This window comes from Eptesicus fuscus, chromosome 21, assembly GCF_027574615.1.
Source record: "Eptesicus fuscus isolate TK198812 chromosome 21, DD_ASM_mEF_20220401, whole genome shotgun sequence".
NCBI lineage: Eukaryota > Metazoa > Chordata > Mammalia > Chiroptera > Vespertilionidae > Eptesicus > Eptesicus fuscus.
Genome location: NC_072493.1, coordinates 47,171,908 through 47,310,739, shown reverse-complemented (window position 1 = coordinate 47,310,739; position 138,832 = coordinate 47,171,908). Strand labels below are relative to the sequence as shown.

The 138,832-nt window shown below is 55.8% G+C and overlaps 5 protein-coding genes and 1 pseudogene across 7 annotated transcripts; 1 reads left to right on the top strand and 5 right to left on the bottom strand.

Moving 5' to 3' along the window:
- Positions 1 to 8,006: 8,006 nt before the first annotated feature.
- Positions 8,007 to 19,709, bottom strand: CACNG6 (calcium voltage-gated channel auxiliary subunit gamma 6). The gene is made up of 4 exons (XM_028137837.2): positions 19,346 to 19,709; positions 16,145 to 16,219; positions 13,459 to 13,596; positions 8,007 to 8,703 (listed from the first exon to the last, which is right to left on the bottom strand). The coding sequence occupies exons 1-4, from the start codon at positions 19,665 to 19,667 to the stop codon at positions 8,465 to 8,467; spliced, it is 774 nt and encodes a 257-aa protein (XP_027993638.2). The 5' UTR covers positions 19,668 to 19,709; the 3' UTR covers positions 8,007 to 8,464.
- Positions 19,710 to 27,626: 7,917 nt separating this feature from the next.
- CACNG8 (calcium voltage-gated channel auxiliary subunit gamma 8) lies at positions 27,627 to 42,492 on the bottom strand. The gene is given in 5 exon segments (XM_054710858.1): positions 27,627 to 27,878; positions 27,880 to 28,385; positions 29,993 to 30,133; positions 31,297 to 31,380; positions 42,306 to 42,492. Coding segments are annotated over 5 exon segments (1,155 nt in total). The 5' UTR covers positions 42,478 to 42,492.
- Positions 42,493 to 54,833: 12,341 nt separating this feature from the next.
- On the top strand, positions 54,834 to 54,978 carry LOC114229330 (small nucleolar RNA SNORA48; annotated as a pseudogene).
- Positions 54,979 to 65,018: 10,040 nt separating this feature from the next.
- On the bottom strand, positions 65,019 to 90,307 carry CACNG7 (calcium voltage-gated channel auxiliary subunit gamma 7). Its single transcript, XM_054710844.1, has 5 exons — positions 90,112 to 90,307; positions 88,899 to 88,985; positions 88,353 to 88,493; positions 66,502 to 66,647; positions 65,019 to 65,276 (listed from the first exon to the last, which is right to left on the bottom strand). The coding sequence occupies exons 1-5, from the start codon at positions 90,305 to 90,307 to the stop codon at positions 65,019 to 65,021; spliced, it is 828 nt and encodes a 275-aa protein (XP_054566819.1).
- Positions 90,308 to 95,538: 5,231 nt separating this feature from the next.
- PRKCG (protein kinase C gamma) lies at positions 95,539 to 117,046 on the bottom strand. Its single transcript, XM_008160681.3, has 18 exons — positions 116,877 to 117,046; positions 116,538 to 116,569; positions 115,492 to 115,574; positions 109,241 to 109,352; positions 108,942 to 109,073; positions 108,335 to 108,491; positions 107,352 to 107,486; positions 107,127 to 107,214; positions 106,807 to 106,836; positions 104,399 to 104,551; positions 103,588 to 103,776; positions 102,143 to 102,234; positions 101,994 to 102,056; positions 101,740 to 101,878; positions 99,675 to 99,755; positions 97,720 to 97,827; positions 96,046 to 96,186; positions 95,539 to 95,805 (listed from the first exon to the last, which is right to left on the bottom strand). The coding sequence occupies exons 1-18, from the start codon at positions 117,044 to 117,046 to the stop codon at positions 95,617 to 95,619; spliced, it is 2,094 nt and encodes a 697-aa protein (XP_008158903.1). The 3' UTR covers positions 95,539 to 95,616.
- A 3,914-nt stretch (positions 117,047 to 120,960) lies between these two features.
- On the bottom strand, positions 120,961 to 130,790 carry MYADM (myeloid associated differentiation marker). 3 transcript variants are annotated; one of them, XM_054710855.1, is made up of 3 exons: positions 130,725 to 130,790; positions 128,768 to 128,832; positions 120,961 to 123,396 (listed from the first exon to the last, which is right to left on the bottom strand). In XM_054710855.1, exon 3 carries the CDS (start codon positions 123,392 to 123,394, stop codon positions 122,438 to 122,440), a length of 957 nt encoding a protein of 318 aa, XP_054566830.1. In that variant the 5' UTR covers positions 123,395 to 123,396; positions 128,768 to 128,832; positions 130,725 to 130,790; the 3' UTR covers positions 120,961 to 122,437. The 3 variants fall into 3 exon arrangements, with proteins under 3 accessions (XP_054566830.1, XP_054566831.1, XP_054566829.1); XM_054710856.1 differs by having other exon boundaries at positions 128,768 to 128,818; XM_054710854.1 differs by lacking the exon at positions 130,725 to 130,790 and adding an exon at positions 129,361 to 129,517.
- Positions 130,791 to 138,832: the final 8,042 nt, after the last annotated feature.

Below are 138,832 nucleotides of genomic sequence, written 5' to 3'. Positions count from 1 at the left end.
CGCAGAAATGACTAATACATGACAGACAAAACGCCCAGAGAAATCAGAGAAGGGAAATCAGATGCTGTGAATCAAAGGAAATTAATTTTTTGTTTAAGTCTTACCGATAACAGGCCGAGCCCACCTGAAACCCGGCCTGCTGGCTCCCGGAGCAGAGCCGGGCACTCTTCCTGCAAAGGAGCAGAGAGGACCGCTTTCCCGCGCCTGTCGGCCTCGGATTCTCCTCGCCTCTGGGCTGCAGCGTGAACGCAGCTGCGGCTGATGTGTGAACAAGTAGATGCGGCTGCGTTCTAATAAAACTTTATTTACAGACACAGTGGCGGGCGGTATTGGCCAACCCCTGCCCTAGAACAGTGCTTTGTTGAAATCTGCACGAATTGCCAGAATAAGAATTTATTCTGAGAGCCAAACTTTTTAAACTTAAACTTCTTCTAACGCCACTTCTTCAAAATAGACCCGCCCAGGCCGTGGTATTTTGTGGAAGAGCCACACTCAAGGGGCCAAAGAGCCGCGTGTGGCTCGTGAGCCGCGGTTTGCCGACCACTGAGTTAGACCATCGTCCTGATGCGCCAATGCTGGGGGTTCTGCCCCCGGTCAGGGCACAGACAAGAATCAACCAATGGGCCTGGCCTGTGTGGCTCAGTGGGTCGTCCGGGGCACCATAGGTTGCCATATTGATTCCTGGTCAGGGCACATACCCTGGTTGCGGGCTCAATCCCCAGTCAGGGTGTTCTATTGTAAATCAGAAGACGCCTTCCTCAATAAGCCAAATTTATGTGGAGTCCTGTTCATTTCGCTAGCGCTAGCAGGCCCAGAGGAAATCTTGCTTCTCAAATTCTGGGGCCCAATATGGTGGAAGTCTCCCTTATTTATATGTTGTCCAGGGACCCGGGGGCGTTGGCACCCACTTCACCCAGAAGCTCCCAGGAATCGCACCTCTGGGGGGAGCATCCTCTCCTCACCAGCCCCGGGTTGGCAAGGTCACGTCGGGGAGCAGCAACGCGGGGGTGGAGTATCTCTCTGTTCCTCCCGCCACGGAAGTCCTTCTCTCTGAAACGTGGGAGCTCCCGGGACCATCTGGCTCACCATGTGGAGGAAGCGGTCTTTCCTGAGAAACGCGGAGATGACTCAGGCAGCATCCGGGAAGCGAGACCGGGGACAGCGCTGACAGCTTTTTTTTGGATTTTTTTTTTTGCTTGTTTCTAATTGCTTCCAAAACTCAGCCTCCCTTCCCTCCTTGCAGCTCTCTTGAGCCATCATTCCTGGCACCAGCTGGTCTGAGAAGGGATTTTGGTTCTTATCACGATGGCTTGACACGTCTCTGATGACTAAAAGCGATGACTCCGGCCTGGCCAGCGTGGCTCCGCGGTGGAGCGTCAACCTACGAACCAGGACAGTGGTCGGCAAACTGCGGCTGGCGAGCCACATGCGGCTCTTTGGCCCCTTGAGTTTTTAGCAAAGGCCAGCTTAGGAGGACCCCAATTAAGTCAATAACAATGTACCTACCTATAGAGTTTAAGTTTAAAAAATTTGGCTCTCAAAAGAAATTTCAATCGTTGTACTGTTGGTATTTGGCTCTGTTGACTAATGCGTTTGCCGACCACTGAACCAGGAGGTCACAGTTCCATTCCCGGTCAGGGCACAGGCCCGGGTTGTGGGCTTGATCCCCAGTGTGGGGCGTGCAGGAGGCAGCCGATCCATGATTCTCTCTCCTCATGGATGTTTCTATCTCTCTCTCCCTCTCCTTTCCTCTTGAAATGAATAAAAGTATATATTCAAAAAAATAAAATAGATGACTCTCATAGAAATCATGTATGGACATCCACCCTCATATTCATCCTCCTTAAATCAGGATGCTAAGTCTTTGACTTTTTTTTTTTTAAACCTCACCCGAGGATATTTTCCCATCGATTTTTAGAGAGAGTAGAGGGGAGGGACAGAGAAAAATCGATGTGAGAGAAACACACCGATTAGTTACCGCCTGCCTGTGACCGGACCAGGGCCCAGGCTGGGGAGGAGCCTGCAACCGAGGTACATGCCCTTGACCAGAATCGAACCTGGGACCCTTTGGTCCGCAGGCCAACGCTCTATCCACTGAGCAAAACCGACTAGGGCCGTGGTCGGCAAACTCATCAGTCAACAGAGCCAAATATCAACAGTACAACGATTGAAATTTCTTTGGAGAGCCAAAATTTTTAAACTGAAACTTCTTCTAACGCCACTTCTTCAAAATAGACTTGCCCAGGCCGTGGTATTCTGTGGAAGAGCCACACTCAAGGGGCCAAAGAGCCACATGTGGCTCGCGAGCCGCAGTTTGCCGACCACTGGACTAGGGCAAGTCTTTGATTTTCACACAGCAATTCCTGACCATTTACTTTCTGAAATCACGAACACAGTAGCAAGTGGAGTCCAGGTTTGTTTTCTTTCCACACGGGGCATGCCCAGAAGAGGCCAGGAACCAGGGGAAGAGAGAGTGCTTGGTTTTTAGATGGTGTTGGATGTAAGTCCTGGGTTATGTGAACTTCGAAAGGTTTCTTTAAATCTCTGGAACTCCATGTCCTCCGGTAGACAAATAGCTAATAGTGTGGGAGGCAGCTAGACAGACGTGAGCAGAGCAAGGACGGTGGGCCAGGTGCAGAAGTTCACCTGAGTGGAAGGCCCCGGATGCCTAGTAACGGACAAGTGTAGGGTGGTGATAGGTCTGATCAAGCAATGGAATCGATACCCTCTCCCCTGGGAAACTGACCTGTAGATCATTTCACAACCGCCATCCCCTTTCGCTTAGACCACATTCCATTTGCTAAGACCAGTAACTTTCCCCTGCGGACTTGCCCAGGATCCGGATCCGCCCAGAGAATTCCCCGCTGAAAAGGCCCGCCTAGAGTCCTTTAAAACCTCCGACTTTGGGGGCTCAGCCCCTCTGGTTTCCAGATGACCTAATCCTATATAATAAAAGCCTACTATGCTAAGTGTCCAGTTGTCCAGTTGTTCGTTCAACCAATCAAAGTGTAATATGCTAATGATATGCTAAGGCCCCTCAACCACTCGCTATGATGTGCACTGACCACCAGGGGGCAGACACTCCAACCAGTAGGTTACCTTGTTGTTGGGGTCTGGCCGATCAGGACTGAGCAAGCTGGTCTGGACACGCCCTGGAGCCCTCCTCCGTCTCTCCCCAGCCCCAATTGTGTCCCTCAGCCTGGCCTGGGCCCTCTCACAACCCAGGACCCCTCGGAGGATGTTGGAGAGCCGGTTTCAGCCCGATCCCGCAGGCCAGGCCGAGGGACCCCACTGGTGCACGAATTTGTGCACCAGGCCTCTAGTAAATGTGTAATTTTTTTTACCACTTTCGGCCTCAGGCATACCTCCTTCGGTGACCCTAACAGGTGGGACCTCACCCCCAGGGTGACCTTCCCTCCCCTAGCATATGGCTGCTCCAGTGGTGTGGGCCCCTGACCTTTCCTTCGTAGAGACAACATCTAGGCCTCCATTGTGTTTCAGCTCCAAGACAGGAAAAGCAGCAAAACCAGACAAGCAACAGCACGGCTGACCTCAGGACCAGCTGCACTGGGTAAGCACCCCTGCCCTGGCGCCAACCAGTCAATCAGCGGGGACCCCGACCCTGCAAGGACACACCTGGAAAGCTGCTGGGACCTCCCCTAGAATCTCCGCCCTTAGCACCCTTCGGAGGACCCAGCACGCACCAACCCTCCCCTTCCCCATTCCCCTGGGCACCTCACCTTTACCTTCCTCACTGCTAAGCTTCCTTTGCCCTGTACCTTGTTTCGTCAGCCCATTTCTTCTAGGAGTTACTTCTTCTACCTCTTCGGTCCTCCAAACCAATGTTCTCTTCTCCTTTGGGTCTCGGCTCTGATTCTTTCCCAGCCAGAACTCAAGCACCGAGGTTGCTGAACCCAGGTCTGGTCTGACCCCACCCCAGGCTCCGAGTCTCCATTGGTGGATTGGCCGGCACCAGGGCGGGAGTCATTACCTAATGCAGCTGGTCCCGAGGGCAGCGTGGCATCGCCTGTCTGGTTTTGCTGCTTTTCCGGGCCTGGCGCTGGCCACACCCAGTGCCCTTCCCAGCACCGCCAACAACAGGGTTGCTGTGAGCAGCATGTCCCAGCAGGTGGGAACGAGGAGTTTCCCGGGGCATAGAAATTTCAGGGCTAAACCCGAGCCGGTTCCAGGCCCCTGGGAATGAGTTGGTTAGCCTGGTTGTAAGCATTTTCAGTGGTCGGCAAACTCATGAGTCAACAGAGCCAAATGTCAACAGCACGACGATTGAAATTTCTTTTGAGAGCCACATTTTTTAAACTTAAACTCCTTCTAACGCCACTTCTTCAAAATAGACTCGCCCAGGCCGTGGTATTTTGTGGAAGAGCCACACACAAGGGGCCAAAGAGCCGCACGTGGCTCGAGAGCCGCAGTTTGCCGACCACGGTCCATTGTAAAGGTGTAGATAGGATCATTAAAGGGGATCGGAAAACCAGTTTCCTCTTCCCCCACCCCCGTGGTCGGCAAACCGCGGCTCTCGAGCCACGTGCGGCTCTTTGGCCCCTTGAGTTTTTAGCAAAGGCCAGCTTAGGAGGACCCGAATTAAGTTAATAACAAGGTACCTACCTATATAGTTTAAGTTTAAAAAACTTGGCTCTCAAAAGAAATTTCAATCGTTGTGCTGTTGATACTTGGCTCTGTTGACTAAGGAGTTTGCCGACCACTGCCCCACCCCATCAGACCCACCCCACAGGTTTCCTTCTTTACCTGAGCCCCTGGGGGACGCCTAAGGCAAGTCCCGGGTCCCTTAGGTATAATGACCCACCAGCCCTGTGGACTTCCTTTGGTCACAGCCCACTCACTGAACGGCTTTTGGCTGGCAGCGAGGGGCTGGGTCGGCTTTGTCTCCATCTCCCCACCGGGAGCCGCTCCGCTTCCTCCCCTTCTCTCTCAAGGCTGCAGTTTCCGCCCCTGCGACCAGTTCTCCAGCCTTGGTCACCCAGGACCAGCGCTTCATTGGGCATCCGGAGGTGCAGTTCCGGCTTCTCCCTGCAGGGCTCACCGGCCGCCTCCAGGTGGCGCTCGTTGAAAGGCTGTAACAGCTGATTCATTCAACCTCATTCTCTCTCTCTCTCTCTCTCTCTCTCTCTCTCTCTCTCTCTCTCTCTTCTCTCTCTCTCTCTCTCTCTCTCTCTCTCCTCCTCCTCCTCCTCCACTCCTCCCTCCTCTTCTCTCTCTCCAACCTGTCCCTGAATGTCTTCACCGTTAGCCACAATATTGTTTTTTCTTCCCCACAATACTTAATGTTTTTATTAAATCTATTGAGACACAATCCTTTTTTAAAAAAATACTTTTATTGATTTCAGAGAGGAAGGGAGAAAGAGAGAGAGAGAAACATCAATGATGAGAGAGAATCATTGATCTGCTACCTCCTGCACACCCCACACTGGGGATCGAGCCCGCAACCCAGGCATGTGCTCTTGACCGGAATCGAACCATGACCTCCTGGTTCCTAGGTCGACGCTCAACCACTGAGCCACGCCGGCCGGGCTGGGACACAATCATGATCCCTTAAGATGTTTCAAACACGAGCCAGACCCCACGCTTCTCGGGGCCCTGCACCTCACCCCGTATTAGGTATTGCCCGGTCCCTGTAGGGCTTTCCCCACCCTTGGAGCTGGAGGTGAGAACCGGGCATCCTGGCCACACTCCTACATTGATGAATCCGAGTGTAGAGTAGGTGGGTCTTCAGGGCACTGTTTTGAAATTCTGTTCCAAAAAGTTTGAAAATGTATATGAAAAGGGTGGGAGGATAGATTTCAAGCATCTTTTATTTTAGTACAAATTGGCAGCTACAAAATAGTCATGGGGATGCAAAGTACAGCTCAGGGAATACAGTCAATAATCTATATATATAAAAGCCTAAGCGACCATCGCAACCGAACTAGTCACCCCTCACGGCCCCCCTCTGCTGGCCTGGTCTCCCCTCACTGCCCCCTTCCTGCTGGCCTGGTCATCCCCAACGCAGCCTGCTGCTTGGTCATTTGCTCACCCCTCACTAACCCCCTGCCAGCCTGGTCGCCCACACAGCCTGTTCGGTCGTCGGTTCGGTGACTTCAGAGTTGAAATGCCCTCCCTGGTCCCCGGGGGAGGAGGCGGACATTGGGCCTGAGGGAATCCAACACCTGACCCCGCTCCTCACTCGCGGGGACTGCTGGTGCCGGTCTTATTCCGGCTCCTGCACATTCTGTTCACACCCAGTGTGTTCCCTGAGGCGACAGACGCTCCCCACCGCTCTCCCCGCCTGCTTCCTCCCAGTGTTCGATTTCTCATCGCATTCCCACCAGCAGTCTCCTCAAGGCTCGCTGGGCTTTGCTATCCTGCACCTCACAACTCCGGCAGCCCCTCCTGCGCCCCAATCCTAAAGCCGTGTCCACATTGGTTGCCTCCTGCACGTGCCCCGACCAGGGCAGGGATTGAACCTGCAACCCAGGTATGTGCCCTTGACCAGGAATCAAACCCACGGCCCTTTGATTGCGGGCCGACGCTCTGACCACTGAGCAACATCACCCAGGGCGTGTCCACGTGGCTTAGCTACTTGGTACGGCAGCATCCCATTTCTGGGAACTACATACAATCTGTGTTCGTCTAGTTCCGTGGTCTGCAAACTGCGGCTCGCGAGCCACATGAGGCTCTTTGGCCCCTTGAGTGTGGCTCTTCCACAAAATACCACGGCCTGGGCGAGTCTATTTGGAAGAAGTGGCATTAGAAGTTTAAGTTTAAAAAATTTGGCTCTCAAAAGAAATTTCAATCGTTGTACTGTTGATATTGGGCTCTGTTGACTAAGGAGTTTGCCGACCACTGGGTTAGAGCATTGTCCAGATACATGAAAGTTGAGGGTTCAATCCCTGGTCAAGGCACACACACGAATCAACCAATGCCCTGGCAGGTTTGGCCCAGTGGATAGAGCATCAGCCTGCTGACTGAAGGGTCCCAGGTTCCATTCCAGTCAAGGGCACATGCCAGAGTTGCGGGCTCGGTTCCCAGGAGGGGGCGTGCAGGAAGCAGCCAATCAATGATTCTCTCTCATTGCTGATGTTTCAATCTCTCTCCCTTTCCTTTCCCCTCTGAAATAAAATAAAATAAATTTTTTAAATAAATCAACCAATGAATGCATAAATAAGTGGAACAAATCTCTCTCTTTCTCTCCCTTCCTCTCTCTAAAGTCAATAAATAAAAAATTTAAAAACAGCCTAACTGGCATGGCTCAGTGGTTGAGCATCGACCTATGAACCAGGAGGTCACAGTTCAATTCCCGGTCAGGGCACAGGCCCAGGTTTTGGGCTCCATCCCCAGTGGGGGGCGTGCAGGAGGCAGCCGATCCATGATTCTCTCTGATCATTGATGTTTCTATCTCTCCCTCCCTCTCCCTTCCTCTCTGAAATCAATAAATATTTAAAAACAAACAAACAAATAAGGTCACATTCCGGGGTCCAGGGGTGAGGACCCCAACACATCCATTTGGAAAGGACACATTCAGCCCATAGCAACGTCTGTGTTCTCAGTTTAGAATTTCCCATCAGCCTCGATGGGTCCACGGACATGTGGCTACATGTGGCTTCGGGGCTGACAGCAGCGTGTAGCGTGTTTCTGGGGGGCAGAAGCATCCCTTTTCTCTGCCCCAGATGCGCCATCCCCCCACAAACGGACTCCCATTCAGAGCTGTTCCATTTCCAAACCTTTAATCCCAAATCAGACCACAGTGAGGCCAGACCCATTCTCCCCCCACCCCACCCCACCCCATGTCTCCAAACTCTGGATTCGTCAGAAGAAGGCTCTCCCACAAGTGAATGCCTCCAGGTCTCAGACATGAATAGGTCCCACTCCCTCCCCACACCCCCTGACCTCCGCTCCCACCCACCCCCGTCCCTAGTGACCCCATCAGGTCCCCACCAACCTCCCCTGGGGACCCTCGTTTGCAAAAAGCCTCTCCCCACCCCACCCCCAAGCGGCCCAGATTCAGCCACGGAGGAACACGTATGTACAGAGGAAAAGGCGAGGGCGCGAGACGGGTCTGTGCAGACAACCTGGACCCCGGAGCCAGGAGAACAGCTTCTCCAGGACGTGGGGCGAAAGATGCTGAGGGGCCCCGGCCGGTGTGGCTCAGCGGATAGAGCATCAGCCCGAGGACCGAAGGGTCCGGGGTTCGATTCAGGTCCAGGGCATGTCCCTCGGTTGCAGGCTCCTCCCCGGCCCCGGGCCCTGGTCGGGGTGCATGCAGGAGGCAACCCATCGATGTGTCTCTCTCACATCGATGTTTCTCTCTGCCTCTCCCTCTCCCTTCCACTCTCTCTAGGGGTCAGTGGAGAAATGTCCTCGGGTGAGGATTCACAACAACAACAAGGTTCTGAGGGGACAGAGGATCGAGGAGGGTTTGCAAGGAGCTGGAGAAAGCGCAGGGGTGCCTCTAGGGGGCCGTGGGCGCCTGCTTGGGGCAGAGTGAGCCCCAGGGCCAGGGCGGCAGGGTGAGCAGGAGGAAGCAGCCGCCCCCCAGCAGCAGGACCAGGCTGGCCCCCACGCCGCAGCCCAGGGACCAGGAGTACTCGTAGGTCAGGGCCGGGGCCGGGGGCGGCTCTGGGCTGACCCTCTGGACCAGGGCTCGCACGGAATGCCGGAACACCTCCAGGCTGACCAGGAGCAGCAGGCCTGCGGGGAGAGGAGAGACGAGGTGCTCAGGCGCCGGGGAACCCCCAACTTCGGTCTCCATATCTCCTCAATGCACCCCATCCCAGGCTCCTCAAACAAGAAACCTGAGGGAACCCTCCAAGCACCCTCTCATTCATTCATTCATTCATTCAACAACCACTTACTAAGCACCTATTACATAGCAGATGCGATTTTGGAAGCTGGAGAGAAAGAAGAATAAGTGTGAGAGGCAGAAAGTGGGTGCCTGGGGCCGGAGGGGGGCGGGGGGGCAGGAGCGGGAGCCGGTTTTTAAGGGGACAGAGTTTCAGCTGGGGAAGATTGAAAGGTTCTGGAGCAGCCCCTGGCTGGGTGGCTCAGTGGGCTACAGCGTCATCCTGATACACCATTTCGGGTTCGAGTCCCAGTCAGGGCACATACAAGAATCAACTAATGGCCCTGGCGGATTTGGCTCAGTGGATAGAGTGCCAGCCTGTGGACTGAAGGGTCCCAGGTTCGATTCCAGTCAAGGGCACATGCCCAAGTTGCAGGCTCGATCCCCTGTAGAGGGTGTGCAGGAGGCAGCTGACCAATGATTCTCTCTCGTCACTGATGTTTCTATCTCTCTCTCCCTCTCCTTTCCTCTCTGAAATCAATAAAAATATATTTTTAAAAAAGAATCAACCAATGAATGCATAAATACATGGAACAACAAATCTCAATCTCTCTCTCTCTCTCTCTCTCTCTCTTTCTTTCCTCATCAGTCACACCCCAGTAAAGTTGAAAAAAACAGTGATGGTCGCCCTAACCCCGTGGTCGGCAAACTGCGGCTCACGAGCCACATGCGGCTCTTTGGCCCCTTGAGTGTGGCTCTTCCACAAAATACCACGGCCTGGGCGAGTCTATTTTGAAGAAGTGGCGTTAGAAGAAGTTTAAGTTTAAAAAATGTGGCTCTCCAAAGAAATTTCAATGGTTGTCCTGTTGATATTTGGCTCTGTTGACTAATGAGTTTGCCGACCACTGCCCTAGCCCGTTTGGCTCAGTGGATAGAGCGTCGGCCTATAGACTGAAGGGTCCCGGGTTCGATTCCGGTCAAGGGCACATACCTCAGTTGCAGGCTCCACCCCAGCCTGGGCCCAGGTTGGAGCTCGTGCAGGAGGCAGCCCATCGATGTGTTTCTCTCTGTCTCTCCCTCTCACTTCCCCTCTCTCTAAAAATCAGTGGGAAAATATCCTCGGGTGAGGATTAAAAAAAAAAAAAATAGTGCCGAAACCGGTTTGGCTCAGTGGATAGAGCGTCGGTCTGCGGACTGAAGGGTCCCGGGTTCGATTCCGGTCAAGGGCATGTACCTTGGTTGCGGGCACGTCCCCAGTAGGGGGTGTGCAGGAGGCAGCTGATCGATGTTTCTCTCTCATCGATGTTTCTAACTCTCTATTCCTCTCTCTTCCTCTCTGTAAAACATCAATAAAATATATTTTTAAAAAAAATAGTGATGGTGAATCACAAAATGAAAAGAAAGGCAGTCAAGTTGTAATGCGATTTGATCTTAAAAAGAAAGGCTGGGGGGAGGCGGAGGAACAAGACAGACAAAGACCCTGACCTCCTGGGGCTTACATTCCACTTGTACTTGAGCCGGGGAGTAAGCGATGCTTGCAGGAGCCAGGGAGGACGTCAATAGATAAAGCAGCAGGCAGGTGTGGTGGGACAGCGACAGGGCCACCGAAACCCAGCTTCCGCCCCCTGCAGCCCTGCACCTATCAGCCGCCTCCCGCATGCTCCCGACTGGGGATCCGGCCTGCGTCCCAGGCCTGTGCCCTGACCAGGGATCGGACCACCAGCCTCCCAGGGCCCGGGTCAACACCCAACCAACCGAGCCACACCAGCCAGGGCGGGAGGGAATGTTTAAATGACGATGGTGGTGGCTCTGATGGGAATTCACCCAACCTTGAACTAGTGGCTCAGAGAAATCTTTACGCACTGCCCGCCAAGCAAGGCACATCCCGGGCCGTCCGTGGCCTGCCAGCTGCCACGCTGCAGCCTCCACGGTAAACACAGGAGAAGACAAGATCATTTCAGAGAGTGAGGCATGCTGGGAAGGAGTTGAAAACAGGGTGAGGGGAAGGGGAGTGACATCCAGGGGGTGGAGCAGGACTTTAAATAGTGTCGTCAGGAAAAGGCATCTCGGCTGAGACATGAATGAAGGATGACAGGAAGCCGGCCACGCGTGAAATGAAGCGAGGGCTCTTCCGAGCAGGGGGAGCAGCTGGGGCGAAGGCCCAGGGTGGGATGGGGCAGAGGGAGTTTGAGGAAAAGAGAGGAGTCCGTGTGACCAGAACAAAGAGAGTGGGGAGGAGGAGCGTGGTGGGCAATGGGCGTGCAGAGGTGGGCAGGGGTCAGATCACTTAGGACCATCTTTTTAAAAATATATATATTTCTATTGATTTCAGAGAGGAAGGGAGAGGGAGAGAGAGAGAAACATCCATGATGAGAGAGAATCATGGATCGGCTGCCTCCAGCACACCCCCCCACTGGGGATGGAGCCCACAACACGGGCATGTGCCCTTGACTGGAATCGAACCCGGGATCCTTCAGTCTGCAGGCCAATGCTCTATCCACTGAGCCACACCAGCTAGGGCAGTGGTCGGCAAACTCATTAGTCAACAGAGCCAAATACCAACAGTACAACGATTGAAATTTCCTTTGAGAGCCGAAAACCGACTTCTGCGCATGGGCCACGAAGTTCCAATCGCACTGTACGTGCGCGCCCGCACATGGTATTTTGTGGAAGAGCCACACTCAAGGGGCCAAAGAGCCGCATGTGGCTCGCGAGCCGCGGTTTGCCGACCACTGGGCTAGTTCCACGTAGGACCATCGGATGGTCATCCATGGTCATGGGTCCCAGCTGCCTCCCCTCTCAGATCCTGGAGCCTGGCCCCAACCTCAGTCCCTGACCCTCCTTCCTCTTGGACCTCTGCTTATCCCAGTTTCCCCCTGTTTTTGTTTTGTTTTTAAATATATTGTTATTGATTTCAGAGAGGGAGAGATAGAAACATCAATGACGACACAGAATCATTGATCGGCTGCCTCCTGCATGCCCCCCCGATGGGGATCAAGCCCACAACCTGGGCATGTGCCCTTGACCGGAATTGAACCTGGGACCCTTCAGTCCGCAGGCCGACAGTCTATCCACTGAGCCACACCAGCCAGGGTTCCCCCCTGGTTTGGGATCAGGGGCCTGGAGCATGCAGCCGGGAGTCTGTGCACCATGGTTCAGGGACCCCCCCTGAGCCCTCCCCGGCCCCGCGCAGCTCAGCATGAGGGCGTTGAAGGTGGAAAAGCATCTGGACGAAGAGGAGACGCTGCCCAGTCCCCTTCACGCCTTTGCTAGTTCCTGCACCTTTCATTCATTCGACAGATCTTAACGGAGCTCTCGTTCCGAAATGTAAACAGGAGACTAACAGAGGCTTCCCCGGAAGGAGAGATGGACCAGAGCCCGGTAAATGTCCTGTGGTGGGCTGAGCCGCACCCTCTATTTGGTGGTGGGGCCTCTAAAGGAAGAAGTTGAAATGAGGTCATCTGAGTGGGCTCCAGTCCAGGGTGGCTGGTGCCTTTACGAGAAGAGATGAGGGCACAGACCGGCACAGAGGGATGGCCGCGTGAGGACACGTGGAGAAAAGGGCCATCTGCAGGCTGAGCAGAGGGGCCTCAGGACGGCCCAGCCCTGCTGACCCCGGGAGCCTGGACTTCCAGCCTCCAGGGCTGAGAGAAAATACATTCCTGTTGTCAAGCCACCCAAGGTCCAAATCTTTTTTTTTAATTATTACATTTACTAGAGGCCCGCTGCATGATATTTGTGCAAGAATAGGCCTTCCTTCCCCTGGCTTCACTCCGCTCTCGGGCTGCCCGGGAGCCGGCAAGTCCTCGCTTCTGTCCGGAGCGCTGCTCCTGTAGCTCCCTCAGCTGCCACCCCTCCCCCTCATAGCAGGTGTCCCACCCCTCCAGCCCACTCCACACCTGCATATGCAAATTAACCCGCCATCTTTGTTGGGCTAATTTGCATACTCACTCTGATTGGCTGCGGGCATAGCGGAGGTACGGTCAATTTACATGTTTGTCTGTTATTAGGTAAGATTGGCGTGACATTGGTTAATAGGATCATATAGGTTTCAGGTGTGGATTTCCATGTTACAAGATCTGTATATTGCACTGTGTGCCACCCCACAAAGTCAAATCATCTCTCACCATATAGTAGGCCCCTTCACAGCCTCACACACCAGAGTGCTTGGAGACCCTCCAATTCTGAGCCAACAACGGGGCTTAGAGGTCCCATATCTGAGCCTACTACCAGCCCTTGTGCCTCCTGACATGCAACAGTGCTTGGAGACCTCTCAGCTTCCCAAAATGCAACAGTGCTTGGGGACCCTGCCTCCCAGCGTTCAACAGTTCTTGGAGATCTTACCTCCCATTATGCAACCCAGCATGCAACTGACCTTAGAGATCCCACCTCCCATTGTGCAACAGTGCTTGGAGATCCCACAGGCCAGCATGCACAGTTCTTGTAGATCATACCTCCCAGCATGCAACGGGGTTTAGAGATTCCCCACCTCCCAGCAGGCAACAGTGCTTGGAGATCCTACCTGCCAGCATGCACAGTTCTTGTAGACCATACCTCCCAGCATGCAATGGGGTTTAGAGAACCCACCTCCCAGCAGGCAACAGTGCTTGGGGATCCCCCCACCTCACAGTGTCCTCAGTCTGCAGGCTCCCGCAGGCCCTCACCTGAGAGGCCGAAGCAGATGGCTCCCACTCGGACCAGGAACTCTGCGCCTTTGCTGAGCACCATGATGATGCAGAGGCACCCCAGGGCCATGACCGTCAAGCCGAGAACCGCTATCACCGCGGCTGCCAGATTCATCTCTGCGGGGGGACAGGGAGGAAAAGGAAGAACATGGGATGCAGGGAGTGGGCGAACCCCCGCCCAGGGAGCCGGAGCCAGGGAAATGGGAGATTCGGGACTAGAGGAGAATGTGCTGGTAGAAGCCCATCCAGTCCAATGGTTGGCTTCTACTGTTGAGGGAGCTGAGAGCCTGGCAGACCTCAAGTCACACAGCGAAGAGGGGACAGACCCGCACTAGCAGGAATGGGAAGGACCAGTGATTACTTCTGGTTCGGTCACCCCTGTTTACAGGTGAGGAGACTGAGGCAGTGGGCGTGGGGGGACCATGAAGGGGGTATGTACCATGGCCACTTCCTGGATGAAAAATTCTGGTAAAGTCACTGAACCTCTCAGCCTCAGTTTTCTCCTCTAGAAAATCGGGATCCGATTCCTTATTGGGCCCGGCTTGCGTGGCTCAGTGGTTGAGCATAGATCCATGAACCAGGAGGTCAGGGCACATGCCCAAGCCGGGGGCTCCATCCCCAGTGGGGGGCGTGCAGGAGGCAGCCAATCAGTGATTCTCTCTTACCATTGATATTTCTCTCTCTCTCCCTTCCTCTCTGAAATATAATAAAAATATATTTTAAAAAATAACAGCCCTGCCCTAACTGGTTTGGCTCAGTGGACAGAGCGTCGGCCTGCGGGCTGTAAGGTCCCAGGTTCGATTCTGGTCCAAGGCCTGTACCTTGGTTGCGGTCACACCCCCAGTAGGAGGTGTGCAGGAGGCAGCTGATCGATGTTTCTAACTCTCTATCCCTCTCCCTTCCTCTCTGTAAAATATCAATAAAATATATTTTTTAAAAAATAAAATAAAATAAATAAAAATTAAAAATAACAGCCCTAGCCAGTTTGGCTCAGTGGATAGAGCATTGGCCTGGGGACCAAAGGGTCCCAGGTTAGATTCTGATCAAGGGCACATGCCTGGGTTGCGGGCTCGATCCCCAGTGGGGGGGCGTGCAAGAGGCAGCCAATCAATGATTCTCTCTCATCACTGATGGTTCTATCTCCCTCTCCCTCTCCCTTCTTTTTAGAAATCAAATAAAAACACATATTTTAAAAAATGGAAAAAATATCCTGGGTGAGGATGAACAACAGCAACCACCTGAGTTTCCCAGTCACACCCGCCACCCTCCAGGCGCTCAGCAGCCGCCGGGGCCCGGGGCTGCCACCCTGGGCAGCGCAGACACAGGACACTTCCGTTCGCCCAGAATATTCTGTGGGAGAAGCTGCTGTGGAGCCTGAACCCTGCCTCTGCCTCTCCGCTTCCTGGGAAAACAAATTTAACCACTCACGCACATCCGTTTCCTCAGCTGGAAGGCTGAGATAAAGCCCCCGCCTGCAGGGCGCTCCTATAAATGGACCGCCCAGCACCACATCTAGCACGTGGTAGATGCACATTTGGAAGATGTTCAAGTATACCAGGCACAGCCCTGGCTGGCTGGTGTGGCTCAGTGGATAGCGTGTCAGCCTGTGGACTGAAGGGTCCCGAGTTCGATCCCAGTCAAGGGCACATGCTGAGTTGCAGGCTTGATCCCTAGTAAGGGGCGTGCAGGAGGTAGCCCGTCTATGATACTCATCATTGACTAGAGGCCCGGTGCATGAATTCGTGCACGGGTGGGGTCCCTCTGGGTGGCCTGCAGGGATTGGGCTGAAACCCGCGGTCCAATGCTGCCTGCAGCTCCTACCTGCCACTCCCGCTCGTCCCGGCCCCACTGTGCCCGCTGCGGGCTCGCGCCCAATCAGTCCCAATCGGGAGAAGCTCACGCTGCCACAGCAGCGCTTTCCAGCCATGAGCCCTGTGTCTGGCGCCCTCCCAAGGGGAGTTGCCTATGGGATTGGGCTGAAACCAGCCCTCTGACATCCCCCAAGGGGTCCTGGATTGCAAGAGGGCACAGGCCAGGCTGAGGGACCCCACTGGTGCACAGTTGGGCCAGGGAGGAACCGCGGGAGGGCTCCAGGTTGTGTCTGGCCCATCTCGCTCAGTCCTGATCAGCCGGACCCCAGCAGCAAGCTAACCTACCGGTAGGAGCATCTGCCCCCTGGAGGTCAGTGCACGTCATAGCAACTGGTTGACCAGTTGACTGTCTGCCCCCTGGTGGTCAGTGCACATCATAGTGAGCGGTTGAGCAGCCTTAGCATATCATTAGCATATTACGCTTTGATTGGTTGGTCGGTTGTTCTGCCCTTCAGTCTATTTGCATATTACCCTTTTATTATATAGGATGTTTCTATCTCTCTCTCCTTCTCCCTTCCTCTCTGAAATCAATAAAAATATATTGGGGGGGAAAAAATAAAGTACCATGCACAGAGAGGGGCTGTGACTTGTGCAGAGTTGCACAGCAAAGGCAGAGCCAGGGTAGGAGTGTCGGGCACAGGGCCCTGCAGAACCATGACCCTCCTGCCACCACTCCCCCCAAAGTGGGACCTCCCCGGGACATAGGAGCTGAGCCCAAGCCTGCCAAGAACCCCTCCAACGCAGTCAGCATACCCCCACCCCCTGACCCTCACTGCGGGGTGACAGGCTCTCACCTTTCTTCGTGGTTCTATGGAAGATGTGCGCGTTCTCCCCCGTGGTGAAGAATTTAAAGTAGGTGCAGTTGGTTTCTGTGGGAGCAAGGGAGAGAGAAATAAGGGGGGTGATGCCAGGGGGGACCATCGTGTATGTTCAGGGCTGGATAGTAAACCTAGCTCACAGTAGCCTGAGATTATGACATGAGCATCCCCAATAAAAATATGACAGAAGAGCCCTGGCCGGTTTGGCTCAGTGGTTAGAGCGTCGACCTGCGGACTGAAGGGTCCGGGTTCGATTCTGGTCAAGGGCACATGCCCGGGTTGTGGGCTCCATCCCCACCCAGTAGGGGGTGTGCACGAGGCAGCCAATCAATGATTCTCATCACTGATGTTTCTATCTCTCCCTTTCCTTTCCTCTCTGAAATCAATAAAAATATATATTAAGCCCTAACTGGTTTGGCTCAGTGGATAGAGCGTCGGCCTGTGGACTCAAGGGCCCCAGGTTCGATTCTGGTCAAGGGCATGTACCTTGGTTTCGGGCACATCTCCAGTAGGGGGTGTGCAGGAGGCAGCTGATCAATATTTCTCTCATCGATGTTTCTAACTCTCTATCCCTCTCCCTTCCTCTCTGTAAAAAATCAATTAAAAATATATATTTTAAAATATATATATATATTTTTTTTAAATATGACAGAGGAGAAAAATGATGCTCAGTAAAAGCCACCTGTTGTCACACAGCTTATTCGGAGCTGGGATTCCAATATGGAGCTTTTTAAAAATTGATTTTAGGGAGAGAGAGAGAGAAACATCGATATGTTATTCCACTTATTTATCCATTCATTGGTTGATTCTTGTATGTGTCCTGACTGGGGATCGAACCCACAGCCTTGGTGTATTGGGACAATACTCTAACCAACTGAGCCACCCGGCCAGGCCAGCCTAAGTTTTATGTGTATGGGCCTGGCTCTGTTGCTTGGTCTGGCACCGAGCCTGTGCTGTCTTCCAGGTGTGCCTGTGCTAGTCTTTCTGTGGGACAGACTCTGACAGATTCTATGAAACGGAGTACATTTCTACCCTGCAACCACCTATTTTCCTTCTGGGGATACATACAGACAAAAACCATGTGCAGAGCCCTGACCGGTTTGGCTCAGTGGATAGAGCGTCGGCCTGCGGACTCAAGGGTCCCAGGTTCGATTCCGGTCAAGGGCATGTACCTTGGTTGAGGGCGCATCCCCAGTGGGGGGTGTGCAGGAGGCAGCTGATGGATGTTTCTCTCTCATCGATGTTTCTAACTCTCTATCCCTCTCCCTTCCTCACTGTTAAAAATCAATAAAATATATTTAAAAAACACACACAAAAAAAACCATGTGCAGAGACATATATGTTTACAATAACAGGGAGTCCAAAGACTAACAGAAAGCAACCTACGAGATTTGAGAAATAAAAATAAAAATAGCCCGGCTGGCGTGGCACAGCGGTTGAGCGTTGACCTATGAACCAGGAGGTCAGGGTTCGGTTCCCGGTCGGGGCACATGCCCGGGTTGCGGGCTTGACCCCCAGTGTGGGGTGTGCAGGAGGCAGCTGATCCATGATTCTCTCTCATCATTCATATTTCTATCTCTCCCTCCCTCTCCCTTCCTCTCTGAAATCCATAAAAATATATTTTTTAAATAATAATAATAAAACCCAGGACCCTGGCCAGGTAGCTCAGCTGGTTAGAGCATCGTCCAGATACACCAAGGCTGCAGGTTTGATTCTCGGTCCGGGCACACAACACACGAATCAACCAATGAATGCATCCATACGTGGAACAGCAAATCTCTCTCTCTCTCTCTCTCCCTCTCAAAATCAATCAATATTAAAAAAAAAAAAACAACAACACATTAAGAGCTGAGTCAGGAAGAAGTGAAATAAAAGAATAATAACGTAAACTAGAGCACAAGAAGGATCCTGCGAAGGCTGATGATGACTTTGTGACACACCCCGGGGAGCATGCTTCGTCCGGCTCTGTGTACGGGAGGTCCCAAACCCTAAACTTTAACAACAAGCAAACCCACGCTCCCAACTGCGCTTTGCAGCCAGAGCTCCCTGCAGAATTCACTATTCCAACTTTCTTATGCTACAGGTGGAGAAACCGAGGCACGGCCCGGGAGGGGAGAGGTAGAGACTAGGAGTGGGGGGAGAGGCCGGAGGGGGGCCTGGCAGCCGGGGGAAATGGGAAGGGACTTTCCAGACTGAAGGGGGATGTGGAGGTGACACAAGCAGGAGCTGCTTCCGCAGCTCCCGGCTCTGCCCTGCGCACTCCGCACGCGCTAACTCGTGAATCCACAGGGCACCCCTGGGCGTGGTGACCATCGCCCCCGTTCTACAGGAGAGGAACACGAGGAGAGGTAAACTGAGTCAGGTGAGGTGGAACATGCCACCCGGTGGCCTGAGGGAAGGAGGGGGCGTGAGCTGTCCCATCGGGAGCAGTGGCGGGCGGTCCTCGCGGTTCAGGGAGGACCCTATTGTCGCCGTCAGTGGGGGGACGGGGCCACACCCACGGGGGGACTGGGCCGTCCCATCTGGCCGGCGTGGTACATTGTTCCGGGGCACCGGGAGTCACAGGCTGGTCTGGGGGTACATGGTGGTCTGGGGGTACAGGCTGGTCTGGGGTACATGGTGGTCTGGGGTACAGGCTGGTCTGGGGGTACATGGTGGTCTAGGGGTACAGGCTGGTCTGGGGGTACATGGTGGTCTAGGGGTACGTGGTGGTCTAAGGGTACAGGCTGGTCTGGGGGTACATGGTTGTCTAGGGGTACGTGGTGGTCTAAGGGTACAGGCTGGTCTGGGGTACAGGCTGGTCTGGGGGTACAGGCTGGCCTGAGGGTACAGGCTGGCCTGAGGGTACAGGCTGGCCTGAGGGAACAGGTGGGTCTAGGGGTACAGGCTGGCTAGGGGAATAAGATAATCTAGGGCTACAGCCTGGCCTGGGGCACAAAGCTAGTCTAGGGGTGCAGACTGTTACGGGGGAACAGGCTGGTCCAGGGGTGCAGGCTGGCCTGGGAACAAGCCATCTGGGGTACAGACTTTCTCTCCTACAAGGTTTGTGCCTGGAGCAAAGGCCCTCGGGGAGCACGGGGAGGGGAGGGCTCGGGCTGTTTTGAGGGCGCAGGCCCCCTCCCCGGGGCTCGGCTCCCTCCGGGGCACAGCGCCCTCCCGCCCGCCCGGGCGCCTCACCTCCGGGCAGCTGGGCGGGGCCGCAGGTCCGCCGGGCGGCGGGCACGTCCTCCTGCCACAGGCGCTTCACGCACACCTTCCAGAGCCCCAGGTAGGCGGCGTCGCACACGGCGCTGTCGTTGGCCCGGAAGGTGTTGAGCTCCACCCAGAACTCGGTGCCCACGGCCAGCACGGCCAGCGTGGCGCCCACGGCCGTCAGCAGCAGCGCCAGCTTCACCTTGCCCTCGCGCTCCGGCGACAGCCCCGGCGGCCCCGCGCCCCGCCTGGCGGCCGCCCCCCGCCGCCGGTCCTCCTCTTGCATCAGGAAGTTGGACCACATCATCCCGGCGGCGGGCCGGGCCGGCGGGCTCGGGCTGGGCTCGCGGGGAAGGGCTGGGCCGGGCGGGCTGGGGCGGGGCTGGGGGGCGGGGGGGGGGGGAGAAGCCCTGGGGTCTCGCAGGCGCTGGGGGGGGGGGGGGGGGGCGGGGCGGGGGGGCTGTTTCCACGGGACTATAAAACACGGAACCCCTGAGTCTCCCCGGAACCTCACATGGGGGGCCAAGGGTGCCTCTGCGCCTCAGAAGAGAAAAAACAAGGCACCCCCCACCCTCCCCCCCGCACGCACACGCCCTGGGGGACCCGCCGAGGCTCCGGGAAGGGCCTGCGTTGCCACAGAAACTCAGCAGAGACGTGGGACCCGGAGCAAGATCGGGGCGCCCAGGAGGGGGGGGGGGCCGCGGGCTCCGGAGGCAGGAGGGCTCCGAGGGGCTGCTCCGCCCCCGCCGCCTCGGCTCGGATTTTCGGGGTGCGCAGGAGAGAGACGCTGAGCTCCCCGCGCGTTTGAAAGGAGGCGCCTGTTGGCTGCTCTTAGGCTCGGGGTCGGGGGAGGGAGGGGTCGGGTCCCCTCCGGGGTGCAGCGGGGAGGTCAGCCCTCCTTCTGGGTCTCAGAGAGGCTGCGGGGATCCCCCCCCCCCCGCAACATTCACACAAGGGAGCCACAGAGTCCTGGCTGGGGTTCAGGGAAAAGGGGGACCTGCTGGAATCAGAGAACAGACTCCATCCGAGGTCGGCACTGGGGCGGAGGGCTCCCCGGGGGCTCAGAGGGGGGCCCCGCGGGGGGCTCAGATCCAGGGGGTGCGCCCCGCGCTGCGGCGCGGCAAATGGGGGCGGACGCTCCCCGCGGTGGAAGGACAGCGGGACCCGGAAGGGACTCGGCGTCCCCTCCGGCTCGCCGGGCTCCCCTCCCCCGGGCTCCCAGGGCCTGCCGGGCCGGGAAGGCTCCAGGCTCCGCTCCAGGCCGGGCGCCTCCCGCAGGCCTCCCGCCCCCGGCTCCCGGGCAGGGACCCCGCTCCTCGCCCTCCTGCCTGGGCGCCGCCCCAGCTCCGCGATCCTCCGCACCGTGCGCTCCGCACCGCCGCCCGCCCGGCCGCCGCACCCGCGCCGCTCGCCGCGGCCTCGCCCCCGGCCGCCCACCCCCACCCGCCCGGCTATTTCGGGCTCGACCCGTAAATAACACCCGCACCTGTCGCCGGGCGCCTGTTGCCATAGGGATCCCGGGTATTTTAAGGAGACGCGGGGCGGGGAGGGGCGGGGGCCGGGTCCTGACCCGGCTGGAGCCCGAAGGGACATCCATTCCCTTCAGGGGCGTGCGCGGGAGCCGAGGGTCCGATCTCCCCGGGGGCGGGAGAGGGAGCTGGGCGGGGAGCCGGGATTTTCGATTTTGGGTCTGAACTGGACGCAGCTGGGAACCTGAACTGCTGGATCCGAGGGAGGAGGGGCTGGGGACCTGGGCTTCTGGGTCTGAGGGAGGAGGGGCTGGGGGCCTGGGCTCCTGGGTCTGAGGGAGGAGGGGCTGGGGGCCTGGGCTCCTGGGTCTGAGGGAGGAGGCTGGGGGCCTGAGCTTCTGGGTCTGAGGGAGGAGGGCTGGGGGCCTGGGCTTCTGGGTCTGAGGGAGGAGGGGCTGGGGGCCTGGGCTCCTGGGTCTGAGGGAGGAGGGGCTGGGGGCCTGGGCTCCTGGGTCTGAGGGAGGAGGGGCTGGGGGCCTGGGTCTGAGGGAGGAGGGCTGGGGGCCTGGACTCCTGGGTCTGAGGGAGGAGGGCTGGGGGCCTGGGTCTGAGGGAGGAGGGGCTGAGGCTCAGATCCCAGGGTTTGAAGGGAGAAGGACAGAGGCCCATACTGGGGTCCTCAGCTCCCGGGACGGTAGAAGGGTCAGGCCGGGGAGAGCTGGTTGCTGGGAGCACAGACTCAGAGCTGCAGTGGAGTTTATTAGCCGGGACACCCCAGGACTTCCCATGGTTTTGCTCCCCGGGGGCAGGGACGGGGCAGCCGGTGGAATGGCCACGGGGCCTGGTCTTCACCCTCTCACCCCCGCCCTCAGCCCGTGTGCGGACGGCCCAGGGGGGACCCACCTTCACCAACAGCTCTGCCTGCGGTTGGCTGCTCCAGCGGCAGGTGGGCCGGCCTTCTCCGTGCACCTGCTCTGGACTCCACGGCGCCCTTTATCGCTTCAGGGGAGCACACATTGCCCTGGGGTGTGGCCCTGTGCGTCTGTGGGCTCCCCCAGCCTGCGGCCGGGCCTGGGTGCTCGGGGAACTCACCTCCTGGCCCTCAGCACAGCCCAGCCCAGGACACAAATGTGCATTAGGCCACGTGAATGAATGAATGAATGAATGAAGTGCGATGGGGACACACAGACATCCCCTCCCAGGCCTGGGAAAGGGCCCCCGTCAGACCACAGCCCCCTCTGCTCTGAGATGCAGGCCGGGCTGGGGGTGCCCGGAGGCCTCAGGAAATTGCTTAAATGAATGAGTGAAAGCTGTTTTTTCCCTCGGGTCCCGGGGCCTCCACGGGTGTGCTTGGTGCTGGCAGCAGCCCGGATGGATGGCGCAGGGCAGGGCAGTCCTGGGGCAGTTCGCCTGTCCCCTGAGTCCGTGTCCCCTCCGGCCCTGGGCCTCCCCAAGTTTCTCAATCCATCTGCTGCAACAGCTCCCTCATTTCCGGGTGCACGCTGTCCCCCATCTCCCTGTCTCTCCTTTCACAGGAAGGGTACGCACTTTCTTTGGTGTGGAAGTCCCTGTCACGTTCACACCAAAGGACGGCCTGGTCTCCTTGCCTCCACCCTCCCTCCCTCCACCCTCCCTCCCTCCCTCCCACCTTTGTGTGACAATGACCTCTTATCAAACCAAACGGTTGCTGTGGGGAGGGGGGGGTTCCTTGTTTTCAGCAGCTTGGCGGGGTTCCTCCTGATCTCTGGTCACCCCTCTACCCTCTTCTGACCCGGATGTGGATGCCCGTGCCCTGCCCTCCCGGCTGGGGTCGCTTCTCTTGTCCGCATCCACCTCCTTCGTCACCTAACCCAGCCTCATGACATTCTGTGTCTCCTCTGTGCTGACCTGTCCAAAATGTATATTTCTAGCCATGACCTGTCCCCCAGCTCACATTTCCCTCTGGCGACCTGATAGGCCGGCTTGGGTTTCTCACAGGCGTCTCCACGGGATGCTCGGTTCCTCCACCCCAATCCCGACTCCTGTCCCTGTGACCCCCGGTGTGCGCCCCGTGGAGGGTCCCTGTCCTCCCTCACTTGTCCCTCCCCCTCTCTGCAGCACCGAGTTCATTTACTATCGGTTCTGCCTCCAGAATCCCATTCCTCTCCATCCTCGCCGACCCCACAGGGGTCCCGGCCACCAGCAGCCTGGCCTGGACGGGGACCCCCGCCCCCTGACGCCTCACTGCCCCCTTCACTCCTACCTCCCCTCTCAGCATGACAACGTTGTTCTCTTATTTTGTTGTTTTTTTTTAATTTTTTTTTTAATTTCAGAGAGGAAAGGAGAGGGAAAGATAGAAACATCCATGATGAGAGAGAATCACTGACCGGCCACCTCCTGCACGCCCCACGCTGGGAATCGAGCCCGCAACCTGGGCACGTGCCCTGCCTGGGGAATCGAACCGTGACCTCCTGGTTCAGAGGTTGACACTCAGACCATTGAGCCACACGGGCCGGGCTGTTATTTATTTTTATTTTTTTATTTTTTAAATATAATCACGTGCCTGTGCTCGGCCCGTGGAGTCCAGACATCAGGTTCATCCTCCAGGGCGCAAAGGCCCTGCGGAAAGGGCCCCCCCCCCCTTCTGACCTCACCCTCCTTAACCTGCCCCCTCCTCGGAGCGTCCCAGCCAGCCTGGAGTCCTCCGGGGCTTTGCGCTGCCTTTGTCCCTGTCCCTTTGTCACTGTCCCTCTCCTTCTCCCAACCCCAGTCCCTGTTCCGAGGTGACCTCTGCAGGGGGTCCTCCTCTGGGGCCTGCTCCGTCATCGTCACCCACACCTCGTCCTGCTGGGCTTTGACAGCAGTTCCCTGTGGCTGACATTCTCCTGCGCCCCTCCTGTGAGTCCCAGGAGAGCAGGGCCTGGACCGACCGCACAGCCAGCACGTGCCTCGGGCCTCGCCTGAGTCTAGAACCGGCGAATACTTCCTGAACACGGGGAGGGAGCCGGCCGGAGACACGGCTCGTTCCGACGCAGTCCACGCGCGCCTGCCTCTGAGTCTCCACATTTCCTCCCGGCAGATCTCAGGGCCTTTCTCTGTGACGCCACCTCCACGTCTCTATGTTTTCGGTGTGTTTGAGCCGTCTCACTTCTGATTTGTGCATTTTTAACATTTTTATTTATTTTTTTATTGATTTCAGAGAGGAAGGGAGAGGGGGAGATAGAAACATCCATGATGAGAGAGAATCATGGACCGGCTGCCTCCTGCACGCCCCCTACTGGGGATGGAGCCCGCAACCTGGGCATGTGCCCTGGCCGGGAATCGAACCCTGACCTCCTGGTTCATAGGTCAATGTGAAACCGCTGAGCCACACCAGCCGGGCTGATTTGTGCATCTTTGTGTCCGTCTCTCCTCTCCCTTTCTCTGCCCTCTCTGGATCTCTTTCCTTTTTCTCTGTGTCTCGGTGACTCACTGGGTTTGGGTCTCTCGTCCTCATCCTTCTTCCCCCACCTCCCCCCTCCCTACCCATCCCCCACCTCTTTCTTTCTTTTTTTTTTTTTTACTATATTTTATTGATTTTTTACAGAGAGGAAGGGAGAGGGATAGAAAGTTAGAAACATCGATGAGAGAGAAACATCGATCAGCTGCCTCCTGCACACTCCCCACTGGGGATGTGCCCGCAACCAGGGTACATGCCCTTGACCGGAATCAAACCTGGGACCCTTCAGTCCGCAGGCCGACGCTCTATCCACTGAGCCACACCGGTCAGGGCTCCCCCACCTCTTTCTTGCTCTCTGGCCTTTGGACCCTAGAGTCCACTACCCCAACCAGTTCTGCCCCCTCCTGCACCAGAGCCCCCTCTCCCACCAAACTTGTCTCGAAGCCCACCTCCCCCTGCCCCCCTTCTACTGGCCCCCCTCCCGTCCAGGGGTGGGGAACCTTTTTCCTGCCAAGGGCCTTTTGGATATTTATAACATCATCCACTTAATTGAATTCACTTAATACACTTGTGTTGCTATGAACAGAGCTCTTAGATTTATTGAAGTTCAAACCCTGCCTGTGGTCGCCTTGTGCAGCCCGCAGGCCGGACGTCCCCACCCCTGCCCTACACCACGTCCTCCTGTCGCACTAGAGAGCATTCCTTTCCCCTCGCTTCCAGTGTGTCTGACGCTAACCCCACAGCTGGCCTGCCTGGGTCCCCACCCTCCAGTCTCTCTCCCTCTTTCCAGTCCTTCCACACAGGCCCCCGAGGGAAGTCCCAACACCCAGCCCTGGCCCTGCCCTCCTTGGTCCCACCCTTTTCTTTTTTTAAATACACGGAGTGGCCAGATGATGATCTCTGAACGCGTAATAATCTGGCCACTCAGTGTCTATCCTATATAATAAAAGGCTAGTATGCAAATTGTCCCCTCGACCAGGAGTTTGACCAGCAGGCAGACCGGCCAACCGCCCATGTCCCCTCCCCCTGGCCAGGCTGGGGGGACCCCACCCATGCACGAATTCATGCACCAGGCCTCTAATATATATGTACTGAGTGGCCAGATTATTATGCGTTCAGAGATCATAATAATCTGGCCACTCAGTGTATATTTTTATTGATTTCAGAGAGGAAGGGAGAGAATCATGGATTGGCTGCCTCCTACACGCCCCCTACTGGGGATCCAGTGGCAACACAGGCATGTGCCCTAATCTGAATGGAACTGTGACCTCCTGGTTCATAGGTCGAAGCTCAACCACTGAGCCCCGCTGGCTGGACTGTCCCACCCTTTTTCTGCTGCTCCGTGTTACCCAAAGGACCCGGAGCCCCGAGGGCAGAGCAGGGCCTGGTTAGCTCAGTCCTCCCAGCAGGACTGAGAGCAGCGGGCCTGGCAGCTGGGAGACCTCGGGAACTATTTGCTGAGCCAGTGAGGGGAGGCCACTAAGCACCTTGCCTTCCGCGTCCTCAGGGACTTTCAAACCCACCCTCCTGGCCCCACAGCCCTTGCCCAGCTCATCTGCCCTCCTGCCTCACCCTCCCACAGCACCCGCCACACCCCAGGGTCCTCTCCTAGCACCCACACTGACCCTGCCTTCTGCCTGCTCTAAGCTCCCGCATATTTCCCTGTCACCCTTAGAACAACACCCCAACCCGGGAGCCTGGAACTCCAGCTCCTTGGCCTCTGCCTTCTGGCTGTTTCTCTGGGCTGACCCCCCACCCCCACCCCCACCTTGTCCTTCAGCGTCCCCAGATTATGAGCACTGTCCGCAGGCAGCACGCTGCTTCAGTCCTCCAGGGCTTTGCCCCAGAGCCTCCCTCCCCTGGCAGACTCCTACTCATCCGTTTGAGCCCCGGGGCTGGGCAGGGGGACCTTCCCCAGGAAGTTTCCCTAAGTGCTGCCCCCTCCTGGCAGCCGGTCACGCCACATTCTCTTTCAAGGTGCCCAAGGGGGTCCCTGTCCGTCCAGGCACCAATCGCCCAGTTATGTCTCCTGGATTGTGGTTTCTGCCGGCCTCACGTTTTCATCCCCAGGATCAACGAGCGAGTGAATGAGTGAGTGACGCGGATCCCCACGTCCCAGCGCCTCTCCCGCACATCAGACCCTGCGCCTGTGCTTCGGGAAATGTGTGTAATTAACTGCTCTGCTCACACCAGTGCGAGTCTCCACAGCCAGCGCAGGTGTTTGATGCCGACTTCCAGCGCGTCTCTGCCTCTCATCTCCGAGTTCCTGCCTCCCCTTTGTACACCGTTCGCGCTGCTCTCCCGCCGAGCGCCCTTCATTCCTCGGCTCCCCGCGGCCCTCAGAAGGAAATCTAAACTCCCGGCCTGACCTACAAGTCCCTGGGAAGTCTGGCCCTGCCGATGCCTCCCTCCAGCCGCATCTTGTTCCCTCTGCTCACTCGCGACACACGCTAGCCTTCCCTGGAAGCGCCTTCCTGCCCCAGGACCTTTGCACATGCTGTTCTCTGGCGGAAACACTCCCCCACCCAGCGTCACCTGGCTGCTTCTGTCATCTTCTCCGTGTATGCAAAAATAGCCTTTCCTTTCAAACCGGTTCAGTCCCCCCTGACGGAGCCTACTGTATCGTTTTGGGCTGTTCCCAGGCCCTAATTGTAATCTGCTGTTTGTGGACACCATTGCTCGATCGAGGCACAAGCTGTTAACTCTATGAGGGTGCAGGGGACCCGGTCCGTTTCCCTCCCTTCCGTAGGCTCGGCGTTCAGCGCAATGCCTAGCGCTTCCGCACACGAATAAATTGCTGGCAAGGACGGAACAAGTCGCTCTCCGAGCCTGTTTATATCCTTCAGGGCGCCGCCCTGGTACACAGCAGGTGCTTAATAAAACGTCCACGCCCATGCCTCGTCACTCCGCCTTCCCGCGTCCCCTCTCTTTCCCCTTCTCTTTATAGAGAGCATATATATATATATATAGTTTGTAGGTAGAACTATATATTTGTGCGTTATGGGCCCCTCTCCAGGAGTTGGGCTGGGCTGGGAGTCCCTCCCTCCCCCCGCCCCCACATGCACACAGCAAAACATTAAAAAGAAAACATCTCAAAACTGCAAAAAACACCACGGCCCTCCCCCCCACCCAATCCCGCAACAAAAATAAAACACGACGCTCCCTCGCGCGGCCCCTTCCCTTCCCTTCCCGTCCCCCTCCCTTGGGGTCCCTGATCCGAGGGTGGGGGGGGGCGATCCCCCACACCTGGGGGGAGGGGGCGCGGGGGGAAGGCCCAGCAGTCTTTAGCGCGCTCCCGGGGAAGGAGGGGGCGCCCCGACCCCCGGCAGCCTCATTGCACGCGCGCCCGCGCACGCGCCCGGCGCCCCCCCGCGCGCCCCTACACCGGCGTGGTCTTCCTGTTGAGCGTGTTGGTGTTGGAGGCGGCGGCCTCCTTGGCCAGGGTCCCGGGGGCGGGCGCCGAGGGCGCGGGCGGGGCGGGCGCGGGCGCGGCGGGCGGCCCGGTGACCGTGACCGTGACGCCGCCGCCCGCCTCCTTGGGGAAGGCGTTGTGCAGCGTGAGGAAGCCGGACGTCCCCCCGCGGTCCCGCTCGGCGCCCGCCCCGCCGCCGCCGCCGCCGCCGCCGCCGCCCCGCGCCCCCGGCCGCGCCGCCGAACGCGCCTCCGCCGCCGGCGCTCGCCAGCCCCGCGGCCACGCTGCCCTTGGACGGGTCGCGGCTGAGCGTGTACATGGAGATGTCCGTGGAGGTGAAGCCGGGGGCCCCGGCGCCGCCCGGAGACACGTCCCGCGACGGCGACGGCTCGCTGGAGCGGGAGCTAGAGCGGGAGCGGCGGCGGTAGCGGAAGCGGTAACTGGGCAGACGGAGGATGGCCGAGGGGCCGCTCCCGCCACTGCCGCCCGCGCCCCCGCCGGCCTTGAGCAGGTCCGAGCGGGACTGGCAGTGCGCCTCGCGGCTGCGCTCGATGTAGATGTTGACGGCCAGCACGCCGATCACCTCGGCCAGGATGAAGGACAGGCCGCCGAAGTAGAAGGACCAGCCGTACGAGTAGTGGTTCTTCTTCTCGTCGTCCCGCTTCGGGCCCGGCTCGCCCGCGTTGGCCGAGATGTACACGATGACCCCGATGATGTTGCTCAGGCCTGGGCGGGGACGGTCAGACGGGAGCCTCGAGGCCACCCCGGCCCCGCCCCCGCCCCTAGGCCCCGCCCCCGCAGGCCTAAACTCCTCCCCAGCTGGTTAGGCCCCGCCCCCAGGTAGCCTAGGACTCGCCCCAAGTGGTTCAGACCTCAACGCGTCAGGTCTAACCCCGCCCCCAGATAGCCTAAGTCCCACCCCCCAGAGAGCCAGGCCCCGCCCCGGCTGGTCTAAACCCCACCCCCAGGTGGTCTAAGGCCACGCCCTTAATGGTTCAGACCCCGCCCCAGAATGGTTCAACTTCCATCCTAAACTCCGCCCCAGCTGGTCCAGGTCCCCTCCCTCAGATGGCCTAGGCCCCTCCTCCCGGTAGCCTAGGCCACGCCTCACATGGTCCACCTGGGTGGTCCAGGCCCTCCTCTAATGGGTCTAATATCTTCATTATTTTAATACCCCTGGGTTTCCTCCAGACCCCACCCTCTGCTAGTTTAAACTCTTCATGGGATAATCCCGCTCTGACTCTAGGCCCTGACCTTGGCTGATCTAAAAACGCTTCCTTTCAGGATTACCATCCCAGGCTGGGCATCTCTTCTAGGCCCTCCCTTGCTGGTCCAAAAGTCCTCCTTCTTAGAGCAGGTCCTTTTTCTACTCCAGCCTCCAGACTGCCCGGCCCCGCCCCTCGCGGGTCTAGGCTGGGCTCCTCCCCAGTCCCAGGTCAAGCAAGCCCCGCCCCCCCGCCGATCTCCACCCATTCCCCGAAGCACCTGCTGTTCTTTATGCTAAACCCTCCCCATTCTCTGGGTTCCACCAGTTCAAAAAAGCTTTCCAGCACTTCGCAGCACAACTCATTTCGGGTAGAAAGGAAGTCTTGCCCTGGCCGGTGTTGCTCAGTGGATAGAGCGTCGGCTTGCGGACTGAAGGGTCCCGGGTTCAATTCCAGTCAAGGGCACATGCCCGGGTTGTGGGCTCCATCCCCAGTGTGGGGCGTGCAGGAGGCAGCCGATCCATGATTCTCTCTCATCGTTGATGTTTCTCTCTCTCTCTCCCTCTCCCTTCCTCTCTGAAATCAATTAAAATATAATAATTTTAAAATTAAAAATAAATAAATAAAGGAGGTCTTACTCCTTAAAGCGAGGCCTCACTCAGAGCAGTCTGGAGGGTTTCCCAGGGCCAGCCTCTTTCCGGATCCGCCCGGGGCCACAAGGCTCTATCCCTTACAGCAGGCTCCTCCCCACCTACAGCCGAATCACTTTCTCCCTCTGCGGCTTGACCTTCCACAGCCCAGCCCTGGCCCCCTATCTTCCAGACCCCAGTTATGTCTCCCGGCCCCAGCGCCTCCCTTCCGTGGACGGAACCCCGGGCTTCGGAACCTAAGTTCCCCGCATCCCTATTGCGCGCCAGTCACCACGAAGGCGACACCCACCTTGCCCAGCGGGTGGCGATGGAGTTTGGAGAGAGCCCAGGCAGGCTCCGGGCCCCAGGGGGCGCTCGGGGCAGGGTGGCTTTGCGCGCGCGCGCACACACACACACACACACACACACACACACACACACACACACACCACACACACGTGGCGACGTGGGTGGGCCGCCCCCTCTCCCTGCCTCTCACCTGCTGCCACGAACAGGATTCCTGCCCCCAGAACGATGTTCCTCTTGGACCTGTAGACCCGGGAGGCCGCCACGCACACGCCCCCCAGCAGCAGCAGGATGGCGCTGAGGATGGGGAAGATGCTGGAGGCCCGGACCACTCCTGCGAGGGAGAAAGGGGAGGAGGGGGAGAGGGAGGGAGGGAGTGAGCGCCAGGGCGGTGGGATGCGGCCGCCTGCGCCCCCTCCCCCGCCTCCCCCCACCCACCCACCCCGCGCGCTGCGCCTCCGGCCCGTGTTTGCCTCCACCTGTCCCTCCCTAGTTCTCCAGTTTTCCCTCTACACCGTGTTCTGGTTATTTCATTCATTCTCCTTTTTTAACATTTCTCTACTTCTCGGTCTGATTTCCCCTTTTTATTCCTTCCTCGGTCTATTTTACTCGCCTGGCATTTTTTTTCCCCTCGTTCACTTTGCATCTCTTTCTCTGAACTTCTCTCGTTCTCTGTGGACCCCTCCCTTTGTCTCTTCCCTCCTCACACGCTCCTTCCCTTTCTGCGTATTTCTCTCTTTTCTCCAGATTCCTCTGTCACACCTGTTCACAGCTCTCTGCCTCCTCTCCCTTCTGCCTGGCTCCATCGCTCTGGGTTTCTCTTTCCTTTTCTTTCTTCCTTCCCCTCTCCCTCTCCTTTCCTTCCTCCCCCACCCTGTACACCGAGCTTCATCTCTCTCTCTCTCTCTCTCTCTCTCTCTCTCTCTCTCTCTCTCTCTCTCTCTCTCTCTCTCTCTCTCTCTCCCTCCCTCTTCTCTGCCACCCCCTTTCTGTCCGGCTTCCCTTATAGCTCTGGGGTTCTCTCTCTCTCTCCCTCTCCCTCTGCAGTCCTTTCCACCCACCCCAAAACCCTCAAACAGATTTTACGGTTTCTGAGCGCTGCGGAGGCCACAGCCAATCACAATTCAGGATTTGCCGCGTTCTCGGGGCGGCTACCAATCGCACCCCAGGCTCACCCAGCCCGCTCCCGGGAGTGGCCAGTCTGCGCCCGCAGCCGGCTTCACAGCCCAGGGAGCAGCAGCCAATCCCAGCCCAGAGAGCTACAACGCGGCGGCCAATCATCTCCCGGGATCTCCTCTCAGCCCGCCCCAAGGTGAGAGGAGGGAGCGGGGAAGGGACCGCTGGGCCAATCCGGGACCAGAAGATCTCAGTGTCTGGACTTGGATTCGCTAGCAGGCTCGTCTCAGCCTGTCGATCTAACTGCCGGCCCCGCCTCCTCCCCGTTCCCCGCTCCCCCCGCCCCACAGTCCCTCACATCTGTCCGGGACCCCAACGTACGGAGCAGATACTCCGCGCTGTCATGGTCGTAGTCAGTGTCCTCCGGGAAATGGTTGATCTTCACGCAGACACCTCTTTTCAGCCCTATAGGGGGACGGAAGTGGTGATGTGGGGGGACTTAAGAGTTGGGGGACCCCACAGTTAGAGAAGACTCACCGCTTCCCCCATTCCCCCATCTCTCTCTCTCTCTCTCTCTCTCTCTCTCTCTCTCTCTCTCTCTCTCTCTCTCTCTCTCTCTCTCTCCTCCGAAGACAAACTCCTGGCTCCTGAACCTTTCCCAGCATCTGGGACAAGCTGTCAACCTCTCTGGCCTCATTATCTGCACCAGTATTTTTATTTAATAAAGAAAAAAGAAACACACACACACACACACACACACACACACACACACACAAAACCAACACCCAAAACTCACTGAAAGGCCACAGGACCCCAGCCCTGAACCCTGGGCTGGGACACCAGCCTCCCTGGCCTTCCGTTTCCCTCTATAAGAAGGCGCTGGTTTCAGCAATGTCATTTGCTGAACTTGAGGAGTCTGCAAATGCGTGGGAAAACGAAGGCGGCTACCGAGGGCAAAGGAGACTACATTTCCCATAAGGCCGTACGAAGTGCTGAGTCCAATTGTGGGGAGAGTAGCCTCGGTGATTCATGAGAGTTGTAGTCTCTTCAATCCTGCGCTTAAGGAGAGGGATTGCCGGCGTCTTACCTGGAATCCGCTGGAAGGGGATGGAGCGATCGGAGCCTACAGAGGCACGTAAAGGGCTTATACCTCTAGGGGTCACTCAGCCTCACCCCCTTCGTCCACCCCAGAATGCTATCCTCAGATCCTGGACCTCACGCCCTTTAGGAACCTAACATCCCATATTTGAGGACAGTTCCTGTTCTAACACATAGTTGGAGACTCGTATGTAAATTAGCATAAATATAAATACATTTTGTTTCCTTGATGCTCCAGGCTCCTTCCAAACTCCAGGCTGTGAAACAGTCCACTCACATCGTCACTGATGAAAACTTACCCTGCAAGTGGGCAGCTCACGGGCGCCTCCACGAGGAAGCGGTCCCTGGGCTGCGCATGCGCACACGCATTCACTCCTCCCACTCAAGTTGGGTCCAGTTCCTCCTCTGGGGTGCAGCGGCCCCCTGTGCTACTACCCCCTTTCTGGCAAGCATCGGGATGATTTATGAGTTTCTTCAAGGGGCCTGATTCCTCCGTGTGTCTCTATCATTACCTGGTAAAGGGAGGCCTCAAGAAATGGGTGTCCAATGAATGAATGAAGAATGAATGAATGAATGAATGAATGAATGAATGATAGCAGAAGGCGAGATTGGAGGCAGAAGATGAAAGGAAGGAATGGGGATAAAGAAAAGGACTGGCCCTAATCAGTTTGGCTCAGTGGATAGAGTGTCGGCCTGTGGACTCAAGGGTCCCAGGTTCGATTCCGGTCTAGGGCATGTACCTTGGTTGCGGGCACATCCCCAGTAGGGAGTGTGCAGGAGGCAGCTGGTCGATGTTTCTCTCTCATGGATGTTTCTAACCCTCTATCCCTCTCCCTTTCTCTCTGTAAAAAAAACAATAAAATACATTTTTTTTAAAAAAAGACAAGGACCGGGAGGGAGGAATATAAGGCAGTGAGTAATTCCGCGAAGAGCTAACATTGTTAAGTGGTGGATGGACTCATTCGAGCTCCCCAGAGCCCCATGAAATAGGTAATGTTATTGGTCTCACGCAGCGGCCAGTCATTGGGAATCAGAGTCCCGCTGCTTGATAATGAAGCCGGACTCTGTCACGTCCTTAGTCGGTGACCTTGCTGGCGTTACTTAGGTCAATTTGCTTCAGCTCCTTGGCAGATAAAAAGCGGGAAATAAGACCTACCTCACGGGGTTGTTGTGAGGATTTAATTCAGGTAGAGATTTAGCGCTTTGCCTGAGTCACAACAAAGTGCTCAGTCATGATCAGCCGACATGCCCATTGTCCGGATGAGGAAACAGAGACACAGAAAGGGTTCATCAAGTCACAGCTGATGGGCGGTGGGAACAGATCCAAACACACAGCAGTTTGCCTTACTGGAATGTAAGCATACGGGCGGTTCACCCCTCTATCCCCAGCACCTACCTCGCACATAGTGAGTGCCTGGTCAATATTTTCATGAAAGAAGGATTGAATGGGCCAACAAGCACCTGAAAAGGTACTCAGCATCACTAATCATTAGGAAAATGCAGATCAAAACCACAATGAGATACCACCTCATACCCATTAGAACAGCGACTGGGGAAACACACACACACACACACACACACACACACACACACACTAACAAGAGTTGGCAAGGATGTGGAGAGACTGGGACCCCTGTTGGTGGGAATGTGAAATGGTGGAGTTGCTAAGGAAAATAGTATAGAGTTCCCCTCAAAAAATTAAAAACACAATTACGATGTGATCTAACAATTCTCCTTTGGGGTATATACTCAAAATAATTAAAAGCAGGGTCTCTAAAAAATGGCACGCCCATTTTCCTAACAGCATTATTCACAAGCCAAAAGCAACCAGAATGTCCAGCAATGGATAAATGGGTAAAATCTGGTATATACCTTATTATGGGATGTATTATTCCATTATACAGCCAATGGAATATTATTCAGCTGTGAAAAGGAAGGGACTTCTGACCTATGCTACAACAAGGATGAACCTTGAGGATATTATGCCAAGTAAAACATGCCAAACTCAGAAAGACAAATACTGTATGATTCCACTTCTATGAGGTACCCAGAGGAGACATTCAGAGACAGTGGTTCGGGGAGAGGAAGTGGGGAGTTATTGTTTAATGGGGACAGAGTTCCAGTTTTACAAAATAGTAAGAGTTCTGTGGATGGATGGTGGTGATGGTTGCACAACAATGTGAATGTACTTACCACTAAACTGTACAGTTAAAAACGGTTAAAGTGGCCCTGCTGGTGTTGCTCAGTGGTTAGAGCATCTGCCCATGCACCAAAGGGTCATGGGTTCCATTCCCGGTCAAGGGCATGTACTTGGGTCATGGGTTCGATTCCTGGTCAAGGGCATGTACCTGGGTCATGGGTTCGATTCCTGGTCAAGGGCATGTACCTGGGTTGCAGGTTTGATCCCCAGCCCTGGTTGGGATGCATGGAGGCAACCAATCAATGTGACTCACAATGTTTCTCTCTCTCTCTTTCTCTCTCTGTCTCCCTCTCCCCTCCTTTCCACTCTCTAAAAAAAAAAAAAAATCAATGGAGAAGATATCCTCAGGTGAGGATTAACAACAACCAAAAAATGGTTAAAATGATCAATTGTATATTCTGTGTATTTTGCAATTTTTAAAAAAATGATTGACTAGAGTCTAGTCACTAGACGAATGAATACACACTCTCAAGAGCAGACTCTTACCCGTCCGCACGTCCATGAGGTGTGGTAGGTAAGGTTGGGGGTTCAAGTCCCCCCCCCTTTCCTGAATGGGATCACAGTGCTTCTCTCACATGAAGGACCGTGCAGTGAGGCTGAGCGCGGAGAGCCGGGGGCGCGGACTCTCAGCAGGACAGTGGTGACAGCGTCAGGACATCTGTCCTTCCTGCGGGCTAACCACACGCCAGGCCCTGCTCCGGGCCGTGGACCGGCAGTACCGCACTCAGTGCTCATGCCGAACCGCAGGGTGCGAGGCAATAACAGTCCCCCTGCTCTACAGATGGGGAAACTGAGGCACGGAGCTGAGGTCCCGCGTGGATCATAAGTCATGGGGGCGGGGGGGAGGGCGGGGGAGATGCGGGGGCAGCTGGGCCTCAGAGGCCGGCATATCGGGGGCAGAGGAGCCCAGGCTCAGAACTCACATGCTGTGTGGCTGAGGGACTTGAACCCCAGAGCCTCCGTGTCCTCATGTCAAAAGTGAGGACGAGTCGAAACCGGTTTGGCTCAGTGGATAGAACGTCAGCCTGCGGACTGAAAGGTCCCAGGTTCGATTCCGGTCAAGGGCATGTACCTTGGTTGCGGGCACATTCCCCAGTAGGGGGTGTGCTGGAGGCAGCTGATAGATGTTTCTCTCTCATCGATGTTTCTAACTCTCTATCCCTCTCCCTTCCTCTCTGTAAAAAATCAATAAAATATATAAAATATATATAAAAAAAAAAAAAGTGAGGACGAGGCCCCCTGGCGTGGCTCAGTGGTTGGGCATCGACCCATGAACCAGGAGGTCACGTTTCGATTCCCGGTCAGGGCACAAGCCTGGGGTGACAGGCTCGATCCCCAGTGTGGGGCGTGCAGGAGGCAGCCCAGCGATGATTCTCTCACAGTTGATGTTTCTATTTCTCTCCCTCTCCCTTCCTCTCTCTGAGATCAGTAAAAACACATCTGTAGCCCTGGCCAGTATGGCTCAGTGGACAGAGCGTAGGCCTGCGGACTGAAGGGTCCCAGGTTTGATTCCGGCCAAGGGCACATGCCCGGGTTGTGGGCTCGATCCCCAATGGGGGGTGTGCAGAAGGCAGCTGATCAATTATTCTCTCTCATCATTGATATTTCTCTCTCTCCTTCTCCTTTCTCTCTGAAATCAATATAAAAATATATTAAAAACACAAAAAAAAAAATGCAGAATAGCCCTGGCCGGGCGGCTCGGTTGGCTAGAGCGTCGGTCTGATATGACAAGGTGGTGGGTTCGATGCCCGGTCAGGGCACATACTAGAATCAACCCATGGGTGGGCGGATGAGTGGAGCGACACATCAATGTCTCTCTCTGTCTCCTCTCTCCCTTTCTCTCTCCCTTCCTCTCTCTCTATAAAATCAATCGATAAATTTAAAAAATGTTAAGTGACAATGATGGTAACAATAAAGCCGCCTGCAGGTACCCCCCTGCCCCCCCATAAAACACTTAAGTCCCGCCTTTGGCTGCCAGGACACCCACTTACTTCATTTCCCCCAAACCTCTGTGCTCACTCCTTCCTCATCTCCCTTCCTGGCTTCTTGGTGTCTCTCTGATTACTTTTTTTTTTTAATAGGTTTTTATTGATTTGAGAGGGAGAGAGGAAGGGAGAGGGAGAGAGAAACATCAGTTGGCTGCCTCCTGCACGCCCCCTGCTGGGGATCAAGCCTGCAACCCAGGCCACACGGACCAGGGCTCTGATTGCCTTTTTTAAAAATATATTTTATTAATTATTATTTTTTTTTTTACACAGAGAGGAAGGGAGAGGGATAGAGTTAGGAACATTGAGGAGAGCCCTAGCGGGTTTGGCTCAGTGGATAGAGCATCGGCCTGCAGACTAAAGGGTCCCGGGTTCGATTCAAGTCAAGGGCACATGCCCGGGTTGCGGGCTCAGTCCCCAGAGGAAGGCATGCGGGAGGCAACCAATCTGTGATTTTCTCTCATCATTGATGTTTCTCTCTCTCTCTTCCTTTCCCTTCCTCTCTGAAATCAATATATATATATATATATATTTTTAAAAGATTACTTGTTAAAAAAAAAGAAGAAACATCGATGAGAGAGAAACATCGATCAGCTGCCTCCTGCACACCTCCCACTGGGGATGTGCCCACAACCAAGGTACATGCCCTTGACCTGAATCGAACCTAGGACCCTTGAGTCCGCAGGCCGTGACACTCTATCCACTGAGCCAAACCGATTAGGGCACCTTTTAAAAATATATATATTTTTATTGATTTCAGAGAAGAAGGGAGAAAGAGGGAGAGAGAGAAACATCAATGATCAGAGAAAATTAGTGATCGGCTGCCTCCTGCACGCCCCACACCGGGGATTACGCCTGAAACCCAGGCATGTGTCCTGACCAGGAATTGAACTGTGACCTCCTGGTTCATGGGTTGACGCTCAACCACTGAGCCACACTGGCCGGGGGTACGGTTGCCTTTTACTAGTGGACTAGCTCAGGAGGCAGCCCTCCAACGAACCTTTTGGTCTCTGTCTCTTCTCGTTCTCTCTAGGTGACCTTTTATCTGTTCCTAAGCCATGACCCCCAGTTTGCGTCTCGGGCCCGACTCTGCGCTGAGCCCCGGCCTCCTCCTGTTGCTGACCGCCCAGATCAGACGGGGCCAACGCCAGGAAGGAGTGGGTTTTCCAAAATCTCCTCAGTGACCGAGGAAGATCAGAGGAGACTCCTGTGTGGCACGTGGGAAGGCCTGAGGCTCAGATGGCCGTGTCCAGGAGCGGCTGGGTTAGGTGGCAGCTCCGGCCATTCACGCACGCGTTGTCTCCGGTGGTTCCCAGGGGTGGTTGTGACGGAGACCACCCACCACGTAGCCTGAAATGCTGCTGTATGGCAGCTACGGGGTTTTTTACACGCTGACCCCTGTCCTAGAGGACAGCTCTAATAGGCAGGTGACGTCTAACCTGTCCAGCCCTGGCCGGGCTACTCAGCTGTTAGAGCATCGTTTCCTCAGGCTGAGGTTCCGGGTTCGATCCCTGGTCAGGGCACATACAAGGAGCAGCCAACGAGTGCATCAATACGTGGAACAACAAATCAATGTCTCTCTCTCTCTCTCTTTCTCTCTCTCTCTCAAATAATAAATAAATTAAATTAAATTTAACATGTTCAAAACTGCGATCATGATAACCCTCCTTAGGGACCTGGAGAGTATCATGCTCAGTGAAATAAACCAGTCAGAGAAAGACAAGTATCTCATGCCCTAACCCAGTGGTCGGCAAACCACGGCTCGCGAGCCACATGCGGCTCTTTGGCCCCTTGAGTGTGGCTCTTCCACAAAATACCACGGCCTGGGCGAGTCTATTTTGAAGAAGTGGCGTTAGAAGAAGTTTAAGTTTAAAAAATTTGGCTCTCCAAAGAAATTTCAGTCGTTGTACTGTTGGTATTTGGCTCTGTTGACTAATGAGTTTGCCGACCACTGCCCTAACCGGTTTGGCTCAGTGGATAGAGCGTCGGCCTGCGGACAGAAGGGTCCCAGGTTCGATTCCGGTCAAGGGCATGTACCTTGATTGCAGGCACATCCCCAGTAGGGAGTGTGCAGGAAGCAGCTGATCGATGTTTCTAACTCTCTATCCCTCTCCCTTCCTCTCTGTAAAAAATCAATAAAATATATTAAAAAAAAAAAATACAAGTATCCCATGATCGCACTCATATGTGGACTCTAAGTCACAAAATGAGCTGATGAACGGAGTGGACCCAGAGACATGGAAGCATGGAGCAGAGGGCGGAATCTCAGAGGGAAGGCGGGGGAGGGTGGATGGGTGGGAGGTAATCAACCAAGGACCTTGAGTGCATATATGCATGGCCCATGGACAGTGGGGCGGGAGGGCCTGGGGGGAGGGGCTGGAGGAGGGTCCATGGGGGGAAAAGGGACCTATGTAATCCTTTCAACACTAGAGATTTTTTTTTTAAATGATAACCCTCCTTATAACACACTAGATGACAGGAACAAAAAGAAATAAAATAAAATCCCTGCTGCTTCCCCTTCCGCACACTTCCCCCTCCCGCCCCCCTTCTCGGGTGCTCAGGCCACAGCCTCGGAGCGGGGGCGCTCACCCAGGGTCCCTGTCCTCCTCCTCTAGAGACAGCTGACCGTGTGGGGTGTCCCAGCTGGGAGGTGCTCCTGGCATTTGGAAGGCGGAGGCCAGAGGCCAGGATGCTGGTAACCAGGCCACCACATGCAGGACGGCCCCCAAGGCAAAGAATTATTTCTCCCCAAATGTCAACAGCTCTGACTCTCCTCTCTCAGCCCCCACCACCGCCCCCACCCCTCCCGCCAGGAACTCCTGCCCCTTGTAGCTTCAGACTCGGATCTGAATGAAACCACTGCCCACACTCTAACGCTCCACCCAGACACGCCCCCTCCTGCTGTCCCTCCCGCCTTCGGCATAGTGACCCACGCAGCAGCAAGAGCCCTCCTGTTAAAACTGAAGTCAGGCCCGGCCGGTGTGGCTCAGTGGTTGAGCGTCGACCTATGAACCAGGAGGTCACAGTTCGATTCGCAGTCAGGGCACATGCCCAGGTTGCAGGCTCGATCCCCAGTGGGGAGCCATGCAGGAGGCAGCTGATCAATGACTCTTTTTAAATATATATATATTTTTATTGATTTTTTACAGAGAGGAAGGGAGAGGGAGAGAGAGTTAGAAACATTGATGAGAGAGAAACATCAATCAATCCCCTACTGGGGATGTGCCCGCAACCAAGGTACATGCCCTTGACCGGACTCGAACCTGGGACCCTTCAGTCCGCAGGCCGATGCTCTATCCACTGAGCCAAACCGGCTAGGGCTGATTAATGACTCTTATCATTGATGTTTCTATCTCCCTCTCCCTTCCTCTCTGAAATCAATAAAAAATATATATTTTATTAAAAAAAAGAATAGTTTCTGGCAACCCTGACTGGGTAGCTCAGTTGGTTACAGTGTCTTCCCAATATGACAAGGTTATGGATTCGATCCCATCAGGACACATACAGGAATCAACCAATCCTATATAATAAAAGGCTGATAGGCAAATTGATCCAACGGTTGAACGACAGGTCGCTATGATGTGCACTGACCACCAGGGGGCAGACACTCGATGCAGGAGCTGCCCCCTGGGGGTCAGTGCGCTCCCACAGGGGGTGTGCCGATCAGCCAGAAGCTGGGCTCATGGCTGGCGAGCACAGCGGTGGTGGAGCGGGCCTAAGCCGTCAGTAGGAACTTCCCCCAAGTGTTCCAGGGCTGCGAGAGGGCATAGGCTGGGCTGAGGCCCCCCCAGTGCACGAATTTTGTGCACCGGGCCTCTAGTGAATACATAAGTAAGTGGAACAACACACGGATGTTCCTTGCTCCCCCTTCCTCTCTCTAAAATAAATAAGTAAATAAATAAATAAATACTACTCTTTATTTAAAAAAAAAAAAAAAAGAATAGTTCCTGGCATATAGTATAAACTCAATAAATACCAGTGGTTGAATGAATGAATGAATGAATGGCATTCTTACTCTATCCCTCACGCTGTCCTAGGGGTTTCAGGATGCAAGACCACCCGCTTGGCTCTGTGCCTGCTGCTCAGTCAGACCAGTGAGGGAACCTGAGGTCAAATGCCCACCGGAGGGAGAGAGTTACTGACGAGAGAACTGGGCAGGATGTGAGGCAGTAGGGAGTGGAGGCGACTGTGGCGAAACAGACGCACGCACACACACACACACACACACGCACGCACACACACGCACACCTGCCCAGGTCTCAGCCACGGAAACAGCTGCCACTCAGACCCGGCCCATCGTGACCAGGGCAGACCCCTGTGTTGTCAGTCTTCGGCGAGTTCAAAAGAAGCCGGGAACTGGGTTTTCGATGTGAAATCTCCCTGATTGTAAATGTTGGTGACCGATCCACCGATCCAGACTTTGGTTTCCGGAAGTTTTGAACACCCCCACATGCCAAACCACGATATCTGCAAACCCCACCCGTCAGGCCTGAGTTCTCTCGGCTCTGTCCCATCCGCGGCTGGGCGACCTTGGGCGAGTGACTTAACCTCTCTGAGCCTCAGTTTCCTCATTCCCGACAGGAGGGTGGCGCCCGGCTCATAGGACGAAACCAGATGACAATATTCCCAAGTGCTCACCCCAAGTGCTCAGCCCGAGGAGGAAAGGATGGAGAACAGAGAGGGATGGAGAAGAGAAGAGGAGGAATCGCACAGGGAGCCGTGGGCTTCATGTTGTGAGCCCCAGGAGGAAATAGGAGGGACAGGTGCAGAGGGACCTCGAGGAGGGCGGCCTGGAGAGGGAGGAGGGCAGGACCGAGGGGGGAAACAGAGATGGAGATGAGAGGCGGTGGGTGGGCTGGAAGAGAAGTGAGGTCTGGGAGGAGGAGGAGGAGAAGGTAGGCTTGAGGGGACGGGGACAATGAAACAGCCAGGAGGAGGACAGGGAGGGCCAGGACCCGGTGGGAGGCTGGAAGAAACCCCGGTGGGGAGAGGCAGGCCAGGAGAGGAGGAGCCCACCGGTGTGGCTCAGTGGTTGAGCATCGACCTATGAACCAGGAGGTCACGCCACGGTTCCATTCCTGGTCAGGGCACATGCCTGGGTTGCAGGTGTGGGCTCGATCCCCAGTGTGGGGCGTTCAGGAGGCAGCCGATCCATGATTCTCTCTCATCATGGATGTGTCTATCTCCCTCTCCCTTCCTCTCTCTGAAATCAAAATTAAAATTAAAAGAGCCCTAGCCGGTGTGGCTCAGTGGATAGAACGTCGGCCTGGGGACTGAAGGGTCCCAGGTTTGATTCCTGGTCAGGGCACAGGCCCGGGTTGTGGGCTTGATCCCCAGTAGGGGGCCTGCAGGAAGCCGCCCATCAACGATTCTCTCTCATCATTGATGTTTCTATCTCTCTCTTCCTCTCTAAAATCAATAAAAATATATTTTTTAGCCCTAACCGGTTTGGCTCAGTGGATAGAGCGTCGGCCTGCGGGCTGAAGGGTCCCAGGTTCGATTCTGGTCAAGCACATCCCCAGTGGGGGGGGGGGGGTGCAGGAGGCAGCTGATCGATGTTTCTCTCTCATCGATGTTTCTAACTCTCTATCCCTCTCCCTTCCTCTCTGTAAAAAATCAATAAAATATATACTTTTTAAAAAGTTAGTGATTATATATATATATATATCTATCTATGTAGATAGATATAGATATAGATGATATAGATATAGATATAGATATAGATATAGATATAGATATTCTTTTTTTTTTAATTAAAAGAGAAAAAAAAAAAAAAGAAAAGAAGAAGAGGAGAAGTGACAGGTGAGATCAGCAGGGAGGGCATGCGCAGCGGGCAGGGCAGGGTGCTGAAGGGGAGAAACAGCCCAAGGGAGGACGGAGATGGAGGAGATGAGCGGGGCTGAGTGAGGGGCGCTCATAGGACTGGGCAGGATGTGGGGGAGAGAAGACGCTGAGGGTGCACCCGGCGGCGGGGTTCAGAGGGTGCAGAGGAGTTGGAAGGCCGGTGGGGAAGGGGTGGCAGGGCGGGCAGAGTGCGGACCGGCCGCGGAGACCGCCCGGGGTGGGGGGGGGGGGGTCGCGGGGCGGGCCGCGGGGGCCCCGCCTACCTTCCAGGCAGCAGATCCGCCAGAGGCCCGAGTGCGTGAGGCCGCCCGGGTCCTTCTTCTCGGCGGGGGCGCCGCGGTGGGGCGGCCCGTCGTCGCCCGCCGTGAGGTTGGTGGTGTTGCAGATGAAGGCGCGCGTGTACAGCCAGTAGTCGGTGCTGATGGCGATGGTCATGAGGCCGAAGGCGGCGAAGGCGCCCACCGTGGTCACCAGCACCTGCACCCCCTTCTCGCACCACAGCCCCCGCTCCTCGTTCCAGCGCTTCAGCGACTCCAGCTTGACCGCGGGCAGCCGGGGGGCCGCGGGCCACCACCGGGGCAGCGGGGGCGGGGCCGTGCCGGCGGCTGGGGGGGCTCACGGCGCGGGCAGAAGAGGGGGGGCCTGGGCCCCGCGGGGTTTGGGGGGGCGGGGGCGGCGAGGACGAGGCTGGGCCGGGAGGGGTCAGAGGGCGGCCATGGTCAGCAGCTGGTGGAGAGCAGGGAGCGAGAGATGAAAGGTTAGGGGGCGCCAGGACCTCCCCGGCCCCCCTGGCCCTCCACCCCCCAAAAACAGCCCCACCAGGTCCCCCGTTGGGACAAACTCCTTCCGCGGAGCTTCCCGCGGCCTCCCTGGCTGTGAGGGAAGGGGCTCTGCCGGGGAAAGCCTTCCCGCCGCCCTGGCCGGTGTGGCTCAGTGGGTAGAGCCTCGGCCTGCGGACTGAAGGGTCCCGGGTTCGATTCCCGTCAAGGGCACCTGCCTCGCCGGCGGGCCCTGGTCAGGGGCGCCTGCAGGAGGCAACCAGTCCATGTGTTTCTCTCTCAAACATCTATGTGTGTCTGTCTTTCTCTCTCTCTTCTACTCCCTCTAAAATCAATGGGAAAATCCTCTGGTGAGGATTTTTTTAAAAAGCAAGTCTTCCCACCAATCCCACCGAGGAAATGCCCCTCCACGCTGACACCAGGACCCCCGCTCACTGTCCTCCTGGGGAAGGGCATCCCTCACCCCAGCCCCGGGGCCTCCTCACCCCAAGGAGCCCCGTCCTCTTCCTCCGTCCCGCCCAGACCCCCAGCACCACCATCCTTCTCATACAGCTAAGCCCTCTCCCCGCAGCCCCCCCTCTTCACCCACGGCGTCTTCCCCTCGAGGAACATAAACCTCCCAAGCTGTTCTCGGCTTCCAACCATCTTCCCAATGAACTCCCGCCGTCCGCGCAACTCAGAAGAATCACGCGGTTTGCCACCAACACCTGCCCCCTAAACGTAGGCCCCTCCGCCTGGGAGCCCCCTTCCCCACACAGAACCCCCCTCTCTCTGGACCCAGGTGCCCACCCTCTAACGACGCACCTCGGGAAGGTCCCAGAGCGCCTCTGAGAACTGACACCCGAGTCCCAGCAGGGAGATGGGGATTCTGCTGGTCTGCGCTGGTGCAGGCCAGGGCGTCTCAGCCCTCAAAGCTCCCCGGGTCCTGATGGGCAGCCAACGCCACCTTAGCCCCATGGGTTGGACAAGGACGCCCCCATCTCCACCCCATCCCTTCCGGCAGCTCCTACTGTGTCTTTGACTCAAGAAAAAAAACCCCACAAAAACCCACTTTTTCCTTGGCTTAAAGGAGTCTTTCGAGCCCTAACCGGTTCGGCTCAGTGGATAGAGCGTCGGCCTGCAGACTGAAAGGTCCCAGGTTTGATTCCAGTTAAGGGCACGTACCTTGGTTGTGGGCACATCCCCAGTTAGGAGGTGTGCAGGAGGCAGCTGATCAATGTTTCTAACTCTCTATCCCTCTCCCTTCTTCTCTGTAAAAAGTCAATAAAATATATTTAAAAGAAAAAGAAAAAGTCTTTCGAGCCTGGCCTGGCTCAGTGGTTGAGCGTTGACCTACGGACCAGGAGGTCACGGTTTGATTCCCGGTCAGGGCACAGGCCCGGGTTGTGGGCTCGGTCCCCAGTGTGGGGCGTGCAGGAGGCAGCTGGTCCGTGATTCTCTCTCATCACTGACGTTTCTGTCTCTCTCTCCCTCTCCCTTCCTCTCTGAAATGAATTTTTAAAATATATTTTTTAAAAAGTCTTCGGAATCCGGCCCCCACCACCTCTACAACTTAGACAAACTCCTCACGACCATCGCGCTCTCCTTCTCCATTAAGAAAAATTTCCTCCACGGGCTCCGTGGCGATTCCCACTCACTGGAGTCCCTTCCTGCCGGGCCCCCGATTCCTCTCCCTTCAGAACTCCCAAGCTCCGACCTGCAAGCCCACTGCTGTCCAAGGAAGGCCCCACCCCACACCCCCTCCATGCCCCGGCCCTCCCAACCCCTCCCACCACCTCCAACACCCCCCCCCTCCGGGGTAGCCCTTATTATCACATCACACAGGATGAACCCCCAACTCTAGATCGCCCCAACTCCCCTGGACCTCCCACTCCCTCAAGTTCCCAGAACCTTCCCCACCCCACCCCCTTCTCTTACATCATGAAGAGTCTCTCTCCTTCCCTCGGGCCCTCTTCCCCCACCCACTCTACTTCCAGCATCTCCTCTACTCAGGGAACCCCCTTCGTGTCCCTTCAGACTTCCCTTCGTGGGGAACCCCCCAGAACCCCCTACGGTGTCACCTGTGAGGACCATACACTGCACACGCATTTTCTCCCCTCTGCGGACAGTGCCCCTGAGAAGAATTCGATGTACAGGACCCCAACTCTCCTTCAGCTAGGAAAGATGTCCCCCTTCCCGCCCCCCGCCCCCAGGGTCCCCCCACCACGCCCCCAGCCCTGCCTTCTCCACCTCACCAGGTCCCGTACCTGCCTCCACTGCTCCCTCTTCCCCAGACCCCCTCCCTGAGCCCCTGCGGGAGTTGGGAGTCTGGAGGCCACCGAGGAGGGGACCCCACGCTGGGTCCCAGCACCCGCTGACCTTGGCCTCCGCCGCCCCCATCGGCTGGCCCCCACCGGGTCTGCTCCCAGGGGTTGCTGAGAAAGGTTGTCTAGGGGGGGTGTCTCCATGGCAACCGGGCCCAGTGACCCACACACACGTGTTCCCTCCCCCACCCCGGCTCCTGCCTGCCCACACGCAGCCCCTGGCCTGCCCATTCATGGGCACTGGGCTCGGACACCCCCGCCCCCTGTCCCAGGCGCTGCCCCCTCCTCTCCCTCTGCAGGCACATGCCCGGCTCCCTCGTCTCTGGGCCTCCTCTCCCCCATCCGGGCCGGCACCTCCACCTCCACTGTCCAGGCACCTTCCTGCTCCCACCTGGGGGAGCCTGTGGCCCCAGGATGTCCCCCCTCCTCCTGCTGGGCCCCCTACGACCCGGGACCAGGAGGGGAGGGGAACAGGGTCCAGGAGGGACAGTCTCCATCCCCAAAAACATCTGAAGACATTTCGTGGTATCGATTATGGGGGGCGGGGGGGGGGGCGATCTGTTTGGCCTGAGGGACTGCTCCTTCAGTCCATCTGTCAGCGGCCACCCAGGAGGAGGGAGCAGGGGACCCCCGTTCTAAAGCTTCCGGATACGACAGGGGCTACCTCCTCTCTCCCTCGGAAGGGGACCGGCTCCTTCCTCCAGAACCAGGGGGGGATCGCAGAACCTTCCTTCCACATCCACCCACCTCCGATGAAGAGAAAGATCTGGCTCACCTCGGTCAGCGACAGGTCAACTCGCCGGAGCACGGAGGAGGGGACGCGGAGCCCCGTCCTGTGGGCACCCCCCCCAGAGACACCCCCGTGCTTCCCAGCTCTCACGGCTCGCCCTCCCCCAGCAGCGAGGGACCCAGGCGTCCGACCTGGCTGGGGGTGGCGATGAGGGGGCGCAGGGCAAAGGGGGTGTTGAGGTGGGGGGGGAGGCTGAGGAGCAGCTCAGAGCTCGGGCCCCAGGCAGTGTGGGGGGGTCGAGATGGGGGGGGAGAAAGGTGAGGAGACAATTTGGTTCTCGTGTGTCGCTGGGTAAAGTGCGGAGCTGGAGGACGAGAGAGGGAGGGAGGAGGGAGGAGAGGGAGGGGGGCCGCTGAGGATGGGGGAGCCACGGAGAGGAGGTGGGGGAGGGAACGACTGGGGGGGGGGGCAGGGTCTGGGTGGCAGAAGGAAGCTGGGGGGAAAGAGAGAGACCTGGGGAGAGAGAGGGAGGGAGAGAGGAGAGACGCGGCAAGAGAGAGACTTGGAGACTGGGTAACGGAGATGGGGGAGGGAGGGATTTGGGGGAGGCAGCGGCTGGTGGCAGAAGGAAGTTGGAGAGAGAGAGACACACACACACACACAGAGAAATATCCAGAGAAAGAAGGGGACGGGGACAGAGACCCGAAGAGGGAAACCAAAGAGATGGGGGAAGGTGAGGGAGGGAGGGGGGCTGGGGTGAAGGGGAGGAAGGGGGGCAGGGCCTGGGTAACAGAAGGGAAGAAGAGACTCAGAGAGAGTCATCCAGAGAGGGGGAGGAGAGACAGATGGGAGAGACAGGGAGAGACAGAGGGGATGGGGGAGAGGGAAAGGCAGGGGTGGGGGAACCTGGGTGAGGGCAAGGTCTCAACAGAGAAAAGAAGGAGAGAGAGAGAGAGAGAGAGAGAGAGAGAGAGAGAGAGAGAGAGAGAGAGAGAGAGAATGAATGAGAGAAATTTAGGGGACTGAGGTCTGCAGGTGCAGAAGGAAAGAGCGGGGCCCAGAGGGAGAGGCAGATGGAGGGAAAGTGTGCCTGGGCCAGACCGAGACCCCAGGACCGAGACACAGACAGCGAGAGCGAGGAGGCATCCGGAGGAAGGTGGAGGGAGCGGGGAGAGGGGTCAGGAGGAGAGCCACGGAGGAGGAGGAGGAGGCCAGAGAGAAAGGACACCCCTGCCCCCTGCCCCGCCCGCACCCCCGGCCCCGGATCCCTACCCCCATCCCCAATTCGAAGCCACCGCCCCCACCCCCACTAGCCTCCATCTCTCCACAGCATCGCCTGCCGCCGCCACCGCCTCTTCCTGTCGTCATAGCAACGGGATCCAGGCGCCCAGCCAAGGCTGGCAGCGGCGGCCGGAAATGAGGGGAGGGCCTTTGCAAAGGGACCCCAGGAGCTCGCCCCTTTCCCAAAATCCGGGGGGGAAACGCTCAGCCTCCCTGGGTCTCCCCATCACCACCACCACACACACACCCCCTGCAAGTGGCAAGGGACAGAGATCCCCTGAAAATAAAATCATATTCAATGCACAAGGTTTGCAAGCCTTTTGAATGGCACCAGCAAAATATTTTCTTCATACCCCCTACCCACCCGTAACTCAGAGAGTTTGATTTCCACAAGGTGGGGGTGGGCGTGAGGCGCAAAAAAAAAGTAGGATGCAAGGAGCGTGGGTGGGAAGCCGTCGGAAAGACATGTGTCTGGGGCCGGGTGGGTTTGGGGGCCCGGCCACAGTTTGGAGAAGGAGGAGGACTCGCCGGTGGGTAGGGAGTGAGCTAACGCGAGGGGGGGACTCAGAGGAGCGCAGGGAGAGCAGAAAGTTTGGTCTCGGGTGCAGACCTCCGAGAGGCCCCTGTGGGTGACCTTGGGCAAAACATCTCCTCTCTGCCAGTGAGAACGGCCCCCCATTTCATGGAAACAGAGGTGCCAAAAGGTCTTTGCAGGCAGCCCTAGGGCCTAGGCCAGTGATGGCGAACCTATGACACGCGTGTCAGCACTGACACGCGTAGCCATTTCTGATGACACGCGGCCGCATGCCGAGGATGAAACATTTGCTGCTCCTGAGGATGAAACATTTGGGAAATAATGTTTTTTTCCTCACAGTGACACACTACCCGAGTTATGCTCAGTTTTTTGGCGAAGTTTGACACACCAAGCTCAAAAGGTTGCCCATCACTGGCCTAGGCCAACCATGCTTTCAGGGCTGCATCCTCGCGCTGCTAACAGGCTCGAACCCAGCAGGCCCTATCTCACCCCAGAAGCTGGCCAGCAGGGGCCGGGCCTCGGGCGGGCGAGGCAGGGTACATGCTTCCTGGTCTCACGGAGTTCTCACGGAACCCCTTGCACAGAGTCACGGCTGTTCCCATTTTACAGACGGGCAGACGGAGGCTCTGGAGGTGGGAACTGACTTGCCCACATCACCCAGGGAATAAAAGGCAGAGCTGGGACCGGCCGGTGTGGCTCCGTGGTTGAGCGTCGACCTAGGAACCAGGAGATAAAGGATCGATTCCCGGTCAGGGCACAAGCCATGTTGTGGGCTCGATCCCCAGCCAATTGATGATCCTCTCTCCTCATTGATGTCTCTCCCTCTCCCTTCCTCTCTGAAATCAATAAAAAAAAAATTACAGCTGAGCTGGCGTGGCTCCGTGGTTGAGTGTTGACCTATAAACCAGGAGGTCATGGTTGGATTCCCCTTCAGAGCACATGCCTGGGTTGTGGACTTGATCCCCAGTAGGGGGCATAAAAGAGGCAGCCGATCAATGCGTTTTTCTCATCGATGGTTTCTATCTCTCCTTCTCCCTTCCTCTCTGTCTAAAAAAATCAATAAAAACATTAAAAAGAAAAACAACAAAGGGTGAAAACAACTACAACTAGAAGGCACTAAAACCAGGCACTGGGGCCGGATCATCCTCGGTGGCTCGGGCCACCCTGTGCATTGTGGGAGCTAGACCAGCCTTCCTGGTCTGCACCCACTGGGTGCCAGGAGGGAGGGGTTGTAATAAAGGGAACCCGGTCTGTTCCACCTCAAATCCTGTTCCTTGTTTTACTAATCTCCCCCCAAAGACCTGCTCCTATTGATTTGAGAGAAGGAGGAAGGGAGAGAGTGAGATAGCGAGAGAAATTTGAACGAGGTTTGAACGAGGACCCTCAATTAGCTCTGCTTCCCATAGAAGCCCAGGGCAAGGATTGAACCTGGAACCTAGGTGTGTACCTGTGGAGAGCGGCCACAGTGTTTGGACAGGTTCAAGCCTCGGACTAGTGAGAGGGCACAGTCCTCTCATGGCCACGAGCCAGTCCCAGCCTGGAGGGCAGAGCCAACAGCTGTAGTGGTCAGCGTGAACCTATGGTCCGAACACGTGGCCCCACGTGCCTGAGTGACGTGGGCTTGATAGAGTTCAGGTGCACGTAGCTGAGTAGGCTCGAAACCCACGAGAATGTTGTAAACATCTGACCACGCCCTTCCTTTGCCTCGTGGCATCTGCTGTAAAATAAAGACACGGCTTGTCGTCCGTGGCGCTGTCCCTAGCTCTCCATCAGAGGGGACAGTGTCCTACCAGGACCCAGCTTTCATTCTCTTGTCTGTCTTTTCTAATCCTTCACCGCCCCCGCTCAGGCTCACCTTGGCCGTGCCGACGCGGCACATGTACCCTCACCCGGAATCAAACCCGCCACCTTTGGTGTAGGTCAGTGGTCAGCAAACTCATTAGTCAACACAGCCAAATATCAACAGTACAACAATTGAAGTTTCTTTTGAGAGCCAAATTTTTTAAACTTAAACAACTTCTTCTAATGCCACTTCAAAATAGACTTGCCCAGGCCGTGGTATTTTGTGGAAGAGCCACACTCAAGGGGCCAAAGAGCCACATGTGGCTCGTAAGCCACAGTTTGCCGACCACGGGTGTAGGGGATGATGCTCCAACCCAGTGGTCGGCAAACTCATTAGTCAACAGAGCCAAATATCAACAGTACAACGATTGCCCTAACCAGTTTGGCTCCGTGGATAGAGTGTCGGCCTCCGGACTCAAGGGTCCCAGGTTCGATTCCGGTCACATCCCCAGTGTAGGGGATGTACAGGAGGCAGCTGATTGATGTTTCTCTCTCATCGATGTTTCTAACTCTCTATCCTTCTCCTTTCCTCTCTGTAAAAATTAATAAAATATATTTTTAAAAAAACAGAACAACGATTGAAATTTCTTTGGAGAGCCAAATGTTTTTAAACTTAAACTATATAGGTAGGTACATTGTTATTAACTTAATTAGGGTACTCCTAAGCTGGCCTTTGCTAAAAACTCAAGGGGCCAAAGAGCCACATGTGGCTCGAGAGCCGCAGTTTGCCGACCACGGCTCCAACCAACCGAGCCACACCAGCCAGGGCAGAAAAGCTTTTTTTTTTTTTGCAGAGAGAGAAACATTGATTTGTTTTCCACTGATGTATGCGTCCACTGGATTCTAGTGGGTGCCCCGATGGGGGAGTGAACCCATCCCCTTGGGTGGTCACATTGGGATGCTGCTCTAACCAACGGAGCTACTCCGCCAGGGCCTGGCAAGGCCTTTCCGTGTGTGTAGCTGTTTCTTCTCCTGCTTGCCTTTCCATCCACCCCTACGTCATTATCTCCCGGATGCATTGGTCTTAGGGCGGTTTCTCCCTCCGATAGATCAGGACCTACCTCATCCCGACCTCCCTTCCCCTTCTGTTCCTCCCCATATACATATTTTTAGTGCTTCCATTGGCTCGCGAGGCGACACGGAGCAGCAGACTTTTGTCAGGCTCTCTTGTTTCTGGAAGCGTCTCTCTGCTTTTTCTGTAACAGCTTCACCAGGATAGAATCCACATGCCGCACGACTCGCCCGCTCCAAGTGCACATTCCACGGCGTCTAGCTATCAGCACGGAGCCGTGCAACCGGCAGCTTTCAGTCCGTGTCAGCGCGTTTCCGTGAGCCCAAGGAGACCCCACGCGCCCCGGAGCCAGCCATCGCGCCCAGTCTCCCCACACTCCCAGCCCAGGGCCGCCAGGAACCCACTTCCTGTCCGTATGGATTCGCCTACAGACACTTTGTATGAACAGAAGGTGCGTTAGCGATGGGCTCCTCTCACCTAGTTTGCCTTCGAGGTCCACCCAGGTTGTAGCAGGAGTCCGAACTTCATTTCCTTTTATTATTGCCAAACTAGAGGCCCGGTGCATGAAAATTCATGCACTGGAGAGGGGGGGTCCCTCAGCCCTGCCTGCCCCCTCTCACAGTCTGGGAGTACTCAGGGGCGGGAGGTGACCCCGAGATCAGGGGAAGGCGACGCCCCATCACACCTCTGCTGCTGCTGCCACTGCCAGCAGCACAAGCCTTGGCTGGCCCTGGTTACCTGAGCCTCGGGCAGGTAACTGCCATCCGAGGCTTGCCTGCACCTCAGGCCGGCCCTGGGGGGCTGAGGGAACTGGGGGACTCTGGAGGCAGGTGCACTGAGCGCCGGGCCCGCCCCCAGGCAGGACTGAGGGGACTGGGCGCTGTCATCTTGTGGCTGTGGGCACCGCCATCTTTGAAGGTGTGGCAGTCAATTAGCATATTCCCTCCTTATTGGCTGTGGGCACTGCCATCTTTGTGACAGCGTGAGGGTCAATTAGCATATTCCCTCTTTCTTAGATAGGATAATATTCTATTGCATGGATAAGTCACGTTTTCTTTATCCACTGGGTATTTGTGTTTTGTTTTTTTTTCCCAATTTGGGCTATTGTAATGTTGCCATGAACATTTGTCTACGAGTTCTTTTTTTGTGTTTTTTCTTTTTTAATACATATTTTTATTGATTTCTGAGAGTAAGGGAGAGAGAGACAGAAACATCAGTGAGAGAGAATCATGGATCAGCTGCCTCCTGCATGGCCCCTACTGGGCATGAACTCACAACCCAGGCATGTGCCCTGACCCGGAATCGAACCATGACCTCCTGGTTCAGAGGTTGATGCTTAACCACTGAGCAACACTGGCGGGGCTTTGCTTTGTTTTGTTTTATTAAACCTCACCCAAGGATGTTTTTCCCCTATTGATTTTTAGAGAGAGTGGAAGGGAGGAGGGGAGAGAGAGAGAGAGAGAGAGAGAGAGAGAGAGAGAGAGAGAGAGAGAGACATCAATGTGAGAGAGACACATCAATTGGTTGCACCTGGATTGGGGGGCTGGATCGAACCTGCAACCCAGGTAGGTGCCCTCGACTGGGAATCGAACCCTCAACCCTTCAGTGTGCAGGCTGACGCTCTAACCACTTAGCCACACGGGCCAGGGCCATGGACAACTTTTCACGTGAACATATATGTCCATGTCTCTTGGGGCATATACCTGGGGGCACTTCCTGGATCCCAGGCTGAGAAATGAGGTCGCATCGCTGCACCTCATTTTGTAAGATGGAAATATTAGACCCTCTGGCCACCCCATCAGCTCAGGGAAAAACCCTTCAGAAGGGGTGTCACAGACGATGCAGGGGCTCGGCCCCTCAGACCTCATTCCCAAATTTGCTTGTCAACTCATCTCACTTGAGTTGAAGTCTCCAACGGGCATGACCCAGAGATCTAAAGACTAGACTCACCTAACCGGTGTGGCTCAGTGGATAGAGCGTCGGCCTGCGGACTGAAGGGTCCCAGGTTGGATTCCGGTCAAGGGCATGTACCTTGGTTGCGGGCACATCCCCAGTAGGAGGTGTGCAGGAGGCAGCTGATCGATGTTTCTCTCTCATCGATGTTTCTAACTCTCTATCCCTCTCTCTTCCTCTCTGTAAAAAATCAATAAAATATATATATTTTTAAAACACAACAATTCCTGTCCTTTAAAAAAAAAAGGGGGGGGGTGGTCAAGAAGCCCTAGCCGGTTTGGTTCAGTGAATAGAGTGTCGACCTGCAGACGGAGGGTCCCAGGTTGGATTCCAGTCAAGGGCACAGGCCCAGGTTGTGGGCTCGATCACCAATGGGGAGGCAGCTGACCCATGATTGTCTCTCATCATTGATGTTTCTCTCTCTCTCCCCCTCTCCCTTCCTCTCTGAAATCAATAAAAAAATACACATATATTTTTTTAAAAGATTGCTAGTCACGCCCTATGCCACTCTCCCCACTGCCGTCTCCTGCAAACTGGACACCCCACCCCGATGCCCAGCACCTTCATGGATTTGCCTTGCTGGAGCCCCCTTCCATCTCTCAGCCACAGGACAAACCCTCTCCCTTCTCTTGAAGATTCCACGTGTGTGCTTCTTCCTCCAGGAGGCCCTCCCTGACCTTCCAAGGCTGCCTCAGGGTCACAGCTGTGCTTCCACCACGGCCTTCACCATCCCCATCAGAGCACAGTCACCCTGCATTGTGCCTCAGTCTCCCCGGCAGAGCAGGGGTTGTTCAAGGACAGGCACAGGTCTGGTTCACAGGGGTGACCCCAGAGCCTCCGTCCACAGGTGATGGAGGGAAGGAGGGAGGGAAGGAGGAAGGAAGGGAGGAAGAAGGGAAGGAAGGAAGGAGGGAAGGAAGGAAGGAAGGAAGGAAGGAAGGAAGGAAGGAAGGAAGGAAGGAGGGAAGGAAGGAGGGAAGGAAGGAAGGAAGGAAGGAAGGAAGGAAGGAAGGAAGGAAGGAAGGAAGGAAGGAAGGAAGGAAGGAAGGAAGGAAGGAAGGAAGGAAGGACTCAGAGGCAGATGGGGGGATACAGACTCCAGGGTTCCACCCTCCACAGCCCGGCGCCCGCGTGTCCCCGCCCAACCCCTCTCGCCTGGCTTCCTGCGCCTCCAGGTGCGGGTGTTTGTCATCCACACCAGCTGGGCCTTTGTGCCTCTGAGAGGAGCAGCGCGGCGGCGCTCGCTGTTCCGGGAAGAGAAGAGAGAGGATCAGCGTTTCTGCGTCCTCGTTCAGGGTGAAGTGGAAATAGCCCGGGGCCGGCGGCCTGGGTTCCCGTCCTGGACCCCCGGACCCCGCAGAGACCCCTGTTCTCTCCCCACCTCCGTCCGGTGGTCGGGAAAAGGGAACTGCAGCCCTGGCTGATGTGGCTCCGTGGATAGAGCATCGGCCTGTGCACGGAAGGGTCCCGGGTTCGATTCCGGTCAAGGGCACATGCCCGGGTTGTGGGCTCCATCCCCAGTGGGGGGCGTGCAGGAGGCAGCGGATCAATAGGCAGTGGGTCCATAGGCACCCGATCAATGGTTCTCATCATTGATGTGTCTCTCTCTCCCTCTGCCTTCCTCCCTGAAATCAATAAAAATATATATTAAATTTTTTTTTTAGCCTGACCGGTTTGGTTCAGTGGATAGAGCGTCGGCCTGCAGACTGAAGGGTCCCGGGTTCGATTCCGGTCAAGGGCATGTACCTTGGTTGCGGGCACATCCCCAGTGGGGGTGTGTGCAGGAGGCAGCTGATCGATGTTTCTCTCTCATCGATGTTTCTAACTCTCTATCCCTCTCCTTTCCTCTCTGTAAAAAATAAATAAAATATATATTTTAAAAAATTTTTTGGAGAGAATTGCAGTTAGTGCTCCCCTCTGGGTGGGATATTCTGGGGCTGTGATTCAAAGTCGGGTGGCCCAGGAATTCGGGTGGGACTTTCCAGAAGGCCCTGGGATCGTGTCCCAGATTTTGTGAGTATGGCTACTCTTTCCCGGGGGCTCCATAGCTTAGATCCGTTTCACAAAAGGGGCCCCCTCATCTGCCAAAGCTAAGAGTCACTGCTTATAAATTCGTCCAGCAAAATCTCGTTTACCTTCATCAGAATAAAGGCAGAGGCGGCTGTGGCTGGTGTGGCTCAGTGAGTCTAGGAACCAGGAAGTCACGGGTCAGCTCCTGGTCAGGGCACATGCCCGGGTTGCAGGCTCCATCCTCAGACCATCCATGATTCCCGCGCATCACTGATGTTTCTATCTCTCTCTCCCTCTCTCTTCCTCTCTGAAATCCATAAAAATATATTTTAAAAAATAAAGGCAGAGCCCCTGGCAATGGGCAAGGAGACACCTGATTGGTGGTGTTGCTCTTACATCAACCAGGGGCAAAGCAGACGTACAGTCCTCAGGGCATCCTGGCTCAACGCCTGTGTTGGTGGCCAGAGCTGTTTCATGCCTGAGGCACATAAAACAATGAACAGCCCTGGCTGGTGTGGCTCAGTGGATAGAGCGTCGGCCTGCAGACTGAAGGGTCCCGGATTCGATTCTGGTCAAGGGCACATGCCCGGGTTGTGGGCTTGATCCCCAGCTGGGGGGCGTGCAGGAGGCAACCAATCAATGATTCTCTCTCATCATGGATGTTTTTATCTCTCTCTCTCTCTCTCTCTCTCCCTTCTTCTCTGATATCAATAAAAATATATTTTAAAAATAAATAAATGAATGAATAAAAATAAATAAAGACAGAAATAATGAACAAGGGAGTGTATATAAATGCATAATATCAGGTTTTTCTCAGCCTCTGCACTAGTCACATGTAGACCAGATTATTCTTTTTTTTTAAAGAAGTCGTTTTTTAAAATATATATATTTTATTGATTTTTTACAGAGAGGAAGGGAGAGGGAAAGTTAGAAACATCGATGGGAGAGAAACATCGATCAGCTGCCTCCTGCACACCCCCCTACTGGGGATGTGCCTGCAACCAAGGTACATGCCCTTGACCGGAATCGAACCCGGGACCCTTGAGTCCGCAGGCCGACACTCTATCCACTGAGCAAACCGGTTAGGGCCATTCTTTTGTGTGTGTGTTTTTTTTTTTTTTTTTTTTTTTTTTTTTTTTTTTTTTTTTTTTTTTATATATTTTATTGATTTTTACAGGGAGGAAGGGAGAGGGATAGAGAGCTAGAAACGTCGATGAGAGAGAAACATCGACCAGCTGCCTCCTGCACACCCCCCACTGGGGATGTGCCCGCAACCAAGGTACATGCCCCCGACCGGAATCGAACCTGGGACCCTCCAGTCCGCAGGCCGACGCTCTATCCACTGAGCCAAACCGGTTAGGGCCATTCTTTTGTGTGTGTGTTTTTAAGGAAACTTTAAATAAAAGGAGAGAGAGAGAGAGAGAGAGAGGAGGGAAGAGAGAGAGAAACAGCAGTCTGTTGTTTCACCTCTCTATGCATTTATTGGTTGATTCTTGCATGCGCCCTGGCCAGGGATCGAACCTGCAATCCTTGATGTATTGGGACAATGTTCTAACCAACTGAGCTACCCGGCCAGGGCCCTAACCGAGATCATTCTTTGTGGGGGGAACCATCCTGTGCATTGTAGGGTGTTTAACAGCATCCCTGACCCCCTAGGTGCCAAGAGCAGCCCCCCCACCAGTTGTAACATCCAAAATGTTCCCAGATATAGCTCTGTGTCCCTGGGGGGCATACCTACCCCCCCCCCCCCCGTGGAGAAACATCTAGAAGAAGAAACGGACAGCAATCCTTTCCTCTGGGAAATGGGAAGAAGGAGAAGAAAACCAGTTACTTTCTCTTCCTACCCTTACTCAGCTGCTTACATGTGAAAATCGTGACTAACTTTATCGTAAAAGCGAGCTCACGGTGAACGTAAATCGGAGTGGTCACCCCCGTATCCGCGGGTCTGCTCTCCCCTGTCACTGGGGGTCCACCTCTGTTCGAAAATATGAAATGGAAAATTCCAGAAATAGACAATCTGCAAATGTCCAAGTCTGCGTTCTCCCGAGTAGCAGGAGGAAATCTCGGCGCCCAGCTCCCTCTGCCCAGGAGGTGAATCATCCCTTTTGTCCGCGTCTCCGCACAGCATCCGCTGCCCACACTCAGTAGCCTCTCCGTGACGAGAGGGAATGACTTGGTATCACAGTGCTTCTGTTCAAGGAACCCGCATTTTACTTAATGGCCCCAAAGAGCGAGAGGAAGGGTCCCGGAGGTTCGGAGTTGCCAAAGAGAAGTCGTCGTGCTTCATCTAAGTGAAAAAGTGAGGGTTCATGTCCGGGTTGCGGGCTCGATCCTCAGTGGGGGGGCGTGCACAGGAGGCAGCCAATCAATGATTCTCTCTCATCGTGGAAGTTTCTATCTCCCTCTCCCTTCCTCTCTGAAATCATTAAATATTTATCCTATATAATAAAAGCCTAATATGCTAAGTGTCCGGTCGTCCGGTCATCCTTTCAACCAAAGTGTAATATGCTAATGATATGCTAAGGCCGCTCAATCGCTCGCTATGACGTGCACTGACCACCAGGGGGCAGACACTCAATGCAGGAGCTTCCCCCTGGTGGTCAGTGCACTGCCTCAGGGGGAGCACCGCTCAGCCAGAAGCCAGGCTCACAGCTGGTGAGCGCAGTGGTGGTGGCAGGAGCCTCTCCCGCCTCCGCAGCAGCGCTAAGGATGTCCCATGGGGAGCGGGCCTAAGCCAGCAATCAGACATCCCCTGAGGGCTCCTAGACTGCAAGAGGGTGCAGGCCGGGCTGAGGGACCCCCACCCCAAGTGCATGAATTTCTTGCACCGGGCCTCTAATATATCTATACCAATAAAAGGGTAATATGCTAATTAGACCAGACATCTTCCGGACGCACTTCCGGACAAAGCCACTGTGGTGGGGGTCAAGGCAGAGGTGGTCAGGGGCGATCAGGCCAGCAGGGGAGAGCAGTTAGGGGTGAACAGGCCAGCAGGGGGGAGCAGTTAGGGGTGAACAGGCCAGCAGGGGGGAGCAGTTAGGGGCGATCAGGCCAGAAAGGAGAGCAGTTAGGGGCGATCAGGCCAGCAGCGGGGAGCAGGTAGGGGCGATCCTGCCCTCAGGCAGAGGAGGTTAGGGGCGATCAGGCAGGCAGGCAGGCGAGTGGTTAGCAGCCAGTGGTCCCGGATATCCCCCAAGGGGCCCTGTATTGGAGAGGGTGCAGGCTGGGCTGAAGGACTCCCTACCCCCATGCATGAATTTCATGCACCGGGCCTCTAGTATATATATATTTTTAAAGCATACTATCTATAGGACCCAGGACTACCCGAGGTATCAGGCATCCAGTGGGGGCCGTGGAGCATATACCCTGTGGGTAAAGGAGGAACTTCTAGACCTCCATTCAACGGACCACCACAAAGCCATTGAAAAACGAGAGAAACCGCCGAAGCCGGTGTGGCTCAGTGGATAGAGCGTCGGCCTGCGGACTGAAGGGTCCCAGGTTCGATTCCGGTCAAGGGCACGTACCTTGGTTGCGGGCACATCCCCAGTAGGGGTTGTGCAAGAGGCAGCTGATCGATGTTTCTCTATCATCGATGTTTCTAACTCTCTATCCCTCTCTCTTCCTCTCTGTAAAAAATCAATAAAATATATTTAAAAAAAAAAAGAAAAATGAGAGAAATCTTTACATGGTATTTTGCCTCCATGTAACATGCCTCCATGCAAGCATTGCATACAGCAGCAACGCTTAATCCTTTTGGTCTCAGGACCTCTGTATCCACTTAAAATTTTTATTCTGTTATTATTTAACATATATTTTTATTTATTTCAGAGAGGAAGGGAGAGGGAGAGACAGAAACATCAATGATGAGAGAAATCATTGATCAGCTGCCTCCTGCACACCCCCTACTGGGGATCGGGCCACAACCCGGGCATGTGCCCCTGACCGGAATTGAACCCGGGACTCTTCAGTCCCCAGGCCGATGCTCCATCCACTGAGCCAAACCGGTTAGGGCTCCACTTAAAATTTTTAGAGGACCCCAAAGAGCTTTTGTTTATGTGTGTTATGTCTATCAATATTCAACAGGTTCAAAATTCGAAAGGAGATTTAAAAATATATAATCAAGCCCTGGCCGGGCCAATATGCCACAGTTGTGGGTTCAGTCCCTCGTGAGGGCACCCACAAGATCAACCGAGGTCCTGGCTGGTGTAGCTCAGTTGGCTGAGCATCATCCGAATCACCAACAGGTCGCCAGTTTGATTCCCAGGGCACATACCCAGGTTGCGGCTCCATCTCCAGTGGGGGGTGTGCAGGAGGCAACTAATAGATGTTTTTTTTCTCTCTCTCCCTTTCCCTTCCTCTCTCACTCTAAAAAAAGAATAAAAAATAAAAAAAGAATAAGAATCAACCAATGAATGCATACATAAGTGGAACAACAAAAATTGATGTTTCTCTCTCCCCCTTCCTCTCTTTCTCTAAAATCAATAAATTAAAATTTTTAAAATATGTATTCATTTTAGTAAAATAATAAAATCATTAAATGTTTACATAAACAACTCATTTCAGTGAAAAATAACTATATTTTCCTAAACAAAAAAAATATAGTGCCATTGGTTTACATAGTTTTTAATTTTTTTCACAAGTTGCAATTCATATATATATATATTGATTTCAGAGAGGAAGGGAGAGAGAGAGAAAAAAACATCAATGATGAGAGAGAATCATTGATCAGCTTCCTTCTGCACGCCCCCTGCTGGGGACCGAGCTCACAACTCAGGCATGTGCCCTTCACTGGAATCAAACCCAGGACCCTTCAGTCTACAGGCGATGCTCTATCCACTGAGCCAAACCAGCTAGGGTTAGTTTTTAATTTATTTATTCAATTTAGAGACCAGGGAAGGGGGGGGGGGGAGAGAGAGAGAAAACATTGATTTGTTGTTCCATTTATTTATGCATTCATTGGTTGATTCTTGTATGTACCCCAATGGGGGATCAAACCCCGCAACCTTGGGGTATCAGGATGACACCCTAACCAACTGAGCTACTCAGCCAGGGCCCATCTATATATATAAAAGCCTAAGTGACCGTTCAACCATTTGACTGATAGCTATGATGCACACTGACCACCAGGGGGCAGACGCTCAACGCACAGTCATGGAAACATGGAACAGACAGATGAATCACAGAGGGAAGGGGGAGGGAAGAGGGCCGGAGGAGATTAACCAAAGATCTTATATGCATACTAGAGGCTCGGTGCACAGATTCGGGCACCAGTGGGGTCCCTCAGCATGGCCTCTCGCAATCCAGGACCCCTCGGGGGATGTCGGAGGCCCAGTGCATGGATTCGGCCCAATCCCTGCAGGCCGGGCCGAGGGACCCCACCAGTGCATGAATTCGTGCACCGGGCCTCTAGTTGGCTTATAATTTTGAAAATTTGCTCAACGTTTGGCCTCATAGAGGAAAGCTGGGTTCTCATACCTGCTTCTGCATGTAACCTGCTGTGCTTCCCCTGTCCGGGTGCCACCCAAAGGCGCTGAGACCAAGAGTGAAAAGGCACACAGTATCGTAGTATTATTATAACAACGGTGTGGACCTCATGGACCCCTTAAACACACCTCAGGGGTGCCCAGGCTCCCTGGGCCACCCTTTGGGAACCACCGATGTGTGGTACTGTTCCGAAAATGAACTGAGTGCAAAACATTGTGTCCAAATGGTGATAAACGAAACCACGAGGCCTCAGGAACCGTGGAGGCATTCAGCTTCGTGGGTTAGCACGGCAGGCTCAGGAGACTCCCAGGGTTCAAATCCTAACGTGAACGCTTACTAGCTGTGTGACCAGGGGGAAGTTAATTGACCTCTCTGGGCCGCAGGGTCTCGTGTAGAAGGCGGGGTCCACAGTAAAAGCACCGACCTCCTCGGGTTATTGAATGTAAAGTGCTCAGGACTTGAATGCAAAGTGGAAGGCACAAAGGAAACACTGGGTAAATTATGCAACTAATTTATGCGAAGCATTGTTATTAAGCAGCCCTCCAGAACAGTAAGGCCGTTACATAATTGCTACTAAGTGGTCTCCACAATACACCGCCACGTGGAGTTGAAAGCTACAGAACCGTATGCATAGGAAGATGAAGCTGAGTCAAATAAACACAGGCTACGTACCCACCCATGTGTGCATGCAAATACAGGCATACATGCATAGAATGTGCACAGAGTATTCTTGAAGTTATACATTAAAAGAATATCACAATATAAAAAGCAAAACAAACAAAAAAAAACCAGCATGACTTCCTTTTGTTTTGCTTTGTTTTTGTTAATCCTCATCTGAGGATATTTTTCCATTGCATTTTAGAGAGAATGGAAGGGAGGGGGAGAGACAGAGAGAGAGAAACATGGATGGGAAGAGACACATCCATTGGCCATCTCCCGCACATGCCCCAACCAGGGCCGGGGATCAAACTTTCAATCCAGGTATCTGCCCTTGACTGGGAATTGAACCCGGGACCCTTCAGTCCACAGGCCGTCGATCTATCCACTACGCCAAGCTGGCCAGGGATAGCATGATTTTTAAAAATATGTTTTATTGATTTTAGAGAGAAGAAGAGGGAGGGAGAGAGAGAGAAACATGGATGTGAGAGAGAAACATCGACTGGCTCCCTCCTGCATGCACCATGCATGACCGGGGATCAAACCCACAACCTGGGCATGTGCCCTAACCGGGAATCGAACCAGCAACCTTTCGGTGCATGGAGTGACACTCAACCAACTGAGCCACACTGGCCAGGGCCAGCTTGATTTGTGTGTGTGTTTGTTTTTTTAATCCTCACCTGAGGCTATTTTTCCCATTGATTTTTAGAGAGAGTGGAAGAGAGAGGGAAAGACAGAGAGAAACATCCGTGTGAGAGAAACACGTCGATTGGTTGCTGCCAGCAGGAGCACTGACCAGGGCCCGGGCCAGGGAGGAGCCTCAACCAAGGTACCTACGTGTGTGCGTGCCCTGGACCGGAATCGAACCTGGGACCCTTTGGTCTGCAGGCCGACGCTTTATCCACTGAGCCAAGGAGACTCTGGTTAGCTTGATATTTTAAAGGAGATAAACGTTAGGACGTGGGGTTGTTACCTTCTGGACCAGATGAGCACTTTTCCAGCACTGAAACCACATCCTCCCCTCCTGCCGGCAGGACCGACAGCACCCATCGAGCAGGCTGCCGGCAGCCCTCACGGATAGGAACACCCTTCCCCACGGAGCAGAAGTCCCTCGTCAGCACGGCGCTGCGCTCCGGGCAGCCCGGGGGCATGCGTTCACCCTGACAAACGTATTTGCCATCCCGAACCTTGAGCCTGACCGCCCCGAATTCCTGAAACCACGGGAGATGACTCAGCATCGTTCCCCCCGGGGAGCCGGGTCCTGCTGAACCCTCATTCTTTCCTGCTAACCTCCACCCCACCTCCTCCAACCCTCCCTGTTCCAGAAGGTCCTGCTGGCCCAGCCCCCTCCTTTGTTACCCAGAAAGAGACCGAAGCCCAGAGGTGAAAAAGACTTGCTCCAGGTCACAGAAGGAGTCTGCATCCAATTCCTAAAAGGCAGTAAAATGTAGCCACGGCAGAGAGTAGACCCTGGGGTTAGACAGACCTGGGTGTGAATTCTCCTTTGCATCCTACCAGCGGGACCTCCCTGAGTCTCAGTTTCTCCATCTGCAAAATGGGCTCCGTGGAACGCCTAGTGCCCAGGAGAATCCAATCAGGTAATCAATGGAGAGAGCTCAGCACGTGTCTGTGTCTGACACCCAATGTCTGCTTGATAAAATGTGGGTGTGGCTGACGTTCTGAGGGTTCCCTGGAAGTTAAATGAAGACAAAGCAAAGTGGCTCAGTACACCAAAAGGTCCCAGGTTCAATTTCCGGTCAGGGCACCCATGGTTCTCTCTCACATCAATGTTTCTCTCTGTCTCTCTCTCTCTCCCTCCCTTCCTCTTTCTCTAAAAGATATAAAAACATGATCTCAGGTGATGATTTAAAAACAACTGCCCTAGCTGGTGTGGCTCAGTGGATAGAGTGGTAGCCTGCAGACTAAAGGGTCTCGGGTTCGATTCCCGTCAAGGGCACATGCCCGGGTTGTTGGCTCCATCCCCAGTGGGAAGCATGCAGGAGGCAGCCAGTCAATGAGTCTATCTCATCACTGATGTTTCTATCTCTCTCTCCCTTCCTCTCTGAAATCAATAAAAATATATTAAAAAACAACAAGAGATAAACCAAAGAAGTTATATACTTATATGCATAGCCCATGAGCACTGGCAATAGGGTGGTGAAGAGAGGGGGGGAGGGAAAGAGGGGGAGATGGTAGGGACTGGGGCAGGGGAAAGGGGGAGAAAATGGGAGATATCTGTAATACCATCAACGATAAAAATATATTTTTAAAAAGAAAAACTTAAGCCCTAATCGGTTTGGCTCAGTGGATAGAGCGTCGGCCTGGGGACTGAAGGGTCCAGGGTTCGATTCCGGTCAAGGGCATGTACCTTGGTTGCGGGCACATCCCCAGTAGGAGGTGTGTAGGAGGCAACTGATCGATGTTTCTCTCTCATCGATGTTTCTAACTTTCTATCCCTCTCCCTTCCTCTCTGTAAAAAAAAAAAAAAAAAAAATCAATAAAAAGAAAAACTTAAAAAATAATAAAAAATTTAATTAAAAAAATAATGACAATAAAACAACAAGGCACAGAACTGATGGGCTAGCACTGTTTGTTGTGTTTCCGTTTAGACACATCTCAAGAACAAGCTTTTCAAACATTCAGGCTGATTTTAGACCCTCAATGTAGACGGTGAGATCACAGGTCTGAGCCCAGTGTGTGTCTGTGTGTGTGCGTGTGTGTGCGTGTGTGTGTGTGGGTGACAATTCCCACACCAGGGCTGCTGGGAGCCTCGCATGAGCTCCCGAGAGGAATGGGTGCGGCTCACACATAGTAGGTGTGCGGTTAATGGTTAACACTTGATGTCTGTGGGCACAGCAATCCCAAGAGCTCATTTTTATTGATCCTGACCGAGTGGTTTGCTGTCCTGCATGTTTTATAAATCCTGCTGTTCATCATGATGCCGGCTAAGCTGTTCGACAAGCGGGAATCTAACCTTATTCCCTGACCCTAGGGGTGGAGACCCCACCCCAGCCCTCTAGAGCCGAGCCCCGCCCCCGGGCAGGCAGAGACGTGTTTGAAATAAAGTTTATTGAAGTTTCTGTTTGGTATTTACATATGATACACGGTAAATAACAGAGCCAGGCCCCCCGCCCACCCCTCCCCCGTCCCCACAGCCCACCTCCCCCCCCAGCCTCGTTAAAAATCGCTGCGTAAAGACAAGTTAACTGCTTCGGTCCCCCCGCCCCCCTCCCCCCTAAGATGCAAACTAAAAGCCCCCGACCCTCCCCGGCCTCCCTCCCCCCACCCCGGGGGCCTTTCTGCTTCCGTGTACAGCACTGTGCTACCTCGCCCCTCCTCCCCTAATAAGGGGGGGTGGACGAATTTCTGGGACACCCCCAAATCTGTCCAAGGGGGAGGACGGACCCTTGAAAGAGGCCAGAGTTTGGGGCCTGAGGTGGGGAGGGGAACTTCAATGATGGGGTTGGGGGGGGGGGCGGGGAGGTGCCAGAAAAATGGAAGACTTCGAGGTTTGGGGGGTGTCGACCCCCGCTACTGTCTCTCCCTCCCCCGACGGGGCCTCGAGGGGGCAGAGGCGGGCGCAGGTGTGGAAAGGGCGTGGGATCCCCGCACCCCAGGCCTCCATCCTGTGGGGTGTGCAGGGCTGGGGGCACCCGGGGGTTTGGGGCGAGCGGGTGGAAAGGAAGGAGGAGACAGGGTTAGAGGAGGAAGGGGAGGAAGGAAGACAAGCGACGGGCAGCAGAGGAAGCAAGAACACTAGTTAGACGGCGCCCACGGAAAGGCAGGGGACCCTCAGGAGGCCTCCCCAGGAGCAGAGAAGTGTGGGTGCGACAGGATTAACCCGACCCCACGGCCTCCAGACCTCCCCTCCCCCGCGTGTGGGCGGAGCAAAGAGGCCCCTCCCTGCCCACAAGGACCCCCAAGATGAGGGGCGGGTGAGACGGGGCCAGGAAACAGACAATGGGGGGGCAGAAGGGAGAAGAGGATGGCTGGCATTCCTGGCGGCTGCCGGACCCCGATCTCCAGCCCAGCGCCCCTTTGTGAAGGCGGCAGGTGGGGGCGCAGGGGAGGTGGGCACCTGCGTGGTGGAACCCAGAAGGATGGACTAGGCCGGGAAGGCGGGGCCAATGAAGGGGCGTGGCTTCAGAGGAAGGGGGCGGGCACTAGAGGGGGAGGGGCCATTGTGAAGTGAAGGGCCCAATGGCGTGGGACGGCCAGGAAAGGAGGCGGGGCTATTGGAAAGGAGGAGGGGTTATGGCGATGGGCGTGGTCATCGGGGAGAGGGCGGGGCCACAGCCAGAGCGGCGTCCTCCCGGGGGCAGCGGAGGCCCAGGAGCCCGGGAGCTGCGCCGCGGGGAGGCCTCCGGGGAGGGGGGCCCCGCGGGCGGGCTCAGCAGGGCGAGGTGGAGATGTGCAGGTGGTCCGGGTACTTGATGGCGGGAGGGTAGTTCTGCGTCATCTGGATGGACACGTCGCTGGAGATGTCGGAGGGGCTGCGGCCGCGGCGCCACGACTCGGGCTGCAGGAACTGGCCCGAGTAGTCGGAGCAGTCGCTGAGGCGCGGGCGGTAGAAGGCGGGGTGCGGGCGGTACATCTCCTCCTCCGCGTAGCGCTTGGTGAACAAGTACACGGACATCACGCCGGCCCCCTGCGGCGAGGCGGGGTCAGTCCCAGGGGCCGGCCCAGGCTCAAGACCCCCGGGACCCAGGAGCCCAGGCCCCCAGCCCCTCCTCCCTCAGACCCAGGAGCCCAGGCCCCCAGCCCCTCCTCCCTCAGACCCAGGAGCCCAGGCCCCCAGCCCCTCCTCCCTCAGACCCAGGAGTCCAGGCCCCCAGCCCTCCTCCTCCCTCAGACCCAGGAGCCCAGGCCCCAGCCTCCTCCTCCCTCAGACCCAGGAGCCCAGGCCCCCAGCCCTCCTCCTCCCTCAGACCCAGGGGTCCAGGTCCTCAGCCCCTCCTTCCTCAGACCCAGGAGCCCAGGCCCCCAGCCCCTCCTCCCTCAGACCCAGGAGTCCAGGCCCCCAGCCCTCCTCCCTCAGACCCAGGAGTCCAGGCCCCCAGCCCTCCTCCCTCAGACCCAGGAGTCCAGGCCCCCAGCCCCTCCTCCCTCAGACCCAGGAGTCCAGGCCCCCAGCCCCTCCTCCTCCCTCAGACCCAGGAGCCCAGGCCCCCAGCCCTCCTCCCTCAAACCCAGGAGGCCAGGCCCCCAGCCCCCCTCCTCCCTCAGACCCAGGAGTCCAGGCCCCCAGCCCCCTCCCTCAGACCCAGGAGTCCAGGCCCCCAGCCCCTCCTCCCTCAGACCCAGGAGTCCAGGCCCCCAGCCCTCCTCCCTCAGACCCAGGAGTCCAGGCCCCCAGCCCCTCCTCCTCCCTCAGACCCAGGAGCCCAGGCCCCCAGCCCCCCTCCTCCCTCAGACCCAGGAGCCCAGGCCCCCAGCCCCTCCTCCCTCAGACCCAGGAGCCCAGGCCCCCAGCCCTCCTCCCTCAGACCCAGGAGTCCAGGCCCCCAGCCCCTCCTCCCTCAGACCCAGGAGTCGAGGCCCCCAGCCCCTCCTCCCTCAGACCCAGGAGCCCAGGCCCCCAGCCCCTCCTCCCTCAGACCCAGGAGCCCAGGCCCCCAGCCCCTCCTCCCTCAGACCCAGGAGTCCAGGCCCCCAGTCCCTCCTCCCTCAGACCCAGGAGCCCAGGCCCCCAGCCCCTCTCCTCCCCCAGGAACCGGGAGTGAGTCCCCAGCCCCCTCCCAGGGATTGGTTAGGTCCCAGCCACCACTCTTCATCCAGCCCACCCCCCAGTCTCCCCTTCCTCCTGGACCCAGGAATCAGGCCCCCGAGACCCCTCCCCATTCAAACCTCTCCTGAGGGCCCTGAGACATCACCTCTTTGAGGAGGAAGGAGGAAGCGGCGAAGGCGAAAGACCAGCCGTAGCGGTAGTGGAAGTACTGCTCCGAGCTGCTGGGCCTGTTCATGACCTCGTCGTTGATGCTGGAGATGTACAGGACCAAGCCCACCACCAAGGAGAGGCCTGGGGAGCAGGGGTGCTTGGTCCACCAGCTGGACCCTCCCCCCAGCCGGGCCTCCCCCTCCCACCGCGGCTCTCTCCCTCTCCTCTCTCTGGCCTGGTCTAATGTCTATCTTTTTATTTATTTTATTATTTTATTTTTTAATAAAATATATTTTATTGATTCTTTACAGAGAGGAAGGGAGAGGGATAGAGAGTTAGAAACATCGATGAGAGAGAAACATCGATCAGCTGCCTCCTGCACACTCCCCACTGGGGATGTGCCCACAACCAAGGTACATGCCCTTGACCGGAATCGAACCTGGGACCCTTCAGTCCGCAGGCCGGTGCTCTATCCACTGAGCCAAACCGGTTAAGGCTAATGTCTATCTTTTTAATGCCCCTTGTGTGCTGGGCCTTGGCTGGGTGCAGGGATGCGGGAGATGAATCCTCCTCCTTCTCCCTCGCCCCAAACTTGTGCCCAGGAGCTCACAATGTAATTGGGGAAGGTAAATATGGCCGTGGGTTAACAGGCAGGGTCAGGGTCAGGGTCAGGGTCAGGGTCAGGGTCAGGGGGGACCAAGGACAGCTTCCTGGAGGAATGGTACTTGTTCAGGGCCTACAGCATGAGGCCCAGGGAAGAATGAGAGTCTCCATTAGCCCCAACCAGTGTGGCTCAGTGGATAGAGCATCAGCCTGCGGACTGAAGGGTCCCAGGTTCGGTTCCGGTCAAGGGCATGTTCCTTGGTTGCGGGCACATACCCAGTAGGGGGTGTGCAGGAGGCAGCTGATGGATGTTTCTCTTTCATCAATGTTTCTAACTCTCTATCCCTCTCCCTTCCTCTCTGTAAAAAATCAATAAAGTATATATTTAAAAAAAAAAAGAGAGAGTCTCCATTATACCGCTCTGGGCGGAGGGACCCGCAGGCAAAGGCTGAGCAGAGCTGATCCATCCATGTGACCACAACATTGGGCCACAGGCAGCACAAAGGAGGCCGGAGAAGGGGGCAGAGACCCAACCACGGGGAGCCCCGCACGCTAGGCTGGGGGCTCGGCCTTGATGCCCAGGGCACTCGGGAGCCGTGGAAAGTCTGGAGCAGAAGGAAGACAGGGCCACATTGGAGCGCTAGAAGGTCCTTTGGGGGCTGGTTGTTTCTGGGAAGAGATTGGAGGGGAAACTACTGGAGTTTTATATTCCAAGGGGAGGAGGAGGAGGAGGTCTGGGCTGAGGCTGTATGGATAATAGTAGCAACAATAACAATTATATATATAAGTGCCTAAGCGATCTTACAACCAAACGACCGGTTGACCAGTTGCTATGATGCACACTGACCACCGGGGGCAGATGCTCAATGTAGGAGCTGCCCCCTGGTGGTTAGTGGGCTCCCACAGCCAACCTCCCACGGCCAGCTAATCTTCCCTGGTCCGTCCCCCAGGCCGGCCAACCTCCCGTGGTCCCTCCCCCTGGCCGGTCCCTCCCCCCAGCTGGCTGACCCACCTCCCATGGTCCCTTCCCCCCATCCCTTCCCCAGGCCAGCAGGCCCTGATCGGCCCTGCCCCAATCAGGACTGGGTGAGACGGCGACAGCCCCGATCAGCCCTGATTGCTGGCCAGGCCTAGGGACCCTACCCACACACAAATTCGTGCGCCGGGCCTCTAGTAATAATAATAATGATAGCAACTGCTTACATAGGCCTTGCTCTGTGCCGGGCACCGTTCATTCTCAGTGTCATATATACATCCACTCATTCAAACCTCACACCAGCCCTTTCAAGTGGGTACCATTTTTATGTCCGTTTTCAGACGAGGAAATAGAGCGGCACGAGGAAGGTGGAGAAGAGAGAGGGGTCCGGGTTGGGAATGTCTAAGAGGCAAATATCACTTCCTAACGGTGAACTTCATTGCTAACAGTTGCCATGCCAAGGGTGGCTTCGGAAGGCCGCCCAGCCCCCTGCCCTAAATGAATCCATGTAATCCTCATCGGCATCCCCCCGCCCCCCCAGAATCCTACAAATAAACACGTGCGTGCCCATCACCCCCAGAATAAATGGTATTTCCTGCCATTGCCTAAACGGGGTCAGCGAGCTATGGCCCGCGGGCTAAGCCAGCACACCGCCTGATTTTGCACGGCCTACTAGCGAAGAATGGTTTTCACGTAACTAAACGGTGTTTTTGGTTTTTGTTCTGCTTTTAGCCTCACCCGAGGATATTTTTCCATCGATTTTTAGAGAGAGAGTGGCAGAGAAAGGGAAAGACAGAGAGAAAGATCTATGTGAGAGAGACACATTGATTGGTTGCCTCCTGCATGAACCCGGCTGGGAAGGAGCCTGCAACCGAGGTATGTGCCCTTGACCAGAATCGAACCCAGATGCTCTATCCACTGAGCAACACTGGCTAGGGCGGTGTCATTTTTTAATCAAAAGAAGAATGAGCCCTAGTCGGTTTGTCTCAGTGGACAGAGTGCCGGCCTGCGGACTGAAGGGTCCCGGGTTTGATTCTGGTCAAGGGCATATGCCGGGGTTGCGGGCCCGATCCTCAGTAGGGGGCATGCAGGAGGCAGCCGATCAGTGCTTCTATCTTTCTCTCTCCCTCTCCCTTCCTCTCTGAAATCAACAAAAATATATATTTTTTTAAAAAGAAAAGACGAATGACATTTCGTGGCAGGTATAAAGTACGTGAATTGCATTTGGCAGTTCCTCAAAGTGTTAAAAATAAAACTGCCATGTGACCCAGCAATTCCATGCCTATGTGTCGGCCCAAGAGAACCGGAAGTGAATATTTTTTAGCAGCATTATTCATAACAGCCAAAAAGAAACAACCCAAATGTCCATCAGCGGCATGGATAAAGAAAATGTGGTCTAGCCAGGAAAAGGAATATTATTCAGCCAAAAAAAAAAAAAAGGAACAAAGTACTGATTTATGCTACCACATGGGTGAACCTAGAAAATATGCTACATAAAAGAAGCCAGATGCATTAAGAAACGGTGGTACATCTACACAATGGAATACTGTGCCGCTATAAAAAAGAAGGAACGTTTACCATTTGCAACAGCATGGGTGGACCTGGAGAGCATCATGCTAAGTGAAATAAGCCAGTCAGAGAAAGATAAATATCACATGATCTCACTCATATGCGGGATATAATGATCAACATAATTTGATGAATAAAAATAGATCCAGAGACAAATGGCAGGGGAGGTGGGGGGGGGGGGGTTTAGAGAGCAACCAAAGGACGTGTATGCATGCATATTAGCATAACCAATGGACACAGACAAGGGGCGGTGGGGGCTTGCCTGGGGTGGGAATGGTTGCGGGGGGGGGGGCAGTGATTTGGGGAAAAAAGGAGAAATATGTAAAACTTAAGGTAATAAAATATAAAATAAAATAAAGAACCCAGATGCAAAAGAACACATATTGCATGGTTGCATTTATATGAAACTGGAGGCCTGGTGCATGAAATTTGTGCACAGGTAGGGTCCCTAGGCCTGGCCCACGATCAGGGCCGGAGCCTTCCTTCATTCTGCACCGCCCCCTGGTGGCCAGCATACATCATAGTAAGTGATAGAACTCCCAGTCTCCCAGTGGAGAGAGACAATGGGGACAATGTGCATATTAGGCTTTTATATAGAGAGACTAGTATATATAGACGGTGCACAAAATTCATGCACTCGGTGGGGCAGGGGGTCCCCCAGACTGGCCTGTGCCCTGTCACAGTGTGGGAGCCCCACGACCCATCACCCCAGAAAGATAGGCCCCACCCACCCATACAGGCTCCTCGATGGATTGTCCCAAAAAGGTAGGCCGGAGCTGGGGGAGGCCTGCGGACCGCCACACTCCTGCGGACCCCTGGCCAGGGCCACAGCGGAGACGCCTCTCCTCTGTGGCCCCGCCCCCGTCCCCAACGCTGCAAGTCCCCACCCACCCACGCCTGCTGCACATGCAGCCTGCTGATCGGTCGTTACTGTGACGGCATCCTGACCAATTTACATATTGCCCTATTATTAGTATAGATGTCCAAACGAGGCAAATCCATAGAGACAGAAAGTAGATTAGTGGTTGCCAGGGAATGGGCTGGAGGGGGACTTTGGCTGTTAAAGGGTGTGAAGTGTCTTTGGGAGGGGGAGGTGAGGAAAATATTGTGAAATTAGGTAATAGAGATGGTTGCACAACCCTGTGGATTCTGTGAGAGGAAACAACCCCCACAGAACTATGTGGATTCTAGGTTATGTGAATGATAACACCTCAAATTTCAAAGTCTGTGCATTTCGAGTTCCGGGGTCCATAAGTAAAACGTGATTGGAACCCAGCCAGTTTATTTACGCATTGCCTATGGCTGTAGTGGCAAACTTAAGTAGTTGCCACAGAGACTGTGTGGCCAGTAAAGCTGAAAATAGCCCTGACCGGTTTGGCTCAGTGGATAGAGCGTTGGCCTGCGGACTGAAGGGTCCCGGGTTCGATTCTAGTCAAGGGCATGTACCTTGGTTGTGGGCACATCTCCAGTGGGGGGTGAGCAAGAGGCAGCTGATTGATGTTTCTCTCTCATCGATGTTTCTGACTCTCTATCCCTCTCCCTTCCTCTCTGTAAAATATCAATAAAAATTTTTTTAAAAAAAGAAAATAAATTTTTTTAAAAAGCTGAAAATATGTATTATCTGGCTCCTCTACAGGAAAACGTTCCTGACCCGGAACTGCGGTGCCTACGTGGCCTGGTGTCTGCAGGCTCATCCCTGGTCCGTCTCCCTGTGCTCCCTCTACTTACACCACAAGACTCCTCATTCTTCCTCAAACACGTCAAGCTCCCTTCTGCCTCAGAACCTCTGCACTTGCTGCTCTCTCCCCGGAATGCTCTTCCCCCGATTTCTCTCTCTCCCCCCCTCCGCCCCCCGTCACTTCATTTAACTCTCTCCTTCCTTATCACTTTCTTATTTTTTAAAATATACTTGTATTGATTTCAGAGAGGAAGGGAGAGGGAGAGAGAGATGAAACATCAATGATGAGAGAGAAACATCGGTCAGCTGCTTCCTGCACACCACCTACTGGAGATCGAGCCCACAACCAAGGTACATGCCCTTGACCGGAATCGAACCCACAACCCTCCAGTCTGCAGACGGATGCTCTATCCATGGAGCCAAGCCAGCTAGGGCCTTACCACTTTTTTAGAAAGGTCTTTTATGATCCCCCAGTTTAAAAAAACAACAAACCAAATGCCCTCCCACTCAAAGTAAGAGAAGTGCAGGTGAACACCACGAGGGGCTACCGTCTCATGTATCAGATCACCAAAAGTTAAAAAGCATTTCTTCACAACTTGTTCTTCTGGCGAGGCCAGGGTGACGGACGCTCGGCTATGTTGCTGGTGGGGCTGCAAAAGGGCACAGCCCCTACGGAGGGGAGTTTGGCCACAACTCACAACACCACAGAGGTATTCGTCCTTGAACCCAGCAGCTTCACGCCTAGGAATTTTCCCTCAGGACATCTGTCCAGCGATAGGAAAGTTCCCAGGCACAAGTCGATTCGCCGCAGCAGGGCTCATGGGGGCAAAGTACCAGAAACAACCAGATGCCCTCGATTCATGAACTAATCTATAAAGCATCGCCCAGCAGTCCCGAGCCACCGTGCAAGAAGGAGGTTGAGCTCTATGAACCGACATCGATGGAATTCAGTGATAGTTCAGACTATATCACTAAGTAAAAAAAAAAAAAAAAGGGGGGGGGGCCTAGCTGGTTTGGCTCAGTGGATAAAGCATTGGCCTGTGGACTGAAGGGTCCCAGGTTCGATTCCAGTCAAGGACACATGCCCGGGTTGCGGGCTTGATCCCCAGTGGGGGGCGTGCAGAAGACAGCTGATCAATGATTATCTCTCAGCATTGATGTTTCTATCTCTCCTCCCTTCCTCTCTGAAATCAATTTTTAAAAAAATATTGAAAAAAAAGGGGGGGGGGTAAGTAAGAAACATACCAGATGCTACTTTTAAGCAAAAATGAAGGGCACAGCCCGGTCTGTGTGGCTCAGTGACTGAGTGTCGACCTATGAACCAGAAGGTCATGGTTCGATTCCCACTCCGGATACATGCTGGGGTTGTGGGCTTGATCCCCAGTGGGGGGCGTGCAGGAGGCAGCCGATCAATGATTCCCTCTCATCATTGATGTTTCTATCTCTCTCCCTCTTCCTTCCCCTCTGGAATCAATAAAAGTATATTTAAAAAATAAAAAAGAAGGGTACACTAGAACACATGTATGCACATATTTTGGTGGAAAGAGACAAGGAAAAGGAAAATAAATGCAGCTGATGACCTGCAGGGGGCAGGTGAGAGCAGGAAGGAAGCCATAGGGAGGAAGTGACACGCCCTTGAACTTGGAGCCTGGGAAGGATGCCAATATTTTACGTATTCAAGAGACACATTCAGCAAGGATGGGGAAACCTAAAATCGAACATGAACACTCATAAGCAAAACCGACTCCGCGTCCAATGAGGCCAGCGACAGGAGGGGGCCCGCAGTGATCCAACAACATGAACAGAGAGCTCTGATTCGAGATCTCGCTCCGAAGACAGGGAGGCCTGCAAAGACACAGTGAACCTCACATAACAGGGTTTCCTGTCGGGAGCGGTCTGGGGGTAACAGCTCTGAAATCATTCTGTGCCCATTGTAGGGTTGAGCCAGTGTGTGCGGGTAAATATCTCGGTGTTTGGGGAGCTGGCGTTCTCTTCTTTCTCTGAAAGAAAGAAGATAGCCCTAGCCGGCTTGGCTCAGTGGATAGAGCATCGGCCTGCAGACTGAAGGGTCCCGGGTTCGATTCCGGTCAAGGGCACATGCCTGGGTTGTGGGCTCGATCCCCAGTGTGGGGCGTGCAGGAGGCAGCCGATCCATGATTCTCTTTCAGCATGGATGTTTCTCTCTCTCTCTTCCTCTCTCTCTTCCTCTCTGATATCAATAAAGATATATAAATATATATATATATTTAAAGTAATTCTGCCAAAACCAGTTTGGCTCAGTGGATAGAGCATCGGCCTGTGGACTCAAGGGTCCCAGGTTCGATACCGGTCAAGGGCATGTACCTTGGTTGCGGGCACATCCCCAGTAGGGGGTGTGCAGGAGGCAGCTGATCGATGTTTCTCTCTCATCGATGTTTCTAACTCTCTATCCCTCTCTCTTCCTCTCTGTAAAAAAAATCAATAAAATATATTTTTTAAAAAAGAAAAAAAAAAGTAATTCTTCTTTGCAGAGTCAGGAAACACCATTTGCAACCTTCGGAGCAATAGGAGCTTCCTCGGTTGCAGAGGAGCCTGCCCCGCACCCACTTCCCTGGGCTGGAGGCGGGCATCACCAGCAATGCGCAGGCAGGCTGACCCCATGACCGCCGACGTGGGGCTCCTGCTGGAAATGTGTAACCCGAATCCGCTCCCGAGAAACTGGGGCATCGTACCACACAACCGCTGCACCCTTCAAAGCGTCGGCAGGAAAGATCATTTTTTTAAAGGCACAGGAACTCTACCAACGATGAAAGGAGACGGACGAAAGAGCCTTTTTATGAAGACGGCGCTGGAAGCGAAGAAGCAAAGAACGCGGCGCTGAAAGGCGTCCACCGCCACACGACAGGGCAGACTCGAACGTCCCCCGCCTTCCGGCGGCCAAAGACCCGGGGGCTCCGAAGGCCGCCTAAACGTCCTCGGAAAGGCGCGCCCAGGAGAAACGAGCCTGCCCACTGTGCCACCATCCAGTTCCCCCGACCACCGGGCCAGCCGTGGAGAGGACAGGAGACAGCAATACACTGTGTTCACTGTGGGTGGCAAGGCCAAGGAGCACCAGGTCAGACAGGCTGTGAAGACGCCCTATGACATTGACGTGGCCAAGGTCAACGCCCTGATCAGGCCTGATGGAGAGAAGAAGGCTTACTTATGGTCCACTGGCTCCTGACCATGATGCTTTGGAGGTTGCCAACGAAATTGGGATCATGTAACCGGAGTCCAGCTGCCTAATTCTAAATATAAAAACGTTACACTGAAAAAAGAAGAAAAAAAGAAAAAGAGAGAAAGGAAGGAGACGAAAGAGACACCAGCAGGAAATACACTGAGTGGCCAGATCATGATGATCTCTGAATGCATAATAATCTGGCCACCCAGTGTATATCCTATAGAATAAAAGGCTAATATGCAAATTGTCCCCTCGACCAGGAGTTCGACCAGCAGGCAGGCCGGCCAACCGCCCATGTCCCCTCCCCCTGGCCAGGCTGGCCGGACCCCACCCATGCACGAATTCATGCACTGGGCCTCTATATATATATATATATATATATATATATATATATATATATATATATACACACACACACACACACACACACACACACACACACACACACACACCGAGTGGCCAGATTATTATGCGTTCAGAGATCATAATAATCTGGCCACTCAGCGTACAAAGCGTGCTCTTAGGTTGGATCCCAAGTCAGGAGGGAAAAAGACGGTAGCAGACGGCATTGGGATGACTGGGGAGATCGCAATATGGACCGTGTGTTGGTGATAGTATCGTGTCAAGGGCAGACTTCCTGACCTTGGTTATTGCACTGTGGCTAGAAGAGGAAGGGCATTTGTTCATAGGAGGGAGGTACTTGCTAAAATGTTTAGGGGGGAAGTGTATGCAGTTTATGTTCAACTGGTTTTACAGATGAACAGATACATAGCTGATATAAATACATGATAAATAGATATCGATAGATAAATACAACAGAGGTAAAATAGAGGAGGCAATGATGATACTTGAATAGATAGATATAGATAAATAATCCAATATAGATGAATGATGAATGGATAGATGATAGATGGAGACAGATAAAGGCAAATGTGTCCATATGTTAAAAATTGGTCTAGGTGAAGGATATATATGAGTTCATTGTATTATTTTTGCAACTTTTCTGCAGGTTTACATTATTTCCAAACTACAAATTTTTTAAAATAAAATAGGTATGCCCACGATTTAGAAATACAAATTGGTAGTGCCCTGGCCGGTTTGGCTCAGTAGATTGAGCATCATCCTGCAGATTGAAGGGTCCAGGTTCAATTCCAGTCAAGGGCACATGGCCTGGGTTGCAGGCTCGATCCCCAGTAGGAGGTGTGCAGGAGGCAGCCGATCAATGATTCTCTCTCATCATTGATGTTTTTATTTCTCTCTCCCTTTCCCTTCCTCTCTGAAGTCAATAAAAATATATTTTTTTTAAAAAAAGAAATACAAATTGGTAGTAACAAAATAGTCCTGGGGATGTAAAGTACAGCTCAGGGAATATAGTCAATAATCTATAATAATTAAAGCGTAATATGCTGATTAGACCGGACAGCCAAACGACCTTCTGGACGGCCTTCAAGAGGAAGCCGCGGCTGCGAGGGCCGGCCGAGCCTCTTGCAGGAATTTCGCGCATCGGGCCTCTAGTATTGTCATAACTAGGGTGGTGCCAGGTGGGGACTAGACTTACCAAGGCGATGACTTCCTAGGTTAGAAAATGTCTAGTCGCAGGGTTATACACCCAAAACTCTTGGAATATTGTACATCAACTGTCGTTTTAAGAAACAGGCATCCACAAACAGGATTTTTCCTCACGGTGCCAAAGTGCTACCCGCAGATCATTTATTCGTCATAAAGAGAAAAATGTCCCTTTTCCATGTCCCTTCTCTGGCGAGCACCCCCTCTACCGAGTGTGCAAACGCTGTGGCCCCGGACACGATCTACCCCCAGAAGTAAAATAGAACGAACACGGCTCCTCCGAATCTCCTTGCCAAACAGGTTTAACCCGAATCTCATCCATCTAAGCTGGTCTAGACGTCACTCCCAGGAAACACCGGGAAAGAGGAAGGAACGGAATGACGCCACGAGGAACCCCTCCAACCCATCCCGGAGGAGGGCTATTCCACCCAGAACAATGAATGACAGGGTGGAGCTGATCGCACGGAGGCAGCCGCCCGTCCTAACATCTCCAAGAGAGACCAGCAGACGCTGTTCTGTCTCCGACGGGGCGGGACGCAGCCAGAAGCCGGCAGCACCCCCCAGCTATAGAGCATTCCACAGACACGATTCAATGGAAGGAGGCGGTCGCTGTGCAGGATTGACGGTGTGTCGTTTGTGTGTGCCCGGGTCGCCCCCTCCAGGCTGAATCTCGGGTCCCTTTCGCACCTGAATTCCAGCCTCGCCCCTAGTCCCACCCCCAGAACATGAGGATGACAGACGCCGGGAGGGAACTCCCGCCAGGCAACACAGAACTGCGGCGAGAAGCTGAGCCGCCAAACCCAGCCCAGCCTGGAGCATCTCGTCAAACCATGTGACAATAAGTGATGGTTGTCTTTAAGACCCACAAATCAACAATTAAAAATAAGGTCTGGCCGAAACCGGTTTGGCTCAGTGGATAGAGCGTCGGCCTGTGGACTGAAGGGTCCCAGGTTCGATTCCGGTCAAGGGCATGTACATTGGTTGCGGGCACATCCCCAGTAGGGGGTGTGCAGGAGGCAGCTGATTGATGTTTCTCTCTCATAGATGTTTCTAACTCTCTATCCCTCTCCCTTCCTCTCTGTAAAAAAATCAATAAAATATATTTTTTAAAAAAATAAGGTCTGTTTGCCTTCCCCCCACTAAAAAAAGAAAGAAAGAAAAAGAAAGAAAGAAAGAAAGAAAGAAAGAAAGAAAGAAACAAAGAAAGAAAGAAAGAAAGAAAGAAAGAAGGAAGAAAGAAAGAAAGAAATCAGCCCTGGCTCATGTGGCTCAGTGATTAGAGCGTTGGCCCGTGGACTGAAGGGCCTTGGGTTCAATTCCGGTCAAGGGCACGTACCTCGGTTGTAAGCTAGATTCCTGTTACCTCCTCCCTCTTCCCCTCCCAGCAAAAGGCAACCAACCTATGTGTCTCACAACTCTCTCTCTCTTTCTCTCTCCCCCTCCCCACTCCCTCCTTTCTCTATTAAAAAAAAAAAAAATGCAGCCCTAACCGGTTTGGCTCAGTGGATAGAGCGTCTGCCTGTGGACTGAAAGGTCCCAGGTTCTATTCTGGTCAAGGGCATGTACCTTGGTTGTGGGCACATCCCCAGCAGGGGGTGTGCAGGAGGCAGCTGATCGATGTTTCTCGCTCATCGGTGTTTCTAACTCTCTATCCCGCTCCCTTCCTCTCTGTAAAAAAATCAATAAAATATAATGGAAAAATATCCTCAGGTGAGGATTAACAACAACAACAAAAATCAAACCGGCGCCCTAACCGGTTTGGCTCAGTGAATAGAGAGAGCATCGGCCTGTGGACCGAAGGGTCCCAGGTTCGATTCCGGTCAAGGGCATTAAAAAAACAAACAAAAAATCACACCTGGACCTGATCAACAGCAGGGTTACAGAAAAATACAGGGATTGAAGGCCACACTAAACCATGACCCGGGGACCCAATTGGGGAAATGTGGAGCGTGGGAATTCTGCAAGAAAGACGCCCAGATTTCTTCAACAAATAAATGGCGAGGGAACAACAGGAGAGGGGCTGGTATGGGCCAAAAGGGGCTTCGGAGCCCTGGCCGGTTTGGCTCAGTGGTCAGAGCATCGGCCCACGGACCGAAGGGTCTCGGGTTCAATTCCTGGTCAAGGGCACGTACGTACCTCGGTTGAGGGTTTTGCTCCCCGGCCCCAGTCGGGGCGCGTGCGGGAGGCAACCAATCCATGTGTCTCTTTCACATGGATGTTTTTTTTCTCCCCCTTCTCTCCCCGCCACCTCCTCCCTCCCTTCCACTCCGTCTGAAAATCGATGGGAAAAATATCCTCGGGGTGAGGATTTCCAACATAAATAAATAAAAGAGGCTCTGGAGGTCTATCCACTGAACACACAAGCAGAACGTGGATCCTCATTTACACCAAAGTAACTGTATTAAAAACAGGCGTTTATGAGACAGGCGGGGACGTTGAACGCTTGCTAGATATTAAATGATATTAAGCTACTATTCTTAATTGTTTGGGCGCGACTATGGCGCTGTGACGGCTACGGTAAATAACAGAATGCGCCTTCCCCGGGGAGACGCTGGGGTGTTGGTGGGTACGAGGACTGCAGGCGCGCGGCTGGCTGTAGAATAACGTGGTGGAGTGTAGAAGGGAGGTATGGCAGTGCAGCTTAAAAAAAGACTCACCATATGTTGATCATTGTTGCCACTCGGCGAAGGAGAGCCGTGGCATTTCTCTATACTATTCTCTCTGTTTTTATAATGAAGTACATTTCTAAAAGTCAAGGTTGTAAATAAAATAGTAGGAGAACTAGGCTAGACGAAAAGAGACATTGACCAAATACTGTGTGTGAACCTGGATTAAAATCTGGTTGTGGGAGAAAGCTATAAAAGGCTTTTTTTTTTTTTTTAAAGAACTCTCGCTTTTTAAAAATTGATTTTAGAGAAAGAGGAAGAGGGGGAGAGAGAGAGAGGAGAGAGAGAGAGAGAGAGAAACATCGATGTGAGAGAGAAACTTCAATCAGTTGCCTCCCATACATGACCCAATGGGAGATCGAACCAGAAACCTAGGTACGTGCCCCGACCAGAATCGAACCCGCAACTTTTTGGTATATGGGACGGCACTCCAACTAACTCAGCCACCGGCCAGGGTGCAAAGGCAGTCTTGAAACCACTGGGACAGTTTGAAATGGAGTCCATTATCTGATGGAATGACTGTAAAGTTTCTGGGGGTGGTATGGTGTTCTAGTTATATAGAAGCATGCCTTTACTCTTAGAGATACAAGCTAAAATGTCTCCAGATAAACCATCCTGATGCCTGCAACTTACTTTTAAATGGTAAATTTTTTTTTAAAAAATGTGTGTGTGGCCGAAACCGGTTTGGCTCAGTGGATAGAGCGTCAGCCTGCGGACTCAAGGGTCCCAGGTTCGATTCCGGTCAAGGCCATGTACCTTGGTTTCGGGCACATCCCCAGTGGGGGGATGTGCAAGAGGCAGCTGATCGATGTTTCTCTCTCATCGATGTTTCTAACTTTCTATCCCTCTCTCTTCCTCTCTGTAAAAAATCAATAAAATATATATATTTTAAAAATGTGTGTGTGTGTGTGTGTAGCAGAAGGTGGTGGTGGGAGACAGAGAGAGAGAGCGAGAGAGAGCAAGAGGATGGCAAAATGTTAACAAAATGCAGGATCAGGTGAGAAATGGTATACCAGCATTCATTGTACTTTCTATAGATTTTTTAAAGTTTTCACTAGAATATCAGAGCGATTGAGGTGAGATAAAATCATGACCTACTTCTTCTTTTTTCTTCTTTGTAGCACTTATCACCCCCTGACATTCCGTTCTCCACCTTCTTGTGAGTTTTCGTCACACTTCTCCCCCACCTCCACCGGATGCTTGAAACTAGCCTCCCTTGTTCACACTGCATTCCTAGCGCCTAGCACACGACCCAGCACATAATAAAACACTAGTCAAGTGGATGAGGGTTCTTGCTTTGCAACTGGGACTGCCAGCAAAAGCTCCTAGTTGCTTCCCCCTTTTAAAAAAACAAACAAACATATATTTGTATTGATTTCAGAGAGGAAGGAGAGGGAGAGAGAGAAATAGAAACATCAATGAGGAGAGAATCATTGATCAGCTGCCTCCTGCACGCCCCCCACTGGGGATCGAGCCCGCAACCCAGGCATGTGCCCTGACGGGGAATCGAACCGTGAGCTCCTGGTTCATAGGTCGACGCTCAACCACGGAGCCATGCCGGCCGGGCTGCTTCCCCGTTTTAATCCACTCTAACTCCCCCCATCTCTCAGCCTCCTCCAAGAATTAATCCTTTCTGAACTTTCACAGCACGCTGAACCTCTGGTACCCCATAATTTTGATGTTCATAAAGAGGGGGCCCATGATGTGTCACATGGTAGAAAGGCATCTGAGGTGAGTCTTGACAGATGAGCGGGTTTCCAGAAAAGGGGAGCCCACACACCACACTCAATCAGGTACCCTAGTCAGAAGCAGGGGCGGGGGGGGATCATCTTGATTCCTCTAGCAAGGACGCTCGGGCCCTAGCCGGAGTTGTACAGTGGATAGAGCATCAGCCCACGCGAGGGTTCGATTTCCGGTCAAGGGCACATGTACCTGGATTGCAGGTCGATCCCCCCACCTAGGTCAGGGAGCATGCAGGAGGCAACCAATGGATGTATCTCTCTCACATCACTCTCTCTCTCTCTTTAAAATATTTTTTATTGGTTTCAGAGAGGAAGGGAGAGGGAGAGAGAAAGAAACATCAATGAGGAGAGAAAATCATGGATCGGCTGCCTTCTGCACGCCCCCCACTGCGGATCGAGACTTCAACCCGGGCATGTGCCCTGACCAGGAATCTAACCCTGACCTCCTGGTTCACAGGTCGATGCTCAACCACTGAGCCACACTGGCCAGGCTTCTTTCTCTTTATCTCTCTCTATTCCCCCTTCCACTCTCTCTCAAAATAAATGGGGAAAAAATATCCTTGGGTGAGGATTAACAAAAAATAAAAAGGATGCTCAGGCATCAAGTCCTGTCCATTTTACTTCCAGCGTCTCTCATAAAAAAAAATCGAACCCCCCCTTTGCCAACCCAAGTCCGCGGAGCCAGCTGAGGCTCATTCTCTAGGCCTGTACCCACTGCTCCCGTCGTCAGCTCCCTGTTTTAGAAAGCGGCTCTTTCCAACACCTGTACTGGATTCCGTCCCTTTCTGGTCAAAACTCTCCCTGGGCTCCCTCCTACCCATAGAGAAAGGTTTTCACCCCACAGCCTGACACTCCAGGCGCCGATCCCCGCTAACCACGCCGGCCTCGCCTTCATGTTTCACGTTACCGTTCTAGCTAACAAACCTTCCCCATCAGGAGGGTCAGGACAGGGGTTGATGGGAAGGAAACAACCATTGACAAATACAAAGATTTTAGTCATTGACAATTAAATAAAAACAATGTCAGGAGGTAGCTTGTTCTCGGCATTCTGTCTCCTTCCTGGCCATTTCACGGCGGCGGCTCTGGTTCTCCAAAAGTAACCTTCTTCTCCCCCCTACCCCCCGCCTTTATTCCCCTCCTTTCCTCTTCTTCTCCCTCCCTTTCTCTGTAACCCAACTCTCTCCCCACCCCCTCCACTGCAGCTGTTCCAGAATGCTTAGGCCACAACAGGCAGGAACAGAATAGAGACTCCCTGGCTTAGAACAATAGCGATTCAGCACCACGGAGAGCGCCACGCACGTCTACCTGAGTGGTCACTGCCTCTTCCCAGGGCTTTCCTCACGAGCTGTGAATTCCACCTCGGACAAGGCAACTACTTCTCTTTCTTCCCTTGAGAAAGTCCCCCTCGCCCCTTCAGCATCATCACCTTGGATGTCACCTCCTGTTGGAACCCCGGTCACTCCCACTGTCCCCACCACCCGACTGTGTCAGGCCAATGCATCTCCCCTTTTCCAGCGTGCCCTGAGCGGTCCCTGTCACTCATCCACCCCTTCTACAAATCCTTCAGTCCGTGCTTTGTACCAGGCTGGGCAGGTATTTGTAAAGGCCCCTGGTGTTCGGAGTTTACATGCTGGTAGGAGGGGACGGAAAGCAGATAAGATGACGTAGCACCGTAGGAATCGTGCTAAGAAACAAACATAAAACAAGGAGTGGCACTGATGGGTTTCACTCAGCGGTTAGAGCGTCAGCCCGCAGACCGAAGGGTCAGAGGCTCGATTCCCGGTCAAGGGCACATACCTGGGTTGCAGGTTCCATCCCTGGCCAGGTCAGGGCGCATTTGGAAGGCAACCAATCGATGTGTCTCTCTCACATCGATGTTTCTTTCTCTCTCCACCCCCTCCCTCCCTCCCACTCTCTAAAAATCAATTTTAAAAAATCCTCACTCGAAGACCAGGGGGAAGAGACTGAGTATGGAGTGCTAGTGAGTGTAAAAGTCCTTGGGTCAGGCGGAGATGTGCTTTTTTTTTTTTCTTTTTTTAAAAATGTTTTTATTTATTTCAGAGAGAGGAAGGGAGAGGGAGAGAGAGATATAAGAATATCCATGATGAAAGAGAATCATCGATTGAGTGCCTCCTGAATGCCCTCTACTGGGGATCGAGCCTGCAACCCGGGTATGTGCCTTGACCGGGAATGGAACTATGACCTCCTGGTTCATAGGTCGACACTCAACTACTGAGCCACGCCAGACAAGCGAGATGTGCATTTTCAAGGAGTAGCAGGAGGCCAGTGTGGCTGAAGTTATAAGCAAAGGAGGGAGTGTCTGTGGGTTAGGACATGAGGTCACAGATCTGACCTGGGGAGGCCAGCCTGAGGCGTTTGGGCGTATTCTACGTGCGATGGGAGTCAACGCTCTGAAGATGTCAGTGGCGCGTGACAAGCTGTGATGGATGTGCCGTCGGGGGCTGTTCTGAGGGTGTCTGCATGCGGGCTCTCGTTTAGGATTCAGCCCTGTCTCCAGTGCCCAGCGCAGGGCCTGCCTGGAGGAGGTCTCCGTAGATGTTTGATGAGTGAATACATGAGCACAGGCATAGAGCACGCTCTTGCAGATCAGGGGTTAACCAGGGCGGTGCCCGGGAAGCACGCCTCTTATGACCTGGGGAAAAAATCAATGCCACTCCAGCTCCCCACCCCGCCTCTCACCACTCAGCTCCAACCTCATCTGCTACTGCTCAGACCACTGCATAAGCCCCCTCCTCGGTTTGCCCTTTTTCCTCTCGTCCATCCCCAACACAGGCCCTGAGGGGTGTTTAATACCCGGTGTGACCCTGTCCCTCTCCTGCCCCAACACTTGTACTGCCTTTTCCAGGACTGAATGCCAACCCCACAGGGCAATTCCTGTCCGTCTCTGTCTCTCTCTCTCTTTCCATCTTGGTTTCCTCATTGGCAACATGAAGTGGTTGGGCCAGATCATCTCATTCCAAGATCTAAGATATTGGTGCTATTGCCCATCCTTTCCTCTCTCTCTTTTTTTTTAAAATATATTTTATTGATTTTTCACAGAGGAGGGAGAGGGAGAGGGAGAGAGAGTTAGAAACATCGATGAGAGAAACATCAATCAGCTGCCTCCTGCACACTCCCTACTGGGGATGTGCCCGCAACCAAGGCACATGCCCCTGACCGGAATCGAACCTGGGACCCTTGAGTCCGCAGGCCAACGCTCTATCCACTGAGCCAAACCCGTTAGGGCCTTTCCTCTCTTTTTATTTTATTTTAATTATAGACCCTATATAATAAAGATGTAATATGCAAATGGTCATTACGACATGAAGCATAAGGACTGACCCAGTAACGACCAGATCACGGATCAGCAAGAGGGTGGGGCAGCGAGCTACAAAGGGGTGGCAGAGAGCTATAGGAGGGGGCAGGGCAGCAAGCTATGGGGGGAGTGGCGGGAGCTACAGGAGGGCGGGGCAGTGGGCAGTGAGCTACTGGTGAGCTACTAGCGCATGGATTCATGCACAGGGCTACTAGTGTATATATATATATACATATATATTTTTTTTTTAAATTGATTTCAGAGAGGGAAAGATAGAAACACCAATGATGAGAGAGAATCATTGACTGGCTGCCTCCTGCACGCCCCCTACTGGGGATCGAGCCTGCAACCTTGGCATGTGCCCCTGACCAAAATCGAACCTGGGACACGTCAGTCCACAGGCTGACGCTCCATCCACTGAGCCACACCAGCCAGGCCAGGGCCTTTCCTCTCTTTTTCAATCACCTTCGCTTTTGTCATTTCCTGGGGCAGGAGAGTGCCGTGGTCTGGCTTCCACAATGGAGCAACTTAGCCTCTGATTGCTTCTGTTTCCTCAACTGGAAAACGGGAACAATGATGCTGTCTGCCTTCCCAGGCGGAGAAAGAGAGATAGCTTAATTTGCATACAGCACGTAGAACTTCCCCAAACCACGGCACTCAACAAAGTGTTTCTTATTAGGCTTGCTGCTGTTACTGCGACTCTTTGCGTGTGTAAAAAACTACCGCGTGTCCAGTGGTTATTGCTGTAGATCAGGCCCCGGGCTGGCCCTTCACACTCATGATCTAGACCAGGAATCGGCAAACTATGATTTGTCCCACCGTGTGTGTGTGTGTGTGTGTGTGTGTGTGTGTGTGTGTGTACGGGTTGTGAGCTAAGCCTGGTCTTTACACTATTTCATGGTGTGGAGGAAAAAAATATTTCATTCCATTACCATTTATCTGCCTTTACCCACTACCACCTCCCTCTACCTCCTCCCCCCTTTCTCTCTGGTAAGCACCATACTATTGTCTGGGGTGGTGAACACACAATGCAATATACAGGTGAGGTACTAGGGAACTGTACCCCTGAAACCTATATAATTTGATTAACCAATGTTAACAAATTCAATTTTAAACACTTAAAAAACATTTTGTGACCCATGAAAATGACATTAATTTTGAATTTTAGGGTCCATGAATAATAGTATTCGTGGAACTCGGCTGGGCCCCCTGTCCTGGGTGCTTTGGCACTACAACCCTATGGCAAACCAAGTCTGAAATATTTGCTATCGAAAGTTTGATGGCGGGGCAGGGGGGGAGGGACAGGTGTGGGCTGGAAGAGGTTTATGGGGGGGAGAGGACCTATGTAATATTTTCAACAATAAATATTAGAATAAGCCCTGACCGGTTTGGCTCAGTGGATAGAGCGTCAGCCTGTGTGGACTGAAGGGTCCCAGGTTCGATTCCGGTCAAGGGCATGTACCTTGGTTGCGGGCACATCCCCAGTGGAGGGTGTGCAGGAGGCAGCTGACTGATGTTTCTCTCTCATCGATGTTTCTAACTCTCTATCCCTCTCCCTTCCTCTCTGTAAAAAATCAATAAAATATATTAAAAATTGTTAATGTATTAAAAATAAGAAGTTTGCCGACCCCTGGCCAAGATTTGTTCTCTCTACAGCCCAGCAAAGGAAGGCTGTAGCACACACAGGAAGTGCTGGGATTTGAACCCCAGTCTCTCCGGGTTCACAGCCGCAGGCTCCTTCAGCCGCTACACCCACCAGCTTGAATGTACGTGATGGGTACCTTGTGGGGGGCGCATAGGTCAGAGCCTATGAAAGGACCCGGAGAAACGAGTTCGGGACGTGGAGTGCAATGCCCTTCCAGTGACTCTGCCGTTCCCTCAGAGGCCTGACTCCCAGCCCTGACAGCACCATTGATCCTCAGCTTGACCTTGGGAAGTCCGGTCCTGCTGTGCTGGCGTGAGCACGGCTTCTGTGACGGGAGAACCCTCCATTCTAACCCCAGCCCGGCCACTGACGGGCTAGCGAGGTCCCCTCCGCTGTTTCCAGCTCTGTGAGCCGCACACAAGGGGGTTTTCTTGGGGGCGGATTAAAGAACACCTCCACGCCCCACTTTCTCCCGCTCTCTAGGCCACGACTTTTTTCCGTCTGGAAAAAGGATGAGCTCTTTCACTCCGACACTCTGGGACGGTGACAGCCGAGGTGTCTTATTTTAGCTCAGTGTCTGGCTCCACATGCCGTGATTCAGGTTTGCACAGAGGTTGCACCCCGGTTTCCCTGGGAAAAAGTCTCGTCAGTTCAAGTGGGAGGCACGAGGGAGGATTCGCCTAGAGCCGTGGTCGGCAAAATGCGGCTCGCGAGCCACATGCGGCTCTTTGGCCCCTTGAGGGTGGCTCTTCCACAAAATACCACGGCCTGGGCGAGTCTATTTGGAAGAAGTGGCGTTAGAAGAGGTTTAAGTTTTGCCCTAACCGGTGTGGCTCAGTGGATAGAGCGTCGGCCTGCGGACGGAAGGGTCCCAGGTTCGATTCCAGCCAAGGGCACATGCCTGGGTTGCGGACTCGATTCCCAGTAGGGGGCATGCAGGAGGCAGAGAATCAATGACTCTCTCTCATCATTGATGTTTCTATCTCTCTCTCCCCCTCTCCCTTCCTCTCTGAAATCAATAAAATATATTTAAAAACAAACAAAAAAACAGGGAGCGGATGGGGGCCCCCGGGGACCGAATGGAAATGAGACGAACAACAGGGTTTGCTCGTAAAATATCAACTGGATTAAGAGGACCTGAACGGAGTTTAATTACGTTGAGTTCATCTGAGTTGAACCGAAGAGTTGAGTCAGAATGCATTGGGGTTGGGTAGACCAGATGGATGGAGTTAGACGTGATAGCGCCGAGTTGACCTGGGCTGACCTGACCTCAGGAGACCAACCAGCTGCAGGTGGGGAGAGGGGACACCAGGAAGGACTCTCCTCCAGGCCTCCACGGACTCGAGTCCTCGGGCACCAGCTGATGCTGGAATCTTGGGCAACTCCCCGCACAATCCCGGGCCCCAGTACCCCCCTTTTTATTTTTATTTTTTTATATATATTTTATTGATTTTTTACAGAGAGGAAGGGAGAAGGATAGAAAGCTAGAAACATCGATGAGAGAGAAACATCGACCAGCTGCCTCCTGCACAACCCCTACTGGGGATGTGCCCGCAACCAAGGTACATGCTCTTGACCAGAATCGAACCTGGGACCCTTCAGTCCGCAGGCCGACGCTCTATCCACTGAGCCAAACCGGTTTCGCCCCCCCCTTTGTATTAAGTGAGCGCTAATAATAACTCCCGGGCAGAGATGTTATGAGAAGGGAGTGTGATCACTCGCGCAGAAGAGAAAGAACTAGAGTCACATATTGAATTCTAGCTAATGACATGCACAATGCAGTATTTAGGGTAACGTGTACTGAGGCTGCAACTCGCTTTGAAATGCATTTAAAAAACGGGGGGGGGGGGGCGGGATAAAGCCCTGGCTGGGTAGCTCAGTTGGTTAGAGCACAGTCCGGATCCACTGAGGTTGCAAGTTCAATGCCCGGTCTGGGCACGTACAAGAATCAACCAATGAATGCATAAATAAGTGGCACAACAAATCAATCCTTCTCTTTCTTCCTCTATCTCTCTCTAAAAGCAATAATTTTTAAATTGATAATAATAATAATAACAAGAAGAAGAAGGAGGAGGAGGAGGAGGAGAAGAGGAGGAGAGGAGGAGGAGGAGGAGGAGGAGGAGGAGGAGGAGATGAGGAGAGGAAGAGGAAGAGGAGGAGAGGAGGAGGAGGAGGAGGAGATGAGGAGAGGAGGAGGAAGAGGAGGAGAGGAGGAGGAGGAGGGAAGGAGGAGGAGGAGGAGGAGGAGAAGGAGGAGGAGGACAGGAGGAGAGGAGGAGGAGGAGGAGGAGGAGAAGAAGAGGAGGAGAGGAGGAGGAGGAGGAGGAGGAGGAGGAGGAGGAGGAAACGTTGACGGGTGGGTAGAAATAGAGATAGATGAACAGATTCGAGACAAATGAAGTCCAATCATAGGGTAAAGGTTGACTCTAAGTGGTGGTTCCAACATATTTTGCCTTTTCTATTTGAAAATTTTTCAGAGAAATAAAGAGCCCTGTAATCTGTGACCTGTAATCTCAGAAGTAGTTCAAAACACAGCCTGTGGAGGCGAAATGCGTGCATTTGAGCCCCAGCTCCTCCTCTCCCTGGCGGTGTGGCCCTGAGCAAATGACCTCATCTCTCCGAGTTCCGCGTCTGTGAAATGGGCCCGTTACTAGCGTTTGCCTCACAGAGTATCAGCCCGGAGCACCTCAGAAGCACTCGCTAAGACCCGGCCCTCTGTGACATGGGCGCCGCTCTCTGCATCTCCCAGAGGAAAAGTGGGGTTCAGAGAGGTCCTGCAACTCCTCCAGGACCGCACAGCAAGGAGGTGGCTTTCTTAGTGGGAGAGGGAACCCCCTGGAACCTAAAAGAGCCCCCCAGCTCCGCAAGTGCTTTCCTGGGGCTCACCCGACAGGATGAAGAAGATTCCAGAAACGAAGGCCAGAATGGTCCTCTGTGGGCGGATGTGGCCGATGTTGCTGATGACGAAGGCGGTGAACACGAGGAAGAGGCTGACCATGGGGAAGGGGGTGGCTGTGCGCACGGTCTCTGGGGGAGGGGAGAGACGGGGTGAGGGGGGCAATTTGGGGGGAGACCCCCCCATTCCCCATGACCTCCCCGTTTTGATGGTAACCATCCCCCGTACCCCTTTGGGTGGCTTCTCTCCTTTCCACAGACTCTTCCCCTTTCTGATCACTCCACCGCTGACTGGCGGCCTTCACCCAGGCCACACCTCCTTTGATTTGACCACACCCCTTTTGCGTTGGCCCCGCCCACCCGTTATCTAGGCCCCGCCCTGGCCCCGCCCCTCCTCCTTACCCAGCCACTCTGCCTGCTTTGCAGCCTCCACTCCTTTTCTTCTACCTCCCCCCCCCCTTCCCTGGTCTTGCCCTTTCTCCCAGGACTGTCCGGTGACCCTGCCCCCTTGTCCCCCAGGCCCCCGCTTCCCCTCACTCAGAATATTCTCCGTGTTTTCCGTCACCAAGTTGATCTCCGGCTCAAGAAAATATTCCGAGGCCACGCAGCGACCCTTCTCCCGACCTGGGGGGAGGATAGGAAGGCAGGGCTGGATGAGAGGTTCCTGCGCCCTGGAAAGGCGGTCAGGGGCACCACGCACAGTGGGGAGACCCCGGGGCGGGGATGGCTTAACCCAAGGGCTAGGGAAGGAGATGCGCAGGGTGTCTGGGGGCCCCTGTTCTTGGCTGCCCTAGAGCCCAGCCTCATGGAGAGAGACAAGGCTGGAACCCTGGGTCCCAAGTGAGGAGGGGCTGTGGGCCCCGGCTCCTGGATCCCTGGAGAGAATCAAGCAGCGGGTGGTGGCAAGATCCCTGGCAGGGGGCGTGGCGTCTCTGTCATCCTTGGAGGCGTGGATTTTTTTTTTATGGATTTTTTTTATCCAGTCCTTTCAGCACTGGAGCTGTCCAGGGGACACGTTCTGAACCTGGAGACCACCGCTAAGGGAGGCGGGGAGACTGCGGCTCCCAGGGGGTTAGGGACCAGGAGGTGGTGTGAGCACCGGGGCTCCTGGAGGCAGGACATGGAGGGCTTGGAATTGGGTCTGCAGGGAGGAATCGATTCTCCAGGACAGAAACAGGATGGGTGTCTGGACTTCTGGAACCCACAGATGAAACTAAGAACAAAGAACTGTGGGGTCGCCCAGCTGGTGTGGCTCAGTGGTTGAGCATCGACCTATGAACCAGGAGGTCACGGTTCCATTCCTAGTTAGGGCACATGCCTGGGTTGTGGACTCGATCCCCAGTAGGGGGTGTGCAGGAGACAGCTGATCAATGATTCTCTCTCATTTATGTTTCTCTCTCTCTCTCTCTCTCAAATCAATAAAAATATACTTTTTAGCCCTGGCTGGTGTGGCTCAGTGGATAGAGTGTCGGCCTGTGGACTCAAGGGTCTCGGGTTCAATTCCGGTCAAGGGCACATGCCCAGGTTGTGGGCTCAATCCCCAGTAGGGAGTGTGCAGGAGGCAGCCAATCAATGATTCTCTTTCGTCATTGATATTTCTATCTCTCTCTCCTTCTCCCTTCCTCTCTGAAATCAATTTTTAAAAATTAAAGTATATATATATATATACTTTTTCCAAAAGAGAGGGAACTCTGGGACCCCACCCAGCCCAGGCAGGGACAGGCGGGCGGAGGGCAGGGGAGGGCTGTACCTGCGAAGAAGCAGACGCGCCAGAGGCCGGCGTGCAGGGCCATCTTGACCTCCGTGGTCTGGTTCTGCGGCAGCACCGTGCCCTCCTCCATGTAGAGCCAGTAGTCGGTGCTGACCGCGATGCCCACGAGCAGCAGGCCGCACGCGCCGAACACGCTGCTCAGCAGGGTCAGGGCGCGGCTGCTGCAGTGACTCATCCTCAGCGGCGGGGGGCGCCCTGCGGGGCCTGGGGGAGGGAAGCTGTCCTGGAGAAGGTCTGGTGGGACCCCCTAGACGCCTCACCCCCAGGCAGCCAGCGGGGCTGGCGAACCCCGGCCAGACACAACCAATCCCCAGCCCTCTCCCATTGGCTCTCCCTGGATTTGAACCGGTGACACCCAGTGTTGACCTTCACCCCTAGGCCTGAACCTGACGCTTGTCACTTGTCACTTGTACTCTGGCTCTGGATCCTGATCAGAGACCCCCCCACACACAGCAGACACCCCCCCCCCAGCTCCAGGATAAGATTTCCAACCATAATCCAACCACGTGTAGGGACATGGATGCCAAATATCATGACTCCAACTAGAAATGCAGTTTCTAGATCCTCAACCCCAGAGCCAAGCCTTCCGACCTGAACCTCATGCGCTCACCCAAGACCTGAACCACAGACATTAGACCAGACGGGGCCTGGGCCTGTGACTCAGAAGCTATGACGGTGATCAGTCACGTCAACCCTGGGGCCAGGCACGCACCCCCAGCCTTGACTCTGTGCCCTGGTGCAAGCAAGCCACACACCTTGGATACCACACTCCAGCAAGGGCCTGTGACCTCAACTCTGAGCCAGGACCTGGGACTCTGCACCCTGAGGGTTGAAACTTCGGCATTGGGTGCTGAGCAGCGCGACCTGGATAGAAGCCTTGACTCAAGCCACCCAATTCTGACTCCATCTGCCGACCCCTTTCTTTTGGGTTCTGTCTCTGAATAGAAACCAGAAACCCCCCAAGTGAGTCACCAGCAAAGGACCTTCACCCCATGCCCTGGCCTCAGGCCCTTGACCTCAGGCCTACCTAAGAACGTGACTAGAGGCCTCCACCTAAATTTAAACTCACAGACTCATCTCTTGATCCAATTCTAACACCAAGAACTTCACCCATGACCTTCTAACTCTGGTCCTGTATCTTGACCTCAATTGGGTGCCCCAATCTGGTATTCCAGAACCTGAATTCCCCCCAGTCCCAAACCCAGGCAGGCCCCTGGACCTGGGGGTCTTGGAACTCCATCTCAGGCTGCTGGATCCCAAAACACTGGGACCCACAAACTTGGATGGAGATTCCAGAATGACAAAACCATGATCTAGGGACCTCCCCCTTCCTCCCCCCCGACACACACACACAACTCAGCACCCCAACCAGAGCACACCAATCAAGCAAGTGACCCTCCACACCAAGGATCAGTGCTCTGAATTCAACACCCCCATCAGGAAGTCCAGGATCCCACTCCTTCCTTCGCACCCTCCCTCATGCAAGGACTTCCAATTACAGACCCTCTTCAACATCCAACCTGGAACTCTGATCCCCGTAACACTGGATCCTCAAAACAAGACATCCCCAGTTCATAGCTGGGCCCCCCAAATTCCAGTCAGGAACCTGAAGATTCCAAGGAGCATGCTCCTCGACCCTTCTTCACCACCCTCACCCCCACCACGGACTTTTCCCTAAACTAGGCAACCCCATGATTTGGGGGACTCACCCTGGGACCCCCCATCCTATCTCAACCAGAGACCTTGGCGTCTCTGAGTACCAGAGTCCCCACCATCTTTGGAACGATGAAGGTTAAGAGCTCCCTCAACACTTCCCAACGATGCCACCAAGATTGGAGACCCCGCTTTTTAAAATCGGAATGCCGGGAGCCTTGACACTCTGCCGCACCCCAAGGAGGGGTCCCAGACAACTTCCACCACCGCCCTCCTCTCAGCATCCGCTGCCCCGATCCCACCCCCCACCCCCACCCCAGCCCCCACCCCCGCCTCCTGGAGGACTCGGGGATCCGGTCTGGCGGAGCTCAGACCAGCTCTCCTCCCATCCCCCGTCCCATGGCTCCGGGCTTGACCGCCCGCTCCTCGCTCCTCCTCGTCCAGCCGGCTCCGCTCCGCTCGGAACCCCGGTTTCCCCGGCCGCCTGCGCCCCGGTAGCGGACCTCAGCTCCTCCCACCGGCTCCTCGGGCTCGGGCTGGGACCCGGCTCGCGGTCCCCCGGCTCGCGCCCCGCCTGGCAGCCCCCTCCGTTGCTCCAGTTCCTCCTCACTCTACATTCTCCGCCAGCCTCCAGCCTCATCCTTGGGGACCCTCCCCCCAGGCCCGGAGCCTCCTCCCGCTCCTTCTCCCCAGCCTCTCCAGGACGCGCGCATTCGGGTCTCCGGGGGTCCCCTCCTCCCAGCCCAAGTCCACACTCCGTCTCCTTTCAACCTCTGGGGGGGACATACCCGCTTTCCGGGAACCCTTTCTCGGACTCACGTCCCGCTCTGAGCGGGCCAGGCCCTCCCTCCCTCCCGCCCTCTCCGCCACGACCGCCCGCCCGCCTCCTGGACCTGGGCTGCGCCCTGCCCGGGGCGCGCGGTCCCTACGACTCGGACGTGAACAGGAGAGTTGCCTCACTCCGGACCCTCGGACCCCGTCCTCCGGTTCCCTAGGCCCAATGTCCCTCCATCCCCCATCGCCTCCCGAACTCGGAGGTCCCGACCGCCGGAATGCCGCCCCCCAGAGCCCCCCAGGCCCCTTTGAGCCCCAACCCCCGGCGCCCAGCCACCTCCCGGGGAACCCCCCCGCCTCCCCCCAGGACCCTCCCCTCGCGCTCGGCTCACCTCGCTCAGGGCTGGGCGGACGCTCCGGGCCGCGGGCCCCGCAGCCGCATGACCGGCCCCGCGGCTTCCCCCGGCCGCCGCCGCCGCCACCGGGGTCGCCGACGCCCGCGCCCCCCGCCCCCGCCCCGGAGCCCGGCGTCCCGGCCCCCTCCGGGCCTCCCACCCCCCACCCCCCGCGCCCGCGGCCTCACTCGGCGGACGACGCCGGGAGCTGGGACCCGCGGCCGCTCATTGGCTGCCGCGGAGGAGGGGAGGGGCGGGGAGGGAGGGGAGGGGAGGGATGCGGGAGGGGGCGCTGGGCCCGGAGGATGGGGGAGGCAGGGAGAGAGAGGATGGAAACCGAGCCGAGCGCGGACCGGGGCAGGGGCGCACGGAGGGGCAGGGGCGCACGGAGGAGTGGGAGACAGCGGGGGACCTAGGCACCCCCAGACTTCGAGGCTGAGCAGTCCTGAGCCTCGCAGGGCTGGAGACGGAGGGGACCCAGAGATGGCCTAAGAGACAGACAGAGAGAGAGCAGGAGGGGCAGAGAGCGGGTCCCAGACCCCCGCTTTCCCAGCTCAGAGACTGGGGCGCAGGATGTGGGGAGGTCAGGCGCGCAGAGACAAAAGGAGACCGGGGCGCTCAGAGGCCTCGGGCTGAGGGATGCTGAGACCCAGACACCTTGAGCCAGGCAGAGGGACAGACAGAGAGACAGAGAGAGACCCTGGGAGGAGAGGGAGCGGGACAATCCTTGGGGTCCCCTGAGGAGGGCTGGGGCTCTGGCCGGGCCTGGGGCGGAGCCTGGGTCAGGGCGGGCTGGAGGCAGCGGGAGGGGGCGTCCCGGGCCGGGGTCCCCAGAGCAGCAGGCGGGCGCGGAGCGATCTGGGTCCTGCAGCCGCCGCGGAGCCGGGAGCCGGGCCAGCCCCCCCGCACCCCCTCCCCGCCGTGATGTCAGCGGGGCCACTCTTAAAGGGGCAGGCCGCCCGCCGAGGGTCAGGCGGGGGCTGGGGGCGGCGGACACGGGGTTGGGGGTACCGCGGCGGTGCTGGGGGAGACAGGGGAAGCCCCAGCATCCAACTAGACTGCGTCCCGGAAACCCAAAAGGGATGAAGAGACGCCGGGGTTCCCCGAGGGAGCCCACGAAGCTTTGGGGCTCAGTCCTTCCAAACACACAGACATAGGCACACCATTCGACCGGCCGGCCCCGTCCAGGGACTACATCTCCCAGCAGCCCTCGCGGCGAGGGGCTGCACTTGGGGAAAGGGTCCGCCGCGGTGTCTGCTGGGATGCGTAGTCCCTTTGCACTCCCCTCTCCACTGCCCCCATTCGCAAGTGGGTCAAGGGAAGGAGGCCCGGACCGCGCGTCGGCCTGCCGCCTCTGTCGCTGATCCCGAAGCTCACGGGTTCTGGTCGCTTCGGTTCTGTGTCGTGGGGTCAGTCCCTCTGATCCGATCCCCAGGTGTCTCCGTGGGCGGCTTGCCTTTCATCTCCCCCTCCCCCCAATCAGGACTCCCCAGTGTCTGGGTGCCAGTGTGTGTCTGTGAGCGTGTGCGATGCTCCCGGTAAGTGTGTGAGCTGTCTGTCTGTGCCGGGGTCTCTCCCTGGGCACGTGTGCCCTTCAGTCCTCTTTCAAAGAGGGAGAGAGAGAAACATCCATGATGGGAGAGAATCATGGATCGGCTGCCTCCTGCACGCCCCCCCCACTGGGGATGGAGCCCGCAACCCCGGGCACGTGCCCTTGAACGGAATTGAACCCGGACCCTTCAGTCCGCAGGCGGAAGCTCTATCCACGGAGCCACACCGGCCAGGGCCCTGTCCCTCTGTCTGCCGCCCCCCTCCCGTTCTCTCAGTTTGCTTCTAAGTGCAGTCATTGTCCCACCTCCGCACCCCCTTCCTGCCCCCAGCTTAGAAGAAAACATCCAGACACCTCGGCGTCAGCATCCCAAATTTATTCTCCAGCAGCTGCGGCCAGATGGGAGCGGCAGAGGAGAGGAGCCGGGGGAGTCCCCGAGAGTGGCAGGCGTGGGGTGGGGGCGGGGTTCCGAGCAGGACTGGAGCCATGCACCTGGCAGGCGGGGGGGGGGGGGGGGGGACTGGGATGGGATGGGATAGGAGGGGGGAGTCTAGAAGGAAAGCTGATTGAGAACAGCCGGGGAAAGGCTCCCCGCACCCCCCAGGCATCCCCGGGGCGTGGAAGAGGGCACTGGAGCGCGGGGGCACAGCCTCCCACGGACTCCAGAATAAAGGGGGGGGCGGGGGGCAGAGGGCGGGGCCTCGGAGGGGGGGTTTGTCCTGGAACCCGAGTCTGGAGCAGCCCACCCCATGAGACTGTATCCCAGAATGAAAAAGAAGAATGAGGCAGAGATGCTACCAAGTCGGAGTCTAGAACCCCGTGGAGTGGGGTGGGGTGGGGTTCTGGAACCTGGGGGAACAGAGTCCAGCACGCCGCGGCGGTGGGTGCGAATCTGGGGCTCAGCGCAGCGGCATCTAGAGCAGCGGGAGGCTCTAGAGACTGTGTGGAGTTGGGGCGCCAGGGACGCTTGTAAGGGGCACCCAGCGCCCAAGGGGTAGGGGCGGGGGGGGGGGGCCGGGGAGCAGGGGACCTAGGATTCGGGAGGCGGTGAGGTCGGGCCGAGGCTTGCGCGGCGGAGGGAGCCGTGGGGACACCTAGCGGCGGCGGGTGGGATTACATGACCGGCACCGGCGCCGGGCTGACGGGGCTGCGGGTGTCCGGGTGGACGAAATCGGGGTTCACGAAGGTGAAGCCTTCGAAGTCGGCCTGGTCGATGCTGGCCAGGACCAGGCGGTCCGGCGGGGTCAGCGCGGGCGCCGCCCGCGTGAAGAACTTGTCAAAGTTCTCGCCGCTGCGGCCGCACTGGGAGGCACCGCGAAGGAACCGTGACGCTCTGCCCGCTCCCCGTCCCTGTCTCCGTCCCCCAGATCCATCTCCGGTCTCCTCGGGATCCCTGCACCTCCCTGGGGGCCCTGCGTCTCCCTTCAGGGGTCTCCAGAGAGGAAACCCCGCGCCCCCTCCTCAGATAGGTATTGGGGCTCCTGGGTGCCCCCCACCCCACCCCTCCGGGGACCAAGGTTTGGCTTCTGGATGGCGACCTACCGGGCGGGGCCTGAACGGAGGCGGGATCTCCAACCTCTCCAGCCGCTCCCAGTCGATCCAGCGGAAGAAGCCGTGAGCGCGGATGGTGGGCTCCCCGTCAGGCCCCGAGCCCAGGCGCTTGGCTGGGTGCTTGGTTAGGAACTGTGGGGGACACAGAGAGACGGACGGACAGACAAGTCCCAGACAGGGGCGGGGGGCAAGAGAGGGAGAGAGACAAGGATGGAGGAACAGAGAGACACACACGCATAGAGATCCGAGGACGGAAGAAGAGCAGGGGGGACAGGATGGGGAGGGGGAGAGGAAGGGAGAGAGAGAGAGGGAGAGGGGGGACGAGTGAGAATGGGGTAGATGGAATCCAAGCCCACGGACCCAAGGGCAGACGGAGAAGGAGAGATCAGGGCGTGAGGGTGTGAGGGCCAGAGAAACCCAGAGAGAGGAAGTGGACAAGGACAGAATCAGAGACGGGGGCGGAGGGGCAAAGGGAGAGAGGGAGAGGGGGGGGAGTTGGAGACCCAAGAGACAAACCCCCAGAGAGAGGAACAAAGACCCGCCCGATATGACAGAGAAAGAGGAAGACGGAGACCCAGAATGAGAGGAAGTGGACAAGCGGGGGGGGGGGGGGAGTGAGGATGGGAGAGGGAGAGGAAAAGAGAAAGATTGAAGGCCCTCTCCCCCCCCAAAAAAAAGGGGGTGCAATAGAGATCCAGAGAGAGGAAGAGAACCAGGAGGGAGGGCAGAGACCCCGAGAACACAGGCCACGGAGGAGAGGGGGTTAGGGGACAGAGACCCGGAAGACAAACCCTCAGAGGGAGGCACGTGGACCCCATATGAAGACAGAGACTCAGAAAGAGCGGAGGAGGGAAGTCAGAGAGAGAAGGCCCGAGACCCGGAGTGTGTGCGTGAGTGGGGGAAGGAGAGAGAGAGAGAGAGAGAGAGAGAGAGGACAGAGATGGAAGGGGTAGACAGAGATACCGAAGGACACAGGACAGGGAGAGACATGGAAGCCCCATCATGTGCAGATGGAGGCAGAGGGTGAGACAAACCCAGAGAGAGAGAGAGAGAGTCAGAGAGACATGGAGGCAGGAGCCAGGAGCAGAGGTGCCCCCTCCTGCATTAACTCCAAAAGAGGGGACGAGGCTACAGGGCGCCGATGACCTGCCCAAGACCCCCCGGGGGGACACCTGGCGACTTAGGTTCACCTGGGCCACCTGGCCGTGGAGAGGCAGGCCCTGCCTCCAGCGGGGAGTGGGGCGGGTGGAACAGAGGCCATGCTTGAAGGGGGGTGGTGGGGGGTGGCAGTGGGCAGTCAATTATTGTCACAGTGGTCGGCAAACTCATGAGTCAACAGAGCCAAATACCAACAGCACAATGGTTGAAATTTCTTTTGAGAGCCACATTTTTTAAACTTAAACTTCTTCTAACGCCACATCTTCAAAATAGACTCGCCCAGGCCGTGGTATTTTGTGGAAGAGCCACCCTCCAGGGGCCACAAAGAGCCGCATGTGGCTCGCGAGCCGTGGTTTGCCGACCACGGTCCTAACAAAACCGCCGTGTCATATAAATGGTTTCCAGCAGGCGGGAGCCTCTTTCTAACAACTATGCACGGAGGCTGTGTGGGCAGCCCCGGGGCGCAGGGCTTGTGAGTGGGGACCATCTGGGAGTCGGGGCGCTCACCCCCTTGCAGATGGCCACGGCTTCCCGGGAGAGCGACTTGGGGTAGGTGACGGTTTGTTCCATGATGGCCTGGAACAGCTCCTCCTCGTCCTCGCCATCGAAGGGGGGCTGGGGAAGGAAGTAGAGGGGGTAGCAAGTCAGGCTGACAAACTACCTCTCTCCTCAGCCTCCACACCTCCCTTCCCGACCATGAACACACACACACACACACACACACTCACACACACACACACTCACACACACGCTCACACACACACTCAAACACACACACACACACACTCAAACCACACACACTCACACACACACTCACACACACTCACACACACACTCACACACACATACACACACACACACTCACACACACACTCACACACACATGCACACACACACACACACACACACACACGCACACCCCTCACGTTCTAGGGGAAAATGTGAGCAAACCACCAAAGCTCTATCTCCCCCCCCCCCCAATGCTTTGAGTTCCAGGCTCAGATGCTCTCGGCACCTCTCTGCGGCTCGGGCTCCTGGTATCTGCTATGTAAATCAGCAGGGTGTTGATGAGGCAATATGTCATTTAAACAGAAGCGAGAGAACACTGCAGGGCAAGCTGCACCCGCGTTCTGGTTGGATGAGAGGTCTCCGGTCTTCTGGGGGATAGGAAGAGCCACATCGAGGCAAGGGTTCTTAATGTGGGGCCTAGCGAGGGTTTATTCCATGACGGGGCCCGTCAATTTGCATGGGGGGGGGGGAATGCATCTTTATTTTTTTTAAATGTCTAACTGGAATTTAGCACTCCATTCAATTATGAATGTGGGCGACACGGCAGTCCTGGTGGCTTTGTCGCCAATAGAAATCACAGATATATATAGTTGAGTTGTTGTTGTGGTTTTGTTTTTTTTTTATCACATTAGAGTTGCAGATATCTCAAAATATCGGTTACCTCTGCTTCAGAATTACTGGTAGGTCTTCCCAGTAATTGCAAGATATTACTTCCTATTCCTGCAAGATATTACTATTTAGCCCTGGCAGGTTCGGCTCAGTGGTCAGAGCATACGCCCATGGATGGAAGGGTCATGGATTCGATTCCAGGTCAAGGGCATGCACCTTGGTTGCAGGGCAAGTGCAGGAGGCAACCAATCGATATGTCTCTCTCACATCAATGTTTCTCTCTCTCTCTTCCCCTCCTCCCTCCCTTCCACTCTCTCTAGAAATCAATAGAAAAAAATACCCTTGGGTGAGGATTTAAAAAAAAAAAAAAGATATTACTATTTAGTTCATTAATAGAGCATCACATATACACTGAGTGGCCAGATTATTATGCTCTCTGAACGCATAATAACCTGGCCACTCAGTGTATATCCTATAGAATAAAAGGCTAATATGCAAATTGTCCCCTCGACCAGGCGTTCGACCAGCAGGCAGGCCGGCCAACCGCCCATGTCCCCTCTCCATGGCCAGGCTGGCCAGACCCCACCCATGCACGAATTCATGCACCAGGCCTCTAATATAATATATATATATATACATTCTGAGTGGCCAGATTATTATGCGTTCAGAGGTCATAAGGTCACTCAGTGCATATCCACATCCCAACGTTTAATATTTAGGCAACTGTATATATTGAAATTAGACTTATTTAGTTGGTTAAATTAGATTCAATGAAACTTTTGAAGCACTGGTGATCATATGTGAATATTATTGATTTCCTGTGTAATCCTGTTATTTTATTTTGTGCATTTGAAACATCGTTCTTTGAAGGGGGTGGCATCCTGGGAAGACGGTGCTTCAGGACCACGGACAGCGCTCTCTGGGCAGGCCCTTCCCACCTCTTAGCCCTGCCTTACACTACAGCCTGACACTTCCAGGATTTCCCCAAGATTAAAGGTCATGTAACAGGTGGCGCCCCACTCCGTGTTGCCTTTAGCCCAGTCAGCCTCTCCCCGGCTTCTTACCTGTCCCGCCAACATCTCATACAGCAGAACCCCAAAGGACCACCAGTCGACAGACTTCCCGTAGGGCTGGTAGGCAATGATCTAGGGGGAACGGCGGTAGAGAGAATGGAAGGCAAGAACCCATGCTTTGTGCTTTAAGAAGCATAGGACCCTCTGGCTTCATCCCCTGGACACCCTGCCCACTGTAAGGGTATTCAGTACACAGTGTCCCCACCCAGAATACCGTGGCCAGCTCCGTTCTTTGGGAAATCTGGGGAACAAACTTGACCTTCTTAGGATAGCCCTTGGGTCCCAAATACAAAGGCTATCTCAGGGCCAAGTCACAAGTTCCACCCACCTAGACTATTTAAGTAACTGGACCCTCTCCTTACAGGATCCGGTGCACAAGGGTTCAAATTCAGAGGCCAGAGATTCTTAAATGCATTTCAGAGTCAACTAGGGGACTGTTTAAAAATAGAAATTCCGCCCTAGCTGGTTTGGCTCAGTGGATAGAGCGTCGGCCTGTGGGCTGAAGGGTCCTGGGTTCGATTCCGGTCAAGGGCATATGCAACGGGTTACAGGCTCCATCCCCAGTGGGGGGGCGTGCAGGAGGCGGCCGATCAATGATTCTCCCTCATCATTGATGTTTCCATCTCTCTCTCCCTCTCCCTTCCTCTCTGAAATTAATTTAAAAAATATATTTTTTTTAAATAGAGAAATTCCATCCGGCCAGCGTGGCTCAGTGGTTGAGCGTCGACCTATAAACCAGGAGGCCATGGTTCAATTCCCGGTCAGGGCACATGCCCGAGTCTTGGGCTCAATCCCCAGTGTGGGGTATACAGGAAGCTGCTGATCCATGATACTCTCTCATCATTGATGTTTCTATCCCTCCCTCTCCCTTCCTCTCTGAAATCAATAAAAATATATTAATAATAATAATAATAATAATAATAATAATAATAGAAATTCCCAGCCCCGAAGAATTCCAACCTCAATAGGCCAGAGTCAGAGGCAGGAATGTGTGTGTGTGTTTTCAGAACCTCCCCAGGCGATTCTGATTACCAGCCAGGTTTTGAAACCATTGATCTTGGTTACTCAGGCACTAGCATTGAGTCACCTGGAAAGATCAAAGATGGCACCGCCCACACTACCTCCGCCTCCCACGGAAAAGTGAAGACACGCTATCCACATGCGCAGTCAGAACCTTAGCTCCACCCCTTTACAGAGCCAGAGCATGCCCCGCCCACCTGAATACTCCGGAGGCAGCCCCACAGGCTCAGTGTTCTAGGGGATGGGCCCCATCGTCTCCACCTTCGTAGGACAGTCCAGTGACAGACCCCATTCTCCTGGGGTTCCTAGGAGCTGGTCCCACTCTTTAAGAACGTCCACCCACAGGTCCCGCCCACTCTACCTATTTAGAGACCCAGCTCCACCCACTTTGAATGCTCAGGCCTCTCCTCTCCGAGCTGCTCCATTAGAACACCCACCACTCATGTAAAGATCCCAGGGTCAGCCCTAACCGGTGTGGCTCAGTGGATAGAGCGTCGGCCTGCGGACTGAAGGGTCCCAGGTTCGGTTCCGGTCAAGGGCATGTACCTTGGTTGTGGGCACATCCCCAGTGGGAGGTGTGCAGGAGGCAGCTGATTGATGTTTCTCTCTCATCGATGTTTCTAACTCTCTATCCCTCTCCCTTCCTCTCTGTAAAAAAATCAATAAAATATGTATTTTTTTTAAAAAGATCCCAGGGTCAGCCCTGGCTGGTGTGGCTCAGTGGATAGAACGTCAGCCTGGGGACTGAAGTGTCCTGGGTTCAATTCCGGTCAAGAGCACATGCCCAGGTTGCAGGCTCAATCCCCAGTAGGGGGCGTGCAGGAGGCAGCTGATCCATGATTCTCTCTTATCATTGATGTTTCTCTCTCTCTCTCTCTCTCTCTCTCTCTCTCCCTTCCTCTCTGAAATCAATAAAAAATAAATATATTTTTAAAAAGACCCCAGGGTCAGGTCCCCCGCATTATGAATACTAGACAACCAGCCCCACCCACTCAGCGGCCTCGGAGCGCGCCCAGGGCAGCGGAGTTGGGGTTACCTCGGGGGCTATGTAGTCTGGGGTCCCGCAGAAGGTGCGAGTCGTGTTCCCCGGGAAGACGTTCTCCTTGCACATGCCGAAGTCGGTGATTTTGATGTGTCCTTCGGCATCCAGCATCACGTTGTCCAGTTTCAGGTCCCTGTGGGGCGGGTGGGGTGAGCAGGAACGGAGTCCAATGGGCTAGAGCCCTAAGTCCAAATTCCCTCCCCTCTAGGGGCCTGACACCCTCCGTGGAAAGGCCTGGGGCTGCTCACCGGTAGATGATGCCCTGGTTGTGAAGGAAGAAGAGGCCGATGGCGATTTCTGCTGCGTAGAACCTGGAGGAGGGGGTGGGGTCAGAGGTCAATGGCTGGACCCCCAAGCCTTCCATCTTCCCTCCACCCACACCTTGGCCGAGACTCACGCTGCATGGGGCTCCTTAAACTTGCCCAACTGCTGAATGTGGTACATCAAGTCGCCCCCGGTGACATACTCCATCACAAAATACAGGCGATCCTGGGGGGAGGGGGAGGGGGCGGGTCTTAGAGGCAAGGACATGCCCATCAGCCAGTCCATGCCAGCCTGTGCGCCCAGCACTGGAAGTGAGCCGAGCTGTCTTTCTAAATGGGTGGTTCCTATTCACTGAGACAAACTGAAAGGCTGGGGGTCCACCCAATCAGAAAGCCAGAGCAACTAGCCCCGCCCACCATGACCCAAAATATTCTAACAAGGCCGACCCCATGCCCTGTTACTCAGAACTACAGGTGTTCTGGTCCCGTCCTCTCAGAACTGAAGTTTGAGAATTGAAGAAGAAGAAGAAGAAGAAGAAGAAGAAGAAGAAAGAAGAGGAGGAGGAAGGAAAGGAGGAGGAGAAGGAAGAGATCCACCATTTACTGGAATCCTAAACCTCGATCACGCCCACTCACACACACATGCAGCAGTTCTGGCCACCTGTTAGGAGCCAACAGGAACAGGCCTCACCTGCAAGTGATGATACTGATAATGATCTATATAATAAAAGGCAAATATGCAAATCGACTGAATGGCGGAATGACCGGTCGCTATGATGCCCACTGACCACCAGGGGGCAGACACTCAACGCAGGAGCTGCCCCCTGGTGGTCAGTGCACTCCCACAGGGGGAGCACCGCTCAGCCAGAAGCCCTGAGCCGGGCTCCCGGCTGGTGAGCACAGCAGCGGTGGCGGGAGCCTCTCCCACCTCCGCGGCAGCACTAAGGATGTGCAACTGATGACTTAGGGGCCTAAGCCATCAGCTGAACATCCCCCAAGGGCTCCCAGACTGCAAGAGGGCGCAGGTTGGGCTGAGGGACCCACCCCCCAAGTGCACGAATTTTGTGCACTAGGCCTCTAGTAATAATATAAAGATCCGGGAAGCTGGCCCCGCCCCTCAGAGCTCTTGGAAGTAGAGTGACGCCCTCTCAAACCCTTGACAGTTCAGCCTCCTTGTCCCATTCCAGGATACTGGGAAATCCTTCTTTTTGATGAGTCCTTCATTCAGAATCCAAGAGTGACGTGACCTACTCTCCGAGCTGGGCACACCCACTCAAAAGACATTCTTCACGCACTCCTTCACTCAACAACCCTTCACTCAAAAACACCCACTCAACACTCAAGGCCGAGCTCGCTGGGGCCACGCCCACACAGGATCCACCCGGCTGGCCCCGCCCACTAGGGGGGCTCATCCAGCTGGCCCCGCCCACGCAGGGCCCATCCGGCTGGCCACGCCCATTCAGAGCATGAAGCTCTTCGCCTTGACTTAAGCTCAGAACCCTGGAGCAGGTGCCTGATCCATCTCGGGGTGGGGGGTGAGGCGGGGCTCTGGAGCCAGCCTCGCCCCCTCCCTCCTTACCGGGGTCTGGAAGGTGGAGTGGAGCTGGGTGAGGAAGTGGGGCCGGCCCCCCGGGCCTCGGCCCCCCAGAGCCAGCACGCGCTTCTCCACCAGGGTGCAGTCCACGTCATCATCCTGAACGATGACGTCCTTCTTCAGGATCTTGATGGCGTAGAGCTCCTCGGAGCCCCTCCGCTCCGCCAGCATCACCTGGCACAGAGGCCCAAAGGCCCAGTCGGTCTTGGGACACCCCCGGGGTGCAGGTCCCTGGCCCTCCCTTTTGGGGACACAGAGAAACAAAACCTCTGGCCCTTCCTCTCCCTCTCAAGGTGCCCTGCCTTTGCCAACCACTGCCTCAGGGAAACCAATCCTGATCTTTCTTTTTTAAAATTGTTATGGTTTGGCTCAGTGGATAGGCCATTGGCCTGCAGACTGAAGGGTCCCAGGTTCGATTCTGGGTAAGGGCACAGGCCCGGGTTGCGGGCTCGATCCCCAGTAGGGAGCATGCAGGAGGCCACCGATCAATGATTCTCTCTCATCATTGATGTTTCTATCTCTCTCTCCCTCTCCCTTCCTCTCTGAAATCAATAAAACTATATTCAAAATCAAAATAAAATTTTATTGAGTTTATCTGAGCTAAACTGAAGTCATAGGCCGTGGAGAAAGATCTCAAATGCTCTGCAATTCACATCTTCATGTTTCTCCTCTCCAGGGACCCGAAGGTCCCCATCCAACCCTCTTCGGGGACTCAGTCGTATTCCTGGCTGACGACCGGAAGTGTGACCGCCCTCCAGACACCCTCCCCTGCCCCCCAGAGCCCCGGGAATCCGACCTTCCCAAAGCTGCCTTTTCCTAGAACCATGAGGAAGCTGAAGTCGGAGATGTGCAGACGTCCCGGGCTCGCCCCGAAGAAACAGCGCTTGGAGTCGGTGGGACTAGGGGACGGGGAGGGGATGGGAGAGGACGAAGGACCCATCCGCACGCGCTGCGAGAAAGGGAGAGACCCCGAGGTAGTCAGATCCCCCACGGGGACAGGGGGTGCCCCTGAGAGAGACAGCATCCAGCCCTAGTCGGTGTGGCTCAGTGAATAGAGCTTCCGCCTGCGGAATGAAGGGTCCTGGGTTCCGTTCCAGTCAATGGCACATGGATGCAGGCTCGATCTCCAGTAGGGGGCGTGCAGGAGGCAGATGACCAATGATTCTCTCTCATTGTTGATGTTTCTCTCTCTCTCTCCCTCCCTCTCCCTTCCTCTCTGAAATCAATAAAAAAATATATTTAAAAAAAAAAAAAAGAGAGAGACAGAGAGAGACAGCATCCAAGAATGAAAAGGGTGGGGAGATACCTAGCCGGTTTGGCTCAATGGATAGAGTGTCGGCCTGCGGACTGAAGGGTCCCAGGTTCGATTCTGGTCAAGGGCATGTGCCTGGGTTTCGGGCTTGATCCCCAGTAGGGTGTGTGCAGGAGGCAGCCAATCAATGATTCTCTCTCATCATGGATGTTTCAATCTCTCTCTCTCTCTCCCTTCCTCTCTCTAAAATCAATAAAAATATATATATTTTTTTTAAAGAAGAAAAGGGTGGGGAGAGATGGAGCGAAAATAAAAGTTGTCCCTGCCCACTGCTTGGCTTAAGAACTTTCTATGACTTTCCAGAGCCAGAGGGTTTATTTATTATTGAAATAACCCTTCGAGAGCTTACTATATGCCATTAAGCCTCTGGAAAACCCTGTTAGCACCTCACCCCACCCCACCCACTTTTAGAGAAGAGGAAGCTGGCGCAGAGATGGTAAGTAACTTGCCCCAAGTCACATGGCGGAGAAAAAGCAGAGCCAGAAATCAAAGTCCATTAGCGGCAGATTCTGTCTGCCTCCTTCCTGTTTCTCCACCATCACCCAGCACGTGGCCTGGAACACAAGCGGGTCTCAGCCAGAGGGTGTTGGATGGAGGGCGGTCTCAGGAATGCAGTTCCTACCGCTCAACCTTCAGAGCAGACCCGGAGTCTGAACATCCTCACAGCCCCTGTGCCCTGGGCCTGCGGCTCCACCTGTGTGGTCACCGTAGCCGTCTCCCTCCTCCCACCCCTAGCCTCAACACAGAGGCAGTCATCTTGTTTAAATCGAAACCATCTCAGGCCACTTCGGATGCCTTCCCATCTCACTCAGTTTAAAAGCCAAAATCCTTCCAATGAATGACAAGGCTCCCTCCACCATCTTCCCTCTCTGACTTCACCTCCTGTTCTCCCCCACCTCAGGGCCTTTGCACGTGCTGTTCCCTCTGCCCAGAAGGCTCTCCTCCTCACTTCTTTGCCACCAGGCCCTTTCTCAGTGAACCTTTCTCTGCTTACTGCAGTTAAAACCACAAACACTCCTCCTAGGACACTCCCTACCCTCCTTAATGTGTATTTTTCTCCACATCGCTCATTGATTGCTAACATATTATCATTTATTTTGTTTCGCGTCTTTCTCAATGTGAAGCCCCATGGGGGCAGGAATGTTTTTCTCTCCTGTTCCCTGCTCTATCCCCGGTGACGAGGGCCATGCCTTACCCACAGAGGGGCTTGACAAAACGTTTTATGAAAGGGTAAGAGAGGGAGAAAGCATTCCTTCTTTGGCCTGGCTTCCCTCTCCTTTGCTGGGGAACCCTGCACGTCCTCCAGGCCCCGCCTCTCTGGGAAGCTTTCTCTGATTCTCCCAGGCAGGGCCAGGTACTTCCAGGACCTCCCTGGTGCCCAGTGCCCGAGGCCCTCCATTAGCAAACATATTCCTTCTGCAGGTGAATTTCTCTGTAGCTTTTTCCAACACTGAAAGAGGAGATGCCAGAACAAGGCTTGGCTTATGTGACACCTCAGTGAGTAAAGGAATGGAGGAGAGCGAGGTCACCGTGATAAATAGATAGAAAAACTCCAGGATCAGTTCTGGTGGCACCTCCACAGGGAAGTCCCCCCTGACTACCTCCCTCCCAAAAAAAACAACAACAAAAACTGGGTTAGTCTGTGCCTCTTTAGTGCCCTGGACTCCGATTTAGCACATCATCCTGGGATTTAAGTATCATATCTGTGACTGTGTGCCTACCTTGGGGAGTTACCTGAGAGTCAGGGTCACTTAGGACTACTCAGCAAGCACAACCCTGCCACCAAGTATGTGTTCGGCCCATGTGTGTGGAAATGAAGACGGATATTAGGGGAGAGAGACACAGATGCCAGGAATGAAACTGTCTCCATTCCAGGTCTCAGCTCCACTCACCTCATAGAGTTCCAGGGGGTAGTTACAGGCCTGGGGGGAGGGAGAAAGCCAGAGTCAGAGCCCCAGGGAGGTAGGAGACTGCCCTGGAGCAGGAGGTGGGAACCCCCCACCCCCACCCCAAACCCCCAAGCCGCAGGGATGAATAGGAACTCGAATTCCCATCAGACCTTGAGGCAGGAATCCCTTAGAAAAGCCAAGGAAGGAGCCCCAGGGTCTTCTGGGAATTGTAGTCCCAGGACCAGTAGGTGTTTGGGAAAGGGCAGCTCTGAACTTAAGGGGGGTGGGGCTGGGCTTTCCGTGGGGAAGCCGGGTCCGGGTACCTCAAACTTCTGGAGGAGGCTGCAGTTGTCCGCATCAGCCACGGGTACATTGTAGTATTCGCCCTCCTCCTGGTTCAGCAACTTGTACCTGACATACAGAGGCAGACACAGATGGAGAGAGGGTGAGATAAGGAGAGGGGACGGCGGAGAGAAGGGTGTTGGCCTGCAGGAGGGAGCCACACCCAGGGGGAGGTGGGCCCGCCCGCCGCCCACCGCGGCCCTCACCAGCCGTCCACCGGCGCCTTGAGCAGCTCGGACACCCCGAAGGACATGGCGCCCATGAAGTCGTTGCGCGAGGTCCGGTCCCAGTCCCACACCTCCACGCTGAGCCTGCGCTCCACGTCCCCCGGCTTCAGGTTGCTGCGGGGAGGGGGGCAGAGTGAGGGGCCCAGCTGGGCGCTGCCCCGCTCCGCGCCCCCGTTCCCTGCTGAGTAGGAGGCTCAGCCAGAGAGCTGGGGTCTGTGACCTGTCTTCCCGCAGGGGTTCCCTCTTCCCACACCAGGGCCTACCCGGAGGGCTCTCCCTGACTCCCTCAGTCCGGCCCCTTCCCGTACCTGCCCCAGGTCTGTCCCTCCAGGTGTCTGTCCTATTCCAGGTGTCTGTCCCTTCAGGTCTCTCTGTCCCTGTCTGTCAGTTGGCTTCTCTTTCTTTCCCTGCCACCCGACCACCCATCACACCACCCCTCTGCTCCCAAACTCCTCTGTTCTGTTTGTCTCCTTCTAGGGCTCTCTCTCTCTCTCATTGATTTTAGGGAGAGAGGAAGACAAAGACAGAAATATCGATTTGTTGTTCCCATCATTTATGCATTCCTTGGTTGCTTCTTGTATGTGTCCTGACCAGGGACCAAACCCACAGCCTTGGCGTATCAGGACGATGCTCCAACCAACTGAGCTATCCGGCCATGGCTCTCTCTCTCTCTCTCTCTCTCTCTCTCTCTCTCTCTCTCTCTTGCCTCCTCCGCTCTCCCTCACTCCGTCTCACTCTCAAGCGGGGGCTTTGATGATGAGTGAACACACAGATGTCTGTCTCTCAGCTTCCGTGTCTCCATTCCTCTCCCCCAACCACTAGATTGCCTTCTCTGCTCTTTCCTGGGCGTTCCCTCCGCCCTAGCCCCTCCCACCAGCTGCTCTCCGGGGGGCGTGGGAGCCCCCAGGGCCCTCAGATCCTCCTCGGCCGGCCGTCGCGGCCTCCCCTGCACCGAGGCTCACAACACAAAGGTCTCGTTCCACACGGGGTTCAGCGTGGCTTTCACGGTCCGGGTCTTCTGTTTGGTCAGGTTCCGCGGGTCTGGGATGAGCTTCAGTTTCACATACGGGTCGGACAGACCGTTGGGGTCCATGGGGATGAGGTTCCGGGCCTCACCGACTGCGCGGGGAGGGGAAGGAGGGTAGATGGGGTTAGAGACCCAGGAAGAGGCCCCTAGCCCACCCCTCAGTCAGCAAGGAGACCTCCAAACTCTCGGCCGCCTTTCTCTTGGCCCGGGAGCCCCCAGTACCCAGAAGACAGGGCATAGAGCCCTTTGCCCCGAAATCGGACCTTCCTCCGTTAGGACCCAGGAGCCAGGACCTGGCCGTTCTCTCACGCCCTCCCTCCCAAGGACCTTGACCTCTCGCGTGGCCATTAAAAGGGGCTGAAAGTTGCCAGGGTCAAGGCTGGAGATGGGGCGGCCAGCTCGAAGGGGCGTGGCCGGGTGGTGCTAGCCCCTGGAGGCGGGGCCCGGTGTGGGCGTGGCCTCCTATAAGGGCGTGGTCTTTCCCAGAGGGGCGTGGCCTTCTGGGTCTTGTGTGGGCGGGGCCTAGAGGGGCGTGGCCTCACCCGTGATGTGGATCTCGTCCGCCGTCGGAGCCCGGATTTCCAGCTGCAGGCGCCCGCGGCGCTCCGTGTGGTCCACGCCGCACAGGGAGGGCACGCTGCGCACACAGCGCCGGTGCACGTTCATCTCGCAACCTGCGGGCGAAGCGGGGACAAAACCAGGGGTAGCGCTTCAGGCCCCGCCCGGGACCCGGGACCCGAGCCTCCACTCCCCGGCAGGTCCCCAAAGCCAGAGGCTGCGCTGCGGGAGGGGCCCCAGATGCGCCGGTTCCGGCTGGAGCCGCGAGCGCAGACTCACTCACAGGAGCACTTCATGCCCTGGTGCACCAGCCCGTACAGCAGGGAGCCGCAGTGGTCGCAGAAGGTCGGGCTGCTGTAGCTGTGCAGGCGGAACTTGTGCTTGTTCCGGGGGTCCTGGGGGCACAGAGGGGCCGGTCAGAGGGCGGGCAGGGGTGTCCGAACCCCCGAGAGCAGCCCTTGGGGCTCTTCCTCCTGCCTGGCTCTCCCAGTCTCCCTGGGGCTCCGCCTCACTCTCCTTCATTCTCAGCATTTTATTGAGCAGCTACTGTGTGCCAGGCTCTGTTCTAGGTGCCGGGACCCAGCCGTGAACAAAACAAATTAAAACACCTGTCCACCTACAGCCAACGTGATACTTAATGGGCAAAAACGAAAAGCGTTTCCCTTAAAATCGGAAACAAGATAGTCAAGATCGTACTGTAAGTCCTAGCCACAGCCATCAGCCAAGGAGAAGCCAGGAGAGGCATCCAGATTGGAAAGGAGGATGTAAAACTGCCACTATTCGCAGATGACATGATATTGTACGTAGAAAACCCTAAAGACTCCACCGAAAAACCACTAGATCTAGTAAATGAATTCGGTAACGTAGCAGGATACGATCTGCCACAGTAAAGTGGCAGATCTGTACAAAATTAATATCCAGAAATTGGTGGCATTTTTAATTTCTTTTTTGCTTGTTAATCCTCACCCGAGGATATTTTTCCATTGACTTTTACTTTTTATTATTTTTAATTTTTAAACTTTTAAAAAATATATATTTTTTATTGATTTCACAGAGGATGGCGGGGGGAGAGAGAGAGAGAGAGAAACATCAATGATGAGATGGAATCATGGATCAGCTGCCTCCTGCCTGCCCCACACTGGGGATTGAACCCGAAACCAGGCATGTGCCCTGACCGGGAATCAAACCTAGGACCTTCTGGTTCATAGGTCAATGCTCAACCACTGAGCCACACTGGCCAGGCTTCCATTGATTTTTAGAGAGTGAAAGGGAGGAGGAGAGACACAGAGAGAGAAACATCAATGTGAGAGAGTCACATCAATTGGTTGCCTCCCACACGCACCCTGACCAGGTCCGGGGATCAAGCCCACAACCAAGGTGCATGCCTTTGACCAGAAATGAACCCGGGACCCTTCAGTCCGTAGGTCAATGCTCTATCCACTGAGCCAAACCAGGCTAGGGCAATTCCTATTTTTAATAAAAACCAAAACAGTCCTATCCACATGAGCTTTGCTTTCCAGTGGAAGGAGACAGAAAATAAGCATGATAAGTAAATTACATTGTATTGTGGATGGTAATAGGTGCTCTGGAGAAAAATGAAGTAAGGAAGGGGCTGGACAGGATTGGGGGGGGATATAGGGGGGTGCTGAAATTTGAAATAATGGACAACCAGAAGGCATTACTAACAAACAAGGTGGCATTTAGGATATGCCTGAAGGAGGTGGGGCTTCCAAAGTCCCGTAACCCCTACAACTACACCTCACACAGGCTGTTTTTTGAGGGCTTGTGGTCCACTATGAGCTCCTGATCATTCACTGTCAGTCTCTGTCACTGCCTGCTGACAATCTGCCTTCTCTGGGCCCTTGGTGGGATGGAGAATCTGACCTATCAGTTATAGGGCCCCAAGCGTCCTACATGAAAGATTAAGTGTAAACCACACAGCAGGTCCAGAGTGTTAAGTGTGCTCAGTACTGCTACTCGTATGCTGTGGTGGTTGTCAGGGATTTCATTTTTTTAACATTTATTTTATTATTTTTATTATTATTATTATTCTTTTAATCCTCACCCGAGGATATTTTTCCATTGATTTTTAGAGAGAGTGGAAGAGAGAGAAAGACAGAGAAAAATATCGATGTGAGAGAAACACATCGAATGGTTGCCTCCTGCAGGTGCTGGGACCAGGGCCCGGGCGGTGGAGGAGCCTGCAACCAAGGTCTGAGGTACATGCCCTTGACCGGAATCAAACCCGAGACCTTTTGGTCCACAGGGCGATGCTCTATCCACTGAGCCAAACCGGCCAGGGCATTATCAGTGATTTTACTGCAGCCCCCACATAGCTCCGAATAAGAGCTAGGCCATTTATTTCCAAGCTGTGTGATTTGGGGCAAGTTCATGTCCAATTGTGAGCCATAGTGCCCTTCTCTGCCCAGTGGAAATAAACAATCTATATCTTGAAGTGTTGCTAACTGTCTAGAGTCCAATTAAGCGAGAATTTAGGGCACCAGGAAAGCACTCTCCCTCCACCACCCCCCGCCCCCCAAGGTCGCAGTGTTAAATCATCTGATGTTTGCCTTTTGCGAAGTATGCACGGCAAGAGCTATCGGAGGGTGAACATTCAGGACGCGCCCGGACTTCTATGCACTTGGCAGGTTAGCGGCGGTCCTATGTCGGCGGAGACTTGGGTGGCAGGGGGGTGCGGGCGGCGGCCTCGATCCCTTTCAGTGCTCTGGCTTCTGAAGATGTTCAGCTGAGGCTGAATCAAAGGGCGCCTGCCTGCCGAACGGGATGCTGGGAGTGAACGCCCTCAGCAGGGTGGCCGGCACACACAGGCCCAGGGGCAGACGCTGTGATTATTCTCAAGGTGAAAGTGACTTATGCAAAGGGGACAGCGCTGGGCTCCAGGGAGAGGAGTCAGGGTCCACATTTCAACGCTGCCCACTCCCCAGCTGTGTGGGCCCCAGGCCCTTCCGGAGACCCAGGCTTCCTTCCTATAAAGTGTGTGTTTGGGTGTGTGTGTGTGTGTGTGGTTGGGGGGGAGGAGGGGGAGGGTAGCTGTTTGGCTCAGTGGATAGAGCATTGGCTTGCGGACTAAAGGGTCCCGGGTTCCATTCTGGTCAAGGGCACATGCTCGAGTTGCGGGGGCCTGCAGGAGGCAGCCATCCATGGTTCTCTCTCATCATTGATGTTTCTATCTCTCCCTTCTTCTCTGAAGTCATGGAGATGTATTTAAATAAACAAACAAATAAATGAATAAAATGGGGGCGTCAGGGAAGTGAGCCGTCCCTGCAAGGGGTTTTGTGAAGACTACACTGAGTGGCCAGATTATTTTGACCTCTGAACGCATAATAATCTGGCCACTCAGTATATATATTAGAGGCCCGGTGCATGAATTCGTGCATGGGTGGGGTCCGGCCAGCCTGGCCAGGGGGAGGGGACATGGGCGGTTGGCCGGCCTGCCTGCTGGTCGAACTCCTGGTCGAGGGGACAATTTGCATATTAGCCTTTTATTCTATAGGCTATACACTGAGTGGCCAGGTTATTATGCGTTCAGAGATCATCATCATCTGGCCACTCCGTGTAAATGAAGTCATGCTTGTGAGGCCCTTAGCACTTAAGCCTTTGACCCATGTTACTTACGAGATCGGACGCACTAAGAAGCCCGGCCGGCGTGGCTCGGTGGTTGCAAGTCGACCTATGAACCAGGAGGTCAAGGTTCAATTCCTAATCAGGGCACATGCCTGGGTTGTAGGCTCGATCCCCAGTGGGGGGCGTGCATGAGGCAGCCAATCAGTGATTCTCTCTCATCACTGATGTTTCTCTCTCTCTCTCTCTCTCTCTCTCTCTCTCTCTCTCTCCCTCTCCCTTCCTCTCTGAAATCAGTAAATGAATATATATGCATTAAGAAGAGTCCTGACTAGTGTGGCTCAGTTGGCTGGGCGTTATTCCAGAGCAGTGAAGAGTTGCTAGTTCGATTCTGGTCAGGGGACATGCCTGGGTTGAGTTGTGGGCTCGATCCCCAGTAGCGGGTGTGCAGGAGGCAACTGATGGCTGTTTCGCTCTGGCATCAATGTTTGTCTTCCTCCCTCTCCTTTCCTTTCTCTCTAGAAATCAATAACAAATCTTCCTTTTTAAAGCATGAAGAAAAATGACGCCAGATGGATGTAGAGGAAAGACTACCTCCTCACCATTCCCCTCTGTTCCGGCAACAGTAATAACTTTAACAACGACAGTAACTCACATTTCGTCTCTTGCCATGGGCCAGGCACAGTCCCACGTCTTTGACTCATTTGCTTCTCAAAACGATCCTATGAGGTGGGCATGAGGATCTAGCTCCCTCGGTTTACAGGTGAGGAACCGGGGGGCGCAGAGAGGTAAGCTACCTTCTGGAAGGTCACAGAACCCACACGTGGTGGAGCTGTGATTTGAGCCCAGGCGTCTGGCTTGGGGGTCTCTGCTCAGATGAGGACAGGACCAGTACCGAACCCGATAAGCTGTTCTGCAGATTCAATCCTACACTATTCACCATCCCTGCCGAGTGTGCGCCCTGAACACGGGATAAATCCGTGGCGTTGGCAGAGGAGGTGGGCAGGGAGGTGGGAGGGGGGGGCTGATTGATAACATTTATAGGTGCTGGTAGACAGTGGTGCTCAATACATGTTCTATGAAGTCACATCTTCTATGGGAACTTCCATTTTCTCCCTTGACAAGCTGGCAAAATTACTCACAGATGTCTCTGTGTGTGGCTGTGTGTCTCTCTGCCTCTTTCTCCATCTGCTCATCACAAAACCATCTCTAACCTGGAGTCAAACCCTGCGCTAGGCTCTCCCCCCGCCTGATTTCACTGAACTGTCAGAACAAGCCTGGGACGGCTAGCTTTCCTCGACCGGGGAGGCAGAGACTGACCACGTGTGGCAATTTAAGTTTAAATTTAGAGTTCCCTCCCTCGGGCACGCAGCCCCTCTCAAGTGCTCGCTGGCGGGGAGGCGGTGGCTTCAGGCTTGGACACACAGACAGGAATGTCCATCACCACAGAGGACGCCACTGCTCAACGCTAGCGGGTCGGCCCCACTTTAGAGGGGAAGTGGGGGAGGGGACTGGGGCTCAGAGAAAAGAGCCCCAAAGCCAGACAGAATGAAGAGAGGATCAGGGACGGGCTGTTCTTGTGAGGCCCTGAGGTGTGGGGCTGGGAGGGAGAGAGAATTGTAGGTATCTGTGTGTGCATACATAAAAAGCTATATGCACGTGTACGCACATGGGGATCTATATATCTCGGTGTGTGCACATGGGGAAGTGTATATGCACACGTGTGCACGTGGGGACCTGTACATGCAGGTGCGTGCACATGGGTTCCTGTATGTATAAGTGTGTGTGCACATGGGGACCTGTATGTATAAGTGTGTGCACATGGAGACCTGTGTGTATAAGTGTGTGTGCACATGGGGACCTGTATGTATAAGTGTGTGTGCACATGGGGATCTGTATGTATAAGTGTGTGTGCACATGGGGATCTGTATGTATAAGTGTGTGTGCACCTGGGGAACTGTATATGCAGATGTCTTTGCACACGGGGATCTGTATGTATAAGTGTGTGCACATGGAGACCTGTGTGTATAAGTGTGTGTGCACATGGGGGTCTGTATATGCAGGTGTGCGTGCACATGGAGACTGTATAGGTAGGTGTGCGTGCACGTGGAGGATCTGTGTATGCACGTGTGTGTGCACATGGGGAACTGTATATGCAGGTGTGTGTGCACATGAGGGATCTGTATGTATAAGTGCGTGCACATGGAGACTTGTGTGTACAAGCATGTGTGCACGTGGGGAACTGTATACGCAGGTGTGTGTGCACATGGAGACTGTATATGTAGGTGGTTGTGCACAGGGGGGATGTGCATATGTGTGTGCGCGCACTGGGGATCTGTGTACGCACGTGTGTGTGCATGTGTATTGCAGGATCTCTCTGGGCCTCCCTCTCTCAGACCTCGGCTGTGTTCCATACCCACCATTTTCTGTTCTCGGCTCTCTGCGTACCTGCACCCCTGTCTCTCTGTCTCCGGCCTTGTCTGCCTCTCCACGTCCCCTTTGCCTCCTTCCTGTGTGTTGCTGTCTCTCTCTCTCTCTTTCCCTCTCTCTCTTTCTCAATCTGAGTCTCTATCTTTTCCTGCATCTCTGAGGTTCTCTCTTCTTATCTCAGCATCCGGGGCCTGCATCACATTTATCTCCCTCGGCCCCCTCAGCTCGGTTGTTAAATCTCTTGAGCACTGGCTCACAGCCCCTCCCGCCAGCGCCAGTCCTTCACCCCCTCGCCCCTGCCTTCCCTCTGTCCCCCACCTGTGTCCCCAGCCTGGCTCAGTCCCCTCTGATTCCCCCTTTCCAGGCCAAGGGCAGGGAATCTGGGCCAGCCTGGCTCCCCCTATCTCTCCAGCCCCCCTCCCCTCCCAGCCTTAAAAATAGCAGGAGAAATTGGGACGGACGCCTAGGGGGTGAGGGCGGGGCGCGGCCCGAGGAGGAGTAACCAGGTGTGTGGGCACTCACGTCCGTCTGGGGGCCCTTGCCAGCGCCTGGACACTCGAAGGTCACAAATTCGTGGCATCGGCGATGCACCACAAAGCTGCAGACTGGAGGCGAGAATCAGAGACACACAGAGATGGGCAGAGACCCCCGGGGACGGGAAATCAGAAAGAGAGGGACCCCCGACAGGAAGAACGCCCGCGAGGCACAACCCTGCCTCAGAGAGTTCAATGGAGAGTAAATCAGAGAGGCTTCCCGGGCAGAGAGGAGATGGAGAGACTGGGAGATGGAAATTCAAGACAGAAAGGGAGAATCGGAGCATCACAGAGAGAAATGCAGAGCACAGGGGCTGGCGGGTACACACAGAGACAGAGACAGAGACAGAGACAGAGACAGAGACAGAGACAGAGGGAGAGAGAGAAAGAGACACAGAGAGAACAGGATCCCACAGACGGACGCAGGCCCCAGAGGGAGAAGAGAAGGAGAGAAGGGCGCAGGCAGGGAGAGGAGAGAGAGGAAGCCCACAGACAGGTCCTGGACGGAACGGAGAGCAGCAACTTGGGCAGAAGTGAGTCTGGGGGCGCCGCTGCGGCCGCCCCCTCCCTGACTCACTCTGTTCCCAGCCTGGCAGCTGGTGCTTTAGGACTCGCCCCCCCCCTCTCCGCCCCCCTCTCACTGCGGGCCCCACCCGGCCCCCCCACCCGCCCGTGGCTGACCCCACCCGGCCTGCCCCTGCCTGGGACCGGTGGATGTTGTCATGGTGACGACGGCAGCCTGGGGGGGGGGGTGTTGGTAGGGCTCTGACTTTGCATCCTCAGCCCCCCTCCCCTTCCCAATCTCCCTGTTCCCATGGCAACAGATTCTCCAAATATCTGTCCCCACCTGGAGCCGGCCAAGGGCGGGGCCCCCAGCACCACCTCCGCGGGGCCCCGCCGGCTGAGCCGCCTCCCCGCCACACCCCCCGCCCCGGGCTCCCCCGCGCCTCTCGGGGGACCAGAGAGCACGTGTGTCCAGCAGCCTGGGCTGCGGGCCCCGGCCTGCCCCCTCCTGAGGGTCCCGGCTCTTCTTACCTTGGCATTGCAGGCCCTGCTTTCCGATCCCCCTGCGAGGGGCAAGGATCCGAGGTCAGGGCAGACAAGGGGAGCCTGGGCCCCCCCACATCGGCGAGCCACGGGCGGCCTCTGACCCTCCTCCCCCGGGAGCCAGGCGTCTAAGCCCCAGCCCCCTCCTCTTTCTAGAACCCAGACCTTCTGGCCCCCAGCCCCTCCTCCCTCAGGAGCCCAGGACCCTCAGCACCTCCTCCTTCTGGACCCCCTCCCCCCAGCCTAGGACCCGCAGCCAGGATGACAGCCCCCCCTTTCCTCGTTCCTCGGGGCCCCCGTGGGGCAGGGGTCCCGCCCCGTGCTCACCAGATGAAGTCGGTGCAGTGGCTGCAGAAGGTTGGCTGCTTGAAGAAGCGGGCGGTGAACTTGTGGCTCTTGACTTCGTGCACCACCTTCTGCCTCAGGGCCCCCTTTCTGCAAAACAGGGGCCGGGGGCCCCCCTCGGAATCGCCTCCGCCGGGGCCCAGGCCCGCCATGGCCCCAGGAACGCCGCACGGGCCAGGTGCCCGCCTCGCCGGGGGAACAGGTGGAAGGGCCGGGAGCCGGCGCCTCGGGAAAGCCGAGGAGCCGCGGGGAGACCCCGAGGAGGGGAGGAGAGGGGCGAGGCGCCCCGGGGAGCGGCCGTGCGGGGCGGGCGGCGGGCCCCCGGGCGCGGCTGCGGGGAGCGGGCGAGCGGGGCGCGGAGCCCGGGGCAGGGGCGCGCGCAGCCGGCGGCACGGGCGGCGGCGGTGGGAGCCTGGGCTCCGGCACCTGCTGAAATGTGGGAGCCCCGGGTGGGGGGAGGCGTTGCCATGACGACCGGGGGGCGGGGTTTCGGCTTAAAGGCGTCCCCCTCCCTCCACGTCGGACCCACGTCCAAAACACCCTCCCCCTGCTCCCCCACAAAACACACGTGCGCGCCCCGCACCCGCCGGGGGCTGGCTGGAGGGAGGGGCGTCCTCGGAGCGGCGCCCTCCCCCACCCCCATCTGTCGCCCGGCCCCAATCCAGCGCCTCCCGGCTCCCGGCACCCCGGCACCCCTCGGATCGCTGTGTCTCTCCGGCTGTGACACGCTGGTTCGATGCCCAAACTTTGCGCTCGGGGCGGGGACCCAGCCAGCGGCGCACCGGGAAGCCGGGTGTCTCGGACACCACCCCGAGTCTTGACTTTTCTCTCGGGGCCTCTTAGCTTCCCGGTCTCTGCCTCCCCTCCCCCTGGGGGTGTCGCTCTCGGCGGCGGCTCCTCCCCGTGGGTTCCTGGCGCGCGCCCGCTCTCTCTGCTGTTGCCTGGGGGTTGTTGTTGGTTTTGGGTTTGTGTTTTGGGGGGGGGCGGGGGGGTTGGTTTTTTGGTTTTTCGTTCTTGGTCTCTGAGCGTTTCTCTTTCTCTGTTTTCTCCCGTCTGCGTCCGTCACTCATCCTGTGGGCGCCTCTCTGGGCCTCGGGTGGGGGTCACTCCCTAAATGTCTCTCAGTGACTGGGGGTGTCTCTGTCAATCACTCCCGCTGTGTCTTTCTCTAGGAGTTCATTTCTCTCTCAACCTTGGCCATCTTTTTTTTTTTTTTTCCCCCTCTTTTTTTAAAGATATTTCAGAGTGCCCTAACCGGTGTGGCTCAGTGGATAGAGCGTCGGCCTGCGGAGTGAAGGGTCCCGGGTTCGATTCCGGTCAAGGGCATGTACCTTGGTTGCGGGCACATCCCCAGTGTGGGGTGTGCAGGAGGCAGCTGGTCGGTGTTTCTCTCTCATCGATGTTTCTAGCTCTCTATCTCTCTCCCTTCCTCTCTGTAAAAAATCAATAAAATATATTTTTTTAAAAAGATATTTCAGAGAAAGGAGAGAGAGAGAGAGAGAGAGAGAGAGAAACATCAATGATGAGAGAGACTCATTGACTGGCTGCCTCCTGCACGCCCCACACTGGGGATCGCAATCCGGGCATGTGCCCTGACTGGGAATCGAACCCGGGACCCCTTGGTCCATGGGACGACGGCCGCGTCCCCGTCTTTGTAAATGCATCTTGTCTCCGTCCCTCAGTTCGCTGCTTGCCTCTTCCTCTCTCGTGCATTGCCTCTCTTAACCCAATCCCTCCTTCTGTTCCTGGGGGCGGGGGGGTGTCTCTCCCTCTCTCCCCCCATCTTTCTCCCTTTCTCGCCCACTTCTACCTGTGTCTCTGACTCTATGAATCTCTCTTTGCACCTTGGGGTGGGGTCTCTCCCTCCCTCCAGGTCTTGCTGTGATTCAGTCCCTGTCCCTCTCTGGCTCTGGAGTTCTCTGCGCAGCTGCTCAAGGGTTTGGGGGGGGGGCGGGGGGGGGTGTCTCTCGAAACGTGAACGTCGGCCCTGCGGGTCTCCTCCTGCCGCCGCCACCCCGCCCGCCCCCGTCCCCTCCACCTGCGTCCCTCTCTGGTCTTGCTCCTTCCCTCCCGCCAGGTCGCGCTGGGAGCCCTGCTGTTGCCAAGGGCAACCATGGCCCGCCCTCGGTTTGCGGGGCGCAATGCATCCTGGGACTCGTAGTCCAAGCCTGCGGACCGCCTGTTTTCCCTACACGGCTGAGAACTTCCTCTCCCGGCATGCTCCGCGAGGCGGAGCGGGGCGCTGGGGCGGCGCCTGGGGACTTGGGGGTGCCCACCGCACTTGGTTTGGGACTTTTGGGGGTCGTGGTCCGCCTTCCCGAAGCCAAAGGGGAGGGGAGACAATCCGAATCCGTTCCCAACCCCTCAACATGGGGTCCTCTGGCCTTCCAGCCATCCCCGGGTCCGCCGTGCCCCAGAGCAGATGGGGGTGGGGGTGGCCCTGAAAACTGTTCTCGGAATCCCACAGCACTGGGTCCCAGGGCTCCCGGGGTCCTCCCCGGTCATCTACGTCTCACCCCCGAGTTTTAGAGCGGGTCTCTCCGGCGCCTTCCAGAAGGGGTTCGTGAATGGGATGCGGGTGGGGAGGAGACGCCCTTTGGGGAGGTGGGGGTTGGTACAGGTCAGTTCTGGGGTGGACACTGCAGAGATCAAAAGGCTGTCCCTCGCCCTAGCTGGTTTGGTTCAGGGGATTGACCTGCGGACTAAAGGGTTCCAGGTTCCATTCCCGTCAAGGGCACATGCTCTGGTTGTGGGCTCGACCCCCAGTAGGGGGCGTGCGCCATCAATGATTCTCTCTCATCATTGACATTTCTCTCCCTTCCTCTCTGAAATCAATAAAAATGTATTTATTTTTATTTTTTTTAAAAGAGGCTATCCCTCACGTAAAGGGGTGTCCCTGTTCCAGTCAGCCCTTCCCCTTCCGGCGAGACCCTCCCCTCCTTTGCAGCTTCTCTGCCCGTTTTGCAGGTGTACGTGCAGAAAATGGGCGGCAGGATCCTGGAATTTCCCAGGATTTCTACGGTGCTTATAATTCTCCTCAGGCTGGAGAAACCCGCAGGGTGACCTGCTGTGGGACCGAGTCCTTTGATCATATCGAGGTCGCCATTCTCCAGGTGTGACGGGGGGCTCGGAACTGAGCGTAGGGATGTAGGCAGGGTCATCCTGAAGGCCTTGGATGCCGGGCCCAGCGGCTTTGGTATTAATTACCCAGAGGCAAGGCGGGGTGGGATATGGAAGGATATGTGCAGGGGAGGGCCGGATCCCACCCGGATGCTGAGAGCACCCTCAAGGCCAAGGTGGTCCGGAGGTAGGATGGTCAAGGAGGGGGCTGGGTCAATTCCTGGGTGCAACCAAGTGAGGCGTGGGCTGGGTCAGGAGCCCGGAGAAGGGCAGATACAAATAGCACGTAGGGACCTCGCCGGTGTGGCTCTGTGGGTGGAGGGCAGGCCTGTGGACGGATGGGTCCCAGGTGGGATCCCAGGTCAAGGGCACATGCCCAGGTTGCAGGCTCCATCCCCACTAGGGGGCGTGCAGGAGGCAGCTGATCCATGATTCTCTCTCACTGACGTTTCTCTCTCCCTCTCCCTTTTTCTCTGAAATCAATAAAAAATGTATTAAAAATAATAGTTTGGTTAGCAACTGAGCAATGCTGCATACAGATGCTCATGGGATTCCAAGGATGGAGGAATCTTGTTCATTTTTTTTTAATAGATTTTTATTGATTTCAGAGATGAAGGGAGAGACAGAAACATCAACGATGAGAAAGAAGCACTGATTATCTGCCTCTTGCATGCCCCAATTGGGGATCCAGCCTGAAACCTGGGCATGCGCCCTGACTGGGAATAGAACCGTGACCTCCTAGTTCATAGGTCGACGCTCACCCACGGAGCCACACGGGCCCGGCCACTCTTGTTCATTTCTATCCTAACCAGCTCTCCTGGTTTGAGAGTAATTTGGAAGACCCAGCGTTGTCCTGGCTGGCCCCACCCCGTTTTTCCCATCAGACCCAGGAACCTGGGCCTCGCCCCACCTCCAGAGTCTTCCCCAGTAATAAAGCAAGCACAAGTCTTCCTTTTACCTTTATATTGAGGTAAAAAATAAAATAAAGAACATTATGGGTGTGGGGGGGAGGGACAAGGCTTCCCTCTCTAAGGGACAGCAGGGGCTGATGGGAACCAGAAGCTCCAGGGAATTAAAAAATAATAAAATATGTATTTATACATTTATATATATCATGTTAGGCGTGTGAGTCCCAGAGAAGCAGGAAGCGGCGGCAGGAAGCAACTAAGCACACAGAAACATGCGTGTGTGTCTCACACACTCAAGCAGCGCGATCCTCTGACTATGGCGGCAGCCATCCCACAAATTAAAAAAAAAAAAAAAAAAAGGAACTCTTCCCCTTTAAGAAGAGGACCACCCAGTCATTTCTGCCCTTGTGACAGGAAGAAGAAAAACCCCAGGCTCACCCTCCCGGGAAGGCCGCCCGCCGCCGTGGCCACGTTCTCCTCCCAGCAAAGGCGGCACATGCTCTCCTTCATACTGAGGCTGGAGCCCCACGTTCCTGCCCCTCGAAAATACTGCAGACAGCCCGGTACCCAGAGGGTAGTTAGGATGGAAGACAGCCACCGTCCTTGGGTCCCCAAGGCAGCCCGTGGGGAGGGGGTTTTGGTAAGCCTGGCAAAAATTCTGGTGAGACTGGGTGCCAGGTGGGGCCTAAGGACCCAGGGTCTGTGATGTAAGCCCCCTCCTGCCCATCCTATATCATAAAGAGCTAATATGCTAATTAGACTGGACGGCAGGACGACCTTCTGGACGACCTTCCGGAACCACCAGTGGGCGGGGCCCTGGGGCCCCCGAGGCAGCCAGGGCTGCGAGGGCCGAGCCCCTTTGCACGAATTTCATGCATCGGGCCTCTAGTTGGAAATAACTGACCTCCAGGGATTTTTTATTTTTACTTAAAGGGGAGGCTTTACTATATACCCTCTTCCACTGCGAGAAAAGGGTCCCCGTCCCTAGCTACCCTCCCACCCCCCAAACACACACACACACACACACACACACACACACACCTACTAAGGCACAGCCAGCGTGGGCACATGCTTTGGCAATGAGGCCCCTCAGGGGGCCTGGGGTCTGACCAGCTTCTATGTGGGGTGTGAGGTGTGGAGCTCAGCACCTTTGGAGTTGGGGTGGCAGTGAGGGGGGGGTGACCAAGAAGTCCCAGGGCTCCCGAGGAAAGCGGAAGAAGGGAAGTGGGAAGAAGTGGTACAGAAAACAAGGCAGGCAAGAAAGCCAATAGGGCGGGTCGCCAGGAAGGAACAGACCAGGGAGGAAAGGAGAGAGTGAGCGAGGAGAGAGAGGCAGCCCAGGGTGTGGGCAGCCAAAGACGCAGGAAGGGAAGGGGGCAGAGAGCACGGGACGGGGAGAGCAGGTGACAGGAATGGGAGAGGAGACGCAGGGGGAGGACATCGGAGGAGACCAGAACCCGGGAGGGACACCCTGGGAGAGAGAGGAGGGAGTCGGGAGCTCCCGGACAGCACGCCTCACACCCTGACAAAGACCAGGCGGGCAGAGTGCACCAGGTCGGCCACGTAGGCCAGCAGGTTGATGGCCGTGAGGATGGCCACGGCCAGACGGCGGTCCCAGCTGCACACGTAGTGGGCGTGGCTGCTCCCGCAGCCGAAATCCTTCCTGCGCTCGGGGTTGCCGCCATACTTCTCATCGAACTGGTAGAGAGGCCAGAGGACCATGGCCGAGGCGTAGAAGAGGACGGAGAGCAGGGCCAGGCCGGACAGGAAGGTGGGGAAGGGGATGGGCAGTGCGTTGGTGCAGTCGAACAGGTTCAGGAGGATGGCCACGGCGGCCAGGATGAAGCAGATGGCGTAGACCGCCACGCACCACTCCAGCGCTGGCTTGTTCTTGTATATGTAGGGTTCGCTGATGAAGGCGAAGATGATGCAGGCCACGAAGGTCTCCACCACCTTGAGCAGGCCCGGCACGGTGGCCATGTAGCCTGTGATCTCGCCGGGCCGGGCCCGGGTCCAGGCCACCTCGGTGGCGTAAGCCACGCACGCGATGCAGGAGAAGGCGGTGGCGGCGATGGCGTGGTCCCTGGAGCGGCCTTGACCCATGAACTGGACGTAGGTGGTGGGGTAGATGATGGAGGCCGAGAGGCAGAAGAGGGCGGCGTAGCAGGCGTAGGTGATGGGGAAGTTGCGCCAGGACAGCGGGAAGCGAGCCTGGAGCCCGCCCAGCTCCACCACGATGATGATGAAGGTCATGGCGAAGCAGAAGCACCAGGCGAACATGCACCAGTTCCCCGAGAACCCTACCCACGCGTTCACGCTGGCGACCAGCGAGAAGGCCACGCAGGTGGAGAGCAGCTGGAGCAGGCGGAGCAGGCCCAGGGGCTGGGTCAGCGCCCGAGGGGACCCCAGGATGGTCGGGGAGGCCGAGGAGGACGTGGTCGTGATGGTCGTGCGGGTCACCGTCACCGGCATGGCTGTGAGGAGGAGAACGAAGGTGTGCTAAGAAGGTGCCGGCCAGGAGGATTCAGGCCCCGTAGCCTTGGCCTGCCCCAGGGGGACAGAGGAACCCGGACTGTAGCTGGGGGGTATCCCCAAGGCAGGCCTTTCAGTTTTCAACCAGGGACAGTCCCAGGACCCACGAGGATGAGTTGGTCAACCTGGTGGCAGCCTCCTCCTGAGCTCTGGCCTCAGGTGTCCCACCTCTCACGTCAGAGCCCAGGAGTCTAGGCCCCTATTTCTCTCCTTGACAAGACATGCCTTGCCTCTCCCGGTGGCCCACCTCCTGTGAAAGCACAGAGCTCTGGGGGGTGGAGGGAAGGTAGGAGAAGGTAAAGGGTGGACAGATGGTGATGGAAGGAAACGTGGGGGGGGGGGGTGAACACACACACACACAACAGTCCTACCTAATAAAAGAGTAATATGCAAATTAACCACCACTCCCCTACGCCCACCAGCCACGCCCACCAGCCAATCAGTGTGAGTATGCAAATTAACCCCAACCAAGATGGCTGCCACCACAGAGAGCAGGAGGGAGGCTTGGGTTTCCCCAGCAATAGAGGAAGCCAAGCTTTCCACACACCCTGGCAGGCCCAGGCCTCCACTCAAGAATACAAAGTTTCAATTATAGAAGATAAATCCCAAGAAAAATGGCGGCAGCCATGGAGCTGGAGAGAGCAGGCTAGGGTTGCCCCTGGTGACCGAGGAAGCCAAGCTTTCAACCTGCCCTGGCCGGCCTAGGCCTCCACTCCAAGCTACAAAGTTTAAATTATAGAAGGTGAATAAACTCCAACAGAAATGGCTGCCACCATGGAGTGAGCAGGAGGCTTGGCTTCACTCCAGGCTACAAAGTTTTAATTGTAAAGATAAATATATCCCAGATATCAGGGCCTCCACTTGAGTCGCTGGGGGGCATGGCCGGCCTGCAAACCACCACAGGCCCCTCGCACAGGCTGCCCCAAGCCCCAAGGGAACCCCCACCCTGATCCGGGACACCCCTCAGGGCAAACCAGCCGGCCCCCACCCATTCACCAGGCCTCTATCCTTTCTAATAAAAGAGTAATATACAGATTGACCATCACTCCAACACACAAGATCAAGATAGCTGCTCCCATGTGGTCAAAGATCCTGCCCCCATGTGGACACAAGATGGCCACCACAAGATGGCCAGCAGGGGAGGGCATTTGGGAGGGACCAGGCCTGCAAGGGAGGGCAGTTGGGGGCAATTAAGCCTGCAGGGGAGGGCAGTTAGGGGTGACCAGGTCGGCAGAGGAGGGAAGTTGGGGGCAAACAGGCTGGCAGGGGAGCAGTTAGACATCAATCAGGCTGGCAGGGCAGTGGTTAGGGGGTGATCAGGCTGGCAGGCAGAAGTGGTTAGGGGCAATCAGGAAGGCAGGCAGGTGAGCAGTTGGGAGCCAGCAGTCCTGGATTGTGAGAGGGATCCCAGATTGGAGAGGGTGCAGGCTGGGCTGAGGGACATGCCCCTCCCCCATGCACGAATTTCATGCACCGGGCCTCTAGTCCTATATAATAAGAGGCTAATATGCAAATCGACTGAATGGCCGAACGACAGGTCGCTAAGATGCGCACTGACCACCAGGAGCCAGACGCTCAACGCAGGAGCTGCCCCCTGGTGGTCAGTGCGCTCCCACAGGGGGAGCACCGCTCAGCCAGAAGATGGGCTCACTCCTGGCGAGCGGAGTGGCGGTGGCGGGAGCCTCTCTCGCCTCTGCGGCAGCGCTAAGGATGTCCGACTGACCGGCTGCCTCCTGCATGTGGGGAGCGGGCCTAAGCTGTCAGTCAGACATCCCCCGAGGGCTCCCGGAACGCGAGAGGGCACAGGCCGGGCTGAGGGGACACCCCCCCCAAGTGCACGAATTTCGTGCACCAGGCCTCTAGTCTCTATATATAAAAGCCTAAGTGACCATTACAACCAGGAGACTGAAAGACAGGTCGACTGGTCACTATGATACGCACTGAGCATCAGGGGGCAGACGCTCAACACCGCCGTCCCTCCCCCGAGCCGGCAGGCCTCAATCAGCCCCTGTCGGGACTGGGCAAGACGGCCCCGATCTCCCCGATCGCCGGCTAGGCTGAGGGACCCCCCACCTGTGCACGAATTCGTGTACAGACAATGTATTATTGTACTCCTGAAACCTATAGTTTTACCAACCAATGTCACCCAATAAATTAAATAAATTAATTAATTTAAAAATCCACAGAGCTTTCTTTTCTTTTTTTCTAATTTACTGATTTGAGAGAGAGAAAAGGAGGGAGAGAGAAACCAATTTGTTGTTCCACTTACTTATGCATTCATTGGCTCAGTCTTGTATGTGTCCTGACTGGGGATCAAACCAGCAACCTTGGTGTATCCGGGGCGGTCTAACCAACCACAGCGCCTTCTTCTGAGTTACCAACCACAGAGCTTTCTGTGTGGCTCAGTGGTTGACCTGTGATCTAAGAGGTCATGGTTTGATTTCCGGTCAGGACACATGACTGGATTGCAGGCTGGATCCCCCGTAGGAGGCATGTAGGAGGCAGCGATGGATACATTTTTCTCTCATTATTGATGTTTCTATCTCTCCCTCTCTCTTCTTCTCTCTGAAGTCAATTTAAAAAATAAAAAATATATATTTTTAAAAATAAAAGTATGCTCTTTCTCTCTGTCGAGTACTGTGCTCTCCATATTAAAAAAGAAGAAGCCCTAGCTGGTGTGGCTCAGTGGATAGAGCGTCGGCCTGCGGACTGAAGGGCCCCCGGATTCGATTCCAGTCCAGGGCACATGCCCAGGTTGTGGGCTCGATCCCCAGTGGGGGGCATGCAGGAGGCAGCAGATCAAGGATTCTTTCTCATCATTGATGTTTCTAGTTCTCTCTCCCTCTCCCTTTCTCTCTGAAACCAATAAAAATATTTAAAAAAAAAAAAAAAAAAGAAAGAAAGACTGGGCTCTAAAGCAACCCCTCCCGTGCCTCCCCACCACCTCTGTCAGATCAAGAGGCTGTATCCTTATGACCTCCTAACAGTCCATCTCTCTCTCTCAACTTCCCCTCTTTGGGGTGCCCAGAGTTCTGCACCCCAGCCTCTGTGCCCAACTTCCTCTTCACTTAAGGGGACCTAGATATTTCTGGCCTCCAAAAGTTCGGGAGTCCGACCTCCCCAGTTCTGCATCTTCAGGGACCCACATCTAATCACATCTTGCCTCTGGGTAGCAGCCCCCCCCCCCCCCCCCGCTCCTTCCCCACACCCACCTCAGAGACCAGGAGTCTCAGGAGAGCTTCGACCCAAAGGAAGTGGAGCTTCCTCTTGCCTGTCCCCCTCCCCCACATGGAACCCAACTCCCTCAGAACCCCAGACAGCTGGTTCCCCTCCTTCATGGAAATTCAGCTCCCAGCCTGGCCCAGCCAGCCCGTGTGGCTCAGTGGTTAAGGGTGGCCCGCGAACCAAGAGGTCAACGGTTCGATTCCCAGTCCCGACACATAGCCGGACTTCGGGCTTGATCCCCAGTAGGGGGCGCACAGGAAGCAGCTGATAGATCTTTCTCTTTTTTTAAATATATTTTATTGCTTTTTTACAGAGAGGAAGGGAGAGGGATAGAGAGCCAGAAACATCGATGAAAAAGAAACATGGACTAGCTGCCTCCTGCACACCCCCTACTGGGGATGAGCCCGAAACCAGGGTACATGCCCTTGACCGGAATCGAACCTGGGACCCTTCAGTCCGCAGGCCGACACTCTATCCACTGAGCCAAACCGGTTAGGGCTGACAGATGTTTCTATCTATCCCTCTCCCTTCCTCTCTCTCTCTAATAAAACTGTTTTGTTTTGTTTTTTAAAGCAATTCACCTCCCAGATTCTAAACTGTCCAGTGGCCCGGCCCTTCCACTGAAATCTTCCACATAAATCTCCGCGTTATGTAGCTTCAGACCTCGGGGTTCTGAGCCCCCAGCAGCCAGCACACCAGCCAGCCAGCCAGCCACCTGCGCTGGGACACGGGCTTCCTCCCCGCCCTCCAGGTCCTCCCTCAGGGCACAAAGGCTCCAGTCTCAGCCGCCACTCCTAGAGGCTCAGAAGGCCTCTCAGCCTCAGGGAAATAAACTTCCCCTTCCCGCATCTGAGCCAGCATAGCAGGCTCTCCCCACCTCGGCGCCCCCTCCCTGCACAGCAGCTCCCCGACCCCCACCGCACCCCTGGACACAGGAGCCCAGTCCACACACACTCCTTCCTCAGATACTCAGGTGTGGGGCCCCACTCCTTGGAGAGCAAGCTCCCAGGTACGTTTCTCTGGATCTAGTAGTCAGAGACACCCCGCCTCCAGCCCCTCCTCTTTCAGATCCGGGAGTCCAGGCCCCAGCCCCTCCTCCTCCTCCTCCCTCAGACCCAGGAGCCCAGGCCCCCGGATCCTCCTCCTCCCTCAGACCCAGGAGCCCAGGCCCCCAGCCCCTCCTCCTTCTGACCTAGGAATCCAAGCCCCCAGCCCCTCCTCCCTCAGACCCAGGAACCCAGGCCCCCAGCCCTCCTCCCTCAGACCCAGGAGCCCAGGCCCCCAACCTCCTCCTTCTGACCTAGGAATCCAGGCCCCCAGATCCTCCTCCCTCAGACCCAGGAGTCCAGGCCCCCAGCCCCTCCTCCCTCAGACCCAGGAGCCCAGGCCCCCAGCCCCTCCTCCCTCAGACCCAGGAATTCAGGCCCCCAGCCCTCCTCCCTCAGACCCAGGAGCCCAGGCCCCCAGCCTCCTCCTTCTGACCTAGGAATCCAAGCCCCCAGCCCCTCCTCCCTCAGACCCAGGAACCCAGGCCCCCAGCCCTCCTCCCTCAGACCCAGGAGCCCAGGCCCCCAGCCTCCTCCTTCTGACCTAGGAATCCAGGCCCCCAGATCCTCCTCCCTCAGACCCAGGAGTCCAGCTCCCAGATCCTCCTCCCTCAGACCCAGGAGCCCAGGCCCCCAGCCTCCTCCCTCAGACCCAGGAGCCCAGGCCCCCAGCCCCTCCTCCCTCAGACCCAGGAATCCAGGCCCCCAGCCCCTCCTCCCTCAGACCCAGGAGCCCAGGCCCCCAGCCCTCCTCCCTCAGACCCAGGAGCCCAGGCCCCCAGCCTCCTCCTTCTGACCTAGGAATCCAGGCCCCCAGATCCTCCTCCCTCAGACCCAGGAGTCCAGCTCCCAGATCCTCCTCCCTCAGACCCAGGAGCCCAGGCCCCCAGCCCTCCTCCCTCAGACCCAGGAGCCCAGGCCCCCAGCCTCCTCCCTCAGACCCAGGAGCCCAGGCCCCCAGCCCTCCTCCTTCAGACCCAGGAGCCCAGGCCCCCAGCCCTCCTCCCTCAGACCCAGGAGTCCAGGCCCCCAGCGCCCTTACCCGCGGTCTTAGCTGAGGATCCCGGCGGAGAAAGATCTGGTGCCGAGGCGGCTGGAGTCAGACACCTGGAAAAGGTTAGTCAGAGCAGGAGCGGGAGAGAGAGGACGTCGGCGCGCCGCTCAGCCCAGCTCCGCCCTCGGAGACCCAGGCGACAGCCCGGCCGCGGGCGAGAAGGCTCCCCCCGCCCCCCCCCCGCCCGCCCGCTCGGGCCACACCTCCGGCCGAGGCAGCCCCACCTCCCTCCCTCCCGCCCCCCCCCCCGGTCCCCAACCGCGGGGCTGGAACCCAGGCCACTGGGCGAAAGTGCGCGCTCCGCGGGGCGTGGGCCTGTGCGCTCACCGCCCCGCCCCGTCGGGGGAGGGCCCTGGGCGGAGGCTGCCGGGCGGCCCGCCGGTCTGAGCCGCGTCTCCGGCCTTATAAGGACTCAAGTCAGCCCGGCCACCAGGAATGCGGCTGGGACCCCCGCCCCGCGCCGGCCTCCGGGGTGACCCGCCCCGCTGGTCGGTCTGGGGAGGGGGGGTGAGGGGAAGGAAGGGGGACATGGGGCGGAGAACCTGGACTCCAGGTCCCAGTTGGAAGGGCCTGGGACCCACATTTCTGGGACGTTCACCAGGGGGGTTCTGGGTCCCTCTGAGGATGGGCGGGGCGCCTGGCCCCCCAGGAGGGCCTCTAAGAGAGGGGTGGCCGGGAACCCGGGCCCGGGGGCTTGCCCGGCGGAGACCCCCGCCTCCAGGCCTGGAGCTGCGCGCCCCGCTTGGGAGCGGAGAGCTGAGATGAGCAGTCACACCTCCGACCTCCGACCTCCTCCGGGAAGGAAGGTGTCCCCGGGCCACCTGGGAGGTGCCGCCCCCCGCCCCCCCCCTCCGGGGCCCGTTAGGAGGAAGTCGGGGCCGCCCCGGAGGAAGGGGACGGGCCTCCGCGCCCCAGGTGTCGCGTGGAGAGCGGCCACCGCCAGGGTCGCCGAGACGGGGCTCGGGAAGGCGTGGACGGACGCGGGAGGGAGAGGAATGCCCCTCGGACTCCCCCGGCCGCACCCCGCCCTCTCCCGCCGCCAGGCCGAGCGCCACCCCGTCACTCTGCAGACGGAGGAGGGCGCCCGCACCCCAGCATGTGCTCTCCACGCCCAGGGCGCCGGCCACAGCCTGGCTCTCCCTCGGCCTCCGGGCGCGCGCTGGGGGCACCCGTGCTGGACCTCAGCCCGGCCTCTCCAGTCCCAGGTTCCGATTCTGTGCCCCGGACGGGGAGGTCCAACCTCCTCACCCCCAGCCACACGCTTTCCCAAACTCAGGACTCCCGCTCCGAGCTCCTCCCCGTACCGGGTTCCAGCCCCGTCAAACCGGATCCCAGGAGTCCAGGCCCCCAGCCCCTGAGCCCTCAGACCCAGGAGTCCAGGCCCCCAGCCCCTGAGCCCTCAGACCCAAGAGTCCAGGCCCCCAGCCTCCTCCCTCAGACCCAGGAGTCCAGACCCCCAGCCCTCCTCCCTCAGACCCAGGAGTCCAGGCCCCCAGCCTCCTCCCTCAGACCCAGGAGCCCAGGCCCCCAGCCTCCTCCCTCAGAACCAGGAGTCCAGCTCCCCATTCCCCCCTCTTCCTTCAGACGTGTGACCTGTAGGAGTCCAGGTCCCCAGCCCTCCTCCTCCCTGAGACCCAGGAGCCCAGGCCCCCAGCCCTCCTCCCTCAGACCCAGGAGTCCAAGCCCCCAGCCCTCCTCCCTCAGACCCAGGAGCCCAGGCCCCCAGCCCTCCTCCCTCAGACCCAGGAGTCCAGCTCCCCATTCCCCCCTCTTCCTTCAGACGTGTGACCTGTAGGAGTCCAGGTCCCCAGCCCTTCCTCCCTCCCCAGCCCTCTCCTCTCCAGAACCCGAGTCTGGCTCAGCCCCGGCCTTTCTAGGGACTCAGACACCCTGAGTCCCAGCCCGTGTCTCCTTCGCACCCAAGAATCCTGGACCGCAGCCTCACCTCACAGGTCTGCGGCGGCGGCGGAGTGGAAGCCCAGGACAGCTGCAGCCTAGAAGGGGCTGCGGACTGGGTGGGGATGGCGGGTGGGTGGGGAGCCCGCGCGGGCGGAGCCGGGGGAGGGCGGGGTCGGCGCGGAACGGGACTCCCCTAAGCCAGGGCTACCCCAGCCCCGCCCCGGGGCGGGGCCAACGCAAGGCCCCGCCCCCGGGGAATCACTGAACCTCTGCTCACCCTCTCCGCCGGGGGAGGGGGGTGGGGGGGAGGGATGGAGGGCTGAGGTCACTGTCGCCATGGTGACAAAACAGGAAGACACAACAGCTGGCGGAGTGGGGGCTCCCGGGGGCTGCCCGCCCCGATCCGGCCGCTGCGCAGTCTCCAGGGGGAGGCCCGGGAAGGCCGTTGCCATGGCAACCCGCCTGTTTAGGGTTTGTTTAGCGCCGAGACCCTCAGCCCGGGTCCCCACCCCGAGTCTCACCTCACTCCCCTCTCCCTCCGCCCCCCTGCCCACCCCCTCCCCGCCCCGCCCGCGCCAGCCCCGCCGCCCGGGAGGGATGAGATCTTGGGCATCTGGGGCGCACGCCGCGGGGATGGATGGCCACGGGGCGTCCGGGTCATGGGATCTGTGGGCTGGGGTCTCCGTCTCCTGGGGCCTCGGAGAAGGAAAGGGGTGCCGATCCCTAGGCTTCAGGAGGTTTCTGGGCTGAGGTCCCCAACGCCGGGGTCCCCGAGTGGGTGATGTACGCTGGGGCTCGCGGTGCAAGGACCGGGGGGAGGGCTGGACCCCTGGGTCCCAGGGGGCGCCGCCGGTGGAGTGGGGGAGGGGTGCTGGCAGCCAAAGCCCCGGGACCTAGGGCGCTGGGAGTTGGGGGCACCGCCTCCTCGCCTCCCGGGCTCCACGAGACGCCCAGGCTGGGGACCCCGCTTCCTGGCTCGGAAGAGCAGCCGGAGCTCGGCGCCTGGCTCTCCCGGGCAGATGCGGCTGTGAGTGCTCCCGGGTCGGGAAGGCAGAGCTATTTTGGGGCCGCATTCCAGCCTCCGGGGGCGGGGGGGCCGCGAGCGGACAGCGCACCGGGCTGGGGGCGCCGGAGGCCGGGTCCCTGCAGGAGGGGAGGGGCCCCGGGGACCGGCCGCGGGTGCCGGGGCGGGCGGGGCTGCGGGGCCTGATCCGGGGGCCGGGGCGGCTCTGCGGCTCTGACCCGGGTTGGCCGAGCCGAGAAGCCCGGGGAGCTGCAGGTCTGGCGGCCGGGCCCGGGGTCGGGCGGGGCGGGGCGGGGCGGGGACCGGGCCGCCGGGGTCGCTCCCCGGGCCGCGCACTCACCGCGCTCTGCAGTCCCCGGCGCGGCCTGGCTCCCGGGGCCGCGGGGCGGGGCCTCGTGGCGGCTGCGGATGCTCCGCGGCGCTGGGCGGACAGGCGCGGGCCCGGCTGCGGCCGCTGGGCGCCTTCCAGGCCGGGGGCGGCGGGGGCTTGGAGGCCGAGCCCCGCAGAGTCGGCGGCGGGAGGGGTCGGTGGGGTCCGGGAGCTCTGTCCACCCGGCTGCGTGCCCTACGGCGATGGGTGGGGCGGGGGGGGGGGACGGCTAGACGCTGCAAGCTCTGCAGAGATGGGGGGTAGGAGAGGGAGGAGTGGGATGGGAGCCTGTATGCCCAGGTTATTTTTAAAAATATTTTTATTGATTTCAGAGAGGAAGAGAGAGAGAGAGAAATATCCACGATGAGAGAGAATCATGGATCGGCTGCCTCCTGCACGCCCCACACTGGGGATCGAACCCGCAACCCGGGCATGTGCCCTGGCCAGGAATTGAACCCTGACCTCCTGGTTCACAGGTGGATGCTCAACCACGGAGCCACACCGGCCTGGCTATATGCCTAGTTTTGTGCCCCTGCAAAGGGGTAGGCACAGCCCTGGCCGGTGTGGCTCAGTGGATAGAGAATCGGCCTGTGGACTGAAGGGTCCCAGGTTCGATTCCGGTCAGAGGCGTGTACCTTGGTGGTGGGCACATCCCCAGTAGGGGGTGTGCAGGAGGCAGCTGATGGATGTTTCTTTTTCACTGATGTTTCTCTCTATCCCTCTCCCTTCCTCTCTGTAAAAATCAATAAAATATATTTTAAAAAAAGGGGGGGGTGGCGTAGGCACAGACCCTCTCTGTCATCCCGCGCCCGGCCTAGCATCAGGACACACAGGAGTCAGGGCGTGGGGTCAATTCGAGGTTCTCCAGGCACATCCCCAAGTCCTAGTCACACCCCTCGTTGGCCCCCAGGCTAGCAGCATCTCCCCCGCCCCTCCTTCCTGCCCCTCTTTGCCTCACCCCACGGTGGCAGTCCTGAGATCCCCCAAAAAGTGCAGGGGCCATCCCCACTGGCACACCTCACTAGCTGTGTGTTCACCGTTAGGCATGAACCCACAACCGCAGGGTTCAGGGCGGCAGGAGCCAACAGGAAGCAAACATTGACAGAGTGAGTCATGGGGTGTGACCTTGGAGAAGTGAAACCTCGGGGTGCCGGCCCGGTAATGTGGCAGCGCGCCCGGGCCCTGGCCCAGAGCGTCCGTCTGTCTGTCTGTCTGTCCCCGGGGGACAACACCCAGCCCCAGCGCTGTGGTCTGCAGCCTGGCACGGCACCCCAGCCTCACACAGGCCCAGCCTCTGTTCCCTGAGGCTGGCTGCTTGGGGTGATGGGGTACAACCACCCGCCCTCATGCCGAGTTCCTCATACGCCCGAGTTCCCTGCTCAGGACCAATACTGGGCGGATTAGCATGAGGTGAATGGGGCCTTTGAGGGCAGGCCCAGAAGCTGCTGTTGGCAGGAGGGTGCAAGGCTAGGAAAGCAAAAGAGGTCCAATTATTCCAGGGAGGAAAAGCTCACTGCCCGCACCCCCGCCCCCCAGATGGAGGGGGCCCATGTAATCGCCGGTGACCAGGTATTTGGCGGGTTTCTCTCAGAAACCATCCGTGTTGGGGGGAGAGGGACGCGTAGGGGGACTCAGCACTGCTTGCTGCTGAGGTGGGCCGGCTTCATCAGGGACCTAAGCTTGGGTCCATAACTGTCTATGCCCTGGCTGGTTGGGCTCAGTGGATAGAGCGCGGGCCTGTGGACCAAAGGGTCCCGGGTTCGATTCCCGCCAAGGACACATTATACCTCCCCCCCCCCCCCACCCCGCCGCCGGTGTAGGCCTCTCCCCGGCCCAGGCCCTGGTCCCGGCCTGTGCAGGAGGCAGCCGGTCCATGTGTCTCTCACATCATGTTTCTCCCTGTCCTTCCCTCTCTTGAACACTCGCCCCAAAAACAATGGTGTGGACGAAAGGGGCCACATGCTGACCTGACAGCTCAGGGGAGGCCTGCATGGCGGTCTTGCAAACTCAGAGACCTAAAGTCACCACAAAGGATGGTGTGAAATTTAACTTTTTAAAAATATATATATTTTATTGATTTTTTTGCAGAGAGGAAGGGAGAGGGATAGAGAGTTAGAAACATCGATGAGAGAGAAACATCCATCAGCTGCCTCCTGCACACCTCCTACTGGGGATGTGCCCGCAACCCAGGTACATGCCCTTGACCGGAATCGAACCCGGGACCCTTCAGTCCACAGGCCGACGCTCTATCCACTGAGCCAAACCGATTAGGGCTAAAATTTAACTTTAACTAAACACAGTGATGGTGGGTAGTTACCTCCTAGGCCGGTATCTTCACTGACAAATCAGCCTTTACCTTAACTGAGCCGATCTGCCTTTTTGCCTCTACGATAGATAACATACGCCTGAAATGTCTGGGTAACTTGTAACTTCCCTTTTTCTTTCTTTCTTTTTTATTTTTTTTTAACATATTTTATTGATTTTTTACAGAGAGGAAGAGAGAGGGATAGAGAGTTAGAAACATCAATGAGAGAGAAACATCCATCAGCTGCCTCCTGCACACCCCCTACTGGGGATGTGCCCGCAACCAAGATACATGCACTTGGCTGGAATCGAACCTGAGACCCTTCAGTCCGCAGGCTGATGCTCTATCCGCTGAGCCACACCGGTCAGGGCATAACTTCCCTTTTTCTGGTCCTCCTTAGGGCACAAGCTAATGTGCTGGGCGCCAGGACAGAGACCACAAATTCCTTCATTATCATGTTAATTGTTCCTGCACCCACCTAAGCATGTGTCCATCATTTTACTTTTTATCCAATCCCGGGGTCCCCCCCAATGCTTTGCTTCCTCCCGCCTCTCTAGTCTATCGCCAATGGATTTCATGTAACCCACCTACGTCCCTTTCTTTGATGGCGATGTGTAGATACAGATGTAACCCTCCAATCTCGGAGCATTATCTCAGTTTGTTGAGGTTCTGCTTCCCGGCCTATGTCGACAGTTTGGCTCAAATAAACTCACAGAACTTCTTTACAGGTTTCCATGGTTTTTTACGTTAACAACGGGAAAATATCCTCGGGTGAGGATTAACAAATAATAATAATGAAATAACTGTTCCTACGCCCGTTCAGCAAGCGCTGGGGGAAGAGGCTGACCTACCTGACCTCCCCCATGGCTCAGCTCTCTCCGTCCTAGAGGTTTTGGGGGGAGAGTCCCCCCTGGGATACAGATGAGCTGCCTCTCGCTCCTGACACCACGTGTGTGGGTTTGTCTCTGTTTCACACCAACACCCAGTTCTCCAACGCGGGATGCCAACCGAGTGTCCAGGGACTCGGTTCCGTTCTGAATCCGGGTTGGCTCACGACCTGGAGTCAGCGTCGGGCCCGGCAGGTGAAGTGTGGGCTCAGTGCCACCAGACCGCCCCCCTCCCCCTCTTCAGACGCCAATCACACGTCCCAGGCCTCCCCTGCTTCTGACTGGGGGTTCCCGTGACCCCGCCCAGGTTTGACAACTTGCTAGAATGATGGCTCCTAGTGAAGCATCCATCTTATATAAAAACTGCTGTTTGAGCCCTAACCGGTTTGGCTCAGTGGTTAGAGCATCGGCCTGCGGACTGAAGGGTCCCAGGTTTGATTCCAGTCAGGGGCATGTACCTTGGTTGCGGGCACATCCCCAGTGGGGGGTGTGCAGGAGGCAGCTGATTGATGTTTCTCTCTCATTGATGTTTCTAACTCTCTCTCCCCCTCTCCATTCCTCTCTGTAAAAAAATCAATAAAATATATTTTAAAAAAAAACACTGCTGTTTAAAATGTTAACCCTGCTATTTGGCTTCTGTAAATGCTTGCTTGCTTAAATAATAAGGAAAATAAGACCACTCCCACTTCAGAGAGGCCATTAAACCTTCCCCAGACAAGGTTATCAGTGCTGGCACCAGGCCAGGCCTTTGGCTGAGGTCTCAAGGCCCCAGCACATACAGGCTCTTTAAGAACTTGCAAAAGGGGCCGGAAACACCCCATATTTGGGGGACAAAGAAGGTAAAAACATATACATAGGGAAAAGTCCTCCATGTTGGGGCCCAGAATTTGAGAGACATTTTCCTCTGGACCTGCGTGTAATAAATGTAACTCCATCTCTCTGGTATTGCTTGGTTCTTCTCCGGTTTTCTGTAACACCAGAACCCTGGAAGGCACCTTATCTCACAGATCTCTCCATACTCCGGGCTCTTTGGGAAGTTTCACTCATTCATCAGCAAATACAGGGTGGGGCAGAAGTAGGTTGAGAGTCCTGGCCCCGTTGCTCAGTGGTTAGAGCGTCGGCTCACACACCGAAGGGTCGCAGGTTCGATTCCTGGTCTAGGGCACGTACCTGGGCAGCAGGTTCTACCCCCAGCCCCAGTTGGGGCATGTGCGGGAGGCAACCAATCCATGTGTCTTTCTCACGTAGATGTTTCTCTCTCTCTCTTTCCTCCTCCCTGCCTTCCACTCTCTCTAAAAGTATCCTCAGGTGAGGATCACCACCAACAACTAAAGTAGGTTTCCAGTTGTTTGTATGGAAAACAAAACTATAATTAATAGGTAATAATACAAGAATAAACTCTTGTGCACACCTGTAAACCTACATTACAATTTTTTAAATGTTTTTATTGATTTTATTTTAAAAAATATATTTTATTGATTTTTTTTACAGAGAGGAAGGGAGAGAGATAGAGAGGTAGAAACATCGATCAGCTGCCTCCTGCACACCTCCAACTAGGGATGTGCCCGCAACCAATGTACATGCCCTTGACCGGAATCGAACCTGGGACCTTTCAGTCCACAGGCCGATGCTCTATCCACTGAGCCAAACTGGTTAGGGCTGTTTTTATTGATTTTAGAGAGGGAAGAAGGGAGAGGGAGAGTGACCTTGATGGACTGCCTCCTGCATGCCCCTCCTGGGGATCGAGCCCACAACCCAGGAATCGAACCAGCAGCCTCTTGGTGCACAGGAGGACTCTCAACCCACTGAGCCACACCAGCCAGGGCTGCAAACCTACTTTTGCCCCGCTCCGCCCCCCCACTCCCTCACCCCCCAATCCCCGCTTATTTACCAGGGCCTCCTAAGTGAGAACAAAGCAGGCTGAGAAATGAAGATTTTATCTCGCTTGTTAGTGGCAAAGGGTTCAAGATGCAGTAACTTCCTCTGGTTGCCGCCCATACGTCCCAACGCGGGCGGGGTCCAACCCACAGCCTGGGTATGTGCCCTGGCAGGGAACTACACCTGCCACCTTTTGGTGCACAGGACGATGCTCCAACCCACTGAGCCACCCGGCCAGGGCTGGCGTGTGTGTGTGTGTGTGTGTGTGTGTGTGTGTGTGTGTGTGTGTGTTAATAAGACAAACAGTGGCCCGGCCAGTGTGGCTCAGTGGTAGAGCATCGACCTGTGAACCAGGAGATCACGGTTGGATTCCCGGTCAAGGACACATGCTCGGGGTGTGGGCTCGAGCCCCAGTCGGGGGCATGCAGGAGGCAGCCGGCCCATGATTCTCTCTCATCATTGATGTTTCTCTCCCTCTCCCTTCCTCTCTGAAATCAATACAAAAATATTTTTTGAAAAATAAAAAAAAATAAGATATACAGTGTATGATCCGCTCCTTCCTGCCTTTTTAGGTCTTTTCTGCACGATGTCATCAATGCACTTACCGGAAGGGAATCTGGGGGTTGAGAGATCAGTTTCCTGCACAGTAAGCTGTGAGCAGAGCTGGAGGATGAACGCAGCGCCGGCGGGAGGTGGGACAGGACTGCCGTCCGCCTGTGTTCGTTGGCTTGGGCTCAAAATGACAAAATATGTATTCTCTCAGTGCTGAAGGCCAGAAGCCTGACACCAGAGCGTCAGTGAGGCCCGGCCGGCGTGGCTCAGTGGTTGAGCTTCGACCTGTGAACCAGGAGGTCATGGCTCGATTCCCGGTCAGGCCACAGGCCTGGGTTGGGGCGTGCAAGAGGCAGCCAATCCATGATTCTCTCTCATCATTGATGTTTCCTGCTCTCTCTCTCTCCCTCTCCCTTCCTCTCTGAAATTAGTAAAAAAAATATATTGAAGCCCAGCTGGCATGGCTCAGTGGTTGAGTGTCGACCTGTGAACCAGGAGGTCACGGTTCAATTCCCGGTCAGGGCACAGGCCTGGGTTGCGGGCTCGATCTCCAGTGTGGGGGCGTGCAGGAGGCAGCCGGTCCATGATTCTCTCTCACCACTGATGTTTCTATCTCTCCCTCCCTCTCCCTTCCTCTCTGAGATCAATAAAAATGTATTTTTACTTATTTATTTTTAAATGTTACTTTATTGTTTAAAGTATTTCAAATAGTAGTACATATGTCTCCTTCCCCTCGGCCTCCCGTACCCCCCCACATGTCCTCACCCCACCCCACCCAAAAAAATGTATTTTTTAAATATATATATTGTATTGATTTGTTTACAGAGAGGAAGGGAGAGAGATAGAGAGCTATAAACATCCATCAGCTGCCTCCTGCATACCCCCTACTGGGGATGTGCCCGCAACCAAGGTACATGCCCTTGACCAGAATCGAACCCGGGCCCTTCAGTCCGCAGGCCGACGCTCTATCCACTGAGCCAAACCGGCCAGGGCAAAAAACGTATTTTGAAAGAAAGAAAGAAAAGAAAAAAAAATAAAAGAGGAGAGGAGAGGAGAGGAGAGAGGAGAGAGAAAGAAAAAAGAAAAGAAAAGAAAAGAAAAGAAGAAAGAAAAGAAAAGAAAAGAAAAAGAACAAGAA

What these genes read in the sequence shown, in the direction of transcription:
- CACNG6 (XM_028137837.2), bottom strand. Translation starts at nt 19,667, where the DNA reads ATGATGTGGTCCAACTTCCTGATGCAAGAGGAGGACCGGCGGCGGGGG. An exon ending in CCCCGCCCAGCTGCCCGGAG is followed by an intron (nt 16,220 to 19,345) that starts GTGAGGCGCCCG and finishes TTGCTCCCACAG; the next exon opens with AAACCAACTGCACCTACTTT. An exon ending in CCATAGAACCACGAAGAAAG is followed by an intron (nt 13,597 to 16,144) that starts GTGAGAGCCTGT and finishes GTCCCCCCGCAG; the next exon opens with AGATGAATCTGGCAGCCGCG.
- CACNG7 (XM_054710844.1), bottom strand. Translation starts at nt 90,307, where the DNA reads ATGAGTCACTGCAGCAGCCGCGCCCTGACCCTGCTGAGCAGCGTGTTC. An exon ending in GCGCGTCTGCTTCTTCGCAG is followed by an intron (nt 88,986 to 90,111) that starts GTACAGCCCTCC and finishes TCCTCCCCCCAG; the next exon opens with GTCGGGAGAAGGGTCGCTGC. An exon ending in CCTCCTTCCTCCTCAAAGAG is followed by an intron (nt 65,277 to 66,501) that starts GTGATGTCTCAG and finishes GCCTCGCCGCAG; the next exon opens with GGGGCCGGCGTGATGTCCGT.
- PRKCG (XM_008160681.3), bottom strand. Translation starts at nt 117,046, where the DNA reads ATGGCGGGCCTGGGCCCCGGCGGAGGCGATTCCGAGGGGGGCCCCCGG. An exon ending in ACTCCACCTTCCAGACCCCG is followed by an intron (nt 102,235 to 103,587) that starts GTAAGGAGGGAG and finishes CCCTCCCCCCAG; the next exon opens with GATCGCCTGTATTTTGTGAT. An exon ending in CTCCGTTCAGGCCCCGCCCG is followed by an intron (nt 95,806 to 96,045) that starts GTAGGTCGCCAT and finishes GGTGCCTCCCAG; the next exon opens with TGCGGCCGCAGCGGCGAGAA.
- MYADM (XM_054710854.1), bottom strand. An exon ending in ATCCTCAGCTAAGACCGCGG is followed by an intron (nt 123,397 to 128,767) that starts GTAAGGGCGCTG and finishes TCCTCCTCACAG; the next exon opens with CCATGCCGGTGACGGTGACC.